At 37.0% G+C, this 142,230-nt stretch overlaps 1 protein-coding gene across 1 annotated transcript; it reads left to right on the forward strand.

Moving 5' to 3' along the window:
• The first annotated feature begins 40,732 nt into the window (after positions 1–40,732).
• On the forward strand, positions 40,733–106,320 carry Hgf (hepatocyte growth factor). The gene is given in 20 exon segments (XM_028861998.2): positions 40,733–41,010; positions 41,244–41,387; positions 47,869–48,034; positions 51,649–51,761; positions 53,417–53,531; positions 58,793–58,935; positions 63,300–63,420; positions 64,777–64,895; positions 77,970–78,144; positions 82,409–82,536; positions 86,546–86,648; positions 88,896–89,029; positions 95,240–95,278; positions 96,378–96,474; positions 98,140–98,214; positions 99,250–99,308; positions 99,311–99,395; positions 99,919–100,025; positions 100,149–100,294; positions 103,083–106,320. Coding segments are annotated over 19 exon segments (2,181 nt in total). The 5' UTR covers positions 40,733–41,010; positions 41,244–41,299; the 3' UTR covers positions 103,251–106,320.
• The last annotated feature ends 35,910 nt before the right edge of the window (positions 106,321–142,230 follow it).

Below are 142,230 nucleotides of genomic sequence, written 5' to 3' on the forward strand. Positions count from 1 at the left end.
GATGAGCAAGCCAGTAAGCAGCTCCCCTCCACGGCCTATGCATCAACTCCTGCCTCCTAGTTCCTGCCCTGTTTGAGTTCCTGTCCTGACTTCCTTTGGTGATGAACAGTGTTTTGGAAGTATAAGCTAAATAAACCTTTTCCTTACTGTACCAGCCTTTTTCTTTTGGGCCACCAATTGGTACCCAAATCACAACACAGAGACTTATTAATAGTTTTGAATATTCTGCCTTAGCTTCTCTCTCCCTCCCTCCCTCCCCACCTCTCTTTTTCTAGCTCTCATAACATAACCTGTTTCTCTTCATCTACATTTTGCCTCAGGGGCTTTTACTTTTACTTTTCTTTCCTTCTGTATATCTTACTTCTACTGCTTCTCACGTCTACTGGCTGGCTTCTGCCTGACTTCTTTCCCTTGCTCTCTTCTCCTTCTCTTTCTTTTCTTCTCTCTTGAGCCTAGATTTCTCCTTCTACTGATTCTCTCTGCCCATCAGCTACACCAATCTTTTCTTCTGCCTAGCCATTGGCTGTTTAGCTCTTTATTAGACCAATCAGGTGCCTTAGGCAGGCAAGGTGAAACAAGTGTAACACATCTCCTCCAACTTGCTTTTGGTCATGCTGTTTCATCATAGCATAGTAACCCTAAAACAATCATTCAAGCCACTCAAATGTTTTCATTTTAACATGATGCTTTTAAATTAATAAAGTTAACTTTAGAAATTTATACTAGGTGATAAAATTAGGAAATATGGCCTGTCTTTTTATGCTATGACATACATAATAGCTCATTATTTTGCTATCATTAAGTATCTCTGTCACAGTGATTGAGGTGTTGCTGTAAGTTTTGAATACTTTTGAGGCAGGTATGCACAAGGAATAATTTAGCAACCCAAGACTCTCCTGGGCTTGGATAATACACATCCTCATTTTCTGGTAATACATCCAGCAATCTGTTGGTAACCTAGAACCCCACTCCAAACAATGGAACAAATTTCTCCCCTCAAAAACTCTCCTTTCATCTGGGTGGCACTTGGGAGGCAGAGGCAGGTGGATCTCTGAGTTTGAGGCCAGTCTGATTTATGGAGTGAGCTCCAGGACAGCCAAAGCTTCCCAGAGAAGCCCTGTTTCCACCTCCCCCACAAAACCCTCCCCTTTCTTCCATAGTTTCTGTCAATGCCTTTTTAAAATTATGTTCAGGCATAAGAATGAGATTACAGAACTGATCTTGCCTAGACTTTTTAATGTGTATTCGATAAGGCAACTATGTCCTCTAAATGAGGTTTTAGGCAAAAACCCTTATTTGCCAAATTATGCCTATTCACAATTGAATATGCATATGATTAAAGTCAGATGCATCATGGGACTAAACAAGTCTATCTATCAAAATTGAGAACCGCCTATGTTATGCCCTTTAGTACCCAAGCCACTCTTGACCTTCCCCAAAGGAAGTCCCAGGCAACAAGTGGAACCCTTGAATAATCATTTACTCATGTGGTCGGCTGCCATTCTTAACAGTGTGCAACTTGTAAGATAACTGTTTTGAAAAATTTTACCTTGGTGCAATTTCAATCTGTGTGTGTTTTTCTTTCTTTCTTTTTTTTTTTGGGGGGGGGGATTGAGACAGGGTTGCTATTGCAGTCCTGGCTGGAACTTGCTTTGAAGAACAGGCTGAGCTCAAACTCAGAGATCCACCAGCCTCTGCCTTCCAAGTACTGGTATTAAAGGCATTTGCCACCACACCCAGCTTTATTTTGTTCTTTTATTTATTTAAAAATTACAACTTGTAATTTTTATTTGTTGTATGTGTGTGACTGTGCATATACCAGAGCACAGGTATGGAGGTCAGAGAGCACTTTTGGAAGTGGTTTTCCTCTTCTACCATGTGGATCTCGGAGATTAAACTCAGGACCTCCTGCCTGCCACTTCGAGTCCTTGCGTGCTGAGTCTTCTCTTCTGCCTTCAGCATTCTTCAGCAAGATACCAGAGCCTGAAGATACCCAGCTCAGACTGACCACTGGTGACCTTTCCAGTTCCCTTTGAGCAAGGAATTGCTGAAAAATAGAATAAGTACATGCATGAAATATCTTTCAATTTAAAAATATTAATACTTTTAACATAATAATTTATAAAAGTAAAAAAATATCAAAATGGAATTTGAATTTTTTGTATTTGATGTTATACTGAGAAGGCCTTAGTAGGCAGGTACTGTATGTACCCTGAGCTCTACCCTCAGCTGTTAATTTTTTATTGTTTTGAGACAAGGCCTTGTTAGTTTTCTCAGATGGGTTTAACTAACTTTTTAGGCCAAGAAGGTTTGGGAATGCACTCTACCTGCCTCTACTTCCTGAAGAACTGGGGTTATAGGCCGGAACCACGAGGACTGACACTAGAACTTGGTTTTAACAATTTTCTTTTGCATCTCCAGTCTTCCTGTACATCTCCAACTCTCCTAAAAACATATACTCTATCCCTGAAAGTATGTAGAAGGATACATCCACATATGTGCTTGGGTACACATGGGAGCCACCATTCCCTCATGTCCATGATAAATTCTAAAGTGTCTTATCTTAGAATTAATAGTAACATCTTAGAATTTGCTTTGTTGAAACAAGTTTTATTATGAAGTAGCTCTCCTTCAGTTTCTTAAATGCATTCTCTCTCTACTTAATCTTAGTGCTCTGCGTTGCTCAATGTCTGCAACAAAGTCTTTGTTCAGGTGTTTGATGATAAAATCATAGTCTTATCACAGAAAATGGATTTTCTGAAAAGCATTATATGGCTACCATCTCCTACATATGGGGAAGGCAGAGAAGGGCTTCTACTTTGGAGTGACCTGAACTTGAAAGGTGAGTTTTCATCATCATGCTAAAGTAGAAATTTGATATAAGAAGAAACTGTCCCAAGAGCAAGCTCAAGACCCCACAGGGATGGGAAGAATTCCTGCCTCAGTATTTTAAGTAAAAAATCCTACCCATATTCACAAATAAGTGTTTTTTATTGCCTGTGTCTAACTAGTTGATTCGGCCATTGAAGATTCCTAGGAACCTGGAGAAAGGAAGCAACTCCAGAATCAGACAATGCTTTAAATGATAATAGGAAAGAAATAATAAAGTTAGGCCCAAAGGGAAGAGTCAACAAGCAGAAATGGCCCCATAGTGTGCACGACCTTGTCAAACATGAGTCTCTTGTTCAGAAATCATTAGAAGTTTAAAAGTTTTAAAAACATTAAAACCCAGAGTCTTATGAACATAGGGCTCCAGGAAGCTGTACAGCCTACATACATAAAGCATGCCTTCCCTTGCTTGAAACATGCAAGTAAATTTGAACAACTCTATTTAAATATCCTCAGAAGTTGTAAAGTAAGTGTATTCTCAAAACAAAGGCAAAATGACTAGAAGAACAAATAGGAAACACGAAGAAACACAGAGATTAAATATGTTTTAGTATTTACAAAAATTTCCCTCTTTAAGTTTGGCTTTTGTTTCAGCCTTGGCCTTTGTAAAGTAAAAATGGTAAATGTGTACTTGGGATATAATTCCCAGTATTTCTAAACATGTGTGTGGACAGTGAAGAATCCCAATGATGTTTCATTGCTACCTTGATGCCAGCAAGGGGAATAAAAATGGAATCAGGTTTATTTTTATATAATATTTAGTTCCCTTCATTGGGAAGAATCCCAGCATATACTAGAATTATATCAGTACAAAAATATGCATGTGTTATTGCAACTACAAACTTCTTCAATATTTAATGATGATTTTCTAAGTTGGTATATTATATCCAATGTAGGTATTTTCAAAAATTAAAATGAGAAGTCAGTAATTAGTTTGAATATTAAACAGAAGTTGAACAAAATTTTCTTAGTCTAGGAAATCAGGTTACAGTACAATGTATGAATGTCATGATGCTTATTGAATCAAACAATCCATTGACATTGGTAGAGATCTTTGTGCTCAAGAGATCTCTGCAGCTAGAGCACTCAAATGATACCTATAGTCAGGGGCATTGCAGAGATAACCAAACCAGAATTTGTTGATGACAACTCCATTATTTACTTCATACCATGTTATCTTTTCACAAAATCTGTCAGTTCCTCACAATATTATTATTCTATAAATTACTTTGGGGGAGTGATTGTATTGTTTTTTAAAAACCCCAAATGATTTTTTTTTTTAAAAACAGATTGGAGCACTTGTATCTGAGCCACTTGAACAGAGTGCAGGATTTTCTTTTTCATAGTAAAATGCAAAGATCATTTCAACCTGAGTTCTACAGCATACCAATGTCAATGGGAAACGAGGGTGAGTCAACTGTGACAGCGGGAAGACTGCCAAGCCCTGTCGGTGCTCCAACCAAAGAAGGTGTGGTTTTGTGGGTCTTAAAGAGCAGGGACGACAGCAAGCCACCTTTGAAACAAGGATTCCAAATCTTAACTAGATAAAGCAAAAATGATGGACAAGGAGACACACTGAGGCACATAACAATAACAGAGGAGTGCCTTGCCTCTTGCCACAGAGAGCAGACGAATGGCTGGAATCCTACGCTGTGGGTCATTACAAACCTTTGCTATCATTGCATACTGCCTGAGTTTCATTTTAAACCTAGTTTTCACTTATGCAATATCTTGAGTATTATTTCCTTACATGTTGTTAATTGCAATTTACTAAATAGTAGCATCAATATTTAAAAAGGAAATTATGATCATGGATTTGGATCTCTCTCTCTTCTCTCTCTCTCTCTCTCTCTCCACACACACATATATATATATAGAGATATATACAGATATATACATACATATAAATTTATATATATTTCAAATTCTTTTAAAATTTTATTTACTGTGTGTGTGTGTATATATACTTGAGAGGTCAGAGAAAAAGCTGCATGAGTCAGTCAGTTTTCTCTTTCACCCATGCTGGGTCCTTGGAGTAAGTGCTTTTACCTGCTGTGCTATCTCATAGGTCCTTGGGCATATTCTTAAACACCGACTTTCAGGGTCTGGGAAGGGGTTCAAATGGCAAATGCCTTACCACACAAATCTGAGAATCTGAGTTCAGATCCGCAGAACTATAACAGTTAGTTAGCTTCATTTGTTAGCTTGGCAAACGTGGCAAAGGATGTAGTGGGTAGCCATTCCAGCTTGGATCAGGAAGTTCCAAACCCCATTGAGACTCTGGCAACTGTCACGCCTACGAGGCAGGGCCAGGGGAGGCGCCTGGAGACCCGAGATCTAAATGGGCGAGCGCTTGCTCTGTGCCGGGACCCTGAACGGTGGAGGTGGACCGAGCAGAGCTCCAGAGAACACTGCTGGATTGAGATACACCTTCCCCAGATCCTGCGACCTACCTTTCCCTTTTTTGTAAGTTGCCCACTAAATAAATCTTCCTTTTAACTAAGTGGAGTGGCCTTAATAATTTTACCAATATCAGGACATCTCAAGTGAGTAATCCTGTCCATCAGAATAGCCTGGGGGCATGTCTTTGGGGGCATTTTCTTGATTACTAATTGACTAGAAGAGCACAGCCCACTACGGACAGTGGCATTTCTAGGAAAGTAGACCTGAACTGTACATGATGGTAATTGGATACATGTTTCCAGGTTATTGCTAGAGCTTTTCCCTGGCTTCCCTCCATGATGGATTATAAATTTTGAGCAGAGACAAACACTCTCCTGACCAAGTTGGTTTTGGTCAGTGTTTTAATACAGCAAAAGCAAAGCAGAACAAGACTCCACATGGAAAACATTGGGTAGAGTCATGTGCATCTGCATTCATATTGCTTTGGGTTGGTGGGGAGCAGGCACATAACCAGGTCACATTGGCAAACTAGTCTAGCCAACCAAAGAACTCTAGGTCCAGTGATAAATGCTGCTTAAAAATAAGGTGGTCTGTGGTTCCTGATGCCAGAGGTTTGGGCCCACACCTGGGGCTATGTTGGTATCTGAGGGCCAGGCTGCCACAATGGCCATGCCCATCTGAGTGGCCTGTGCTGCCACCTGGGGCCATGGTGTTGTCCAGGCCCATGCTGCTGCTGAGGGTTTTGTCTGGGTCTGTGGTCCAACAGCAGCCAGGGTTTGAGTTGATGCCCATTGCTTTAGTAACCACTGAGGGCCATGGGGATGCCTGACTTCTGGACAGCCACCTGAGACCATGTTGATGTCTGAGGGCCATGCAGCAACTGGGGCCATACTCATCTGGGTAACCTGTGTTGGTATCAGGACCATGGTGACATCTGGGCCCAAGCTGCTGCCAAGGGACATGTCTGATTCTGTGGTCCCACTGGAGCTGGGGTATGTGTTTATGTTCATGGTCAGTGTTACCACAGCGGGACCTAGGATCCACACATGTTAAAATCTGAGGGCTGTGTTTAGTCAGCTCCACCCTTCATTGGCCCTGGGATAGGCGCTGCCCCTCATGGGATAGCCGTCCTCCCCTCCTTCTCTCCACATTTGGGAGATATGGCCCCATTCCTCATAATGGGGATGGGAGAGCTGGCCCTGATGGCATGGGCCTAGGAGAGTAGGAGAGCTGGCTCTGCCCCTCGACTGAGGGGAGTGGTCCCAGTGGCCCAGACCCACACCCTGGGCCTTGGGTTGGCCTACCCTGACATCTACCCCATCTATGACCTGCTGGAGTATGTGAAGGGACTGGTCCTGTGGAACAATAGCAATAGGATCTCCATGACTCGGGACAGCAGCAGGGTATCTGAGAGGAGTTTCAGTGAGGGTCCAGTGATGATAGTGTGCCAGAGGCCTTATACTAGACCAATGACTTCTTGCAATGAATATTTGCTAGTAAAGCTAATTGGACACAAGGATATACTGTGTAACACATCACGGCTCCCAATGCCACTAGGACAAATGAAGAGGTGTTGGAGAGATGGGAAAGATTGGGGAGTGAGGTGACTTGTAGCATGAATCTTAAAAGTTCTTATTAATAAAATCAAACCCAAGGCCAGTTATTGGGGTGAATACTGCAAGGTCGGAGAGACAGAACAAGCCACAGCTATCTCACCTCACCAGTTCCTCAGCTGGTCCTGTTTCCTCAGACTAGAAGCCTCTGAGTCCTCATCCAGAATGAATCCCAGCTGAACTGTGCTGCTTCAAAACCTGAAAGCTTAACCAGCCAAATGCTTAACCAGCCAAATTTTCTAGTTTCTGGTCCTCATGCCTTATATACCTTTCTGCTTTCTATCATCACTCCCTAGGATTAAAGGCTTGCTTCCTGGGATTAAAGGCGTGAGTCACCATACCTGGCTGTTTCCAATGTGGCCTTGAACTCACAGAGATCCCAGATGGATTTCAGCCTCTGGAGTGCTAGGATTAAAGGCATGTGCTATCACTGCCTAACTAGTGGCTTTTCTGTTCTCTGACCCCAGATAAGTTTATTGAGGTACACAATATTTTGGGGAACACCATACCACCACAGTGACTTTTTTTAAATTAATTGCACGGGGGTGTGGGGGGGGATGCTGCAAGGGTGAGTGGTGATATGGAGGGACTTGGAAGCAAGTAAGATTGGGATACATGATGTGAAATTCCCAAAGAATTAATAAAGAACTATGTTATACTAATCTGGCTCATAGGAGCTCATAGAGTCTGAACCAACAACCAGGGAGCCTGAAATTAACCAGACTACGACCTCTACATATATGTCACAGCTGTGCAGCTTGGTCTATGTATGGGATTCCTAACAATGGGAGCAGGAGATATCCCTAATGCTTTGGCTGGCTCTTGAGACCCTACTCCTCATACTGGATTGCCTTGCCTAGCCTTAATACAAAGGGAAGAGCATAATTTTACAGTAACTTGATATGTCATGCTTTGTTGATACCCATGGGAGGCCTGCCCATTTCCAAACAGAAACAGAGAGGAGTGGATGCAGAGGGGAGGTAATGGGAGGGAAAAAGGGAGGAGAAAATGCAGTATGTAAAAATAAATAAACAAAAGGAAAAAGTCTCTCTCTCTCTCTCTCTCTCTCTCTCTCTCTCTCTCTCTCTCTCTCTCTCTCACACACACACACACACACACACACACAATAAGGTAGGAAGCAATAGAAGAGACACCTGAAGTTGACCTCTGGCTTTCACACACACATGTCCATCCACCACCACCACCACACACACACACACACACACACACACACACACACACACACACACAATAAGGTAGGGAGCAATAGATGAGACACTTGAAGTTGACCCCTGGCTTTCACAAACACATGTACACATGTCCACCCAGCACACACACACACACACACACACACACACACACACACACACACACACACAAATAATTTTAAAAAATCACTGTTTCCTGACATTTTCATACCTCCTATTCTTATTGGGTCTTAGCAGTTCCACTTTTTTTATGAACATACACATGACCTAAAATCCCCAAAGAGAAAATCCATTTACATAGCCTACCATGTGTAAAGCTAGATTTATTTATAGATATATAAATCATGCATTTGCACCTGCAAGAACAAAATACTGTATTTGGGAAGGATTTCTTCTTGCCAAGTCAGTGTTTAATAGAGGCAAACTGGCAGAATGTGATGTCTTCTACTCTGTCTTCTCTCTGTAAGGAGTTTCTCCCATGCTACATTGAGCCTATGTCCTCCAATCATACTAATAATGTTAGCTATCATTTGTTAAATTCCTTTGGCACAACAGGAATTTTAAAGACATTATTTGTCTTTCAACTCAGCAGTTCTGAGAGATCTTTGTTGTTTCCATGGTTTTGAGATAAGAGTAGTGTGGTTCAGAAAATTGAAACAAATCACGTCAATATTCTCTCTGGTTTCACGGCTGCTGTATCATGTCTTCTAGGAAACTTCTCTTCAGACCTTGAAGAGAAAACTTGATATAGCTTTGCATATTCTTCTTACAGTATGTTCTCAAAACCATAGCTGCCTAGCTCTACTGTGGACTTTAAACTCATTATATACATAAAGGGTGCTGGATACTCTTTTTATTCACTTATTTCCTGACTTCTGGTAGTTCTCAAGATCCACTCTCTTGAAGTGATATTTTCTCAACATTTTGCCAAAATTTATGATTACAAGGTAAAAGTTTTCCAAGTACTTTTTCTTAAAAAAAAAAACCCTATCCTAGAGAATCTCGAGTTTAATACTTCCAGTATTTAACATTTACATGGAAGAAGTGACAAGACAATGCACTCTTCTAAAGATAGATATTTATTTCTTTAAGAACCAAGAAAAAGATAGAATTGAATGGCATTAAGAAAGCCTGGCAATGGGAGAATGAGGATGCTATACCACAGAAGTACAGACATTGAGTGTACTGCCCAGTGTTTCCCTTTTAAGGATTATTGCATGTTAATCTTTATTATGTTATAAATAGATTCTGTCTTGATATACAGATTAATTCTGTAGGTTAGGCTTAATTTTCATTAATTTTTTCATTTCTTAGTCTAGTATGAGGTTCTACAGCATTCTTACAAGTAAGAAGAAAATGAATGTCACACCAATTTCTGAAGATCCTGTCCCATATGAATGGGCAGCACTTTAACTCAGAGGATCTTCCTAACAAGTTGTCCCTTCCTACTCTATCTAGTTTAGGGACCTGGTTCAAGCTGTTACATAGAATCATAAATATTAAATAACAAAACAGCAGGAACTGAATTAGTTTATTTAAATGGCAGAGAATCATTAAATACTACATGTGCTGTTTTTCAGCACGAGCACATTGCTTTCTTAGGCTGGGAATATAGCTAAGTTTAAGAACACTTACTTGCCTAGTGTGTGGGGCCCTAGATTCAGTCCCTAGTACTGCAGCAGAACAGCACCAACATCAAATCAATCAAAACACACAAAAAACCCTTAATAATAAGAACAAAGAAGCCCTACTTTGTTTGGTTAGGACATTTCTTCTCTTTGCCAAAAGTATGTAAAAATGGTTCCTTTTCATATGTGATGAAATGGTCACCACATCTTACATGCTATTGTTTTAGGCTCTAGCTAAGTATGTCCAGTTTTCTTATTACACAGATACATGCAGAATAGTTTATAAGAGACACCATGGTATTGATTTTAAAAAGTGTTTTGGACTTGAGTCACACAAGTAAATTTCTAGTTCACATTGAGCAGTGGCTGGTCCAGCACATACCACAAGTCACAACAGAGCTTTCAAACTTAGTTTCTCACCCATGAAGAGCTCCCTTGGTTAAACTATGATTGATCATCCTTCATCTAGGATTCTAGCTTATCTATGATTTTTTCTTTCTTTTATTAGGAAGTTGCAATAGTGAAGAATGAGAAAGGAAGACTTTAAAATGTAAAGTTTTATTTCTTTTTAATATGGGCCTTCAGAAAAAGAAATCACTTGCTATTTGTGTGTGTGTGTGTGTGTGTGTGTGTGTGTGTGTGTGTGTGTGTGTGTGTTTTAACCATCTATCTATGAAGCTTAAGCATTGGACAAATTCACTGTGTGTTCTTTGGTAGACTGGTAACTATTAACTTAATGTGACATTTCTTTCTTAATTTTCTTCCCAGAGAAAAGGATCAAACTTAAAAGTAAACACCGGAACCCTTATTATTTCATTCTCTATAACTGCATAAAATGACTTACAAATGAGATTAGTTTGAATCTGAGAGAGAAATTTGCAGGTTAACCTTCTTGATATTAGTTAATTGTAACCTTCTGTTAGTCTGTAGTAACCTTATTTCCAGGGTTAGAGCCAGTTTGTTCTTTTTCTTTCTTTCTTTCTTTTTTTTTTTTTTTTTTTTTTTTGTATTAGTTCTTCCAAAGGGACCACATGTCAAAGATCCTTGGAACAGGGTACAATTTAAATTACTGGTGGTCCACTTGTTATTTTCAGTCTAGGAGAACAAATACCAGATGTATTGTGGACAGGCTTTAAAGAGCATACAAAGGGACTGCAGTGGACTGATAGTCCATTTCTCAAGCTGCAAGATACACAAAGCATCACCATGCGTAATAATCTCATTCTACAAGAATTCAATTCATATATCATCATGTTCTTTGAAATAATTCCATGAATAAAGAGTCCATATATAAAGTAATTTTTTATAAAAGCAAGACATGATTCATTCTTGATCTCTAGCAAGCGACCCAATTTGGCATGCCTGAGTCAAAGTGAGGCATGTATGGTTGATGCTTGCTGTAAAATCTTATTTAAGGTTGCATAATAATGTTTTGTTGTTTTTATTTACCAAAAAAATTAAATTATCTATTAACTCAAGATACAGTTTAGAGTCATGATCTGTGGAAGAATTCTGCTTATTAAAAATCAGACAAGTTTTAAAACCATCTTTCTTGCCTATTAGACAAACACATTGCTGCTACGTTTAATTTGTCCCCTTCCCGGCCTGGCTCTTCTCCATTCCTCTTCTCTATTCTGCAGACCTCCACTGCTCTCAGGGTGACATTGACACTCAGCATAGCCACTAAACTTGGGTTTGCTAACTGCTTTGTGAGGCCAGGTGTGAACTGAGCAGCCACTGCGGCCAGCTGTGGGAAGCCTTTGATCTTTTATTTACATGTTGGTTTCATGTTTTTGGTGCTAGATGAGAGTTCTTAACCAGTCTTGGCTAAATGGATTCTGAATTTCCTACAAAGGTTGTATTTAGCCACTAACTGATACAGGGAAACCTATTGTTAATGCTTTCAACATAGGGCTGTAGCACAAGGAAGTAAACATCTTCCATTTATGCTTCCCAGTCTTAAAAAAAATAAACACACTTCTCCTGTGGCAAATGGATTTTCTATTGTGCTATAACTATCTCCTAAGCCACATTTCCACTGAGACTAACTTAAATAAAATTGACTGTTTATACCATTTCATGAACTTAATTGGATGATCTGAATGATATCAGAAAAGAATTCTGTACTTCAATGTAACAGAGGGAAAAATAACCTCATAGTGCTACTTAGGGAGATCAAAATCTGTTGGGGGTCAAACCTGTCACCATGTATACTTTTAAATTCTTTAAAATAAAACCAGTAACATGAAGAGGCATGGCACAGTATGTTAGCATTTAAATATTGAAAGTTAAGGTGTTTTCAAGTATTTTGGTTTTAAAAAAAGTTTTGTTCTTTGTAAGGTTGAAATCACTCTTTATAGGACTAGGGCCTGGTTCAGTAGTATACTGCTGACCTAGTTTGTACAAGGCTTGGGTAAATCCCTAGCACTGCAAAATGTATGGAGCTGTATACTTATCTACAGCTATCATGTGGGTAAAAGAATTGCACAAAACTTAGTGAGAAGCAATAATACTATTCTTTCATTTACAAATGCATTTCAAGGCCTAGCATCTATAATGTTTAATTTACTTTTTAGTGATAAAATATTGTTTAAAAGGAAAAGTGTTAGCCAGATCCAGATTTAATTACACTAAATCTAGAAACAACCAAATCAAGAGTAAGCACTTCATTACCACTGGGCTATAATGACTGACAGGGTCATTAGCCACTAAAGATCCCACTTTCATTCTGGGCAAGGTGACTGTGGCTTCTGCAGTTACCTTGCAAGATAGATGAGGACCGTTAAACCAAATATGGGCTTACAGATTTAAAAAAAAAAAAAAAAAGCAAAAACACAAACAAAGATTGTGTCTCAGTTGCTCGCCCTGGGACTTTTCTTGCAGGGGTCATGGTCTCAAAGGTCCACACTTCTCCTGATGTCTGTTTTTAGTGCCCTAAAGATCTATCTGCAGCCATAAAGGCTGGCTATTTCTTCTGCTTTCACATTTGTTTTTTTGTTTAGTTTCATTTATTTTGGTGGGACCCTGAGATGTTGCTTTCTATTGTTTGCTAGTTTGTTTTGTTGGTTGGTTTTGCTGTTAGCCGCTAGTTTTTGTTTTAAGATATTATCTGGGAAAAACAGACACAAATGCTTCCAATTGTAGAAAGAGATTACTGTCAGAATATTATGTCTGCATAGAGAGTATGTAAACCATATTAGGGGCATTGTTAAAGGGCTTTCTGGAATTGAATTGGAGATTGGGCAAACTTTTGAATTCAAGAAATTAATTTAGAAGATACTCTGAATTTAAGTGTCAGGATTAGCTGAAGAATATTTTTGTCTTGAGAAAAAAGAAACAATGACACAGTGGAGGTGATAGATTGTAAGAATGAGCCAGGACCCAATTTGTTTCTTCAACACAGTGAACAATCCAGAAACACTTAGGTGTGAAGTCCAAGGCACACTCATCAAGTTTTCAGCAGCTCTGATTAGCTTCACCATTGTATTGAGTCAATGAAGACTAGACATTCTGATTGGAACCAGTTTTATTGGGAAGAGGCTTATGTCCCAGACAGTGGAAATCATAAGAATTCATCAGGGTAAAATTATATGGTCATATTTCAAGATCAAAAAATTTTGTCATAATATAACTTCAAGAATAATTAATGGAATCTGGGAAAATGTAGACTATTAATATAGTAGCATAAGAAACAGGTGACAGAATATAAATAATATAGTACAGTGATGAAAATAATGGTAACTATTTGCAAAATAAAATCTATGAAAAGGCATTGGTGACTGATTTAACATGAAAAGGAAAATGTTGTGGTATGGACTTTTTAAGAATTTTCTAGAGGATATAGGGATAGGTCTCAAAGGGTAAGAAGTCTCAAAGGACTCAAGAGTGATTCTCAGTGCCAGTGTGAGTGACTCACAACCACCTGTGACTCTAGGTCCACGGCATCTGAAGCCTCTGGCCTCTGTTAATACTCATACTCATGTGCACCCATGCTCATGTATATGTACCCCCACAAACATACACATAATTAAAAAAATAAATCTTAAATAAAGAAAGGAATCTATCCACCTGTCTGTTTTATGCCAATACCATGTAGTTTTATTACTATTTCTCTGTAGCAGAGCTTAAAATCAGGGATGGTAATACCTCCAGAAGTTCTTCTATTGTATAGAAATGTTTTAGCTATCCTAGGATTTTTGTTTTTCCATATGAAGTTGAGTATTTTTTTTTTTTGAGGTCTATGAAGAATTGTGTTGGAATTTTAAATGGGGATTTCATTGAATCTGTAGATTGTTTTTGGTAAGATTGCCATTTTTACTATGTTAATCCTACTGATCCATGAGCATGGGGGATCTTTCCATCTTCTGATATCTTCTTGAACTTCTGTCTTCAAAGACTTGAAGTTCTTATCATACAGGCCGTTCACTTGCTTGGTTAGAGTTACACCAAGATATTTTATATTATTTGTGGCTATTGTGAAGGGTATTATTTCCCTGATTTCTTTCCCAGCCCATTTATCGTTTGTATATAGGAGGGCTACTGATTTTTTTGAGTTTATCTTGTATCCAGCCACTTGACTAAAGGTTTATCAGCTGTAGGAGTTCCCTGGTAGAGTTTTGGGGGTTGCTTATGTATACTATCATACCATCTGTGAATAATAATACTTTGTCTTTTTCCTTTCCAATTTGTATCCCCTTGATCTCCTTTAGTTGTCTTATTGCTCTAGATAGAATTTCAAGTACTATATTGAATAGTTATAGAGAGAATGGACAACCTTTTCTTGTTCCTGATTTTAGTGAAATCGCTTTGAGTTTCTCTCCATTTAACTTAATTTGATGTTGGCAATTGCCTTGATGTGTATTGTGTTTATTATGTTTAGTTATGTTCTTTGTATCCCTGATCTCTCATAAAATAAATGAATAAATAAATAAATTTATTTTTAATAAAAGGAAGAAATTTCTTCAGAGATCCAGAAAGGCAGGGATTACATTAAAAGGTAAACTAATTCCGAGTCTGGAGAGATGGCTCAGTATTTAGGAGAGAGCATTTTTGGTGAAGAGGACCTGAATTCAGTTCCTATACTATATACCACTTTCAACCATCTGTAACTCCAGCTCCCGAGCATCTGTCACCCTTGTGTGCTCTGCTTGAGACCTGAACTCAGGTACACAAAGTCCCTACATATAATTAAAATGTAATAAATTATTAAAAATAAAATGAATCTCTTATGGAACTGGTAGGGATAGTAAAACTATCCATGTGGGCTGTGTTTAATGATTGCCTATCTAAATGTAGGTACCCGGAGGAGGTAGAGATGTAACACAAAGTTTAAGAGTGTTGGAGTAGTCTTGAGACTGTTGGAAGAGCAAATGTTGGTTATTATAGTAGTACTTGTAATATTAACAACCGGAAAACATTGACTTCAGTTAAGTCCGACAGGTGTAGCCTGTGATGGAGATACAGGTGTGACTTACTGATAAAGACAATGGCGATGGAGGACACAAGACATGGAAAGAGCCAACCCCACAAAGTCTTTATCTCTAGCAGATGTCTGAAAAGGGGAGTTATGCCAGGTGCTCAGTGGAACTCAAGAGTGCAGTTTGTCTTGGGGTTGCCCCACAGCTAAGTAGCTCCCTTCCATATTGCCCAAGGGTCATTGGAGGAGACTTGACAGTGCCAAGCCCTTCCAGCTCACTCTTGGGAACGGATTCCCAGAGTCTGGATTCTACAAGTGAAACTGCCTTGTGGATAGTAAGGGAACTGACCAAAGGGAAGCTCCACACACCTATCATGGCAACCCCAAGGCTGTGTTAGGATTTCCCTCGAATATAAATACTAGTTGTTTAAGATCTGAAGGAAAGAAATTTATTTTAGCAAGCATCAAAGAGGTAAGAGAGTCACAAACACATCTTCAGGGTTCTTTGACTCTCTTGTAAAAAGGGCTGCCAACATCAATCATCTAGACTCACAACCTTTTAGTTACTGTTGCTTTAGAAAACTCATTTCACATTACTGGACCTCTGTGTGCTCATCTGACAATAGGGGATACTGCACATGTAGTTATCGTATTTGTATTATTAAATGTATACAGTGCTTTGCAGGATTTCTGATACATGAAAAAGCACCTTATGGCTGGTGGATAATAGGAATAGTTCTTGCATACCAGAGGATTAAGACTTCAGGGCCATAGAAGGAGTTCGACAAATTTATGATGTAAATCCTGTCCTCTGATTCTTTGACTTCTAAACACAGTAAAAAGTGGAAAACTAAGTTTTCTCTCTCCTGCTACCATTTATGTCCAGTGTACACTGAGAAAAATGTTGTTGCTTTTGGAATCACAAACTTCTTTAGCGCATTATATAACTTATAAGTATTTTTAAATTAAAGGAACCTTCTGTATTTTTGCTTGCATGCTATATGATCACATGTAAGATGGAAGAATTCAAATATCAATTATTGATAAAGTAATTTTTGCATATGAGATGTAAATGGCCAACAATTTTTAATTAACAAGATTGTTGATTCAACCAAATTACAAGTTTATAAAGTTTAAAAGAGCATGGTCAAAACAGGGGAATCATTTTAAGGTGCTTTGTGGTGTATACGTGCTATGAATATGCCGTTTGTTTTTTGTTTGGTAGCAACTTGAAGTTTTGCTCAGTGTTTCACAGTTCATCACTGTGTTACCATGACAACGAACACAGGAAAATTAATAGTCCTGTTTTTATATTGAAAATAGTTAGACATTTATATTCCTAAAAATATCATTTCTGTAGTTGTTTCTCTAATTCTACCATCCATAACTACCTTATATAGTCCATCAGTTTTTGAAAATGATTTGACACAAGTAGAGCTGTGTATCTATAATAAGGCCAAATATTGTTGACACGAGTCCTATTATGAGAATACGCTTAGAAGGAGCAGTATAAGGAAGGCAGCTGGGCTACATCACTTTCTGCTCATCCAACTTGACCATGGGTGACCAAGAATTTGAAAACCATGCTTTTGTATTAATGGTCTATTTGCCTCCACCATCCAGCTCATTGTTTAGTCTAATAGACTTTCTGCTTAGTCAGTTCCATTCAAGATTTTCTAATTCCCTCCCATTTGGCTCTTATAGTGCATTCTTGTGAATGAGTGGGCTTCTGAAGGTTTCCATTTTTCTTATTGGGAAAGAACATGGCACATAGACCTAGTTTAATTTTTATTTAGTAGAATTACATTCTGTAAGACTTCCCTGAGAAAAGAATTATAATACTACTAATAGTAATGTGGCTGAAAGTGTACTCAGTATGCACTAGGCACTGCTATGCCTATCACCAAGTATTTGCCATTTTATCCACCTCTTAAAACAGCCATTCTTGACTCTGTACTGTTACTAGTGTACTAATAGTCTACTGACATTTGATAGAATGATAGAATGTAATATAATGATAGTAAGTGACTTCATTTTATGTCATAGCAATTTAGTGTCAGAGTCAGAGTTCAAGTCTTTATAGATGACTCCAAAGAAGCACTTCTTCTGAGTACTTATTGTTTGAATATCTCAAGACTTAGGAAAAACACACATGGAATGTGTATATATATATATATATATAATATATATATATATATTATATATATCTCATATATATCTCATATATATTGGATATATATTATCTGCATAATACCTATTATGCAGCTAAACAGTATAATGTCAATAGTTGCTATAGTCATTTGAGAGAAGTCCAAAGAATTTTGGAATTTTGCAGGAAATTGGAATGTTCTTACTTCTGTTGGCTTTTCTTTTTTTGGTTTGGAAAAAAAAATGAAAAGCTTATGAAAAGTTCCAGTTAAGAATTTTGGAGAGGAAGAGACAAGTGTTGGAAAAGAAGAAAATGGTCTCCTAGTTCTTAGGTCCCGGACTCTGTCAGCTCCGGGAGGTAAGTCAGACGCCGGCCTCCAGTGCATTAACTAGATAGAGATGAGTGATTGGGGAGAGCAAGGCAGGGACTTTCACACTGAACACTGGATCAACTAAAGCGGTCGAGTGACTCCAAGTCACTTTTGGAGTACTGCTATGAGGTTCGGGTAAATGGAGGACTAGAGGTATGCATAATTAAGCAGTCCTGGTCAAGGTGTGGTCCCACCCATCATTAGTCCTACTTGGTCTATGCTGCAAGGTGGTATATAAGTTACCAGAACTGGGAAAAGAAATCTCTTCCTGGGAGACAAGATCCTCCTTTGCCTCATGCCAGGATTTCTGCCTTTCCCTTCACCCTTGATCCTGTGGGATGTTTTTCTTTGGGATCTATTATTTCAATAGTCTGAAAGCTGAGGAGAAAGGCCCAAGCTTCTCCTTAGAAAATATTTCTCCTGCCAGGATAGTTATAAATACATTTCAGTGACAGCATAAAATTTCCCAACTTCTTCTGAAGAGCCAGGGCACCCATAGCAGACAGGGAGGCAAGAACTCTTGCTCATGGACCATTGCCTGTTTGGAGTTTCCTGGAATGCTTCTGTTCCTTGAGTCAGCAGTGCCATGCCTGCTTCTCCTGAAATTGTTCTGCTCTTTTTGCACTCGTGAGCATAGGTGTGCCCTTCAGCAGACAGTATGCTTGACCTGGAAGCAGAAGTTGACATCTGGCCCCTGTGGTTTTCTTGAAAAATCAGAGACACATTAGCAGAGCACATCTGTTGATAGGTCTAGCAGTTCACACCACTGGTTCTGTAACATTTTATCTTCTGCTCTTTCCCACAGACTGGAATAAAAAGGTGCCCAGTAACAGAGTTAGAAAAAAATTGGAGAAACATTCTTGTGGCTGGTATAACAAGGATGCCTGCTTTTTTTATTCCCCCCAAAGATTTCTAACTAGTCAAAAATTTAATTGCTATTATAATCTTTATTCTCTCAGATTAAATGTGGGGACAGAGAGAGAGAGAGAGAGAGAGAGAGAGAGAGAGAGAGAGAGAGAGAGAGGAGAAAAGAGAGAACTGGGTTTCTTTCTCCTTGCTTATAATTATTCTCTCCAATCAGGAGGTAGTTTCAAGGGTGGCCAACACTGTCAATCACCCTGTACCCTCCTTTGAAACTCACTGATTATGGGAAAGCGCTTTGCATGTAATCACTTCAATTACTCAGTAAAACTTCCTGTGTCCTTTCTGCTGTGGCTTGAATTTAGGATTTTAAAGAAGCTTGCGTGCATTTTCCTTACATTCTTACATATACACAAAAACTTGAAAGAAACAGAATAAAATAACTCTTAAATGTGACCACACATCAAGTTATCCAAATTAACTTACCCTGTGTAGTCTTCTAGGATTAGCATGGACAATGGAGATGGCAACGTCACAGAGTCACAGAAAGGAGCTTTCTGCAGAGGTTTAATCCAAGGCTGCGAATTCCAGGGAGATTGCAAGCTGGGAACTTGGTTAGCAAGCTATTGCATTTGAAACCATTCATTTTGTCAGAAATTCCTTTGGCATGAAGTTCTGGGGTTATTTTATGGGTGATACACTTCTCTGGCCTTGAACTTGGACAAAAACAAAACAAAACAAGCAAGAAATAAATAAATAAAACAGAATCCTGAACCATAAAGTGCCCCCAAACAAAGCATCCAGAGCAAAGCCCTCCTTTGCTGGAACTTACAGCACAGGGAACGGTACTTTAAAAAGAGACCGTCTGCGTTTTTGAGGGCAATGACCTGCTGTACGGTATTATAGTTAGTCTGTTGGCAAAGTTGTCAGGGGAGGTTGCCAGCTTCTGACCATGGGTGGTGTGGGGTTTGCAGGACTAAACTGAGGATTCCTGCCCCAATTGGCTCAGTGATGGCTGTCCTTTCAGAATGGCCAGTCACTCAAGCAACATGGTGCCAGGGGTCATAGACTTCTCCGTGTGAACCTCTGCACCCTTAGAAATCCAGTCATGGGCAGTGTAATGGGATTTTAGTGTTTTCACATTCCATTGATAGCCTTCTTTAATTTGAGCACTCAAGACTATGTCAGCATCTCAGGGAAAATGTGCACACAACTATTAAAGCACCTACTACCTTTCAGAATGTGTGCCAGGCACTAACAACACTGAGGTACATTTGAGGTACTGAGGTCTGAATTTGCCCTCCAGTAGGTCATAGCTTAGGGGAGAAGGATCTTTTCCCAATGTTGATGATTAGAAGCCTTCCTATGCTACAGTGAGCTCAGACATTCATTCTCAGGGTAAGACTAAATAAGGCAACTGGTAAAACTCTATTCTCCATGGCAGTTTCTGAAGCTAAACATTTCTTAAAACATTTATTAATTAATTTATTATTTGTGTGTATATGTGTAGAAATTTATAAGTCACAACTCACACGTGGAGAGCAGAAGACCTTAAAAGAGTCATTTCCAATGTAGACTGAGGATCCAACTCATGTTGTCAGGCATGACAAACACTGATGAGATGTTTTGCTGGCCCAGCTTTCTGAATTTTTGAACCTATTCTTAGCTAGAGTTACTTAAAACTTTTCCACTTAAGAAATTTTTATGTGACCCTATACACATAGTTTTAAGGGAGCTGAGGTCTGAATTGAGCTTGTCAAGCGTTCGTAGCAAGGACTCTACTCACTGAGCCATCTCTCCCCGGAAGTCTTGTCTTCATGGACTCAAGAAGTCAGCCTTCTGCTGGAATGTAGCTCAGTTGGATAGAATGCTTGAATCCTTGGGTTCAGTATGTAGTACTGCATAAAGCAGGAGTGGGGTACAAACCTGTGCTTACAAAACTCAGGAGATGGAGGCAGGGGGATCACAAGTTCAATGTTGTCTCCTGCTAATGCATAGCGAGTCTGAGCTATGTGGGACCTTGGTGGGTACAGACAGGTAAGTTTTCAGGATGTTTTATGAATATGCTTAAAGGGCAAAATAAAATTCATTCATTCATTCACTCAACAACAACAACAAAAAGAAATTTCTATGTGACCCTAATATAGAGGTATATAATACAGGTATACAAATCAACATTTACTAGTACTAAATCATGCAAAAAATTACTTTCAAGCAATTCTTTTGTGTGTGTGTGTGTATGTATATATATAATTTTACCACTTATTAATAGACATGAAAATTTGCATACCAATGAAATTAATATGCTTATTGTTTTATGTAAAGAATTAAATGTTGGCTGAATATTTGATTCTACAGGGCATAGAGCATCTTTAAAGTCTTTTAGAGTTGATTAATATTTTGTTTTTATAATTGTTAATGTTGAAATGCTACTTTATATTTACACACACACACACACACACACACATATATATATATATAACAAAATGGCAGAAGTATATTTAAGGTCATTTCATAAATGACTAGAATATTTTGTCATAATTAAAAATCATTTAACTTTTAAAACTCCAGTTAACAGCTCAACTAGCCATTAAATCAAAACAAAACAAACCGACCAATCTATCAACAAAATGACCTAACCTAATATAATACAAAAATAAATGAATTTGGTGCCAGGGAATGAAGTAGGAAAATATTAAACCATTGATTGTCAAAATTAATCCATTTTGTTTCAATGGGAGCATAAAAGTGTGTACATACAGAAGAACACTGCGATGCCCAGCACACAATCCCCCCATCTGAGCTGAGGTGTATAGGCAGCATTTGTAGGCTTTTTTTGTAATGTGTAAAAACATACACAGAACAGAATACTTATGTGCTGTGGGTGGTCTGTACGTCAAATTACTCAGATTGGTCAATAAATAAAACACTGATTGGCCAGTGGCTAGGCAGGAAGTATAGGCGGGACTAACAGAGAGGAGAAAAGAAAGAACAGGAAGGTAGAAGGAGTCACTGCCAGCTGCCACCACGATAAGCAGCATGTGAAGATGCTGGTAAGCCATGAGCCACGTGGCAAGGTATAGATTTATGGAAATGGATTAATTTAAGCTATAAGAACAGTTAGCAAGAAGCCTGCCATGGCCATACAGTTTGTAAGCAATATAAGTCTCTGTGTTTACTTGGTTGGGTCTGAGTGACTGTGGGACTGGCAGGTTGCAGAGATTTGTCCTGACTGTGGGCAAGGCAGGAAAACTCTAGCTAAACTTCTGTGTTCTGAACCAAGGCTGCGGTGAAGCTGCACAGTGCAACACAGGATAGTGCTTCCGGAAACTGCATGGTTCATTACACATTGGATTTTACATTTCCTTTTGGTCCCATTTCATGTTCAGAAACTTTTTATTGTTAGCAAATATGGCAATATGGTTTTTAATTCTATCGGATTTTGACACACAGGTCAAGATCTTGAGCCCCAGGTTCCACACCCTGATTTTATTTTATTTTTATCCATATGTTTTTCTCTCTCTCTCTCTCTCTCTCTCTCTCTCTCTCTCTCTCTCTGTCTGTCTCTCCCTCTCTTGTGTGTGTGTGTGTGTGTGTGTGTGTGTGTGTGAGAGAGAGAGAGAGAGAGAGAGAGAGAGAGAGAGAGAGAGAGAGAGAGAGGTTTCTGGTTGCTCAAGAGGCCAGAATAGTCCAGATCCCCTGGAGCTAGAGTTACAGGTGGTAGTGGACCAGCTAGCAGAGGTACTGGAAACTGAACTCATGTCCTCTGCAAGAGCAGCCAGTGCTCATAGCATCTGAACCATCTCTCCAGCCTGCATTCATTTTTAGATGTATACTGCATGACTTTTCATTTCATTGTTCTTAATATGACAGAATTCAAGGCAGAAGAACTCTGAACTCTTAATTTAGAATCTGTTCTTTTCTATTTGGTTTGCTATAGAAAAATACCTTAAGTTGGACAACTTATAAACCATAGAAATAGGTTTCTAACAGCTCTGGAGACTAGAGACTCCAAGTGCTGGTGGATTTGGTATCTGCAGAGGGAACTTTCCTAGTGTGAGATCTTCTGATGCCACATGTAGTTATTTCTCTAGGCATTTTTCAAGGGCAGTACACCTAGGCATATGAATGCTCCCCCACCTGTAACCCCACCATGTGATACTTCTAAAGCCTGTCTCAACATAATCACTTAGGTGTTATGGTTTAGACATAAAAAATTTGGGGAACTATTTAAATAGAGACATTTTGAAGGCAGTTTGATAACATGAGCATTTTGGAAACAATAGTTAGTAGGTTATTCCTTATGATCTGTCATAATCCCAGTCATGAGTTAATGATAAAGTTTACCATCACAGGAATGAATTCTGTCCTGTGTATAAGACATCAAATCCAACCAGAAAGCAATTGTTTACCTCCCAGTAGTCATGCCACTGTTGCGTTAGTAGACACAGCTTTCCTGGAAGGTCTCTGTATTGTTATATACAGGGCTCAGTGCTACCTAATGTCTTTTCTCTATCAGTGACCTCCATAGCACTTTTCAGTACTATCAAATAGATCCAGCCATAGAGGAAGCTTCTAGATCAGTTGGAAATTGATTTCTCTATGTCTTCTCATCAATATGTGTGGTGTCATAGCAGTGGGCAATCAAAAGCAAGGACAATAGCTTTTATTGTTTTGGAGGACTCTGAAGCCCACCTCACCAATTGCACATAGGGAGAAATCCCATGCCTGACATGCAGATTTTTTTGTGTAATAGCCCATGTCCCCCGGTACAGCATTTTCCACTATACAGGCTGTTTCTGTTAAAAACCCCTAAAAATGACTAATGTGTTTCTAATAAGGCTTCTTTAAGCATTTGTAGTTTGGTTATCCTACCCACAATTCCCTCCTCTTCCTATGCCTCTGTCATCATCCACCCTCAACATTTCACACCATCTGTTTATTCCTTTTTCTCTCATATTACACATGTTTCACTAGCCCCTCAAATTATACTGTCCAATTGCCCCGAGAAATATTAGGCTTCCATATGGCTTTTCCCCACCTTCCTTTTGCTTACGTCTCTGTCCTCCTCTACTGCAAACCCCTCTGCTTAACCTTCTCCACTCCAAGTATTCTCCCTTTCTACTTTTATAGTCTCCTAACTGCTGTCTCCCATCTCAACTGATCATTTATAGTTTCTTGACTTCTATATGTAGTCCAAGTTAAACTCATCAGTCTAGAACAACAACAAAAACAGCCCCAACAAACCAAAAAACTAGAAATAGAATTCCCATATGACCCAAGTATACTACTTTTGTGTATACACATAAAGGACTTTATATGTACTACGAGGTGCTTGTACAACCATGTCCATTGCTGCCATATTCATAATTGCTAGAAAACAGAATCAACCTAGATGTCCACTAGCTGATGAAGGGATAACGAAAGTGTGATTCATGGTACCTAATGGGATTCTTTTTAATTGAGATGTAAGGAAAAGTAGAATTTTTAGGTAAATAGATAAAACTGGAAAGCATTTACTGAGTGAGGTTATACAGCCCTAGAAATACAAGCACTGCATGTTTTCATATGTGGATAGGTTCTTTTTGTCTGACAATTTCCTGATTCTTTACAAAAGTCATTGAGCAAGTACATCTGTTTGTTAATGAACATTTTGATGAGTTAAGGAAATAGATAAATAAGTAATCAATAGTAAGCTGTTACATTCCAAGGGTAGTAAGTAGTGAGCCAAACTCTAAATTCATTTGCCCCTTTCCAAAACTCATTTGGTTTCACCAGCACTGAGTTTTCTGAAGAAACGCTAGCTCTGTTTTCCAGCTGTTTTGAGGAAGTCCCATCATTGGCCTGGGATGACACATCTAAGGAATTAAGAGGGAAATGGCAAATGAGCAATGTAAAAATATTGACTATTGAAAAACAGTTTTGTGTTTGGAAAAGGGAAGATAAGAGTCTTGGCTAATTCAAGAGTCTGATAATAATGATTCTAAAAAGTGCTCATTACTGTCAATATAACAGTTTGCTAACTCTGGGGAGTTTCTTTTGTGGTCTTAGTCTGACATGGAAATGCTTCTGTTTTCAGCAGGGCTGAAAACAGCTATGAGTACAGCTCAGGTAATAGGTATATACTGGAAATGCGGCTGTCAAACTGCACTTGCTCTACCTGAAATTTTTCCTACCTAGTTTTTCCAAAATAATTTCATTAAACATTCTAGTCTTAAGTAATTATCTCCCCTCCTTAGTCTTTGAGTCTGATCTAATTTTTCTATCCTGCTAGACTCCCAAATCATTGTGCTTTGTATCATTTATAAGACTTACTATCTGAAATCATTTCAGTCATTATTTATTTAAGTGTTTGATGCCCTACCACACTAAAAATCTCATCTCTGGATATTAGATGTCTTGGCTTAACTTTATTATGAAAGGATTGTGAGAGCTTGAAACTATCATTATAAGAAAATAAGCACTAAATATATTCTTAAAAAAAAAAAAAAAAGGAAAAGAAAGAGCACACAAGAGTTGGAATAAGTTCTGACCACACAGTGAGGAGTCAAAATTTGTTGAAGCAAAATTAGTTCTCATGAGCAGCCCTGATGATCGTACAGTGTTTTCAGGGAAAGCATTTGAGCATGAGAGTAAGAGACTGACCTCTAACGAGCAGTCTAAGAGACAGTGCATGGGAATGAAACTGACCCAGAGAACAATAAGGATAACACTACATAAAAAAATCACAGCACTGGGGAGGCAGAGGCAGGCAGATCTCTGAGTTCAAGGCCAGTCTGGTCTACAAAGCGAGTTCCAGGACAGCCAGAGCTACACAGAGAAACCCTGTCTTGAAGCACCCCTACCCACGCCCCCAAAAGGAAGGAAATTTAATAGTATGATATTTGAAAACCAAGTAAAAAATGTATTTCTCAGTTATTATTGGTGTAGGACTTGAAGAATCTAGTTATTTCCTGATTAACTTTAGAGATGATAGAAATGAATACAGACAACATAAATGTTAACACTAAATTTACTTTTTTGTCTTTTATTTTTATTTGAAAATAAGTAATATGCTTAAAACCCCTGCAAAGTAGTCCCATCTTTGCCCTAAAATAGTTCTTGAAAGTTTTCCAGAATGGACAAATTTTGTATCTTTCATACAGAAAATCCATGCCCTCTAGTTTCAAGACTGGATCCTAGAACACACTTCTAACCATGTGACAGAGAGAAACACAGCTTACGAACCACATTAGTAAGATTGGGGGTTGATTTATGATTTAATCAAATGGATTTTTATTGTCTTTCCTCTTATTTCTGGCGTTCCGGACTGGTCTTAGGACCTGTGTGCATGGCTTGCTATTGCTCTTACCACGGATCTTCATCCCTAGCCCAAATATTTCTTATTCTTAAATCAAATGTATTGATTCATGAATTTTATGGAATTTATCTTGGAAAAATATTACCCTGCTAGACATGCTTAATGAGTGTCTGCCAAAAGTTTTGTAAATAAAACACAATTTTGGCAAGAAGATGCTTTAGTACCCAACTATGGGTTATTTGAAATTTTTATTTGAATTTATTATATGTACTTTTTCTAAATACATCTTGAACATGTACAAATATAATTATATGGCACACTCATTTTCATCAATATGTTCTTAAATTATTATACATAAATAAATGCAAATCATAGCATGCAAAACTTGGAAAGCACTTGATTGTTTAAATTATGGAACACTCTGGGTTCAATATTCACATCTAACATTATCTGAGCCAACATACCAAAAGGATGATTTACAAACTACCCTATGAATTCAAGATGCAGGTGAGTGGAGGGAGTGCAGGTCAATAGTATAGCGTTTACCTACTACTAATAATACACTGGTTTTGATGCTTGGAACTGAAAATAGACACAAAGTGACAGAGGTAAAAATTAATACAAAGCATCAGGTAAATGGCAGCTTCATTGTGGAGTGTGGCTTCATCTCTCCTTCACTTGAATGACAAAGGTTTACCTTGGTGAAATTTTGATTGCCACCTCCAGAACAACAGAATGTAGGAGGCAGAAGGCAGCAATGTCTGTGTGTGTGTGTGTGTGTGTGTGTGTGTGTGTGTGCTTGTGTGCAGGTGTGTGTGTGTGCCTGTGTGCTTGTGTGTGTGTGCCTGTGTGTATGTGCCTGTGTGCTTGTGTGCATGTGTGTGTGTGCCTATGTGCTTGTGTGCATGTGTGTGTGTGTGCGTGTGTGTGTGTGTGTGTGTGTGTATGTGGTGCCTGTGTACATGTGTGTATGTGCCTGTGTGTGTGTGCTTGTGTGTGTGTGTGCTTGTGTGCATGTGTGTGTGTGCCTGTGTGCTTGTGTGCATGTGTGTGTGTGCCTGTGTGCTTGTGTGCATGTGTGTGCCTGTGTGCCTGTGTTTAAAGAGGTGGCTATGCACATGACAGATACACACTTAGGAAACTTAGGGTCTCACCAGTCACTGCAACCTGCTCTGGGCCCTGCCAGTTGAATTCAAGTGCTTATTTTTCTTACTCATTTTAGACTTCCTTCTGAAGGAGGGTTTTTTCCTTTTTCTTTTTGCACAGGCAGTCTGCCAAATGTTAATAAATTTAGTGTGCTCTGACAAGCCTGTTTATATTTTTGTGAACTATGAATATCAGGAGGGTCTTGGAGCAGATATGAAAAGAGTGTAAGGTGTCACTTCGTTAATTTAAAACACATTACTGGACAGTTATTCTTGCTCTTAATGCTATTGTAATTGAATTTTATTCCTGTTGAAAACAAGACTTTCTGGTTTTGAATGTGGATAAATATTTCAAAGACTTTTCTTCATGATTCATGTATATGTTTGTAGAGTTTTTTCTTTCCCTCATTTTTGTGTTTCAAGCAACTCCCTTAATGATATGTATCTTTTCTGAATTATTGTAGATTTCATCTTGAGTAAACAGCCAAAATGTATATGATTAAGTATTTACCTCTTAGCACTACATAATTGAATCACATGTAAATCTGTGAGCTGACATAACCTTGTAAGCATGAGCTAAAGAAAAGATTACATGGGAAAATCACACTTTAAAATTATTGCATTTATGAGGATTTATTATGTGGGAATGGTTTTACTACATCATTTTAATACTGCTATAAAATATATTTATGCACATTTATACTTTATTACTCATAAATATCCACCAAGTAGGTAAAGGAAGTGTCACAAAGCTGCTGGGAGAGTGATACTGAGTGGGCACACCAGCCTGAGAGACTGCCATGGCAAAATGTGGAGAAGGGGCATTCGCATCTGGATGGAAATAGCATGGGCTTCACCAACAATGCCTACCTCAGAGGCTTGTTATGGGGATGCAATGATAGAGTATTGTACAACCAATGGTCTTTCCAAGTCCTCACTACACAATAGCTTGCCGACAGATTGCAGGTCAGCACTGAATCTACTTGACACCACTATGGTTTTTAATTTATAAACAGAGACAAAGTAAGCTCTACTCTGCATGTCTGTAGGTATACATGTTTAAACATGAGTGCACATTGTGTGTGTGTGTGTAAGCCAAAGGTCAAAATTGGGATGTTCCTTAATCATTCATCACCTTATATTGTGGAGACAGGGTCTTTCACTGAGCCTGAAGCTAATCAGTTCAGCCAGCCAGAGATCCACCTGTTTTTGCCTCCCAAGCAGGGAGGGAGGTATGCACTATTCCCCACATGACGAACAGGAATCTGAGCTCACGTTCTCATGCACACACAGCTTTGAAGACTGAGCAATCTCCCTAGCCTTCCTTTCCTTCTCCACCTGCTTTTCTTTTCTCCCCTTCCTATCCCTTCTTCCTCTTTCTTCTCTTTTCCTTCTCTCTTCTTCCTTTCTTTCCTCCCTCATTTTTTCTGTCTCCCTTTTCAGCTCCTGTCCTTTCTTCCTTCTCCCTTTTCTCCTTCATACTTTTCCTCCTTCTCTTCCTCTCCTTCCTCATCCTTCTGCTGATACTGAGAACTAAGCCTAGAGGCTCACTCAGTGCTTTACAATTGAACCAAATCCCCAGCCCTTAGATCTCCATTCTTGACAGATGGGACCATATTTATGGGGCTGTATTTTCAGTTGAACCTTGTGGTTGAGAAGCCATTTGAACTAGACAAGTGCTGAGAATGAGCAGTTACAGGACTACTGTGGTGTGCATCCTATGACTTCTGACCACCTTAGATATTGGGAATAGTTTGATTTTTTCCTTTGGCTTTCAAATGTAGAACTATGATGAAATTTATGAGAGTTATAAAATAATAAATTTGAGATCAAAATGAGAGAGATTTTTCTAATGCTACAACAACTCAACAGCAGAAAAAAACTGTACAAATGATAGTGAATTTCTGGTCTGTGAGGAAGAACTAGGAGAGAATGAATGACTATATAGGTTGAAGGTGTTGTCAAAAGCAGTGGGTTAAGTAGGATGCTACAACCAATATTTTATTTCATTATCCAAGATGTGTGTAATCATTTACAGAATTCAAGAGATAACCCCCAAATGACATAGAACTATGTGAGGAATTGGGAAATCCTAGAAACAACTAAGACAAGTAATGCATCTATCTTGCCACCTAAGAGATGGAATATTTCTTGTTATTGGTGGATATATTTCTACCCAATTTCTACTTTCATTCAAGTTCAGAATTAAAGAAAACCCGTACCTTAAACTTGTAGGCTGCTGTGGCTTTTTTTTTAACTCCTTTTCTTTGCAGGTTCATAGCTTGGATATTTGAGTTTTAATCTAACTTTATTTGCACTATAATCACAGATTTACTGTTTGTAAAATCAACACTCATCTGTCAAATGGAGATCGAATAGCACCTATCTCATATGCTTGTTATGGGAATACAAACATATTGGAAAGCCTGAGATACAGAATGTGCTTAGAATAGAAATTTAATTGAAGACTTTTTATTTATGGTCTAGGGTTGATTCAACTAATTATTTACTGAAAAATTAATATGAGAGATAGCCTAAGAACTCCACATATATATTTCTTACATGAGTTAAAATGGTATTTTAGTTATGGAAAATAACATAAATATAAAGAACTGGAAAAGTATGGCTATTTGGCCAAACTGACTGACAGTGACTGCACTTTATGGAAGTCAAGAAGAAAGAAAGAGATATGAAGATAAGAGTTATGTATACTCAGCAGTTAAAGCATTACAGTGTAGTTCAGAAAAGAAAAACACAAAGTTGAAGAAAACTTGAAATAATATTACATACATATACCTATATCTTGTATATAAACTTTAATAACAATACTTAACTTATTGTTGAGTGTCTTAGTGGTAGAACATAGTTCCTTTTTTGAATGGGAACTATGTCTCTTATTTCTTTGAATGACTTTATATCTATTGGTACATTGAATACACAGTGAATATAATTGTCATTTCTTGGCAGGTACAAAAATTGGAGAATGTTTTAAGATTTGATTTATATTTCTAATAAGATACGTAAATACAATAGTCATTGAAGGCATAGTAAATGGGACAATGAGATGAAGAGGGAGAAAAATACTTTTGATTACCCACTTTACACCCACAGGCTCTAAAGGACCAGACCAGGACTTTTTTCTTTTCTCTAGCTGTGCTTGTCAGACTTTGTCCAATTGCTAAAACCAGTTTTTTTGTTTTTTGTTTTTTTTTTTAAAATAAATGTCATGGGCTTTTTTTATTTTTTATTTTTCTCTGCTACATCAACTTTTCTATTACATTTCGCACAAGCACTTTGGATCTACATCCCAGAGGAGACTCTGGGAAGCCTTAGGGTATCAGATAAACTTGTACTGGAGGAGTGCCAGAAGCATAAAAGCATCTCCAGCTAGGATAATAGCGAGTTGTAAATTCCTCCTTCCTAAGGAATCTGAATAGATAAAGGACAAGTTCGTTTTGCAACTTCCCTTTTCAATGATACAGATCTCTGTCTTTCAAAATAGCACTATTGTTTGCTAATCTTCCTGCAAAGTCAAGTGTAATTTTGGGGCTTTCTCCAGATCACTTGAATAAACAGCACATTGCAACACGCTTCTCTCAGAAAGCAGTTAATGCATCATTGCACAGGCCAGGAAGACACTGCTCGCTGCTCGGAGCCTAAGATTGCCATCACAACCTGATGAGGACAGATCATTTCTTTAGAAGAGAAGCTTCACTGTTATACCAATCACTCAATCCAGATTACTCTTAACACTACATACATAGAGCATAGAAATAACTAAAATCTGAAAAGGTACAATGAAACAGACCACGCTGGGCATAGGGCATACACTCATTGTTTCCCTTGTTATGGTAACAGATCACTGTAGTAAATTGGTGCCTGAAAGGAACATAACTATATTCCCTTTGAAAATTTAGGTTTTAAGTCCGACATTGGCTTGACCAAGATAAAGTCAAGGTGACTTCAAGCCAACATTTATTCCTAGAGAGTCCAGGAAACAGCTTCTTATTCATTTCCAACATTTATAAGCCCACATCATTTAGTCTGTGGTTACCTAGTCAGTCGTTAAAGCCAGTGACTTTTATTGATCCTTCAGCCAATGTCCTTAGGTCACTGGGAATGCGCCCTTTGGAGGAGGGGTTGTGGGGCCTGCCCGCTCTTTGCTTTTGCTCTTGACCACTGGGGAGCTGTTTTGCTCTGCCATGCTCTCCTCTTCAATGTACTACATTGCTTCACACAAGCACTGGTGCCAGTCGTGACAATAAAATGGAGAGTTCGACAATGTGTTTTGTTACAAGGTGCAAAGCTGACAGATACATCAGGATCATTTCACAACTGAATCACTCCTTGTCACATGTAAGCAAAGTCATTTTTACTGTGTCAGCTGTCATAATTTGGGAATTAGGGCATGAGTACCTTTGGGAGGCATCATCTAATACAACATTACAACACATAAAAAAAATCTCCGTGTAATTATTAGAAGTTAGAAGGATGCTCCATAAATATTTTGAATCAATGAATGAATATAAAGATGTGTGAAGTAATAAAGATATAAGGAGAGCATATTTAAGTCCATGGATACTGCAAAACGTGTATAAAATTTTAATGACTTGTGTGTGGCTCCAGAAATATCATTAAACTATTTCAAGGCAAAAATGTAATGATTTCAATGTAGAATTTGTACATGTATGCTTATTTATACTATTAAAGTCTTTGGAACTGTAACATTGAATCTAGTGTCCAATGTTAATATCTTGTTAGTTTTGCTGTTATAAACCGCAGGCAAAAGGGAAAACCGGTCTTCTCAATGGAGTCACTGGGTATATCAACCACACTCCAGGGAAGGCCTCATGCCAAGGGGTAATTAGCCAATACAAAATGAACTCCATCATTTTCATCATGGACATGGATCTTGGATTTTGTCCTGATTCTACATATGAAGATGCATATCAGAATTGGAATCTTCTAGAGTTCTAGAAAAAAAATCCTTTCTAGTTTCATTTATTTGTTTTACAAATAAATTGACAGGTCTTAGGTGACTTAAAGATCGAGTAGTTCACTGTGCTATAGTGGCTACCCCTAGAGTCATTTATGATATTTTATAAACAGATTTTACTTAAGCATTCGTGTGTGTGTGTGTGTGTGTGTGTGTGTGTGTGTGTGTGTGTGTGTGTATTTGCCTAAAACTAAATGGTGAATGTAATATCTTGTTTTGTTTAAAGCAGTGGTTCTCACGGTTGTCAACCTTCCTAATGCTGTGACTCTTTTATACAGTTCCTCATGTTGTGGTGACCCCCAGCCATAAAACTATTTTTGTTGTTACTCCATAACTAATTTTGCTACTCTTATAAATTGTAATGGAAATATTTTTGGAGGTAGAGGTTTGCCAAGGGGTTGTGACCCACATGTTGAGAACCACTGATTCAAAGACAAACACAAAATACTAAATATGCTAGATGTGAGTGAATAATACCTACTCAAAGTCTACATAGTTGTTTTTATCAGTGTTCTAGTGCTGTCAAGAGACACCGTGGCCATGGCAACCTTATAAAAGAAATCATTTAACTTTTGAAAACCTCAAAGCCCATTTTACTGGCACACTTCCTCCAACAAGGCTACACCTCCTAATCCTATCAAGTAGTGCCACTGTCCAGTGGCCAGGCATTCAAACCTATGAGCCTATGTGACTATTCTCGTTCAAATCACCACAGTAGCTTTTGGTAGTTGCTAGGATATACTGCCAGACACTGTTACAAGCTCCTGTTTATGAGATAAAATGTACTTGTTCAATCATATACTCTGTAGACAATAGTGAGTGGCTAACTTTGTCTTTTTTGAATTAAAACAATTAGCTAACATTTTAGCATTGAGAAATTTACTCAATAAGTATGTTTTGGACCAAGCATGTTATTGATATGACTGCTTGGATGAAACAAACACAAACATTATTAATATCTAAGACTCTATTTTCCCTAAATAACTGCAAGAAAATTATTTAAGTCCTGGTATAGTGACACACACCTTTAATCCCAGTTCTCATGAGGCAGAGGCAAGTGGTATTCTCTTAGTTCAAGGCCAGCATGGGATACATACAGAGGTCAGGACAGCCAAGACTACATAGTGAGAACCTGTTTCAGAATTTTACAAAAAGAAAAGCAGAAAACTTGATGACATTTGTCCAGGAAAGAGACAAAAGCAAAGTTGGGCATGGTCAAAACTTTTTTACATTGTAAAACTATCTACTTAATAATTTTTTCATTAGGAATATTTTATAAAATGGATTTCTGTATTTTTCTTCTCCTCAATATGAGTTAACATATGGACACATATGGAAAACCTAGTTCATATTTGGTTACACATAAAGTTTATTATAATATTAAGAGACATTTTGGATTAAATAACTGTAAAACACTGAGGGATTTCCTAATACCCCTATGCCAAAATTATGTCTTCACTCTTTATTTTAAATTAGGTGTTTCCATATGAGATATCATAAATGTTTTAGTATCAAAAATAATTCTAATAACTAAAACTGAGTGTATTCTAATATGTGTCCCTTGAGTTTTGTATGCCTTTCTCTGTAACCAAGAATTATAATTGTATATTTCTATTATAACTATGAATATCTGTTGCAATTGCTATTATTGTAACTTTTCAAAGGAGTACAGGAAATTATTTTTTAGGTTTTTCCAATTAATAAATTACATAATAATGATTTGAACCATCGAGTCTGGACTTTACGTTATCTCAGTATGTACATTAACCTGGCAATAAATAAATCCATGACAAGAACCATTAATAGCCAGGTGTTGAAACTATATATCATGGAAAAAATAAACAATTAAGCAAAGTACTTTTTTTTTTATAAGTAACACTCAAGATAATGCCGAGTTGCAAGATGTAATAGCGTTGAAGAATCAAGACACACTACAAGAATGTTAGTGATGTAATAGCGTTGAAGAATCAAGACACACTACAAGAATGTTAGTACAGCTTTCAGTGGAAGAAACACTAGGCAGATGCATGGCTGCAAAGAATACTTTGGTTGACTCCTCAAGGGGAAAGCTGTAAACTTTCATATTTATATCAAAATGATAAATTATTTCATCACCCATGTACAAGACTTTGTTGTACAAATTCAATGAGCACATTTTGTTTATCCAGGCAAGAATTTTTTTTTCTCTTTTTTTAGCCTGCGTGTGTGCTGCGCACGTGTGGGTGCGTGTGCACGTGTGCACGTGTGCGTGTGTGTGTGCGCATGCACGTGTGCGCGTGTGCGTGTGCGTGCATGTGCGTGTGCGTGTGCGTGTGTGTGTGTGTGTGTGCGCGCGCGTGTGTGTATCTCGAGGTAGAAGCCATTTAAAGTAGGCACTCCACCACTGAGCTACATTTCCCACTTCAAGGTTTTATTTTGTATTTTAAGGGAGTTATAATCAGCCAAATAGTAGTGGTGCAAGCCTTTAATCCCAGCACTTGGAAGGCAGAGGCAAGTTGATCTCTGTGAGTTCAAGGCCAGCCGGGTCTACAAAGCGAGTTCCAGGACAGGCTCCAAAGAAACCCTGTCTTAGAAAAAAAGGTAGTTGTAATGTAATGTTCTTCATAGTGGATGTTCTGCTTAATCGCCTATTCAGTATAGGATGCATGATTCTGTTTCAGAGGTATAGGGTGAGAACACTTGGCTCATTTTCATTTTCTCTTTTCTTTCTGGATTAGATTAAAGCTTTGGGAATGGTACTACATCTATCCTTTACACTTTACATTTTCTACAATTTTGATATTTCCCAATAGCTTTGTTGTGACTTGTAAAACCATGTAAATTGTTTAACCATGGAAAAATTAAATAATTAAGAGGCATGGGAGTTTCAGATACCACGGATTTCTTTTTTCACATCCAACATTCTGTATCTAGAAAAAAAAAGCAATGTTTCTGGTGGATTTCATAGCCCCCTCAGCTCTCTACAGTCTCCACAGGTCCTAGGGAAGCCAATATTCCTGAACTCAAGGAAAAAGGAGTCTACCACTAACCAGAAGGATTCTAAGGATTATAGATTATGGACTCCTGTATAACCTTTATACAAATCTAAAGTACTGCCATGAATTACAATCCACATATAAATTCAGTCATTCAAAATATGTTATATAGCACTGCACTGCCATCACATCAAATAGGTAAATGGTTGTAATTGTGAGTACAGCCAATACACTAGATGAATTGTGTGCAACATAGCATATATACATAGTGTGTGTATGTCTATGTATGTATGTATGTGTGTATGTATGTGGAGCCTTTCTTCCCAAGTTTGAAATATAATTCCTGTGCCTAGTGCCATCTGGCAAATGGAGTTGCCCTCAGATATCCCCAAGACCACAATAAACACGCAACATGTACATATAGTGAAAGAGAAACCTCAATTTTATGACATGGCTTTTAAGATGCAAGATGAATGGATTAAACAGTTGCTTTGAAAAATCCCTCACTGTGAAGACTGCATTTTTTTTTTTACACCAAGTTTTTTATCTTCATTGGATTCTAAAGTCAGACAAAAGAAGGCGATTTCCCCCCAATTCCTGTATTTTACTGATATGCCTGGGTTCACATGCCAGGTGTGGAGTGCTTAGGGTTTATAACATTCGGGCACTTCAAATTTAACAAAGCAACCGACACCTGGAAATACATAAAAGCTGGCCTCTAAGCTCAAGGTGATGAGTGTTAGTTAACTAGGCCCCTGGATCCAGAGAACAGTCCCACGTGGCTCAGAATACAAAACCTAAGAGGCAGCATCAGAGTTTAGTTTCAGCTCAGATTTCCTGGGGCTCTCAACGCCTGTCTTCTCTCTACTCCCAAAGGCAAGCATGCCTCAAGCCGTGCTTGTGAGAGAGCAGTCTCCACATGTACTATGGTGTTATTGTTTCATAGATATTAGTGAGATGTATGAAAAATTGTTCCCTTCCTGTCTGTCTCACAAATTTCTAGAGAAACAGTGACCCTTGCCATTTTTATGAACATGATGATTCCTACCCTTGATGACATGCTCCGACTCTTCCTGTCATTTTCCTGGATGCTGTATTGTGGTCTCACCACAAATTCTGCAACAAATTTCCTGAGAGTATGACCAAAGTCATGGGGGAGTGGCTGAGTCTATGAGTTAATTGAATAACCAGTATAGTTCTTCTAGAGATTCATCAATATTGAACTAATTAAGAAAATCAACTTTGCCTAAAGTCTATAATATGTCCTAAAATCCTGTTACTTGTTTCCAATGAAGCCACGTGTTTTTTCTGCAAAGCACAAAGACTTGCCATGTTCTCAGCTTTCAGAGATCTCTTGGATCTATGGATTGCATCACATTCCTTTGTAGACAGGTGTTTTGTGAAAAGTAGCTCTTAAAAAACGTTTCTTTCTCATGCCCATGTTCCCTGAGCTTGTGTCTCACATGGAGAACTTGACATGTCCTCTAAACAATGAGTTCTTTTTTGTCATTGTTTCGTTGTGCTCAGTAAAACAGCTATTTGTTCATAGTGTCTAAAATTCTGACAGTAAGTATAGGATTCACATTACAGTGATTCCAACAAACATTTTTTAGTGTTTCTGGGTTGTTTTTTAATTTTGATTGCTATTGTTATTTTACATTATTAATTGCCATTGATTGGCTCTACCCTTCTGGTTGAGCCCATAATCTCATTTAGATGGCATTTAATGAACCACCTTAGATTAATCAGTATTATATCCAGGGACTCTATGAAATTGTAGGTGTGCTGGTTGGGTTTTGTCCACATAATACAAACCTAAACATATCTGGGAAAAGGAATCTGAATTGAGAAATTGCTTCCATCAGATTGGCTCATAGACAAGTTTGTGGGGCCATTTTCTTATCTAGTGATTGATGTGGGAGGGCCCAGCTCATTGATGGCAGTGACACCCAAGCGCAGGTAGTCCTGGGTGGTATAAAAAAGCAGCTGAGCAAGTTGTGGAGAACAAACCAGTCAGCAGCTTTTCTCCATCACTTCTTCTTGAGGTCCTGCCTTGAGGTCCTGACTTCCCTAGATGACAGAGTATAAGCTACAAGCTGAAATAAACCCTTTCTTCTACAAGTTGTGTTTAGTTATTGTGTTTATCATAGCAATGGAACTTTATGACAGTAGGAATATTCTATATCCTCATTATCTACTCTGGGAATTGCTAACCACACATGTGGCCAACCAACACAGTGGGGAAGCCTCTTCCTTTTCCTCCATTGTAACTATCTAACTTAAATTTCAATCTTCAAAATAGCTTGTGTAAACCGTACAGGACAATCTAGATCTGGAGAGCCACACTGCCATTGTATCTAAACTTCAATAAGTTCGAAATGATGCAGCATTCCACACATCTGCATCTGACGGTTTTCTCCTTCAGTCTCAAAACATTTTGTGATTACAGGAAGTAAGAAATTTTGTAGTATTTCTCACAGTGAGGGGGAAATCAACATAAATTATTCAATAGTGAGGCTTAAGTAGAAAAAAATATATATAAAGATCACAGGTATGATGCACAAGGAAACCCAATTTCAGGACAGATTTAGAATGGTATTTTATGGTAATGGATAGCTGTCAATGTTAAAATAATTACATAAATTATGGTATGTATATATTCTCTTAGAAAATGTCTCATTTTATTAAGATTTTCATAAACATATTTCAAAGGTTTATAAAAAACCAGTTAAAATCTGGTAATTAGCAACAGAAGGGGAAATCATTATGATTTATAAAGAGGATAGACTGGAAGGTAAACAGTGGCACTATTAGTAATTTATTAAATTTAGGTATTCCATTATAGATTTGGAGGCTTTTAAACTAAATTTTGGAGTCTTTTATGTGTTGAAAGTGTTCTTAGAGGTGGGATCTTACTCTGTTCATAGGCTTGTTTTGAACTCATAGCTTCCCATATAGCTGGGATGTTAGGCTTTGTGGCCTAAGAGGGCCTAGAATGGCCTACATAAGCTCAAATATTTGCATGCTAAGTCCTCAGTTGGTGAACTGCTTGGTAAGAATTAGGAGGTGTGTCTTTGTTAGAGTAGATATGTCTTTTCTGGAAGAGATGAGTCACGGGGATTGGCTCTGAGGTTTCAACAGCCCACACTAGGCTCAGACTCTGCCTGTTGCCTACCAATCTCAGATACTGCTCTAGCACCATGCCTGTCTGGTTCCTGCTATGATGATAACGGACTAGCCCTCTGAAGCTGTTAGCAAGTCCTCAATTAAATGCTTTCTTTTATAAGAGTTGTCTTGGTCATGGTGCCTTTTCACAGCAATAGAAGAGTAACTAAGGTCAGCCTGTACCAATATGCATTTCATAAGTACTGTGTATATCTTATACATTCAGTTTTAGACTAACTTTGGTCATTAGAATCTTGAACACACAATTCTAGCTACCCATGCAGCTTAGGTAGATTTACTCCTTCCTACACAGTGTAATTAGTCTATGTGAAACTAACACCTGAGTATTTACTATTTTGTGACGTTGGGCAAATTCATTGAGTCTAAACATAATTTACTTAAATTTCTTTGACTATAATGTGGCAAGTATAATTGTCCTCTCTTATGTTTATTCCAAGGTTTAAATCAAATAATATGAAGACTTAAAATGCTTTGCATGTACTAAAAGACCAGTGAATATTAGCTAAGTTTTCAATGGACCTAATAACTTGTCAGAATAAAATATAAAGAATATATAATTTAAAATAGGCATAGGGTGTTTAATGTACCTACTGACAGCTAAAATTTATGAAAATATCCCTGTGTTTCTCTGTTTTATCACATATTTATTTGGCCCCAATCTTTTAAAAATGATTGTATTAGCAGATATTAATTACACATGATAATAAGTTTCATTATAACATTTTCACATGGGTATATTTTGATCAAATTTACCCCAAATTATCCTCTTCTTGTCACTTTCCTGCTCTGCTGTCCTCTTTCCAGTGAGCCCCTTTTTTCCTTTTCAAGTGTTCTTTTTTTTGAAGGCTGGGGTGATTCAGTAAGCTTCATTAGGATTGTTCACAAGAGCATGGGCAACCACTGAAGAAAACGTCATTTCTCCAGGAACTGTAACTGCCTATAGATCGACTTGAGCCCTTCCCTAGTCTGTAAACCCTGAAGACTTCCTTCCCTCTGAGAGAGGAGAAGCACACAAACAGAAAACCTGATTGCTTCACTCCATTCATTTCACCGACAAAATTTACAGGGAAAACTGTTTTCTACAAGTCCCCTTTACTTTCCAACATAGCATTAGAGATGCTTTGGAGCTGCTCAGAGTCATAGTCAGCAATGTACTGAAACTGAAATGTTTTTAGAAAGTTCAGTGAACTCTTAAAAGAGTAAAATAGACAATTGGAGAGACATTGGAGAGGAACTGAAAAAAGCATGTTTGAATTAGTTTTTATACGGAAAAGTGATGAAAGAAAAGAGCAATTTGAAACAAGCAATATGAAGTAGATCTTCCAATGGGGCTGGAGAAATGACCCAGCTTGTTTGTTCAGGGTTCAATTGAGAACCATCTCAATTTTGGTTCCAGGGGATCAGACGCCCTCTTTTGGCTTCTGAAGGGAATAGGCATGCAAGTGGTACACAGACATACATGCAAACAAAACACTCATACATGGAAAATCCTTCCTTCCTTCCTTCCTTCCTTCCTTCCTTCCTTCCTTCCTTCCTTCCTTCCTTCCTTCCTTCCTTCCCTCCCTCTCTCCCTCCCTACTCCCTTCCTCCTTCCTTCCTTCTTTCCTCCTTCCTTCCGTCTTTCCTTCCTCCTCTCTCGTCTCACCTCCTCCTCTCTCCTTTCTCCCTTTCTCCAATCTTTCTCTCTTTCTTGTCTCTGCAGGTGGTTGTAGCTGTTCTGGAAGAGGGTAAAGAGAACTGCCTTTGCTGGGCATGGTAGAGTAAGGCCATCCTGCTACTGACTTTAATTTTGCCCTTGATTACTCTGTAGGGCGTCAGGCTACTTTAGAGAGAGTCTCACATTCTGTTGATATTCCCTTTCTCTGAAGAGGTACTAGTTCTTATAGGTATCCATCTCAGAAATACATAGAGGCAACTATTCCTCAAAACTCATGAGAAAGAAAGTGTTCTGTCCTCTGACATATCAGAGCACCCTCCTGGTGTTGTAATAAAAGGAGAAGTCTGGCCAATGATCTCACCAAAACGTGATACTCAGGGATCAGGGCCCTTCCACCCCCTGCAAGTGCTTCCTCCCTCCTCCTCAGATTGTGTGATGCTGTGGGGGTGTGCAGGAGAAAAGAGGTACAGACATTATTTAGGAATTAAAATAGCTCAAGGGATCTCGTGACAGTCTTAGTGAGTACATACTGGCATGCATACATATGTGACTGTGTATAAGCTCAGAAAGACAAGCATCTATTTGCTTGTCAGGGACAAGCAATGGGACATGTCTACCCTTTGGATGATCTAAGAGAAAGCATCACTGGATACATCAGAAGAGAGACATTTGAACAATGTATTGGGGGTCCATTTGTGGTAGTTTGGGATAGCATGTCTCCTGGGGAGACCGTTGGATAGGGCAATTTTCTGGCCTGAAAACCTGGGTATTTTGTTTCTGCTGTTATTTATTCTCATCCCTCAAGGCCACACCCGTTTTTACCTGCCCACTCTCTACCTGGGCCGTCCTAAGCTCTGAGCCCTGGCTCCCTGCCTCTGCTTGCACTGTCTTTAAAACCCAGGGAACTGGGTCGGTGTTCCATCCATGGCTCTCTCCAGCACTGCAAGCTCGCAGCCTTGGGCGCCGGGGCTCATTTGGCAGACAGGCTGCTCCGCGTTCTTCTTAGGCTGCTTCCCCTTCCTCTTTTCCCAGATAGATATGTAAACACACGCATTTCGTGTTCAAACGGGGGCGAGTTGGTGTTGTGCCTGTGCCTTGACTTCGCGATTGGGCTGAGCCTTGCTCCTCCCTTCCCTACTCGGATAGGAGCCACAAGGATCTGGAGCTCGAGCTTCCAAATTGCAGCTGGCCTCGGGCCAGGTGACCTTTGCTTTGTAAGTTTCTTTCTTGGGGGGAGCGGTGCGTGGAAGGGGGAGCTGGGATCTGTTGGGTGTTTGGGGGGGGGGGAGAGTTGAGGAAAGGCAGGGGCTGGAAGAGAGTAAAGGGCTGTTGTTAAACAGTTTCTTACCGTAAGAGGGAGTTCAGACCTAGATCTTTCCAGTTAATCACACAACAAACTTAGCTCATCGCAATAAAAGCAGCTCAGAACCCGACCGCCTCGCAACAGGATTCTCTCAGCCCGGCATCCTGCAGAGGGATCAGCCTGCTGGAACTGCAAGCGTGATGTGGGGGACCAAACTTCTGCCGGTCCTGTTGTTGCAGCATGTGCTCCTGCACCTCCTCCTGCTTCCTGTCACCATCCCCTATGCAGGTAAGTTTACTTCTGCTTCGGAGACTGGGATTGCTTCAACTCTCGGCTGACCTTGTCTTTCCTTCCAAGAAGCTCTCTACCCTACTTCCAGCATCCTTTCCTAACTCCATGTGTGGTGTGCGGCTTCCTAACCTCTCATTACGCTTTCTTTTGACATTCCTTTTCTGTTTGAAAAACATTTAAAATGATAATTAACATCCCTCAGTGATACCCCCACCCCCATCAGGCCCCACCTCATTTAGCTGAGCAGTTCGGAATTATGGGATAGGAATGAAGTGCTAACACTGGCTGGAACTTTGCTGGTTTGGCCAAGTTTAAAAACAAGACAGACTTTGGCTTGAAGAGGAGAGAGTGATGGTCAGTCTAACCAGGGACTCATGATTTCCCCAAAGGAGAATTTCCTATAAGTGTCCATCCAGTCAACCTTCAGCTCCAAATTATGACATTATGCAGGTCTTCATTTGGAGGAGGCAGATTAAGCTCTGAGTATATGCATGTTATAAAAATGAAACAGAAAGCTTTTCCTTCCAAGCGCCTCTTCTCTCGGGGTATGGATGATTGCCCTTGATGCTGCAGTGCAGGGAGGAACACATCTGTGACTGGTATGGATGCAGCCGAACTGTCCCTCTGTCTCCCCTGATTTGTAGGTTGGGGAGGAGACTCTTGGACTAGCTCCGACTGCCTGGGGGTTTAGGAAGCTCATCTACTGGTATAGAAGGTTTCCTCTTATTAGGGTAGAGGAAACCTCTGTGGCTATTGTGGAGTTGCTGCAGTGGCTGGACTGGGGTGCCGGCAGGAGGAGGCAGGGAACTTTAGGGTCAGTACAGGTAAAGAAAGACTGTAACAAGTGCCCAGTTAGCAGACAGGTGACCTTTTAAAAACAAGAAAACAAGGAAAAAACCTCATAATTTAAGATAACTATGGCATTTATCACACCTCTGATCTAGTATCTGATGTAATACAAGAAGTAGCTAGTGTTGATAAAAAATATTGAACCCGTCTGTTTTTTTTTCTGCATTGGGAAGTAACTCCTTTTGAAAAAAAAGACTCTCTGGAAAGGGTCCTTTCAAAGGGTAAAGATTCCTGAAGAAGTGGAAAAGAACTTAAAATGTGTCATTTTAAGGTGGATCTTTAAGACATTGCTAAATTAGAGGTATTAGCATAAGTTGGTCCAGTTTGCTGGTTTTACTTTTCAAAGATTGAAATGTTGTTGTCTTGAAGTATGGTTACCTGAACTCAGCTGAGCTAATGCAAGATCTCAGTTTGGAAAACTCAAACGGTAGATCGACCAAAGACAATGTCTATTTGTCTTTTGGCGTGCGTTACATGCTTTTGGCAGGAGATATACATTTGTAATTATATTTCACTTTGGCTAATGTTGAAATGACTGTGTTTCCTGAGTATACAGAGAGCAGCCTGAGAGTGTGCTGGCAGACCAGGAGAGGGCCGTTGGGAATCACAGATATATGTTATGAATAATTCCTGAAGCAGATAATACTAAAATTGTTATCAAAAGAGGGCCCATCTTTGTTGTGTTTGCAACTTTGTTTTAACAGTTTCCTTGTTTTAAATAACTTCCAAAATGGAAATAGGTAGTTTTTTTTTAGAATATGTCATGAGAGTTTGTTCTTTGACTTTTCATCTTACACTGAACATTTACTTTGTTGTTGTTACTTGCATGACTACCCATCAGAAAGAAAGTGGGTGCTCTGATATGCTGTCAGGCAGTCATTTACAGAAGACATTGTGGAGATAATTTTTAAAGAAGTTTCTTGAGAAATATTTGATGTGGATGAGCCAAGCAGTTTTGATAGGATATCTACTATATAGAATTATCATCTACTCCCTCACACTAAATACTCCAAACAAATATAGAATACTCTGTTTAAGAAATTAAACATCAAATGAATACCTGATATACAAGGGCCCTGGGGAGTACAGGATGAGCAATTGGGAGAAGAACCTGCATTTGTTGAGCTATACTGAAAAGAGATAAATTATAAAGTAAGCCTCACCTACGACTGCTACCTGCATTCTTCAGTTTATCTGACATATGAAAATCAAGGTTTGGCCATCTTAAAATTTATCTTTATTAACTAAGGGGTTGAACTGAAATTTCTGAATTCTAAGTGATGGAAAATGTGATTTTTCTTATGCTAAACCCCAACATTGCAATCAGCTCAAACATACTTTAGAAAAATCATTTGACTAAGTAATCAAAAGTAACCAACATTAGCAAAAAGCAAAATAAAACAAAATTTCTGTATCAGAAAATGCCATTATAGTATAGCTGAGAGTTTATTAGTTTAGTCTTCAAGCTTGCTTTAGGAGGTAGGTCATACCCAAGTGAAGTATGAGAAGATGAGTTATAACATGATTGGTACCCTAGTCAGGAGAATCCAAGTTTCCTGAAATGCAGAGGTAAGAAAGTGTAAGAGATGCTCCACAAAATCTATAGACAGTAAGTCAAGGTCACCTCTCAGGACTGGTATACTGGGTTCCTAGTGGGAGTATAGCCTGTGGTTGGGAAGTAAGATGGGATAGAATGGCAACCTTGTAGGCAATGCTAAACCAAGTGGTCTCTGTAGTGAATATTGGAGTCTGCAAGTGAATATTTTGCACGGACAGGACACAGATAGTTGAATTTCTATGTGGTTGCCTTCCTTGCTGTGTGGAAGAAGGTTGCAGGCAGATAGGACAGAGGAGACAGAGATGAGGATGGGGCATCTACAGTGAGGAACTCCAGAAAACAGAGTAGAAAGGAGGGGGAGACTCCTAACCTCACCTTGAGCACTTTCTCCTGCAAATCTTCAGGAGAGGAATTACTGTTTCTTCTCAGCCACCAGTATCTGGTCTAACCCTGCCAAAGCTCTCCCTTCTCATTTACCCTGAGATTAGCTTCTCCAAAAGGTTGGAGTGCATTACTGTCAGAGTGAAGTCTGAGTCCTAGACAGTAGCAGTGGAAACGGAGACTTCTTTTTGTGATCCTTGTCTTTAGGAGTGAGAATTCTCCACTCACCACTGTCGCCTTCAATCAATTATGTGTACACTTTCATCTTAAATCTTGCCAGTTCAAACTGTTAATCACTAATCATGGGGTAGTTTTTTTCAGTTATGGGGAACCAGACTCCTGCTCTTTCCACACCCTGCAAATCCTTCCTTTGCCCGGCTTTCCTTTGAAGTCCATGGTTCTTCCACACAGAAGAAAATATATGAGGTAGTGAGAGAAACGAGTGTGAGGCCCGGGGGCCAGTGAGAGAAACATGTCTTTCTGCAGCCACCTTGATGTGCTTGGCCCTGCTTTCTGTTTGTAGGTTTCCACGAGGATCCTGAGGAGCTCAGTTCCGACAGGGACTTCAGGCCCTTCAGGAAATGTACCTTCCAGAACATTTTCCTAAGCTGGGAAAAGAGAAAGGAGCTAGAATACAGGAAGGCCTGACAGATCTGCACTGCTCTCTTAACCTTTGATTTCATTTCAGTATTTTGTTTATAAACTTTAGCTAACAGATTCAAAAATAGTAGAAAAAAATCTGATACAAACATATTTTTGAATTTTTTTCCAAGTTAAGCTTGGCTTCTTAATTGTTTTCAGTAAAACAAGCATCAGTTGATACATGTGGAAGAGACAGTGAAATCTATTTTCAGCAAAGGAATTTCATTTTCAGATGCTGATTTTGAATGATTCTGTTCTGCTTTTTTCTCTATTGAAGAAGTAATTAATTTTGTAGATGCATAAATTAAATGATGTATAAGTACTTTGAACTTCATATTTTGGAATAATTAGTCCCTGATCTAGTATACGGACTGAGTTATGAGGGAAAGTTCGCATGTCACGAGGGATCCTGGTATCTGGTGCTGATTGGTTCTGATTAGCACTGAAGCTCCGAGGCTTCTATTTATTACACAATAAAGGGAGATTACGGATTTACTTATTTCTCAGGATGCTTTTTGATCTCTAGTCATGGAACTCTTACCAGCAAGTGAGAGTACCTTGTTTTATGAGGCAAAACCATACATTAACACATTTCAATAGGACAACTGAGGATCTGTAAAATTAATCAGAGCCAGTAACTGCAGAGACCTCCTTTCTACAGAACAGTCTTCACTGTTTTATAGCATTGGCCTGGGTCTCTGTTTTGATTGATAATTACTAAAATAAATGCCTTAGGAACTCAATGCTTATCATAGCTATTTTGAAAGTACTTTTGTGTTCTTATTTTACTCTTAGACACATAGAAAAGCACATTGTACATAAGACCAATGCTATGTTCTTAGTTGGCAGAATTCACATATATTCATATATACATAACATATATATATATATAGTTAATTTTGGCAAAAGTTATTTTTAAAAATAAACATTTCTCAATGTAAGCTCCTATCACTTACAGGAAATATTCAAATTTATAAGGAATTAAATTATTATCATGTCATGAAATATTTAGGAGCACCAAAGAAGTAGTGAAATAAGGCCACAGAAAGAGAAACTAATGACAGAAACAATTATCTCTCAATAACAAGATTCTGTGACAGAAATGTCAATCTGCAAGTAGCAGGACTTCCTTCTCATGAGAATAATAGTTATGTCAGAAATTAAGGGATGAAATTTCAAAAACAATACCAAAACTCTAAAAAAAACTATTTTATTGCAATTCTTAATTGTATTCCCAATATATACTTAACGAATATAGCTCAAATAACTCCATTCATTAATTTAACCTTTCTTTTCTAGAATGAACAATTGGTATCTTAAAATTTCATGCAATTAAACAAAGTCATTTGGCAAGTCAGTAGACATGGCAGCTTCAGCAGCCTGTCAATGTTGTGCAAGGAATTCTGACCCCAAATTCATTACATAACATACTGATAGATTATCTGATTGAGTTTATGTATCAAGGTCTTGTTTAAATAAAATCTCTTACATCACAGTAATTTATCTTATAGCCCAAGGAAAAGCATTGCTATAGGGATTAGTATCAGTCTGTTAGAAACTGTGTTCTGGAGTTTGGTAAAGAACTCGGAACTAAGAGAAGTGCATGTTTTCCCTTATTAATTGTTGACTTCAGATCAGGATAGATATTAATGAGTAGCATCTGCATACTTAGCAAACCAACCGGAGCCGGTGGTTTCTGGCAAACAGGGTATGATGCCATTCTTGGCCCTTCACTCTGGTAGCCATTTTCCCAACTTTTCTGCACAGAAAGCATCACCCTTTTCTTGACACACTTCACCACATTTAAAGACCAGGAATGCATTTCCTGCTGTAACATCCAAGCTTCTCTTCAACTGATAGCTCTGAACCAAATCTTCAGGAAATGTTTACAAGTCACATTTCCACATGCATTCTTAGCAAGTCTTAGATAAAAGATGGCAGTGTGCGTGGTTCTGAGTGCCAGCTCTGAAGCCGGGTCTCTGCGTTTCCAGTCTGAAGTCTTCCACGTGGTCAATTTTCTCCCTCTGTCTTTACTTACCTCCAGTTAAAAATGAATGTATTGAACTGCCATTGTCATAAGGGACATTAAACAAATTGACATGCAGATGTGCATAGTTCCATACTTGTTTTGCAATAGTTGTGCTCTAATAGATGATTAATGCTGAATAATTTGATCAGTATTAGATTGGGGTACTTTTAGGAAATTAAGAATGAAAGAACAAGTTCTTGTTACTTTCAAATTATGCATAAATATAAGATCTTTAGGATGTGTGGGTTCTGTTTTCAGGTTTATAGTAAGTTTCATGCTATCTAGAGGTCTTGTCCCTTCATGAAGAAAAATGATATTGCTACATTAAAGGATAAAACTTTACATACACTTAACTTACAGTATTTGGCCTGATCTCAATGCAAATAGTTTTATGAAATTGAGAAATATTGTACCAAACACTGAATACATTTTTTTTTTTTTTACAAAAATAAGAAGAGAGGGGCTAAAATATGAATAGTATGAGGCACTTAAAGAACAAGTGGAAGCATTGGTCTACCGCAGAGTTTTTAGTGAGAAGTTTCTCACTTGCCTTTGGGTAGACTTACCTAGTTAGCGCTGTAACTTATATGAGGAACCACTGAGAGGAGAATGAACAGTTTAATTACAAAGTGTGCATATGCCTCTGGCATTGATGCTTGATTCTGTGTTGTCTGGAGAACTTCATCTCTTTAGGGTGAGCTTTGTCCTATTTTTAAAATAATTCTTCTTTAGGGTTGTTTATTCTTTGGGGTGAACTTTGTCCTAATTTTTCAACGCATCCTTCATTTGAAAGGATGTAGATTAGTGAATTTACATAGCAACTATCTGTTTTTGCATAATTATAATGTTCCTCTCTCTTGCTCTTCCACATCCTTATCCCACTCTATCCCACCCCCTAGAGGTATACTATGCTGTCCTATAAAGTCATTATCTTGAAGATGTCCCTTAAGGAATTTCCCCCTCTATAATTATTAAAAGCCTTTCTTTCATGTTGAACTATTTATTTTTTGTGTTAATAGAAGGACAGAAGAAAAGAAGAAATACACTCCATGAATTCAAAAAGTCAGCAAAGACGACTCTCACCAAGGAAGACCCATTACTGAAGATTAAAACCAAAAAAATGAACTCTGCAGATGAGTGTGCCAACAGATGTATTAGGAATAAGGGCCTTCCATTCACTTGCAAGTAAGTCTCTTGATTTTCTTAAGAATAATTTTCGAATAAAGTAAGTATATAATGATCATATTTTCTCTTCCCTTTTGCTAGTCGATGCAATTGGTCCTTTAGAGAAACTTTGAGTCTAGCTTGAACTCATCACAAGAGCAGACAGAGCTCTGAGCTGATGGAAACTCGGAATGAGCACGGAGGCTCTGAAAACTGCCTTCTGAAGTACACAGCTGTTTTGTTACGGATTTTGAACAATGAACATTGAGCTAAAATCAAATTGGATTGAATTTTATCTCTTTTTTATTCTAAAATATTGTGTCTCTTGTTTTATTCTGCAGAAGAGCAGTGCAAGGGTTTTCTGGGTAGAAACTGGGCAATAGCCAAAATTTGCTGCAACTTATATCATCTCTGTAGGGATTTAAATAAAAGGTGTTGAGAGAATTATATAAAAGCCTAGAGCAACTGGTGTCAGCAGCAGAGACTGTTTCAAAGAAGTCAGGGAGAGTGATGATAAAGGTGTGGTGGAAAGAGGTGGAGCCATCTGAGGCTTGAGTGGTCCAAGCAGAGAGGGCCTTATCTTCTGATAGTCCCCTTATTACTTTTCCAGTGATCTCACAGGAGAAGGCTTACAATTTTGAAATAGCAAGGTGAAAATTTCATCCGAAATGGCAGTAATAATATACATTTCCTGAGCAAGGTGTGTGGTGCATTCATATAACCTTAAACCATAGGAAGCTGATCATTATGATTTCAAGACTAGCCTGGGTTACAAAGCTACACACACACACACACACACACACACACTGTTCTTCAAAAATGTGTTTTCTTGGTTTATTTTCTATTCTCTTTTGTCCCTTAAAAAATAACATTGGATGCTAGAGAGATGGTTTAGTGGTTAAGAGCACTTGATGCTTTTGGAGAGGATTTGGGTTTGGTTCCCAGAACCCATATCAGGGACTTCATCACCACGGGTACCAGTTTAAGGGTATCTGATGTCCTCTACTGGCTTTCAAAGGCATCTGCACACATGTGGTACACATTAATTCACTCAGACACACACACACACACACACACACACACACTAATAATAAATAAATCATTAACAAGAGATTATGCGGCTGGGATGTAGCTCAGTGTTGGCATGCCTGCTTAGAATGCACAAGGCCCTCGATTTTATTCATGGTATTAAGAAATGATATTTTTGAAGAAATTCTATCAATGTTCAATTCTTGCATATTATATTTTCACAGTGGCCTTTTATGGAATACAGAACTCAGTGATTTCTTGTGAAAAGTTACCATTTAGTGTTCCCTATCTCAGAGAAATAAGGATTATGGGCCTGTAGGGAAGGACACGGTCACAAAAGGTCTTCAGCAGACTTAGGCAGAGGAAAGACTATCTCTTTTCTATTTTTAAAGCCAAACTGCCACTCTCAGGAAGACATTTCCTGGCAACCACAGTGGGAATTGGATTTGTAAGCTTATCCCTAGGATAATGGTGTTTCATTTCGACTTTTGCGAAAAAGCCTTGAGATTGGGGAAAATAAAGCAAGAAAGATTACTCTCAATCAGTGTCTGAGCTGCAAAAATTTATGGAGATGTTCTGTTGGCCACTGGGTTGAAGTTGAGTCTTCCCGCCTCAGAGTTGACAGGTAGCAGAAGGACAACAGGAGGAACACATTTCTTTGTGGATTTTTAATGCAGAGTTTGAAAATAAGGCCAAAGTAAATTTAGAGAAAAATTCAACCCAGGGAATGTGATAGTCCCATACACTTCACATGGAAGTGTGAAATAATACAAAGAAGTACTTTTTGGAGAGCCTTTGCTGTTATAATGGAATGAAAGAAATGGTCTATAGACTGGAAATCATACCTACTTTTCTGGCTGAAATTACTTTTAAAAACTGAAGTATTTGGGGGATATTTATCAGTTTGTTTTAGTGAATACTTTCAGTAAGCAATGGCAAGAGCAGTATACTATTAGCCGCAGAAATAGTGGGGGCACATTAACATCCTCCATAAGCACATGAATTGAAAACATATTGTCTAACGTTAATAGTTTTGAAATAAAATGTATATGCCGATAAACTTATTTAGGAAACATTCACTTAGGAACATAGCATTCTTACAGTCAGATCTCATTCTCTTTAGTAAATTTCACATTTTATGACTCACAAAAAAGAATATGATATATAACAGTTTCCAAACATTTCATTTAGATTCTTCTTTCTTAAAGCACTACTTAAGGGTGGTAATTTGCCTACTACATTTTTTTCTTCAAAAATTTCTTGTATGTTTACAATGTGTCACAGTCCTATCCAGCCCCCAGTGCTTCCAACTATTCTCAGGTCCTCCAATACATCTTCCTCCAAAATTCATATCCTTAAAAAAATACCCACTGAGTTTAATTAGTATAATTTATCTGTGCATGGCTTTGGGCCATCCATTGAAGCATGGGTGATCTACCAGTAGCCACACCCCTGAAAGCAAAATGACCCTTTCTCCCCTAGCAGCCATCAATTGGCCATAGCTCTTCAGCTGGGGGCATGTCATCAGGAGTCTGTCTTCAACCATGCTGGAATTTTCAACTGGCTTGGTCTTGTGTAGGCAGCAAGAGGTGCTGTGAAATCCTGTGTAGAGCAGCCAGGTTGTGTCCAGGGGACAGCATTTCAGAGTTCCTCCCCATCTCCCAGCTTCTACATCCCTTCTTCCCCCTTCTCTATGAAGTTCTTGGAGCTGTGAGGGGGCCAGGTTCCTATGGTCGCTATTCTCAGGACTTTGACAGTTCTGAGTCTGTGCATCAAGCACTGCCCACTTCAGTAAGAAGCTTCCCTCATAGAGAGTAAGAGCAGCACAAAGCTGTCTGTGCTAGGAGCCTGGGTACTCAGCCTAGCACAGCTTAAAAAATCATTTTAGCTATTTTATTTACAGGACGGAAGGTGAAATCTAAGTCCTTATCCATGCTAGGAAATTATTTCCACTCACCTATATTTCTAGCCATTTCATATTTTGTTTTGTTTTGAGGCAGAGTCTTGCAAAAACTGTTAATTTCTGCCTTGAGCTTATTCTGTAGTCTATACAGGACTTGGATATATTTCTCCAGTCTCAGCATTCCCACAGCTGGACACAGGGCTACATCCCCAGGCCCAGGGGATATGTCATTTTGGAATATATTTGTATACTTATAAACTTTACATGCTAATTATGATATTGCAAATGTAATCACTTGCACATAGCTACAAATAAAAGCTACAACTAACTGGGCATTTACAAAACTATTAAAAGCCTTCAGAAATAATCTAGGTAGTTGTATGCAATGATTTACTTGTTGACACCTTCATTTTTTCTACAAGTCATTAAGATTAATGTCAAAACTTTCCATAGAGTTTCTGATTTTCTAATCTATACCTACAAAATCTTTGTTTTGTCTTTCTTGTTTGTTCCATCAAAACAGGAAATACACACACACACACACACACACACACACACACACACACACACACACACACCACTGTATTTTAATATGTAATAATGCCCCATTCTATATATCCTCCTTGGTAAATCGTGTGCCCATTAAAAATCAAAAACTGTTAAATTGTGGTGTTCTTTCTTTTCATTCAGCTATCTTTTTCAGGGCCTTTGTTTTTGATAAGACAAGAAAACGATGCCACTGGTTCCCTTTCAATAGTATGTCAAGTGGAGTGAAAAAGGCGTTTGGCCATGAATTTGACCTCTATGAAAACAAAGGTAACTGCCTTCTTTCTAAGCCTTACATAATAAAATGAAGGATAAAATATACACTTGCATTTTCTTGCCACTTAGGTCTTACGTGCTGATGTCCTGGTCGGGTTCTGACCTGTGCCACACACAGTCAGTCACTGATTGCAGTGGAAGAACGCGGTACCCTGACTCTGATGACTGTCAGGACACAACGCTAGATGAGAGGCTGTGATTCCCAGACTTGCCTTAATTTAGATCCCTCTCCCTCCTCAGCTAGCATTTTATGCATTCATTGTCTAATGTGCCATTTAGGTTATGAGATCAGTGTACCTTATCTTGTGGCAAATTTGAAGAGTAAGGTAGTATTTTAAATTATAACAACTTCATAATTTGTGTGGCTCATGTCATAATGGTGGCTGGTGATGATAACAAAGCAAGGAGATTTCAGGCAAATAAGTTGAATTCATGTATACATGCTTTAAAATTACTTAAATGAGAAATTGAAATTGTCAATTTGTCTATTATGTGATTTTATATTATGTATGATATGGTATATAAAGTATTTACACTGTTTAAAAGCCAAAATATAGCAATGAGATGAGTATAGAATATTAAATATACACTTTACAGGTTAAATATTTCATCACATGAACTAACAATTATGGATTGAATTTATAAAAATAATCCTTATTTTATTAACTTTTTTGTAACAACATATTGTGTCCTATTGAATTAGAATATGGATGCCAAATACAGATACCTTTATGTCAATTACTGGATCTTTAAGTAAAAGCTAAGAGTAGAAAATAGGACAGTTTTACATATCCTAATAATTTCACTTATAGTAAGTATAATTTGTGATCAAACATGAGTTCAGTCTTCCTCCACTTGGCTAGCTGCCCATCCAAGAGTCTGATAACTAATATGTTAGAAGCTGAAATGTTGTAAAAAAAAAAAAAACATGTAGAATGATAATTAACCCAATGTGTTTATTTCCTGGAAACCTACACACACCAACAGGGAGAGGTAACAAGAAGAAAAAAATAAAACAAACATACACTTCTCACTGAGCTGGAGAAGACAATCAGTTTTGTTTTCTTACATTTGGTTTCAGAATTTAAAATAGATTCTGGAAGTTACCTATGTTTTGTTTTTAATATTTTTTTTAGGTATATTTATTCAATCAAGTCACATAGTATTCTACATAGTTGAGTATGTAAACTAATCCAAGTTAAGGATGAAGAATACTCTCTATAGTTAGTTTCCATTGTATACTCAAAATTAAAATGTAAGATTACTTGACTTGTTTGTTTTATATTATTCTGAAATGTGTTGCTTTAAAAATACTAGTACAAGCTTTAGGCAAGAACTTTTAGTATTTTTGGAAACAGTTTGCATCAGCTAATGACTCACGTGCTTAAGTGGATTCTTATTTTTCCTCTCTAGTAAGTACAGCATGCCGGGCGTTGGTGGCGCATGCCTTTAATCCCAGCACTCGGGAGGCAGAGCCAGGCGGATCTCTATGAGTTCGAGGCCAGCCTGGGCTACCAAGTGAGCTCCAGGAAAGGCACAAAGCTACATAGAGAAACCCTGTCTCGAAAAACCAAAAAAAAAAAAAAAAAAAAAAAGTACAGCATGTGTTTCACCTAGTTCTAACATCTTTTCTCTGTGTTATTCCATAGACTATATTAGAAACTGTATCATTGGTAAAGGAGGCAGCTACAAGGGGACTGTATCGATCACCAAGAGTGGCATCAAGTGTCAACCTTGGAATTCCATGATCCCCCATGAGCACAGGTAAGAACAGCATGAAGAAAAGAGGAAGCAACCTCCCCTGTGTGCATGTGAACAGTTGCTCGTTAGTCCTCTGGATAGTACTACCTCATCTTCACTTAGTCAATGTGGCTGGATCCGACAAGGCCAGAACCCACAAAGCCAGAACCCACATGGTTCATGATTAATGAGTACCGAAAGATTAACAAACTTAGTATTTAAATGTGGCCTAACATTTTTTTCACCCCAGTGTCTCAATTTGTACCTGTTATTGAAAACAGTTAGAGAAAACTGCTTTTTACCTTTGAGAGGGTACTTCAAAATCATGGGGAACTCATGATTTAGACCTCACAAAAGGTATGGAACCTCAGTCTCTCAGCTTTGGCTGTGTGTTAAAATGACTCACTGCAAACCTTACAAAGTCCCACTACCAAACCAATTAAATTAGATCCTCCAGAGTAGGGCTGGGGACAAGGCTCCTGGACTGGTTCTGAAATGCCCATAAAGCTGGGAGCCACTAGTCCAAGCTCTTTTACCCCAGATTAACAGGCTTACTCATCCTTATGTCACCTGTGGCCTACAGTCTCGAGAAAGATTTCTTATGTCTACATTGAAAAGAACTTTATTCATTAGAGCAGAAGAATAGTATTTGAAGATCAATAAAGATAATACTCATAGGCATGTGGGATTTTAATCATCAAGGAGGAAAAGCATAAATATTTTTATGCACTAGAGAACTAAATGTGTCCATGATCTCCAAACCTTTTTCACAAACAATCTCAATAAGAACACAAATAGTTTAAAACATCTCTACCTGGTTAGGAACTTCAGTGGAAAGTTTAGTTAACCATGCTTAAGTATCTGGTAGACAGTTAACTGGACTATTTCACACATTCCTTATACAAATAACATAGTGGACAGGTTGATGTTCTTAGTTATGGAGTATAAATGTAGCCCAAACAATCTTAGGGTTCTCACAAACAACCTTAGTGTTTTCAGGGTCATACATAGATGGTAAGTGGCCTTACCAGTTTCGTAGTGCATCCAGTATGTGAAGCAACCCTCCAGCATAAGATTGTGAGTCTATCTGTGGTACATGTGCTCTGACTTGTCTGTAATAGCAAAATGTGATGGCTTTCCCTTGATGAACACACTTTCATTCCTCTCTACTTTTTAAAAGCATGTGTGTGAAAGATGATTGATTTTGTTTTAGCAAAATGATATGAGTTAACCAACTGTCGTATAATATAAAAGTTAAGGTGTTCAATGCTGTAATGAAACCTTTGGACTTTGTCCTATGAACACTAGCTAGTGACTGTCCAAGTTAATCAGCTTTGTAGTAGTATTCCAATAATAGGAAACAACTTTCCAAAATTATTACAGTAGTAATAAAGGAATGCCTCTAAAACATGGTTTTTATTTCTAGATTAGAAGGCAAATAATACAATTAGTTTTGTCTTCCCTTAGGGGTACGCAGACTGAAGAAAACCCATTGGTTGAGTAGTTAGACCTAACTTTTCATGAACAAAGGAATACCATCAAAATCAGTCTACCTTAGATCAGGAGAGCATGCTGGACTCCCCAGTACAGGTTGTGTTTCAACCCAAACGCTCTATGATTGCCATTCTCTGTTAGAGGAGTAAATGTGAAATGGATCCCCCTGGGAACTGGCTTTCCTATCCAATCAGATAGCCTGCCAAGGAACATGGATATCTTGTGTATCATTCAAATCCTTTTTTATTTAATGAAAGCAATACTTAATTTTCATCAATTAGCAGTTTTATTGGAATAGCTTCATGATAGCTTAACACTTTAAACTTAGGTGTTAACTAAAGATTAATTTTATGAGAAATGGAAAAAGAAACACGTTTTTGTCTAGTAGAGTGATTTATGGTTGACTTTCTAAACTGAAATATTTTACAAATGGTTTAATGGAAAGATGATGATAGATGTTGAAATTAGTACAAAAGCTTAACAGAAAATCAGGTGACCTGATATCTACATCTCTATCCTTCACTGGCCGCCTAGCATTCATTAATGAAGCAGATGATGGAACAGATCAAGTTTCCTATGAACATAGTCTATATTAAAAGAACAAAAAGGGAGGCTAGCACCCAGAAGACCTAGTTTATGGTTTAGAATATATTTGGACATAACCCAGTTTTAAATATTCCTTCACTTATCTCTCTTAAACTTTGCTAACAGCAAGGACAGAGATAAAAATAGTATCTGTGTGGATAACAGCTCAGTACAGACCCCACAGGCTGGCACGGGTGTCTTTTGTGTAACACATTCTCATGAACATTTGTCTAATGAACACCTATAAGTGAAAGAGTGGGTGAGGCGTCGTACCCTGGCCAAGTATGGGATGTTGAAGATAATCAGACTGAACACCTTGTGATACACAAGAAAGCCAGCTGGTTTGGGGGAAAGGTCAAAACCAACAAATAAAGAAATGAGAAGCTCTTTAACCTCTGTGACCTAAAGAGGAATTTGATGTGAATTGACTCATAATTATAAAAACAAGAACGTCTTTTCTCTTCATTTTCTGATTTAACTATAGTAAGAATTTTTTTCTTCTTTTGGCGATCTTTAGTTTAAATTTTTGCTTTTCTCTGATTCTTCCTACTTATATTTTTCTTACAAAACAAAACAAGCAAATAACTCACAAACACAACACTGCTTCTTCACAACTTCTTAATTTTTTGGGGGGGCTTTACAAATCATCTGGAAGCCCCATCTCCTCCTCTCAATTTTAATTGGAAGAGTAGTCCTCTGAAACTGTTGATATTCAATCAATAGTTTCTTACTTTTTTTGTTATACTGGGCAACTTTATTTTATGATTTGAATTTTTTCCCTTTTATTGAAATTAGATTTGATTATGGATCACCTTCCTCTCAGTTCCTCCCCACCTCCCCTTGCAAACAGTTCCATTCTCTGTCTCTGTTTGAAAAACAAGCAGGCTTCTAAGAGATAACAATAAATATAACAAAATAAAATATAATAAGCTAAAACAAAAACTATTACATCAGAGTTGTACAGGAAAAACAAAGAGAGGGAAAAGAGCCCAACAGAAGCACAAGAATCAGAAACCCACTTGTTTACACACTCGGAAGTCTCATAAAAGCACTAAACCAGAAGCCATAATGTATGGATGCAGAGGACCTGGTGCCGATGTGTGCAGGCCCAGGGCATGCTGCTTCATTTCTGAAATCACTAGTGGCTTCAGTACAATATTATTCCTTCGACGAACTTGCAACAAAATAAATATTTGTCTGGGGAACTTCATTCCTACACCAGCCAGGTGATATGTACATACCATGCGATGACTACTAGTAACTAATATTACTACTGCTTTTTCCCCAGTATAAAGTTACAATAGACTTTTCTTAAGTAAATGTAGTTGATGAGTTACTTCATCAAATATATAAAACAAAAGTCAGTTTTATTTCTGATAGAGAAGTATTTTGTTATAAATTTACTATGAACATTAGGAGAGAAGTGCCAAAAAATGAAAGAAAAATGTATTTCAGGCAATATTACAAACCCAGGATACAGACAGAATTCTAGAATGATTGAAGTACAGCTAAGAAAAGACAAACAGCTTATTTTTTGAAAATCAATTCTTGTTAAGGCTTTAAAAATTATAATTATCTTTAATTACATTATAACTTCCATCACTCACATGACCTAGTGTCTTATTTCTATTTCCTGTACTTGAAAGGCTGGTGAAGTAGAATGGAAACGCTTTGTTGGTGTGCACCTTGCAATTGCTCAACTCTTACATGTTAGTAATATCTTCAAATAGACTCTTTCATTTTTGGTCACTGACTTACTTCTTATAAAGGCCTGTTCCTTCATGCTCAGAGAAAAGACTTCTATTGTAAAATGTTGCTTGGAACATGACGCATGCCAGTCTTCATTCTGTGGTATAACATCTTTTTTATTTTTAAAAAGATTTTTTTTCATTTTTCTTTTTGATTAGTGCATAATACTTTAAATGTACCGTGTGATATTTTGGTTCATGTATGTGAACAGCTCTGGATAATTAGCATATCCATTTTTCAATTATATCACTGGATAGAAAACACATTTAAATAATGTTTACTAAGAGACTTAGATCTTTAAAGTTTGTATTCACGCAGAACAATGAGGACAATAAAAGTAGAAACAACTTTGAACAAAAGTGCAGTTAACTACTAAACATGTGATTGGGTTGAACATTTTTTCACTGGTATTGCCCGTAGAGAAATGTTCTTCTCTTACGATGTTTTGTAGCAGACAAATGTAGGAACCATTACTGTAAGCCCTACAAAAGTAAAAGGCTTTCACCTTTTCTCTTGCTGGAGGATACTTCTGGGTCACAGACAACCATTAGATCTTTAGCTATTTTAAGTGAAGCTATTAAATTGATTCAATACACCCAATGACACACACTTATGGACTAAAACCGAGAACACCAAACCTCAATCTCAGTCATCATTATCCAAACGTTTAAAGAGAATAAGCCATTTGATTCCTTGTTATGACACTGGCAATGAGTAGGGTGTGTTTAATTACAGGTGCCATTTGTCAAGTGTCTTATTAACTCCTTGAACTGCTCAGAATAGCCAGATGAAGTCTAAGTTGTTACAAGCTCTGGGTTTCCTTAGTGAATTAGTGGGCTAACGGTTTGGAGGGGTCGAATTATCTGCTGGGATGGATCTCAAAGTTGGTGTCAGAAAGAGTTGAAAGCAGTATCCAGGCTTTTTTGGTCCTGGATTCTTGGCTCATGCTATGTTATCAATCTTTTTCTCAATTGTGAAGAAACAAGTATGTGTGTGCATGCGTGCGTCTGATAGTTCTCACGAGAAAGCAGTGTCTAAGCAGAGAATGACCCTGGGTCAGCAGTGTACGGGTGAGATCGTGAGATCTGGAAGCCACATGCAGAGACGATGGCTCGGGTTTTCCTAAGTCTGAGAGTTCATTACCTGTGATTTGGAGTGTGGAAATTGTATTTTATAAAATACAATTGTATTTCAGAACATTTGGACTTGAGGAAATTCAGAAACTAGTAATTACTAATTTGATACGGGATACAGAAGTTCAGTTAGGTAAATTTAATAAAATTCAAAAAGTTAACAATATTGGCAATGGCAAAATTGAAGTACAAGTACACTAAGTTACATGAGATAGACACGTTTCTCTACTTTTGGGGAAAGTATACCCAGTAACTCGTATGATTAATAGGCCAACACTAAGGTTGCATGCTCTTATACTGTGATGATTATCATTTTAAAACTAGCTTTTTGCCTTCGAGCTATCGCGGTAAAGACCTACAGGAAAACTACTGTCGAAATCCTCGAGGGGAAGAAGGGGGACCCTGGTGTTTCACAAGCAATCCAGAGGTACGCTACGAAGTCTGTGACATTCCTCAGTGTTCAGAAGGTAAATGAACCTGAATGCTACATGGGGCACTACCCGCCCCCCATGTATAGAACTGTAACTCATGATAAAGGTTAACAACAATGAATCATTTACAAAGAGTATGTTGTTCATTCAAGTGCAAGCATAGATAGTTACGGGAGCGTTCTCAAACAATGCATCACAAACTTGTGGTCAGCAGATTCATGTAAGGTAACAGAGCCAGTTACCAACATGAATTTCAACATCAGCCTGGAATAGCCTTCTGGGGAAAGGAACAGTGAGCATTTACTTGTTCATTTAAGCTTACCTACCTCTAATTCTGCTCCCATAGACCACCTGAGAGGACCTAGAGTCTAGGTCAACCTTTAGGGGTCACATATCAGATATCCTGCATATCATATATTTACATTATGATTTGTAACAGTGACAAAATCACAGTTATGAAGTAGCAACAAAACACTGTTATGGTTGGTGGTCACCACAATATGAGGAACTGTATTACAGGGTTGCAGCATTAGGAAGGTTGAGAACTACTGACCTAGATAAAATTAGTCTTTTATTTGTAGTTCTGGTGCTGTTCATCGAGCACCTGCTTCTGAAGAGATGTGGTTTAAACTGCTCTGAAGCAGTACAGTCCAGGTTGATTAGATTCAAGAGAAGATATGCCAGGGTTTCCCTAAACTGAACATTTCAATAGGATTTTGGTGTTATGTGACTACAACCAAGTGTGAGGCATGACTGTAGCTCAGTGCTGTTCAAAATAGTATCTGAAAAGATCAAAGCTTTGATCCCAGGCTGCCTTGAAGGTGAGCACCTAAGCCATGTTCTTGGCCTGTGTTCTTGGTGTGAAAGAGCTCTACATTCTCTTTTGCATTGGAAAGCTAAATGACCAGCAAGGTGATGGAGTGACTTTTTCAGCATTGTATGTAGTTTCATTTTTCTCAGTTATTTGGCTACAGAATAAATTGGGTTTTTCAGTTTTGTCAAAGCTCCTATGATTTCACAAATCCAGATGAAACACAGATTAAATCATTTTCAGATTTATTAGAATTTTGAAGTACTTGGGGAAGGGAAGATACTTCTGGAATGCTGTCCATTTTTATAGTAGGATATCGTACCTGTTTATTAACCCAGTATTTTTCTATATCCTCCATTTTATATTATGTTGCTATTTATTACCGAACAAGTAAAGGCATTGTTAGCTAATTGTCATGGAGAAGGTTAATGTGTTTGTCATTAATTAAGTTGCACCCCTTGACTTCATGTGCTAGACAGTTTGTCTCTGTAAATTCCTACTTTTCAGTCCATGTCATATTCTGTTCCCTCCAACATCTTCATTGTTTTCTTTTCTTTTAAAAATAATAAACTTATCTGTGATAACATTATGAATAAGTCTGTTTTGTATGAATAAGTCTGTAATTCATATTTGTCTCTAAATTACACATGGAAGAAAATAAACGTCCACTTTTAGAGGAATCTCCACAATCATAATTTTCTGAGATTGAGAATCATTGGCAAATATGTTTATTGTTTTTGTTGGGTGTGAGAAAGTCTTTTTGAGGGCAGGTGATTTGTTCAAACTTTACACAACCTGCATTACCTTCCTAGTTCTTATTGGGGTGTGGTTTTCAACCCCTATTTGTAAAATACTTTGACATTCATTCTCAGAGGTGACATAAAATAAAAGTGCTAGAAAAGAAGTACTGTAAAACACTCTTGTTTTTAGCTATCCTTTGGAGAATGTAATTCATTAATACTCTTTAATAGTGTGAGGTCACGAAGCATCTATTAGAAGAGACCATCGTTCACTAGTGTGAAGACATGTGGTGCTGTTGGTCACCGTATCACTAAAGGCTGCAGATAGGCTCTTTCTGGAGGTCTGACATTAGAGTCTTTAGAAGTGAATGGACACCTGCTCTATAGGCTAAACATGTTCCAGGCCACATGAGTTGAACAGTGAGATTTTAAATTCAAGCTAAAATGAGCCAAGTTTTATATGTATTTTAATGAAGAGAATTCAAAATAAGCAACACTGTCAATACACCCATGAGCAATAGAACTACTACTAAGGATATTACAAAACATAAAAAAAACCTAACATACAGATGATGTGAATAGAAATGTGAAGAATTCTCAATTCCACTGAGTTTAAACCATTTCATTGAGTTGGCTCTCTTTGTCTTAGGCTTAATTTATTGAGTGGTAAGTTGCAAAGATTACCTCATTATAAACGAATTAGTAATTATCAACTAGCTTCTATATTTAAAATTAATAAAATATTATGATCAAATTTTGTTTTGTAGTTTTTAAAAGGGAGACTGTTTGGGTCTCTCAGAGGCCTGTTCATTTTTTACACCAACAATGGCTTTGCCTCCTAAAACTTAACAATTTTTTTTCAAACTTATACCTAATTTATTTTTTGTCATGTATTACCACCATTTATTGCATATTTGTTCCTGTATATTTTATTTATTTTACCTAGACTTTGAAGTCTAGGAAAATCTCATCTCCTAAAAACGACTCCCCCAAACACGTGAAGTTTAGACTATATCACACAGTGAGGCCCTGTTGCCAGCAGCACCAGGGTCTTCTGAGACCGCATTACTGGATACCCAATCCAAACCTGCTCAACAAGGATTGGACAGTTAAGGAGAGCTGAAGGTGATCTTTATGCTCATTAAATGTGGAGGCATGCCAATCTGCCACAGTTGTTCTGGAAAGTAGTCATGTTATGCAGTCATTAATTTCATCTTTGTAGCAACTTTTTCCTAATGCTGTTAAAATCTAAATCTGAAAATATTTTATAACAATTCTCAAGGTAATGCTTCCCCCAAAATAATTACATTCAATTTTATTGGCAGATATATTACAAACTGCAAAAACAGTTATGAGTAGTACATTACAATGGAAATAGGTAATCTACTTTTCACTGGATACAAAGGAGCCAGAAATAATAACAAATGTAGCACCATTTTCATTGAAAATCTCAAAGCTTAACATCCTTCACAAAATGGGGAGAACTAAATGAATTTGTTCCATTCAAATGGAAAGTTGTACTGTGATGAGGCATAACCCATGCGGGGCATTTCAGTGTGGAAACAGCAATGATCAAACTGAACAACCTTAGTCATGAGTTATCACCACCCTCATGTACAGCCTCTTGACTGTATCGTGGGCAATATCCATATCTGATGAAAGGAACTGAACTGGTCTTTTGTCTTAATTCATGATTATCCTATATGAAAAGAAAGTAGGTGGGCCACTCAAATACATGGATCCTATATTCCAGACAGCTAACAGTTAATGTCCTGTTATGTTATTAAAGTAAGCATTTCAAAAGAAGAGACCACTCTGATGCCACATACCAAAACACTCCCAATATTTATTAGGCAAGAGTCCAGCAGATAAATTAATTTTAACATTAATGTCTTTCCTCACTTCAGCTAAAGTTAGATGATCAGTGCTCAGCAGATACAAATGATGTGTTTGGGGAAGTTGGCCGGATTCGTAGGAGAGCCAAGCAGTGATTTATTCCACAGGATGCTTGCTATGCTACAAATCAACCTTCTGTTGGAGAGATCTCATTTGCAGCTAGTTGATGTGACTCAGTTTTCTGTGTGACTTGAGACCAGCCAGAGGTGAACAATTAATTAACCCACAGAATCATCAGTATGATCCTGCATAATTAGATCAGCTTAACATTTTTTAAAGAGTGGGTGCACGGAGTTCAGTAGCAGGTCATCTTCTGTCCTAAGGTAGGTAAGAATGGTAGCTTGCCCACCTACTCAGCATGAACAGTTACTAACAGAATGGACTTGTAACTATGTGTATATATATATATATATATAAATAATATATATATATATATATATATATATATATATGTAAAAGCTTGTTTTTTAAGTGGTATCAGACAAAATGTTCCATTGGTCTCTTAAGTATGTCAGTTCATAATGGACTGTATGAATATAATATATACTCAGTGGAAGTCACAAGATCATAATGTGTGTGTTTAGATGGCAAGTGTAAAGAGAATTGCTAGTGTGTCAGTGATAAAAGTAAGATCCTGCACAATAGTTCATTGGGGAACAGTCTGCAAGGGCCCATCTTATATTTCCAATTTTGATGTATTTTTGAATAATTATTGAAAACTAGGCAATATTCTGTCCTTATGCTAAATCTGAATGGCATTAACTTAAAATTACATGATATATTCCATAGGTATCATTTTATAATGCTATTTATGTGTTTAAGATCCCAATTTAAAATTAGGATGGTGTGTATGGCTGTTTAATAATAACTGATTATTTTGCTGTTCTAAACATTACAATGGTATCGGTTTTACTGCCAGAAACAATTAACATAGCATACTTTAATTTTATTAGTTGAATGCATGACCTGCAATGGTGAGAGCTACCGGGGTCCCATGGATCACACCGAGTCAGGCAAGACCTGTCAGCGCTGGGATCGTCAGACACCACACCGGCACAAATTCTTGCCTGAAAGGTAAAATCTCACCGGATCTCGCTCCCATGGAGTTCTCTTTACAAGCTTTTGTTCATTCCGCAACAAACCACCATGGGAAATCTCCCTCTGTGCCTTCCTTACAGCACACAGGCAGATAATGTGGAATTAGCCTTAATATTCTGGCTTCTGCCACAGCTGTTTAGGTTTGCAGATCATAATCTTGAGGTGATAGGATTTATGATAAGACATTTGAGACCAGTAGCTACACTTTCAATTGAGCTGCTAAAGTAAGGAAGATTGTTGAGCAAAACTGCCAGCGAGGTCAGAATGGAACCTTCTCTTGTTTCCCATAGCAATAAACAAACAGACCAAAACAAAACAAAACAAACAGTACAATGTGGCTAATAAGGTAATGGCTACTTTGATAGACCCAGCCTTTTGGCAGATAGTGTAATGCTAAGTACAAGCAAATTCCTTACAGTATCTTCAGATGCTTAGGCCACATGTCTCACACCTTAATATAGTTCCTGTCTATAGTGAAAAGAAAGACAGCATAAAACAATTCTCTGGCTGTTTTATCCTCATGTATTTTAAAATTGCCAAAATTTCATGTGAAAAATTTGAGTTGAGAAAAAGAACAAAATGGAATTAATTTTATAATAAAGAATTAAAATTCAAATAATTAGACTATTCTATTTCCACCTTCCTTTAGAAATTGGTGTAAATTGCTTTTTTTAAAAAAATTTCTTTGTTTTTGTTTATTTCTTCTTTTTGTTCTTGTAAATAAAATGAAAACTCTGTTTTGTAAATGCTTGTCATTTCTTTTAAGTAAGACCAGAAAGGATATGGTAGCAATTAAATTCAAATCACCAGTTCAGGGTGCTGCTAATTTAAAGGGAGGTGGGATGTGGGAAAGTGGTGTGATGGAGTTTGTCTCTTGCGCTGGTGGAGGTGAGGGCATGACCTAGCAAGGCTCCATTTCCAAAATTGAGCTGTCATTAGTAGCAGAGCTCTTGAAACCGGACTTCAGTTTGAAGTTTAAGCCTGCCCTAGAAAAGAACCTGCTCCCTTAATGAGCATTCTACACAAGGTCATGTTGGTGGAATTTGTCTTTAATTGGACTCTGTGAAAAAGCGATGTAGTTGGAGATCCTAACTGGTAGACAGGTCCAAAAATGGACCTACCTTAGTAACAAAGAGGGAGATACTGCATCCCTAATGAAATGTAAGTGGAATTGGGATTGGTGACTGGCAGGCCCTATAAAGGAAAAGGTGGGAACCCCATTCTTTTCCACGTTCTAGCATCCAAGCTGAGTGGAAAGCTATTCTGGGAACTGAGGGCTGTGTGGTGTTTCCAGGCAGATTTACGTGACACTTTCCTTGGTGTGGTTTGCAGATATCCCGACAAGGGCTTTGATGATAATTATTGCCGCAATCCTGATGGCAAGCCGAGGCCATGGTGCTATACTCTTGACCCTGACACCCCTTGGGAGTATTGTGCAATTAAAATGTGCGGTAAGTTAGGATCAAATTTATTGCTTCCTTTCCTTCTAACAGACTGAATCTAAGCAACAATTATTAGGAAGATAGGTTAACAACTATAATACTTGATATCTTGGTATGCATGAGTTTTAGTATTTTAAGGCTGTGTTGTATCATATCACACAATCTTTTCAATTTCCATATAATAATTGTTTTGAATGTGATTCATCCATAAATGTATACATATAAACACGTTGATTCATATGATAGTAAATACTTGCAGTTTAATGCTGCCAAGACTTTTTTTTTAAGTTCAAAGAGTAAGAAAACTAACAGGGAATATGTACATCATTACAAAGTTTTTATGTCAGTAACCACTTTGGAGTTTAGTACCTTCTGGATCCTTTCACTGCCTTTTCTCTCTGAATTGTAGCTTGAGCATCATCTGATAGCAAATCTCTTTTAGATAAAGGTAGACCCTCAATTGGGAAGACTATGCCTCATTGAAGCTTCTCACGGGGGCGTGGGGGTGGGGTTGCAATCTCTAGAGAGTGATGTCTTCCCTCTGGCTACCCAAGAACATGGCCTACATTTTGTTTCAATTTACTTTGTTCCTAAGTTCTGTTTCTAGATGCTGGCCCTTAGCTAAATGCTCAGGAGAGAAGTTAAATCTTGTATCCTCTTACTTGTGATATCCCTTTAAATTTATGCACATGGCCCTCTCTTTTATACCTAATCCAGGTTTTTTCCTCCTCTTTGAAGTTATACTATGTAATAATAATTAGATAGAGACATGTTTTTACATGATTAAAGTTCTTATTTTTGCAGCTAGAATATAAAATGCTTTACAATCAATAGAATTGCATGTATTTATGAAGATATACTAATGTTGTAAATTGCTTGATAGTTTAAAATTATGTATTGGTACGGAGATATATAAGGAAATGATCAAATAGTGTGATATGTCCACACCCAGCATTACATGAAATTATGAGACCACGGTAGATATTTGGTGTTTCCCTGAAGCAGGCTGATGAGGAATGTCTTCTGAATACTCTCTACAACATTATTCAGGGTGTTGAACTGTCAGTCTATTTTGTAGACACACTAATAAGAGAAAGCATTTAGGCAAGACCTAGAGATGGGACACAGCATATGTGAAGTGATCACAGACTCAGGAAGCATGTCCGCTGAGACACAGTGTTCCAGGGACATTGAATCATTTGTTTTGTCCTTTAAAATCTCAGATGCCTCCTGTGACAGTGTTGCTCTGTTGAGACTGGATTAGTTCCACCCACTGACTTATTTAATCATACTCATCTTCCCATCTTTTTAGATCTTTAGTTAGATACAATACTCCAATTGTTTCTCTCTTATTGTCTGTGTTCTAGGCATTATTAAAACCCCCTCCTAGAATAAGGGCTAATAGACACACACATTGAATGAACTGCAAAGCAATCCGTGAATGCACACTCACACCACATGAACACACATTCATATGTACACTCACATACACAGTCACCTTTTGATTGGCACATGTATACTGGGAAACCTAAATGCTATTCTTGTCTGGTTCTAAACCAAATCATGAGGATGTTTTAAAAAGAGATTGGGAAAAGAAATAATGATACTTTCAATATTATTCTTTCCTGCTTTTTGGAACTAAGGCACATATCTAGTACAACCCTAATTTGACTTTAATACATTGCCTTGAGTTTTAAAAACACTACAAACACTGAAAAAGAGATATTTGAAAATGCATTAAACACTTTTATGACATTTGTTAACATAGATTATTAATAATTGTTTATCTCTAACTGTCATATAGACATATATATGTACACATATGTGCTTATGCTTGTGTGTATGTCCTACAATCATAGAAATTTAATAACTCACTTCAATATATGAACTTATTTCAGAGCAGTATGATGAAATGAAAAATAAAAGACACTCTCACAAAAGTACATGAAATACAGGCTATAAAGAAGTCGAGTATAAATCAGAGGGGCAGGCAGTGAGAAGGCAAGGTGGGGAAGTATGTGAACAGCGTTCAAGAGGGTGAGTGTAAACTCTGTGTGTCACATTGGGAAGAGTTGAAGTGGGGTGAAGAAAGAGCGAGTTTCCCAGGGTGTTGTATACGTGATTATGTGAGAGGTATTAATCCAACGATGGGAAGTGCCTGTGTCAGATGCGGTCCTTGTAAATCCACTCTTCTGTATGGTGTTGGGGAGTGTCACTAGTGAGTGGTGACAGAAAAGCCTTGGCTCTGAGGCAGTGTCAACCAGCAGACAGGGACATGAACAAGGCTCTTTGCCACCTTCTGTGGGGCATGGATTTGCTGAGCAACTGCTATGTGTCACACACTTCACTAGTTGCAAAGGATAAATGTGACTGAGCTGGACGAAGTGATTACATTGCTATTTCAGAGCTTTAGCATGAACTGCCAAAGTATAGCTTGGTAACACTGTCTTGATAGCGAAATTCATGAGTTTCAGAGCCACAATTTGAATGCTATTATTTATTTTTCTGATGAATGAGCACCAAGTTTGTGCCTGTCACTCTTTCTAAGCTTTAGTCCTATGGTTGGCGTGTCCCTGGAAGTGGAGGGTGGATGTTGCTCACTGTCTGCAAATGTGTGCCGGAGTGCTCTGCAGAAAGCCTCTTGTCCTTCCCCACAAAGGGATAGCTCCACAAATATCAGAAACCCACAAACATTTCAGCTGTATAACATTTGACAGTCCAAAGCATATGACAATTTAAGGTGCTACAAACAAATAACAACATTGTAAATCCTGTGTGGTGCCTGAATGGAATACTGGCTTTCTTATTTAAGCTTTTCTCTGGGACAAGTTCATATTTTGCATGTTTGTTTTGCATATTAGTCAGACATAATGTTGGTCGAGATTAATTGTATCAGCTACATTAGTCTTCTGGTGCTCATGAACCTCCCTTGTGACTAATGTCCCTTAGAAAGCTTCACTGATGTTTAAGTCAATTTACAAACTTCTTGGACTCAAAGTGCTTTCTGCCCTACCATTGGGATCCTCAACATATCTCTGTGGGTTATGTGAGCCAATGCTTGCTATATTATAAATTAAAAGCATGTCAATTCATTAGTAATGGTGAAAGCATTGGCTAGTAATACATGTAGTTTTAATAAGAAAATCTTTAATTTTCAGAAATAAAAAAATAAATTTGTGACATTTTAGTCTTTTCTTTCTTTCTTCCTTTCTTTCCTTCCCTCCCCTCTCTCCCTCCCTTCTTCCTTCCCTTCCTTCTTCCTTCCTTCCTTCCTTCCTTCCTTCTTCCTTCTTTCTTTCTTTCTCAAATTTCTTAGTATCATCTAAATAGAAGGCAGCCAGGCATGCTTCAGTGTTTTGGTCACAAATGACCTTATAGCACTATTGTGAAGATAGTCTTGATTCTGCAGGCACCTGGGGTTCTCAGGAATGTCAAGTACCCTGAAGGCACATTTCTGTTGAGTTAGATCACTGCCCATTGCTTTGGTCCCTTAGAGTGCCGTGGATTAGAATACACCTGTTGCCTGCTCCAACTCATCTCAATTTCTTATCACCAGTAACTTATCTACCTGGTGACTTTTGTCTGATCTTTCCGAATTTCTTCATTAATCTTGCAGAAGGGTCTGTTCTGTGATTGAAGTTCTCATTTGCAACAATCTTTTATCTAGTGCAGAATCTAAAATCCTACAATAATCCCAGTACTGTAACTCTCACCTGTAGTTCCTGTTTGCTACTCCACCTAGAACTGTTTGGATAGTGTTCTGTGAATTGCTTAATTGGCCACTTTGTTTCATTACTGTTCCCTTTATCCCAAAACTATTATTTCTCACCGTCAGTACTTGGATGAACGATTTTCTGAGTGGACTTATTCTCTAATTACTGTTTCCCTTTCCATTTTCTTTTTCACTCTACAAAACCAATGACTTGTTTATGATCATGGTTTTACTATGTGACCCTGGTTGGCTTGATCATCTCTGTGTAGACCCAACCGGCCAATTCACTGAGATCTGCCTGCCTCTACCTCCTGAGTACTAGGATTAAACGTATGCGCCACCATGCCCAGTTAAAGACCTTCTCCTATCCTTTGTTATATTCACAAAATATAAACATCTCCTTTCATATCTTAATTAGTCTGAATCTTAAGGTATCTTTTTAATTTTTATTTTTAGTCTCTCTACCCAAATCTGTAGACTCCAATTAAGCAGAGTATTTGGCTATTGCAGGAGTTTATTAGAGAGTTGCTGATGAACGAAGAGACGGGATTTTTCATTGTCTTTTATGTTTCTTGGTATTTTTTTTCTCTGAATCTTGTTTCCACATAAACAAGGCCTAATGTGTTGTTCCACAGTTCTCTCCTAATGCCTCAGCTCACACACAGCTTTTCTTTTGTTCTTGTCTTATCTCACTTCTGTTATCCTCTTTTTTCTTTTCCTTTTAATTTTTTTTCTAATTTGTAGATGATTTGTATTTGACCAGAGACAATTCAGAAGTATGTGCTGCCCAGATCTTACATAGCTCGAGCATCTGTTTGTGGCATGAAAATGGATTGAATTGTACATTCCCTAAATTTAAATACTGTAGCCTTAAATCCCCACAGGATTATATTTTGGCATAAGTATTTTAGAAGGGATTTAACATTAAGTAGAATTCTAAGAAAGGGCCAAAAGCTAGTAGCAATGGTGGTCTTATAACAAAAGGAAGAGAGTTCTCTCCCTCTGTTCCTCCATCATTCGAGGACAAGGCAAGAAGCCAGCCATCTACCAGCCAAACAAGCCCTCATTAGGGGCCTGTGGGCCAGAACCTTGTTCTTAGACTTCCCAGTCTCTCGAACTATGAAAATAAGTTACCATCGCTTAAACTCCCATGTCCTCTGCATTTTGTTATTACAAAATAGCCGTTAGTAACAACTACAAAAAGTCTTCCTTGTAGTAAAACTCAATATTAGCCTCTTTAAAAGGTGGTATCATTATCTTTAAAACTTCAGTGCACTCAGATGTTGGGAAAATGTTTATGACAAATTGTCTCCCTTCTTTAAAAAAATCTGACTGTTTCACTGAGTTTTATTGGGAAGTCCAAGGCCAGAGTAGAGACTCAGAGAAATAAAATTGTATTATATATATTCTCAGTCAGGAAAAAAATCATGCTATCAATACCCTTCTCAAGGGAAAAGTCTTTCACTTGGATGGCTTTTCCAAGTCATCTTCTAAGAAATAATGCTGTAGACTTGAAGACCTTTCACGAATGCTTTGTCTCCTGTGTATTTTGTACCAGAAAAGTCTTGGAGAAAGTCCAGAGAAATGTTTCAGTATGAATACTGACTTCACTTGGAGAGCAAACGTGCAAGCAATTTGAGGTTTGTGCTTTGGAGGTCTTTACTACTTTCCCATGTCAACTTTAAAGCAAGAAGCTCTTTACATTTACAGTGGGCCTGATCCTGCCCTCTGTGTTCCAAGGAGCACAAGTCCCATTGACAGGAGAGTGGCTTTGTATACTGTACTCAAGTCTTTGGGGACCAGCATGAGGTGAAGTCTGTGTTTCATTGCCCCTCAGTAGCTATGTTTATGAAGCTTTGAGGGGGAATGAACTCCAGGGGAAAATTAGGTGTCTGTTCACTGGTGTGCTAAGCAATTTTTTATTAACCATTGAAAAAAAAATAGGACTATGGGCCTAGGGAGGTGCATCAGGTTCAGTGGGTAAGGGTGATTACAAGCATGAGAACCTGAGTCTGTATCCCTAGCATTCATGTGAGAGTAGGGAACCTCTTCTGGTTTCTGCATATGCACACACACACACACACACACACACACACACACACACACACACACACACGGGAGAGCAGAGGCTCCTTACCTTTCTTGGGAAATCTGAATTATTTTTGGCAAGGATTATAACTTGGTGAAAGATTGTGAAGGTAAGGGTTTACCTGTCTGTACAAAGCTTAGAAAGCCCTGAGTGGGGCTCATTGAGACTCTTACACTCTAGCTCCCATTCATAGACATCCATTTAAAACATGCAGTTTCTCTGCAAAGAACTGACAAGATCTTCATAGAGAACATTAATTAAATTTATTTGCTTACTTACTTATTTATCGAAGATAGGGTGTTTTTATATAGTCCAAACTGGTCTTGATCTCATGAACCACCCTCTTTAGCCCACCAAATGCTGGATTACAGGTGTATGCCACCATGCCTGGATTAATTTGTTATTAGTAATATGTTTCTACTTATGCCTGTCTGGGAAAAGATGTTTACCCTAAGAATTAGATAAATCAATCCCCTTTATCTAAAAATATCTATTTAAACTTGCAAACTGCCTTCAAATGTTCTGGCAACCAGATCACACTGAATTCAAACCAGCAAAGTGAAACAAATGTTCCAAGAAGCTTCTACTATATTTGATGGTTTTGTAAGACAGTGGAAATTTCAATAGTGAATATTGTGTTCCTTAAAGTATTTCCAAACAGAAAACTTGGTGTCAGTCATCAAGGACAAGCATTCCTCCACTGCCAGGCCACGGAGGAGCACTTAAATATCTTCGAATCTGTGTCCAAAGCCTGGCCACCACTGACACTCCTGGCAAAATATTTTAATTTGAGGAATTCTCAAAAGAGTTCCTGGTATGTTCAGCATGAACTTGCAAAAATATTTGTGTGTGTGGTGATGATGTATTTTAAAAGTATGTTCTTTTATCTCAAGTTGATCAGCTCCAGCAGATATTTGACTGTGATGCTGTTCTTTTACTCTTAGTGTGGCCACTAGAGATGCCTCAGACCTTCCTCAATCCAAGTCCCATGTTGAAGGATTAAGTACAGAGGAATGCCTTCCCCAGTATTTGACAGTCCTTTCCAAATCAATTATCATGAAGTATTTGTTTCTCTCTTGCTGCAGGCTTTGGTGTTTATACAGTAGGGCAGCAGAGGAGCCTAGTTTACTGTAGTTCAGAAATAAGTTATTTCATTTATATCACAGTCAAGTGGTCTGTGGACAAATCATTTATCATGGATAATATCACTCATCAGATAATATTTATTGCACAGCTTCAAATAGTCTCATAATAAGTCTTATTGATGAAAATTACTTAGTTACTCTAAATAGTTGTACTAATATATCTTCATTCATCCAAAGCATTTATTGTATGTACTGTAGAACTGTGTAGTTCTTGATAAGGTCACTTCTAGCAGCTGAATGTGAAGTGAAATAAATGCAGAAGTACTAACCCTGAATTTGTATTATAATTTGTAATTAAGATTAAGATACATTTCTAATAAATTAAAACAAGGAAAAATAAAAACTAAGATATTTCAGATTCTATACAGTTATAGATGCTCATTAATAGGTAAAATTATGATCATTACTTACATATTTTCATCTTTATGAAGCTTAATGAAACATAACATTTATTTGACATATTAATTTTTCATATAGTTTCTGAGCATTTTATAATTTTGGTTATTAAAAAGATTTTGTTTTCTACTTCTAAATTAGAATATTTTTGTGCAATCCCAACCCCCTATTTTGTGTGTTTGTGGCATATGTATGTGTGAGTGTGTGCATATATGTATGTGTGTGTACAAATACATTTGTATCTGTGCATGTGTTGTGGAGACCAGAGTCTGACATCATGGTTCTTTCTCAATTATTCTCCACTTTCAGTTTTTGGGACAGGGTCTCTAAACTTGCAACTCATTGACTTGGCTGGGCTATCAAACCAGTCATCTCCAGGGATCTGCCTATCCCACTGATCCAACAAACTGTGCTGGGTTACAGTACCTGCTGGCAGACCCATCTTTGTGTGGCTGCTGCAGATCTGAGTTCAAGTGCTCCAGTTTGAGAGAAGGTGTTTTAGTGACTGAACCCTCATAACTTTGGTTTTATGTTACTGTACTAGTGTGTGTGTGTGTGTGTGTGTGTGTGTGTGTGTGTGTGTGTTGTTTTCTTTTAGTGAATATTGACTTTTTTCTAATTTAATTTTATAATTGAATTTAATTTTACATATCAGCCACGTATTCCCTTGTTCTCCCCGCTCCCGCTCCCCCTACCTTCCCCCAAGCCCACCCCCCATTCCCATCTCCTCCAGGGCAAAGACTCCCCTGAGGATTAAGTTCAACTTGGTAGATTCAGTTCAGGAAGGTTCAGTCCCCGCCTCCCAAGCTGAGCAAAGTGTCCCTGTATAAGTCCCAGGTTCCAAAGAGCCAGTTCATGCACTGAGGACAGGACCCGGTCCCACTGTCTGGATGCCTCCCAAACAGATCAAGTTAATCAACTGTCTCACTTATCCAGAGGGCCTGATCCAGTTGGGGGCTCCTCAGCCATTGGTTCATAGTTCATGTGTTTCCATTTGTTTGGCTATTTGTCGCTGTGCTTTTTTCTAACCTTGGTCTTGACAATTCTCGCTCATACAAACCCTCCTCTTTCTTGCCAATTGGACTCCTGGAGCTCCACCGGGGTCCTGGCCGTGGATCTCTGTATCTGGTTCCCTCAGTCATTGGATGAGGTTTCTAGCATGACAATTAGGGTGTTTGGTCATCCTATCACCAGAGTAGGTCAGTTTGGGCTTTCTCTCGACCATTGCCAGTAGTCTATTGTGGAGATATCTTTGTGGATTTCTGTGGACCTCTCTAGCACTTTGCTTCTTCTTATTCTCATGTGGACTTCATTTATCATGGTCTCTTATTCCTTGTTCTCCCTCTTTGTTCTTGATCCAGCTGGGATCTCCCGCTCTCCTAAGCTCTCTTTCCCTCGACCCTTGGCCTTCATTACCCCCACTCACATTCAGGTTGTTCATGTAGAATAGAAAAAACAATGCCAGAGGGATATCTGGAAAGCAGGGCATTCTGCCTCAACTCAACTCAGTATGACCTTAAATATTGAATGAAACCTATGAGAGTTAATATCTGAAAGGCTATACAGAGTATTCAATTCAAAGACAAGTTGATGTGTGTTTAGTGAGAAGAAGATTACTAAGATAAGTAAAGATGACTGTAACTTATTAGGAAATCAATATCTGACAGAAACAATGGGTGGTTTTCATCCATTTCTCTGTCATTGGGTGATCCCTGTGTCTTTCTTGGGGTCCTGTTTTCTAGGTAGTCTCCCTGGAGTTGTGAGTTACTTTCCATCAAAATCTGTAAAATATCCCCCTGAAGTGATAAGCATGGTGTTTAATGTCTGTAATACCATTTGGGAGGCTGAAAAGGAAGCCATCTCTGTGTTAAAAAACCAAAAACCTCAAATAATAATTATGACAATAATAATGATGATAACAATATATAAAATGATGTAGTATTTAGAAATGTGAATGAAAGTTAAGATGAATAGTCAATTTAATGGTTTAAATGATAAGTATCTTATAATTACATTTAAAAGTGGAATGTTATTTAATTAACTCAGGTTGGAAACTTCTTCAGCTTCTCAGTTTGACCCTGACATTACAGTGGGTTAAACAGTGAGGTATTTTCCTAATGTCATACAATTGATTTTCTTTGTTTTAAAATTTTTTCTTGCAATACATTTTTAACATATTCTTCCCCTCTCCAAACTCCTCCCTGATCTTCTCACTTTCTTACCCATCCAACTTCAGGTTATTTTTCTCTTTGATTTTATTAGAGTTAGAATTTATACTTTTAAGGTTTTCCAAAATTAAAAATTGGGCCCACTCATTGAAATTATTTATCTTCTATTGGTATTTTAAGTTTATTTACTCCTCGAGTTTTTCTGATAATTCTGTTACTGCTCACAACCACTCATTGTTTCTGTCAGATATTGATTTCCTAATAAGTTACAGTCATCTTTACTTATCTTAGTAATCTTCTCACTAAACGCATGTCAACTTGTCTTTGAATTGAATACTCTGTATAGCCTTTCAGATATTAACTCTCATAGGTTTCATTCAATATTTAAGGTCATACTGAGTTGAGTTGAGGCAGAATGCCCTGCTTTCCAGATATCCCTCTGGCATTGTTTTTTCTATTTAAAAGAAGCTTCACACAGTAGACAGGGAAATCTTCAGAACCTGTTTATATATAAAAACATTCCATCAGGGAATGACCAAATTCCCAGTATGTCTGACTATTTTATCTTTTCATTTCTCCATCCTTGGTTAGTGTCTGTCAGGTCAGAGCATGTTCATTTCTTTGGAATGAAATCTGAACCAATTTCTCAGGGAAATTATTGCCCATATCTATTCTATGTGGCTCTGCCTGAGGTCCAGGGAGACCAAGCTGTGGTTCCCAGGAGCACAGGAGCAGTATACCAGGGACAGTGCTGGGGAAGAACAGGTCACCAGTAAACACAAAAGAAAATACAAGTAAGGAGACCAGTAAAGAAATAGAGTGATCAAGACAGGTGATACAATTCCGAAAAGACTAAAGAAGGATGCTTTTTTTTTTTTTAAACTGGCACCTCCAACTGTGAACTCCATTCTATTTTCAGGATTCAAGTGCTTATTGTTTTCAACAGTTTGGTGTGTAAGAATTTGTGCTTAAAGAGCCAAGCATCTTAGTCTCTCTTATGTTTCTATAACAGAGAGGATCACTCAGCTTAGGATTCTGGTGGCTGCAAGTTCAAGGATAAATCACAGCATGTGGTGAGGCATTGATGTTGCATTGCACATCTTGGAAGGCATAAAAGCAAGTAGATATATGAGAAGAACAAATGCAAAGAGGCAAAGGTTGTCCACCTTCAGTAGAATGAACCCAGTCTTTTAAGGAAGTGTGAATGTCTCTTAAGTACTTGATCATTTGTGATCATCATCATCTGTTTTGTTTTTTCCCTGAGACAGAGTTTCTCTGTGTAGCCTTGCCTGTTCTGGAACTCCTTCTGTAGACTAGGTTGGCCTCAAACTCACAAAGATCTGCCTGCCTCTGCCTCCCGAGTGCTGGGATTAAAGGTGTGCACCACCACTGCCTGGCTTGACTTGATCACTCTTAAAGTCCCCAGCTCCTAGCACCAATACAATCAATGGCCACCAGATTTTATCAACAATCCAGAGGAAGTGGCCATAATCAAACCATAGCAATGGAGGAACACATCTACTCTTCAAGACATGTTTTTGTCCTTTGTCATATCATAGTATTATAGTGAGGTGTACAATGTATTAGTACAGGGCTGCTTATCTTAGATTTATTATCATTCAAAAACACCCCATATAAATATATTCTCCTCCAATCACTTGGTCCTAAACTATCTGACTTAAACGTATTAACTTTGATAAAATATAGTTATCAAGGACTATGAAATCCATCTTATTTCAAATAATATTAAAAGACTTAATTTTAAAATAAGTCTTTGGTCTTCAGTACAAACTTCTATCTAAGTCATTTAATAGAACAATAATTTTTATTACTTATGAAACTATTATCTATCAATCTATATATCATCTACCTACATATCTATTATTAATATCACTGCTATTTTATATATTGCTCTCAATATATAATAGCAATATAGAGTTCAACCTCCAAACATTTTAATCTTCATTTCAATTTCTTTGTAAATTAAAACATTTCCAAGCTACAGTTTTGTTTTCTAAAGAAGATTCATGAAATATTAAGTATTTTAAATGAATTAGAGCAAAGTTATTATTTTAGTAAGTTTTCAGGGAAATTGGAGAAAAGCTGTTGTTTCAGTTTCTTTTCCTGTTACTGTGAGAGAATACCCTGACAAAGCAACATAATGGAGAAAGGGATTATTCTGGCTCCCAGATTACAGTACCCTCCACATGGTGGGAATGTTAAGGTGGCAAAGCCTGAGGGCTGGTCCATGTCCTATCTGCAGTTGGAAATCAGGAAGCATCCGTGAGCGCTGCTCTACTCCCTTCTCTGCCATCCAGGATCCCAGCCATGGAACTGGGGTACTCATACAGTGTGGGCCTTCCCACCTCGATTAAAGTAATCAAGGTCACAGGCACACTCTGAAGCCCACTTCCACAAATCTACATTTGGTTAAGTAGAAGTGGTCTTTTGTGTAACTTCATTTTCATTGTTTTGCTTGTATTTACAAAGCTTTGTAGAACAGCACGAAACTTACGTAAACATAGCTCAAGGAACTTAATGAAACATCAATCTACATACAAAAGTTAGAAAAAATAAACTTAGAAGAAAACTGTTTTAAATAATCTTATAATGCTTCTTATAGAAAGCATGTATGGATCATTCTGTATTTGTAAAGCAGACCCATCTAGTTCTAGAATGTAATGCCATGGAGAAATTTACTTAAGTCTGAAACAATCTGAGGTTGTTCAAAACTTGGCTTTTATCCAGAGATTGTTGCATGATAATTTGTCATAATGATAGCTGGGGAGTTTGTTTCTGACTTAATAAAACCAAGTGAAGCTTTATGCATTTTACTTTGGAGTTTGTTCTGAGGAAGGCTGCTAGCATGGTCCAGGCTGGTGTCAAATCTCAGTCTTCCCCCTCAGCCATCTGAGTACCCAGATCCTTGTGTCCATCCTCACACTCATCTCCTAAAATGTCTTCAGTTATACTTGGTTGAGAGTACATTCAACATGAAAAGACTGACTCTTGTTTATGACAAAATTAATTTAATGATTCTTTTTACATATTAAAGGAACAGTATGTATATTTGATGATGTGTGATAGTTGGAAAAGGAAATAGGAACAACCATATTTTTAAATCCCCAAAATTCAGTTGAAAAGACAATAATGTATTAATCTACAAAACATTTACCATATAAAAGAAATTTGGTGATGATGAAATTGTTGAATTTGTATTTTTGTATGTATGAGTTTGAAGATCTTGACTTTAGGAATGACTCTGCAGTCATTTCAGAAAGAACTGATTTCAGCATGTACATTATAGGGATATATGGAAGTAAATATCTTTACAAAACTCTTCATGAAAAATTTAATTTAGGGTTGAAATGAAAGAAAAATTGGAATGGAGATAGTGATATGCCAAGTTGAATTTCTGACTCTTTTTAATTTTCACTTAAGCTTTAGAAATGATAAGAAAAAATCCCTGGTACCACAAGTGCAATGGGCATTGAATGGGTGCTGGTGAAAGATGATGATGATGATGATGAAAGAAAGGTTTCCTTTAAGCTCCTCTTTTTTGTCCACCAATAGCTCCCAGTGCTGTGAATGACACTGATTTCCCTGTGGAAACAACTGAATGCATTCAAGGCCAAGGAGAAGGTTACAGGGGAACCAGCAGCACCATTTGGAATGGAATTCCCTGCCAGCGCTGGGATTCTCAGTACCCTCACCAGCATGATGTAACCCCTGAGAACTTCAAGTGCAAGTGAGTCCATTTTGGAAATGTTGGAAACTTCAGTGGATCCAAGGGAAATGGGGCAGACTGGTCTTTGCTCACTTCTGTATTAGTAACCCTCAAATTTTAGTGACCTAGGTATACTTAAGAGAAAAATGGGGATACTCTTCTTTTCAGGCCTCATATAAGCAATTGTAAAAAGCATTCTAGGCAATACTGATCTAGAGGACCAACAAACTGTGTTTTATAAAACACATCTCTAGTTTTTTCCTCATTGCAATTTTGCTTGTAAATATTTCTTTAAGAAATCTCTTTAATAAATTAACTTTTCATGATGACTGTCTTGCTTTAGACTAGACCCTTTTCAAATAAATTTTCTTATTTGTCCAAAGGCAAGGAGTACATTTTCTTTCTTTTACAGAAAGAAAGTGAGGCACACTTTGATTTCCATCAATGCTTCAAAGTGCTATGTTTTCAGCCTTAAAAGTCTGAGATCAAAATTATTTTCAGTAGTGTAAACATTTTCAATTATTTCTGGATCTGTGAAAATAGTGGGAATCAAAAATATGTAAATCAGCCCAAAGAAACTGGCCTCCAGTATTAATTGCATCATGGATATGAATGCACACACATGGATATGAATCCATAGCTCCGTGTCCATCATTTGTCTTGTTGGATAGCTGCAGCCACACTGCTTTGTATTTTTAAATTCTCCACCTTGTTAGAAGGAACATGAAATAGTTGCCTTTGAAATTTATAATACACAAGCAATGCATGGTGGCTTTGCTAGAATAGCACCTATAAATAACGTATAATGGCTTTATGTAATTGGCTTTTAATAAGACAACCTGACAGAGCAGGGTAGAAAACTCCACATTCTAATGGCCCAACTGGAAAGGAAGTTTGTGTCTGTGTGTGTGCACATGCATGTGCGTGGTAGTTAACACACTAGTCTGTGTTCTGATTTTGTCTTTATTATTTTATAAGGACATAATTTATGCTTGTCATTCTGGTTTACATTCTCATATCCTTCCTAGAACTCCATCCTCTGTTCCTCAACCAGTATCTCACACCTCAGTGAGAAACACCAAACAACAACAAGAAAGATTAGTGAAGGGAACAAAGGAGACCATTGTAGCTAGAGTTTTCCTGGCTTGCCCACAGTCAGGACAAATCTTTGTCACCTGCCGGTCCCACAGTCGCTCAGACCCAACCAAGTAAACACAGAGACTTATATTGCTTGCAAACTATATGGCCATGGCAGGCTTCTTGCTAACTGTTCTTATAGCTTAAATTAATCCATTTCCACAAATCTATACCTTGCCATGTGGCTCATGGCTTACCGGCATCTTCACATGTTGCTTGTCATGGCAACGGCTGACAGTGACGCCTTCCACCTTCCTGTTCTTTCTTTTCTCCTTTCTGTTAGTCCCGCCTATACTTCCTGCCTAGCCACTGACCAATCAGTGTTTTATTTATTGACCAATCAGAGCAATTTGACATACAGACCATCCCACAGCAGATCATGCTGGTGTCAGTCCCACTGTGCTACCTCTTAGTTATTGCCAACATTCAAATAAGAAATTGTGTTAATCAACAGACATGCTAACACAGGAGGGGGAAAGTCCCATGTGGCCCCTTCATAGACAGAAAAACTATAGTCAATGACCACTGAGAGGGATATTAGCCTTACTCATGGATGGGTCCCCAACCCCTGACTGCTTACCCAGTACAGAATGGTCAGCTTGGAAACCATGTGCACACAAACAACAGAAATGGGCCAAGCAGCTTACATTTATCTTTACCTCTATATAAAACAGTAATAATCAAAGAGAGGATGCAAGAGTGGATGGAGGGAGGAAAGGGAAGAAAAGAAGTGATATAATTATATTTTAATTTAAAATGTCAGAATAAGTACACACATAGTATAAATTGAAAATAATGCTAGCTATGAAGCACATAAAAATACCAGGGTAACATTTAACTTAGAAGAGGATTGTTATAGAAATTTGGTTTATAAACTGCTTACTTGAAACTGAATCATCAGGAGTTAAATTCTGTATCTTATTGAAATTGAAATTTTCCTTTCTTAGTTAACTTATTTGACTAAAGTAACTTGGCATAAATTCCTCTCCAAAGTCTGGGATGTTATAATGCTACTAGAATGTGACACAATATTTTGCTCATGATAATAGTTTTCTGTTTCCCTTTTCAAACTATCAGAAATGGGAATATTGGTTTCGTCACTGCTTCTATTAAACAGAGTTTGTCCCATACATACAATACTGTAACTGAGCGATGCTGTTTATGATGAATATACATGAATTATCTAGTAACTAATTCACTTCAGGAATTATAAATAACTCTTTGACTAAATATATCAAAACATAGAGACAATTTGGGAAAATCTCCACATTTGTTTGGGTCTATTCCAGGCTAAGCTGGCAATTTTATGGGTTGATTCTAAAACTAGGCTCATGAAGATCTTTGCAGTTTTAGATTCACTGAAATATCTTGCTTTGAATTGAAAGTTCATAATAATATAACTGAGCAGTTATGTATTTAGTATTGTAAGTTTATGTGAATTCAATGCAAAATATTATATATATATATATATACACATATATATATATACTTTATATAGACAGAAAGTTTAAAATGTAATTTTATAATATTGTAAAGGAAATAAAAATTTTATTCATGTTTTCCAGTGACAAATTTGATCATTGTAGGGGGTCGGATATTGGCTGAACCCTTCCCATGTTATGACTATCCATTGGTCATGTTGTCTCTGACAGTTTATTGGGTTTGTGTCAACAAGGAAACAGCCCACAGAATCAACTAACCAGGGCTCACAGGGGCTCACAGAGACTGAACCAACAATCAGCGAACCTATATGGGTCTGACTTAGGACCTCTGCATATGTGTTATGGCTGTGTAGCTAACAGTGGGAGTAGGGGCTGTCTCTGACTCTTTTGCCTGCTTTTGAGACCTCTTTTCCAACCTACTGGGTTGCCTCATCCATCCCTAAAATGAGGGGATGTGCCTACTCTTATTGCAACTTGCTATATTGTGTAAGGTTGATATTCCAGGGAGGGCTGCCCTTTTCCGAAGGGAAAGGAGGAGGAATGATTTTGGGGGAGAGGGGAGGTAGGAGGAGAGGAGTGGGGGTAAACTGTGGTCTGCTAATATATGAGAGAAAAATAAATAAAACAAAAAATAGGGTGGGGGAAGGGAGAAATGGTGTAATTATATTTTTATTAAATTTAAAATATTTAATAAGAAAGGAGTTTCTGTCAAGATCTAGTTTGACAAGCTAGATATACTTGTTAATTTTCTGGCTAAGTGCAAGCTTATGCCTCACAACTTTGTTTCTTTTGTTCCATTTGGATATTAATGAAATTGGAAAGCTCTTAATTATGCTGATATAATCACTATTCTTTTCAGAAGATTGTGCACACATTTTTTCACGTTTTATTTAATATAAACCTTATCGTAAGAAATAAAGACAGGGATGATGACAGAGCTTAGTGGTAGAATGTAGAGTAACTGCAAAGCGCCTCCACCACCACAGTCAACAGATAAATACAGATAAAAACAGTAAAATAGTTTTAAATATAAAGAACTTTAATAGACACCTTAGACTAGGGAACTCTACATTTCTAATTAAAACACTGATGAATGATATACATGACATTGACAACTTTCTCCACTCTTAGGCATGTGTATTGTACTTGAGTCTTAATTGTTTAGCAACATTTATAAATTACTTCTCTAAACTGAGAAAAACTTTTTGATTAGAGGAAATCTGTGCACCAAACACATATATCAAATAAATATATAAATCAAGGAAGAAAGAGACCTTTTGTTTCTATTGCATCTTTGGACTGTTTCAAATTCCATTTTAAATAAAAGAAGTAGCTATTAGTAAGTTTTCTTCTACAAAGAGAATTATGAGTTTCCCCATTGTTTATATATATATGTTTATAATAATATGTTTATATTATATGTTTAATATATAATTTATATAGAATCTATATAGTGGGAGTCAAACGCTGCTACTCAGTGGGGAGAACTGAGGGCTGCTGCCTCCCCAGTCCCTCAGGCAGCAACATGCCTGGAGAACTCTGAAGACAGTGTTTATTTTACAACCCTGGTGAGTGTGTGTGCTGTGTACAGAGTTCCCAGTTATTATCACTGCTCTAATCCAAACCATGCAGACATCTGGGACACTAAGAATGCAGTGGTGATAACTTCGCTAGGCGGTTTACCTTAACATGCTTCCTCTCAATAGGGACCTTAGAGAAAATTATTGCCGCAATCCAGATGGGGCTGAATCACCATGGTGTTTTACCACTGATCCAAACATCCGAGTTGGCTACTGCTCGCAAATTCCCAAGTGTGACGTGTCAAGTGGACAAGGTAATAGCTGACATTTTGTAGCAGGGGTGTGATTAAATCCAGGGGAAATGCCTAGAATGGGGACACATTCTGTTTCTTGTTGAACTGTTCTTGAGGCTCACAAGGAAGATCACTGAGCAAGAATGGTATATTTTATATATTCATTTCCTTATTAATTCCTTCAATATTGTTTACTCGTTTATTTAGTTAGCCATTATTTAAGGGAGGGTGTGGTTCTAGTTACTGGCTATATAAAACCAGTACCAGTACATAAAACAAAATATCTGGCTCCAGAGAACTATTCTCTAGTAGGTAGGAAACATGTAAAGTGAAAGTACTAGTGGGTTATTATGTAAATGAGGCTAGACACCAGAGAGAAAAGAGCTGCAAGTGAGAAGTGAGACCTTTTGATCTTTTATGTTTCCAAGGTTAGGGTGTATCTTCTGTGTTAAGCATAGGGGGGTTAAAGGAGAGTCTGGAGGACAGCGAGCTACACCCTCCACTCACACATGAAAAGAACATCCTAGGAAACTGGAAATGCAAGTAGTTCAAGAGGAGAGGAAAGAGTACTTTAAAAGTTTAATAGGAAATTAATCCTGTCACTCCGGCTGTCGCCAATGAGCAAGATGGACCAGTCAATGAAGTTACAAGGACACTGGAGTTAGAGTGCAATGGCCTTGCAGGAGCTCTCAGCACTGAGAAAGGAGCTGAGAAGTTTGTGATTTGATTGGAGCCTCAGCTGAACCACACTGGATGGCTTATGGAAATAGAATTCCCTGGGCAGATTCCAGATAGGATGGCCAATGTAGCGGTGCCTCAGCAAGTCCTACAAAGGAAAGTGCATGGGACCTGGGTCTTAGTGAAGATGACTTTTACTGCAGGGGCTAAGGAAGACATCATTGACTTGGAAATGTAGGTACCTTAAGAGAGCTGATTCAGGAAGTAGTTAGACTGAAGTTCATTCTGTGAAATAGTTGGTCAGTGGTGAACAATGATGTTGTACTCTAGACATGGGTTGGTGTACAATAAATTGAGAATCATCCTCTTAATGATTATGTTCCAGTTCACATAAACTTAAAACTCATGGCCATTGTGATGAAAGGTACAAGCCCACCTGAAACTCCATTTCTCAGGCTCATTGCCCCTGTATATTTCTGTTCTTTAACATTTAATCCTGTGTCACTGTTCAGCAGCAGCTCTGAAAACAGAGTTGGTAGGCAGAGGGACAGAAGGGCTCCTTTCAGTCCATTTCACTATTTGCCGGACTTAAAGGTCAACTGGAAATAAAGTCAAAACTAATAATTAAGGACCATTTGTTAGCAGCTGAGTCTTCTGCATCCCTGTCTCCTTCATTAAGACAGTTGCTGAAATTGTGGTAGGAGAAGATGGACACAGCTCAGTTGAGGGCTTCTGGCATGCATTGAAATGTTTTCACACACACAGGACCACCTACAATAAAATCAGGGAAGAGAATATGGGAATACTTTATTTGGTGATTAAATAGATAATACCACTTATCTAATGAATATATTTAATCAAAGACCAAAAGTTTGCTTTAATGAGTAAAGTAATTTGCTCAAATAATCCAGCTAGTACAAGTGAGATTGAATTAGACTCTCCTAACAACCTTTACATTTCCCATCTTTTCTCTCTTTAATTCTTAAAAAACATATTATTTAACAATATAGTCTACCTGATACATGTAAGAGTCTGCTAGAAAGTCAGAAATATGCTATGAAGAAAGCACAGAGTACTACTCAGGAAATGCTGCCAGCCAATTCAGCATTCAGCTGTGATGTTTAGTGATCATTATACGATTATATGCTACTGCCCATCTGAGGCTATGCCTATCATCTATCTATCTATCTATCTATCTATCTATCTATCTATCTATCTATCATCTATCTATCACCTGGATAATTATCTGTCTCTATCATCTATCTATCTTTTATAACTACCTATTATCTATCATCTATCATCTATTACAAGTCTAAATACTATAAACTTAACATAAATCTATATTATTTACCAATTATATATTATAAATTCCTTTCTCTTTCTCTACATACACACATATGCACACACATGTAAAGCAACCTATATATACATATGCTCATATAGACTGATGTTACTCCTGTTTTTCTGGGTAATAATAAGTACAAATTTTATCTGTAGATTAGTAAATTGGAAAAATTTTCCAATTTAATTATAGTGAAAGTGAAAAATAAAATTATATAATTTCTTTAAAATCTTGTTACAACAGTATTTGCTAGATTATGAAGATACACATTTTATATATTTATTCAACATAAGAAAATATGATATTCTATACTAAAAGTTGAGATGAGAGAAATCAAAAGAAAGAAAATTATCATAGAAAGAGCATGCAAAACTACATCTCAGAAAATATAGAGTAAATGAATAAATTGAAAGGTTTAAAAATGAACAAAATAGACAACAATCAGCTATCCCACTTAGAAAGGAGAAAAAAATGATAATAAAATAACATTTGCCCAAGGAGAGAAGTGGCTACCAGAGCAGGTGATTATGAAGCACATTTTACCTATCTTATTTTATGAACATTCTCTTCCATCATTCCAATGGAGAAAGAAATGTTTTTTCGAGGATTTCTCATCTGAGACAGTTTCACACAATCCTGGGTATATAGAAATATAGAATTGGTATAGAAACCATGCATTTATAGTCAATAAATAATAAAGAAATTCATTTAAATATATTTCTTTGATATATATGTGTTTTGCTACTAACTAAAGATTATATGAAATTTACATACTAATGAGATATGATTGTTTTACAAAAATCCAATCTTAACTAAATATTTGAGACTGCAAAACACAGAATAATGTCAGAGTTTCTTAGAGTTGGTGGATATTTTTATTGTATAATTTCCAATGTTGAGAATACCTTCACATAAATAATTAGCACAAAAAGGCAGAAGTATGTTTAAGACTGTTTCAGAAAATTTTACTAATGCTATCCTAATATTAAGACAAAATTTATTTAACTACTTTATGAATTCAAGTTAGTAACTCAAAGCCCAATTAAAAAAAATATTGTCAAAAACAATGGTGCATTGAAATGTTAAACAGCAGAGGTGAGCCCTGATGAAAATTGATACAGAGGTCATTTACAAGTAGCTATAGGATCATCAAAAGTAATTCTATAAATAATACCTAAGTGGAAGAGGCAGATGGAAAGAAAAATTACTAGAAATAGAAAAATAACCATTCTACTTGCAACACTAACTGACTCACGAAAAACCATCAATGTATGCCTCAGCATTTTGTGAAAATTTGTTGGGAAATAGGATGGTTACTCAGTTTCAGAGTCCGAAAGATTTAGGATCTGCTGTTATTGTTACATGCTAAGATGATGTTGATGCATGTGGTCACTTGGTTAAGTGACCAGATGTATCAACAGTGATGCACCAAATTGATGTCATGTGCCCAGGTTGTCACACTCCGAAGAGGACAAACTATGTCCTATGCAGTAGTCCTGTCAAGCATCTTTAACTTGATCTCATAGATGAGAAAATAATCAGACTGACTGAAACTGAAGAACATTTGTAAAACAAGCTGTCTTGGGTGACTCAGGATGTCAACATCATGAGAAACCCAAATCTAAACACAAGCAACTGACTAGAATAGAATTTTATTACGTTATTTTTGTACATTTTCTGTGCAGTGAAACATTTCAAAAGAAAATTCTGGGAACTACACAGATTACTTTAAAATATTTCATTTCCTTGGTGTTCTAAGGAGCCTCCCCTCTGATTTTTTTTATGTGAGAGGTGTTAATATTTGGGGTGTTCAAAATAATGTAAGCATTTACAATTGGAATAAAAACTGGGCTGAGAATAGAGATATTTTAATCTAATATATACCTCATTAATTTACACAGATGTTAGCTTGTGTTTTCATTATGTTGATTTTGATGGCTTAACATATTTGCAAAGTGTTTATGCTTTACCCTTTACAATAGTGCTGAGTCCTTTGTGTTTTATGCCTAGATTGTTATCGTGGCAATGGGAAAAATTACATGGGCAACTTATCCAAAACAAGGTCTGGACTTACATGCTCAATGTGGGACAAGAATATGGAGGATTTACACCGGTATATAGACTTCTTTCTTCCTACTTATAAAATGTGATGATAGTAGTAATTATGTATATTCAAATAAACACACAGTTATTTCCTTCTATTCTTTAAAAGAGGGAGCCAATAGAAACAATAGATTGATTCTGTCTTTATAACTCATACCATTGTTCCCTGTCTATAGGAAACTTTTAGATATGTAATTTAATTATTACTTATTTGTTGAACACCTAATATTGGATTTGAAATGTAATAGGTACCATAGGGAAGAAGAAAATGTAAATACGTAGTTAAATCCCAAATTTCATGGAGGATCTAGTCACATTGACTAAAGAATTACATAATTCAACAAGAGATTATAGTAGTCAAGTCAAGGGTAATAGTGTTAGTAAAATTAAGATTAATAGTGGTTTGTGAAATAAATAAATGATCTTTTATATGCATATTTATATTAAATATCCACTTGACTACTTAAATTTATGGCAACAGATTTTCTCTAGTAGCAGTAATGTATAAACTTTGAAATCATTACAGAAATACCCTTGTAAATTAAGAAAATATTTATATTTTAAATAATTATGTATATTTATGTTGAATATTTTATTAAAGAAGGTAGCATCCACATGGCACTAGAAATAGTATTAACATTTGTAGAACCATAAATGAAAACTGACACATAGTTGTTGCTTAAAACAGATTGCTAGAAAATGCCCCAGAATATATACAAATTATAAAAGGAAAAGTTAGGTTCTTTAATTAAATGCCTAGGACACAGCTTCTTACATCATTTTTGTGGTATTCTATCATCATACTATTATATGGAAGCTATTTCTATGTGTGTGTCAGAAATCAAGGACTTAGAGAAGTTGAATCACTTTATTCGGGTTGTATTTTAAATGTAAAGCTCTTCTCTTCTAAGTTGGGTGCAACCATGGTTGATATTTTTTAAATGAATTGACTTCACAAGTAAATAGGAATAGGGTATGTAATCGTAGACAGGGTACCATTATGTAATTCAAGTTGCCATTGAACTCATGATCATTTATGACTCAATTTTGAAACTTCTGAGAGTACAGGTGTGCAACAGTATATCTCTTGCTAGCCATTCTTAATTCACTGACATTAGCTTTGTTTTTTGGGGACCAATTACAATTCACTTCAAGACTTTTTTGGAGGAAATTGGTGAATTATTGAGTTGCATAGTAGCATTTTGGCTTAAGAATGAACTACTCAAGGATGAGGTAGACAGCGGTGATAGACTTTGAAAACGGCCTTTGGTTCCAACACAGCTTCTGCTATTCACAAGTCACATGACTTACAATAATCAATTTTCTTTTGATTCTTGGTGTCTCCAAGCATAATAAGTACAGCATTGTCATCAAGACTCCTTTGTACAGTTCACTGAAGAGTGTATAATAACAGCAAAATCAAGTGTATAGGAAGTACATTGTTTTCTGTCTTGATTAGTTTAGAAAGTGAATCTGCATTTGGAAAGATGGTCCAAGTTTCCATGTGCAAGCTCTTTCCAGTTTTATTTTAAGTCATGTTTAATTATATTCATAAATAGTAGCAAATAATAACACAAAACATTTATTTATAGTTTTTAATGACTTGATCAGAAGTCACTGTGTAGAACTTAATTAAATTTCTGAGGCAAATGCAAAGACAGATGTTACAAAAATTGGCATTATCTTACAGAATAACAATTTTTTTTTAAAATTTTGAAGTAAAAGTTCATGCATAAGTTGGGAAAATTTTTACTTAGTTCTCGGCCAGAAAACTCTAATTTACTAGTATTAAACCATGGAAAATTTAGAATAGAATTGACAATTATTAATAAATTTCTCATTTATTGAGACAGTATGTTCCTAGTGATGATTCTTATGCATGTGAAAGATGAAAAAGTATTTTACAGTAGTTGTATTTTCTATATATTTTATAATTTAATCTTCAGTATCTAACTGCTTTGCTTTTAGAGAGTGCTACTCTATTTTTATGCATAAAATTGTTACTTCACATTATAAACATTAAGTATCACGATCATAATCAAGGTCACAAAATGTCTCATAATTTTATATATACTAATTATGGAGTCTTATTCCCTAACCCTTTAAATTGAAAGTGTGCTTCCAAGCTGTGAGAGCAGCAGCCAAAGCTTGTGTTGAATATGTAATGAAAGAGGTGTGTTAAGGTCATATCTTCTTGTAACATTTTGCTTCTCTAGGCTGGAAGAGGCACTTCCTAATATCTAGCTTGTTTTTATAGTCATATTTTCTGGGAGCCAGATGCGAGCAAGTTGAATAAGAATTATTGCCGGAATCCTGATGATGATGCCCATGGACCTTGGTGCTACACGGGGAATCCTCTTATTCCTTGGGATTATTGCCCTATTTCCCGTTGTAAGTACATGTCATGTTCCTTTTCACTTGGAATATTTCAAATGTACTGCATCTCCACTAGAACAACTTCTTAATCAGAGGTTACAATGATGTAGGACTCCGTAATTGATTCCAAAAATGAAGTTCTCCAGAGAGCAATGCACACAGTTCATAGTCTGTCTCTGTCTAGTCTCTTCCCCTCCCCTCCCCTTGCCCTCCCCTTTCCTAATTACCCCTTCTCTTCCCTGACCCCTCTTCTAGAATAGAAGTGATTGTGCTTATTTTACAGTGTTCCCTACCCTGAGAAATTTTCTACTTGGAAGAAAAAAGCAGTAAATTGTCATGGTGTTAGTATGTTTGGGCTTAAAGATTCATCCCAGCACTGACATTACCTAGTCATCCTCTCGCTGCAGCAGAGCTCTTAGTGAACTTTCTAATTCTGCAAAGTCTAGGAGAATACCTGAAATCTTTAGCAAAATGCTACAACGCACAGAGATTCAACTTTACATCTGTAAGTGGAAGATAATATTTAAAAAACTATTAATGTGTGTAGCAGAAATCTTAACAGGTCTTATTAATAAAATCAAACCTGAGGCCAGTTATTGGGGTAAATTCTGGAAGATCAGAGAAGCAGAACAAGCCACAGCCACCTCACCTCGACAATTCCTCAGCTGATCCTGTTTCCTCAGACTGGAAGCCTATGAGTCCTTATCCAAGTGAATCTCAGCTGAACTGCTTCTCGCAAGCCTGAAAGCTTAACCAACTAAAAGCTTCTAGTTTCTGGTCTTCGTGCCTTATATACCTTTCTGCTTTCTGCCCTCACTTCCTGGGATTAAAGGCTCACTTTCTGGGATTAAAGGTGTGTGTCACCATGCCTGGTTGTTTCCCATGTGGCCTTGAACTCACAGAGATCCAGACGGATTTCTGCCTCTGGAATGCTAGGATTAAAGGTGTGAGTGCCACCAATTTCTAGCCTCTGTATCTAGTGGCTGTTCTGTTCTCTGAACCCATATAAATTTATTAGGGTGCACAATATTTTGGGGAGCACAATATGACCACAGATGTCTAATGATAGGTGTAGAGTATCATTTGATATACTTCATAAAATTGTGCCATATATTTCATATTTAATGACATATACCAATAAATAAAAATGCCAGAATTCAGAATAAAATGACAAAATCAGCCTTTTAGAATAAATATAATTAATAAACAAATGAAAGGAATTAAAACCATCGAGACAAAAGGCTGAAATTTCATGAGACACCATCTCTAAATATCAGATGGCACATGATGAAAATGATTGCTGATCCTCAATGTCAGCGAGCATGTGGACGACACCATCGTCCCTGTGCTGCGCTGCCTCGTGTGTGGGAAATGCTGGCGGCAGTCAATTTAGACAAACATAGCAAAGGCAATAATAGTACACATGTGACTGCAGCACCAACACTTCCAGGGAGGCCGTTTTCTACAGTTGTGGGACACTTAGTCCCCTCGCTGCTGTTTACTAGGTGGCCAGAAACAACATCTTCCCCACCAGTCCTGAAAATCAGAAACACTTTCAGACATGTACAGTGTCTCACAACCAAGAAGGAGATCCTCACAAACGAAATACATACATACATACATACATACATACATACGTACATATTCATTGAAACAGAAATATGTTGTACATATTTTATTGAGTGAAAACCTGAGTCAGAAAACAGGAAGTAAGAGAGTATTTTCCTAATCTTTCAACAGCACTGTGTTTATAGCAAGCAGGTCTGCTCAATCACCTTAAAACGTTGCACTTTGAGGGCTGGGGAGGTGGGTTTGTGGTTACAAGCATATACTGCTCTTGGATAGGACCAGCATCACACTGATGGTTCAATACTACCTATAACTCCAACTCCAAGGAGATCTGCCACCTCTCACAGGCACCAGCACGACCTCCCACCCCCAAACATATTCTAAATTAAAAAATAATGAAAAAATCCTTTGTCAAGGTTGTAGTTTTGTAATTTCAGTAAGAACTTTATTTTAAAAATACTTTTCTTGTTAGACAAATCAGAAGTAAGTATTTTAAAAATAGCTGCAAAAATATTCACTTTAAGAATATTCTAACTGGGCGGTGGTGGCACACGCCTTTAATCCCAGCACTTGGGAGACAGAGGCAGGCAGATCTCTGTGAGTTTGAGGCCAGCCTGGAAAGGCACAAAGCTACACAGAGAAACCCTGTCTCTAAAAACAAGACAAAACAAAACAAAACAAAACAAAACAAAACAAAACAAAACAAAACAAAACAAAACAAAACAAAACAAAAGAATATTCCAGGGCAATGGTATGGATAAGCAGATGCTCTTTTTGAGCAAGCTTGTTGACCTGAGTTCAATCCCCAGATCCCCTGGTGAAGGGAGAGAGCTAACCCCTGTGCACTGTCCTCGGTTCCCCTGTGTGCCCACACTCACACACACACGTAACTATGTATACACACATGCACACAAATAACAAAATTAAAAAATCAAACCATTGCATTGAAGAAATAATGTCATTCTGAAAAATGTGAAGCAAATGCATCTATAATTTTTGCAAAAATTAATGTTGAGTTAAAGAAAATTTTTCATCAGCTACCTGGAAATGCAATCTTGTTTCATAAAACAGGGAAATTAGTTATAATAATAAGTTGATTTCTCAGATATTTGTGAAGAAGTTACATTTTTATTTCCTCTGATTATAGTCTTTCAAGTTAATTGATCTTTTAAAAGTATCTTAATTTTTCCTGATTATTGATTTCATATATCCTAAAAAGTTCTTCCGGATAAAATGACGTCCATGTTTCAACACTAAAATAAACGAATCTACTTGACCAGAGACTAGAATACAGAAAAAAGTATTTTTAAATCAACAGAATTGAAAGTGTTAAGTAGTTTGTAGTTCTGGGGGTCAAACCCCAGGCTTACATGCTCCACTACCACATTTCTGCCTCATCCACCCCATCTCTCCTTTTCCTGAGCATTTGTCTTATTTCACTGTATCTTTATGTGACATTCCATGATTAAGAATAATGAGGAATCACATAGTATACAGTCATGGAAGGATAAAGAAAAATTACCTGGTTTTCAAACTAGATCATAGAGATTTCCCTCTAAGTCCAGCTCAACCTTGAACAAATGTATGGATCAGAGGAACTGAGAGTTTGTGGATTGATTTATAAGCTTAAGGTACAGAGCAGGCATGACTTTCAAGTTTTCAAAAACAGGTATTTAACTGACTTCTGCAAACCAAAAACCAGCAAGATGCTGTTGAAAGATGTCAGTGTGTTGCTGGTGTTGTTTTAAATACTCATGCCAATAACTCACTTTTATTTCAGTGTATACTGAACATTAATTTCAATAAATATTTTTACACTGTCATTTTTCCAACTTATATTTATAGCCAGGATTTATTTACATTTTCTCCCTGTTGAAAGGCTAATACAATTTATCTTTAGAAGATTTCAGTTCTTATTATTTATTTAACCTCAGAGACAAATATTCATCATTTTTGCACTCTCACAAAACATGTAAAGATTTGTGTTCTTTAAAATTACTGAATATTATCTACCATGTAGTGTGGTGTGGAGTTTATCAAATGGGCCATGATAAAGAAATGGCTATATGTTTTGTGTATACATATGCACACACACACACACACACACACACACTTAATGCTGCTTAAGTAAATTTTAAGTATTGAGAGTGTAGTAGTTGATTTCAATTCAGATTTTGTAAGTAGAAAAACCAGTTCCATGGCTCTACAATTGTCTAAGTCAAGCTACTTATCCCACTTACAATACACATTCTGTATTTGCCAACATTCTATTATGAAAGTAATACTTTTACTGGGCTGTTGTGAATAGAACCTGTAAGTACAAAAACTGTTTTTATTTATTCATTCTTTTGTAATGTTTATTGAGCTACTATTATATATAAATGCTTATACAACAAGAAGTTATATAAAATTATCAATACATTATTTCTTTTTTTATTAAGAAATTTTCTATTCACTTTACATACCAACCACAGATCCCCCTCTTCTCTCTTCCCACCACCCCAGGCTCCCCCAAAACCCACTCCCCATCCCCACATTTTCCAAATCAAGGTCTCCCATGGGAAGTCAAACCTCACGTACTTTATAGTATGGAGAAAACAAAAATTAAGAAACAGTATAATCATGTTATAAATATATATTCACGTTTATTGTTTGGATGGAGACACAAGATATATTCATACTATTTTGAATTTTAGCTGCAAAATTTAAATATAGGAAATGAGGTTTCTTCGTGTTTTCAGTTAGAGCCCATACACTATAGTTCTGAGGCTGCTGAGAGGTATACATGCACACACACACACACACACACACACACACACACACACACACGCAGACACACTGCGCACATACACACACACACACACACACACACACACACACACACACACACACTTCCAAACCTTTATACTTGATAAAATTGTAAAATGCTTCCCTTCGTATTTAAGTTAAATGTGGAAACAAATTTACACTTCCCATTGGACAGATCTGAGTTGGGGGCAGGTAGAGAAAGGAGAACAAAGGAAGAGATGAGCAGCTAGTGTTCGAGAGTGAGCCAAAAAACCTAGAGGACAGTTTCTCAGTGTCTCCCTTACAGGATGCACCAAAAGAACTGTGTTCAAATAAACCCAGAAATCTACAGTCCCCAGAATCTGGTTGTACAATGGCATTTCTACCTATTTTTAAGTTTGAGACTACTGAAGTAGAGGAATCAGAATAAGTCTTAATTGTTGTTAAGCCATTAATTACTAAAACTTTTGATATAAGATTCCTTTTGATGTTTCAAACTAAATAAAGACACAACCATGAAGTAACCACTTGTGGAACTAATCATATTTAATGTGGAATTTACTATAGAATGCATATCTTAATCTTTGTTGTGACAATATAAAGGATGAATATCAAATTACTCAAACATTTCAAGTAATTAACCTGAATAGAACAGCCAATATCTTTTCTGTGTTAGCGGCTGTTTTAATGCTTGCTTTTATTATGAACTGAAAACCCAGGCCTCAGTGGACTCTGAGGGAACACCCTCCACATACAGTAATAACGAAATTTATGTTTGCATGTATCTTTATCTACCTATAATACCTTGACCTGGAAAGTGAACATAAATAAAAACCCTTTAGCGTGCATTAATTCTCTCAAGTACTCTCATAAATAACAATCACATTTGCATTCCAAAGGTGTCTATGTGTCATTATTGTTTTGTTGCTGGATTATCTGAGCTCAGGGCATTTCCAGGGATTAACGGCCAGCTGGGTCTAAACCTTGCCTGGCTGAACTCTACGCCATCAATTCTGAAGAGTTAAGACATTAAGCCTCAGGAAATGTCTCATGTCTCATTCATTACTGTTCAAGTGCTTCCAAAATCCCAGCATCCTCTAAGCTCTCTTTATGCAGCAATTAAACCCCAGTAGAGAGTTCATGGAAGGAGTAAGCCATGAGGGTTCAGGTAGAGTTATGTGTAGTATCCAGTGTTTTCTTTTTACCATACTTTTTTTTTTTTTTTTTTTTGCAAACATCTGGAAAAGCTAACTTTTGGCATATTCTATCAACAAAAATAATTATTTACCCTGTTTCTGCAGAGATGACATTAATTTCTATTTTCTAAACTCTTGCATAGATTTTAGAAAGCATGTGCATTTTCAATTAACCTCAATCAAGTATGAATAAGAGGAGCTTTTAGAAAAAAGTAAATAGTTGGAATTGCAGTGAAAATAAGACAGTCAGTCTGTATGAAGTCCCTCTCAAACAATAATGAACATGAATACTGGTATATGGAGTAGCCTTGGTGTATGGTGCTGAATATCTTGCAGAATGAGGTAATCTCCAGCTACTGTTTGGAATCCAGTCTGTCAAAGACCACAAAGCCACACACAACTGCTGCCTTCAGAGTCACAAACGAGACCTTCCCACATTATGTAACACCTAGAGGAAGAAACAATGTTAATTAGGGAAAGGGACAAAATTATTCAAAAAATTCACATTACATTTATAATTTATTTTGATGTCAATAGTGTTAGCAAATTATTCATTTTTAAGTGAATTGAATGTCAATAGTTTTAGTAAATTATCACAAATAGATTTCAATGCCTTGGTTTGATTTTATATAGATGAATATGTATACATGAATTATGATATGTATTTCTACAGGTGAAGGCGATACCACACCTACTATTGTTAATTTGGACCGTAAGTAGTATTCAAAATATAATTGCATCTCCATATGTCCCAAATGATTTCATTATTATCTTCATATAATAAAGATAGAAAAAGTTACAAATAAAATTTTGGTTTATATGAGAAGTATTTGGCACTATAATAACAATTCTTCTAAAGTCATTGTATTTTTTTCTATTTTATTTTTAAATTATGTATATGTATGTGTGTGTGTGTGTGAGGGGGTGATTGCACATTGGTGCAGTAGCCCGAGGAGATCAGAGGATGGTGTCAGATGCCCTGAAGCTGGGAGTATGCCTCATGGTGTAGGTGTTGGGAACTGAATTCCTCTGTAAGAGCAGTACTTGCTGAAACGTTTCTCCAGCCTTTATTTTAAAATTTATATTTCCCTAATTATAGATGTAAAATAGTCAAAAAAAACTGCATATAACTTTTAAAAGTGTCTTTACACACCTTTAATTTGGGGAAGACTGTATGCAATGGATCACATTTATATGATCACCCTCCAAGAGACATGAGACTAATACAGGTAGAAACAAGGGGCCATGCTTTTGGATAGTTCCACAGCTTCTATGTTCTGTTCTGCCTTAAAGCCCTTTACTAGCCTTGTGGTCTGCTAGGTTGATGATAGCTTCTGAGATATTCACTTAATCCTGAGAATAAGAAGCTGGTGGAGGCACTTTTTTTTCTTCTTTGAGACAGGGTTTCTCTGTGTAGTTTTGGTGCCTGTCCCAGATCTCACTCTGTAGATCATCCTGGCCTCGAACTCACAGAGATCAGCCTGGCTTTGCCTCCTGAGTGCTGGGATTAAAGGCGTGCACCACCATTGCCCAGTGAGACACTAGGTTTTTTTTTTTGTTTGTTTGTTTTTGTTTTTGTTTTTTCACATCCTTCTTAGGCTGAAAGAAGTTATTCAAGCATTTTGTTGTTGTTTATGAAAACTGGGGATGACAAGCACCATGGGCTTGACAAACAACTATGGCCTTTCTCCAAAATGTTGTTTTAATCCCGTCACACTAGTTACACCTGTCTAGCGATCACAAAACTTAATAAAAGTAAAAGGCACTGAGTAATGTCTTGAAAAATGTTTTCTGTGGTCTTGTTTTTTTAGATCCTGTAATATCCTGTGCCAAAACAAAACAACTGCGAGTTGTAAATGGCATCCCAACACGAACAAATGTAGGGTGGATGGTTAGTTTGAAATACAGGTAATTAATTATTCACGACTGCAAATCACAATGTTCTGAATATTTGCAAAAGCATATTTTCAACTTAAGATTGCAAGAAAACTGTGCCCTTTACAAGACACTACTCTGGGGATCAAGGACTGATTTGTGTCCTTACTAAACTGTGTACTGGATTATGTAATATAAACACATGATTATCTTTATAAGTTTTAACAAAGTTTCCACTAATACTGATTCTAAATGTGACACTGATTCTGATGAGCTAAAAGAAAATGACAGGAAAGACCTATTTGTACCTTAATGTCACCATGATAGCTATAGTACATATATTAATTTTCAAATCTAAGATATTTTAAATTTATATTCTAAGATGCTTATACACAATCACAGAAATGATGTTTTTAGTTTCCAACATCACTGAAAGGGAAAACAGCAATTTTAAAGTGTTTTATTATGGAAGTCAATAACCTATTATAACAATTGGGTAGTTTTGATTTTTGTAATCAGTTTGGATACAGAACTTTTAATATGTCTATTTCTTAAAGGTCTTAACAATTGCTAATATGATCTATGTAAAAATCAGTATGCAAGTTATATAGTAGAAAACTTTAGATCTGTGTCATAAAATTAAAAACCTGACTTACATTGTTCGTGTCCTGCGTGTATTAGTCCACAGAGCCTTTTCAACCCAAGTTCTTAGTAACCACAGCTGTTTGGTTATTTTTCCAAAACACACATTGAAGAGAATAGGAGTTAAGGCTCAATATACACTGTCGTCCTCCTGTGTGGTAAGCTGTAAATAACTGTCCCTTCAGCTGAGACTTTCCAGTGCTGCCCTATGAAGCCCTGAGCAGCTGTTCTCCTTGGAAATGTGACATGTGGAAAGCTGTAGTCTTTTCATAGTTCTGCCAAAAAGAAATGGATTTATAGATTTTGTACTAGTTCTTATTCTTCTGTACAAAATTTTAAAAATTCTTAGATGATTTATCTTGAAAAATTATTTTGCTTTCATAAGTGAAATACTATAGTAGTGATCTTACATTTGGTAAATTTATCCAAACCCAGCTACTTTTTATCACATCAAAACTAAACAGTGAGGCTGGAGGTGTAGTTCAGTGTAGAAAACTTCCTTAGTGTATGCAAGGCATTTAGTATATCCAGGGCCACAAAAGCAAAATTCCAAACTACTAAATAGTGGTAGAGGAAAAGGAGAATGGAGTAACAGTAAAAAAGTAAAATAAAACATTGCTACCGTTGGATGGTTTTTCAGAGTTGTTTAATGAAATCTCAAATTATCATTTTCATAATCAAATGCTGAATTTTAAACACTTCTACAATTTTATTCACTTAAATTATCTTATATTTGCAGCATATATTGTAGGTGGTCATAAACATAAATGCTTGCATTGGGAATATATACTTGTGTATAGTGACTATATTTTCTGTTGTAAACTTATGCCCTAAAATTTGCTCACATTTGTGAAAACACTCATGGATGCCATACTCACCAAACACCAGCCTCAGACAAAGGCACTGCTGTGTGTTGTTCCAAGTAGATTGTTTTCATTCTTCTTGACAGTTCATTTAGTTTTGAGAAATGAAGCCATAGGTTTTCACTAATTGGCAGTCAAGTTTTGTTTTTTGTTTTTCTGCAAAGATGTTACTTGTTCATTTCTCTTTTCATAGAAATAAACATATCTGTGGAGGATCCTTGATAAAGGAAAGTTGGGTTCTTACTGCAAGGCAATGTTTTCCAGCAAGGTAAGATGGTTTTTAAATCAACATTTATTTGGGGCATTTAAATCTACCTTCTATTTGATTTTAATATCGAACATTTATTTTACAGGAATTTATCAGAACAAGTTAACCATTTAGTTTACTTTAAATTAAAAATGAAGTGTGTGTGTGTGTGTGTGTGTGTGTACTTGACATGGTTTGCATGTTGAGGTCAGAAGACAACTTGTGGGAATCAGTTCTGTGCTTCCACCATGGGGTCTCAGCAATCAAATTCAGGTCATCAGGCTTGGTCACAAGCATGTTTATCTACTGAGTCATCTTGTCTGCCCTTCCTTTTCAAATTTAATTATAAAAGTTTGGCTTCACTGATATTTTCATATTTAGTGCTCATCAGTGTTTAGTGTTCATTCAGCTAACTTTTTTTCATGATTGACCTTAGTCTTGCTTGAGAAAAAAATTTCTTTGTATTATGTAAATAAAGCCATGTCCCAACTTCCCATTTGCACATAGTATTTCAAAAGAGAAATGCTTCTTCTGATAATCAGCAGGCATCCTTGAATCTTTGTATCTTTTTGTATGTAGAGACAGCTTTAGGACCAATTTGGGAAGAGTTTCAAAGACAATGATGTCAGCAAAGAGAAGGAGGCCTTCCTAGAGCTTACTTCTTAATTCTCTTCATACCAATGGTTTTTGTGAAAATCTTAAACCTTAGTGATAAACCAAATATATACACAACTGAAAGTAATCAAAATTTATATGCAAATTATAATGTAAATTCATGTAAAGAACATGAGGATTTTTTAGCAGGTGACTTTCTTTATAGCAAGTGTAATAAAACATTTTATAAACTCAATAGCCTCTGAATTTCTGCAACTTCGTTTTCTCTGCTTCAATACATTTGTGGTATTCAGAATCTCCCTTAACAAATGTGTTATTATATATTATACTTCGGATCAAAATTGAAATGTTGCTCTTTATCCTTATAAGTTAAAATGACAGTGGAAATTAGTAATAATTTACACTTAGACACTATAATTTGCCTTTTTATTTTCTGCTTAGAAACAAAGACTTGAAAGATTATGAAGCTTGGCTTGGAGTTCATGATGTCCATGGGAGGGGCGAGAGAAACGTAAACAGGTCCTCAACGTTTCCCAGCTGGTCTATGGACCCGAGGGCTCAGATCTGGTGTTGCTGAAGCTTGCTCAGTGAGTTTCTAGAGATTTTCTGTTTTAATGGGAACTCAATTTACAAAACAATGTTTTTCAGCTTAGTTTCTTTTTTCTAGCATCTAGTTTTATTATTATCTCATATATCAAGGGTAATATTTATATGTGCATGTTTATTATGTGCATGTATATATATACATATATATGAGGACATGTATTATAAAAAGGTGTGATATGATTTTCAAAAGCAATAAGTGAATTTGGTACAATATTCTTACCATCTTAAAATTCAAGCTTAATAACAATTATTTGACTCTTTAGAAAAAAATCAAGGTAATTTTTTGCACAGCTAACATTTATTTGAGACTATTACTAGTAAATGTCTCCTTCCTCTATAATTTATCCCAAGCTTTGTCCTATTAATTAAATAGGTACTCCTTCTTTGCTTTTGTTTTAGTAGCCAAGGTTCCCTTGTGTCTTAATATTGCACAAGGCACTTCCTGTACAAGTTTCTGTAGAGTTGTATCCCACAGACTACTCACACTGTATTTTGTCTTTTAAGGCCTGCGGTCCTGGATGACTTTGTTAGTACAATTGATTTACCCAATTATGGCTGCACAATCCCTGAAAAGACCACTTGCAGTGTTTACGGCTGGGGCTACACAGGATGTAAGCTAATTTTTAAGATCCAACAGAATACAATAGTTATTTAAAGTATAGATGCTTTTTATTTCTTGCCTTCCTTGCCTTTACTCATTTCTTATTAACTTTATATTTTTTATACCATTCTAGTGATCAACTCGGATGGTTTATTACGAGTAGCACATCTGTATATTATGGGGAATGAGAAATGCCGACAGCATCATCAAGGGAAAGTGACTCTGAATGAGTCTGAACTGTGCGCTGGGGCTGAAAAGATTGGATCAGGACCATGTGAGGTAAAAATTGGTTGTTCAAAAAGGAGTTTATCATTGGAAGCAGACAGGTGGAGCATTCCTGTAATCCAAGAACTCAGGAAGCTGAAGCAGGAAGATTTCAAGTTCTTGACAAAAGCTTGTCTTAAAAACCAAACTAAAACAAAAATGTCTTAACAGCCAATGCCATAATTTCTTGTGTGTTTTCTGTTTATTTTTGTCAAATCATAATATTTGTAGACCAACCCATTCCTAGAGAAGGAAGCATAGAAAAAGCCTTCTGTAATTTTTGTTCAATTCTTTTAATTGACTAATGAGCCAGCCCATGTTTCATTCACAAAACACAGTCAAGGTCTTTGTCTCTAAAAAGAATACTATACAAACTGCAGACTCTCAGAGGAGGCTGTGCTGGTAAGAAGTATGCAAATCAGTCTACTAGTGCTCTTCTAAATTTGTTCATTTTTGTGAATCTCCCCGTATGAACCGATTATTAATATTGGGAGATACATGCCAGATTTGAGATCTCAAGGGTGCTATGGATAGATATTCATCTTTCTAAAGAAATTCTTTTTTTTTTTTTTTTTTTAAATCAAAGGTTAATGTTAGTGACTTTAAGCTTGGTTATTTTCATGTCTTAAGGCAACTTCTTACAGCTTAGCATGGTTCCCATCCTTGTTTTACACAGACAAGCTGCTAAGCTATCATTTTAGATAGATTTTGAATATGAGAAGCATATTCTTCAAGTCTCATAGCTGTGGGATGCTGGAACACTCTGTGTGGTGATTTCAACAATAGTGTGATAGCTTTTGATATGTAAAAGGATGTATGTCCTAAGTGTAGAATATAAGGACACTAAAATATTTGCATGGCATATACAACTTTCTTTGGAATTTTCTTCAAGTGTGTGTTGATTTAGTTACAGAGTTTTTAGATAAAGTCTGACTGGATTTGTTTCTTTCAGGACAGTGGGCATTATTCTGGCAGAGTGAGAGGAACGTTTAATAAGGAGAAAAGATACTTTTTAAAGCAATGAGTTCTGTGAGCTCAGGAGTTTGGAATCAGACAGGGTTGTGGGATCCTCTAGAGGGAAGTGTAGGTATCCTGTGCCACGTCACCTATCACGTGGTAACTTGCAGAGTTGACTTCTCCATCGTTATCCATCTGCGCTGTCTTAGTTTCCTTACTTTGGAATGGTTTGTCCTTTTAACCATGTTCACAATTTCTGAACTGGCAGAGAAGAGTTAGCCTTACATCACTTTTATATCTTCCAGAAGACAATTGTCACCCCAAGACTCATGTGTTCACGTGTGACCATTCCCTCCTCCCGAACCCTCACTTCTTTCATTCCTTTCTTCCCAGCCTCTTTGCATCTGTTGTTTACTCCATCAGTCAAGCATATTTAAAGACAATGACCCTGAATTTCTCTATGGTGGACGTGACAGAACACCTATAGAAAATCTCCAAAGAAAGTCATTGGAAAAGTGCCTGGTGTATTATTTAAACCTCAATTTTATTACCTTATGACGTTTGGAATATAGAAGGTGTCAAAAAAAAAAAAAACAAAAACAAAACAAAACAAAAAAACCAACCCCAATTTCTGTACTGTTTGACATTTGATTTCAGGTCTATCTTAATTTCCCTCTCAAAAAATATATGAATGCCCACAATACAGAAATAACTTTTGCAGCATTTGTTTATTTTTTTTAAATTTCATTGCTTTGAGAGGAAAATGAAGACAATCTCAAACATTCTTTTTTATATAAGGATGTCCAAATCTAGTCACTGTGTTTCTTTTTTTTTAAATGTGTGTGTATGAGTGCTTGAATGCTTATATGTATATCATATGTATGCTTGGTGCTCATGGAAACCAGAATAGGGTGTCAGGTTCCCAGTAGCTAGAGTTACAGGCAATTTTAAGTCACCTTCTATGGGTGGTAAGAACCAAATATGGGTCCTCTGAAAGAGTCATCTGAAGTACTGAGTAATCTTTCCAGCTCTGTAACTATGTTCCTAAGAGGCTGCAAGGTACATAAAAGTGATACAGTACAGACGTAACAGTTATCTATACAAAGGTGTGTAGTATGAATACATGCATAGTCATATAGTTAACATTTGTATATTAATATGTATATGTGTATATGCACATGTTAATCTCTATCCATTTATCATATTTCTTTACCTGATGATATTATAAAATATTTAAATTATAACTATATTAACTACTAGTATCAACTGGGACTAGAGGAATATTTCATGCTTGGAAAAATAATTTCCAAATTATATAGAATTATTGTTTTAATTATAAGGATTTTCTATTTATACTGTTAAAATAAACTTTTGGAGAAAGGCAAAGTGTTTTAGAAAGAAGAGAAAGTTTAATGAAGTTTAATGATTAAATCATGTGATTACAAGTGCATTTTCTCTGTATTTTACAAATCTATACATTTTCCAAATATTGGACACATGGTAAATATCAACAACAAAATAAATATAAAATTGAAAATAACTGGGGGGGGAGGGTGGAGAATGCTGAGAGATAGCTCAGTGGGGTACGGCACCTGCGGCCAAGCCAAAGGACCTGAATTCAAATCCCAGCTGGAAGGAGAGAACCAACTCCCATAAGTTGACTTCTGACCTCCACAAGCATGGATGTACACACAATAATTAAAATGTAAAAAAAAAAAAAAAAAGACATTATTGAATGACTAGACCATTTAGCTGCAAGTTCGCAGTGGATGCTGCTGCTGAAGAATTCTTGCTTTTTTACCTCCCAAATAATGTATTCTGTTGTTGTTCTGTCTTTTCTTCTTAGGGAGATTATGGTGGCCCACTCATTTGTGAGCAACACAAAATGAGAATGGTTCTTGGTGTCATTGTTCCTGGCCGTGGGTGTGCCATCCCAAACCGCCCTGGTATTTTTGTCCGAGTAGCATATTACGCAAAGTGGATACACAAAGTAATTTTGACGTACAAGTTGTAATATCCATAGAAGAAGCCAGTGTGTTTGAAGAGTCCATCAATACATAAGGATTTCAGAGACTTCAAGATTAAAATGTCATCTAAACCAATCCTAAAATAACTACTTGAGTGTTGTGAATGTTCAGGAACTCATTAATATATGGGTGTGTTCTGTTTTGTTTGTCAGTGTTATTTTGTAAATGTTGAAGTGAATTAAGGTACCTGTAAGTGCAGTAACACATCTCCTGAAGATACTTGAACGGATTAAAAACATGCAGAAGTGTAGTTGCTAGATGATAAAAGATTTAAAGGTAAAGGTTAATTAATCATTCTATGCTGCTTGTCAGGGTTGATATCTTAATGATGAATTAATCATAAGTTAAACATTATTTTAACCCCACCAAAACAATCTGTACCTTGTGTTTTTAACTTGTAACTCTGTATTAAATTATATTACACTTCATATGGCACATGCTATACTCCATTTTTTTGCAACATATATCCTGCAATACCAGTACACAAACATCCTTTTACAAAAACACATGACCATAACACATGGCTGAGTACTCATGCAGCACATATCACAGTTTAAACCATGAAGTATCTAGTGTAATCTATAAATACTTGGATGTATGTATCTATATTTATTCTAAAATTTAAGATTTTTGAAAGATCAGTGGGAATATTCAGGAAAGGTACAGGTATAAGTGTTGACCCTCTGTACATATAGCATATGACCTCCACTGGAAAGTGTTCAGAGTCAGGATAGGACCCATAGGATAAAATAATGACTAGCTTTGATGTTTATTTATATTTATTATCCTAGTTATTTTGTGTGCTTTCTAATTCCTAAAAAGCAGAAAGTACTAAGTGTATTTGTATTATTTCTTTCCTCCAAATTTGGTCTACTTATTTATGCAGGATATTGGTTGATCTATTTTCTTAAAACATTTATTCAGTTTTCAAATGTGTCTTAATGAAAAAATTTAAGTGTCTCTGTCTTCAAATATATATTTATATGGGTTAATATTAAACTTGCTGCTGTGATTGGCTTCTAGCTCACTTTCCTTAAATTTCAAAAATGATTTAGCATAAAATATCCATGTCTGAAAAGCTTTGTGAATATCCCTTCATTAAATTTTGCTTTGAAATATTTTGGAGAAAAAAAGGAAAATAATTTCCTCAACCTAAAAATTATTAGCCTTTGAGTAATATGAAAAAAAATATGAAGTGAAAGAAAAAGTATTTTTTCTAAATTATTTAATTAAATTACTTTAAAATGTATAATTAAAAATCCAAAAATCAGATATGCTATAAAGATATTATCATATTTTCTCATTTCTTTTGACAAAGCTCTTTCCTAATGACATGGAATATTCATTTAAATTTTATAATCTATATTATAATATTCAAATTATATTTATTATTCTACTTGCCATGACTAGCTTTGTGTTGTATATCCAGAGGTAGGATATTAAAAAAATAATAAGACAGCTTCTAAGTTCTCAGTCTTCATGTGTAAATCAAGAATATTAAAAGTTATAATTTCAGTGGTTGAATCCATTGTTCCCATTTTTGAGGTCGAATTCTTTTAAATTATTCACAGGCCAAAGATTCAATCAATGCCCTAATGCATCCTCACAACTTCTGGAAGTAAATCCGGAAGTTCTTGCACAAGCTTTGACATAGGGGTGTGTGTGTGTGTGTGTGTGTGTGTGTGTGTGTGTGTGTGTGATATACACACACATACACATGCATATATATTTGTGATAACATAGGTACTGTTGATAAACAGTGGATGCAGAGAAATCCAATGAATTGCCAGACCATATCATTTTATATTCATTCACATTTTCTTTCCCTTTTATAACACGTTCTTTTAACAAAACAGAAATTTCAAAGATATATTATTAAAATATTAAAGTCCTTTTCATAGCTTCTTTTTGGATTGTCTAAATTTCAGTGCTATATTTAATAATATTGGTAAAGCTGTTGTGATAATTGCAATACTTTAACATACTGACATTTTACAATACTTCTTGCAGAGTATTTTTTTAATTATCCATGAAAAGAGAAACAGAAATTACCTAGAAACAATCTGAAATCAAGTTTTCAGATACTTTGTAATCAGTGTTTCTAATTTTATAAAAAGTAAACAAATGCCAGTCCGTCACCAAACATGGTTTGTTAAGCAGCTCTCTCCATGAGGTTTTCTTTGCAATGGGCGAAGTGGATGGCGTGGATAGTGGACAAGATCTATGGTGTCTTACTTGGTAGGAAAGGGCACAGTTATTGTGAAAACAATACTATGTATGAGATGGTTTTCTGTGAATAAATTTCAAAGGAAGAAGAGAAAAAAATTCAACTTATCTAGAAATCTCTATTATTTTTGTCTCATGGACAAGAGGGCCTTTTGAATTATGAGCTTTCAAGTGGTTTTGTTTTGGCTGAGTAACAGTTATACACTGTTATAATTGTAGATATTTTTCTTATGTCTGCAGGAATAGAAGTGTAAAACTAAAATCTTAGTGATGTGCCTCTGCTGTGCAGAGGGGTGATAATTCTTTTGTATATTTCTTTAATGTTATTGTGAAATGTAAAGTAGCTTTTACCAATATGCTGTGGGCAGGTCCTCGGTATACTGGTTTCTAGTGAGCTGGTCTTTGTAACAGGTTCTGGCTTGCTATCTAAGTGTTTCAAGCTATAGCAATGGGAAACACTGGTCAGCAAGAAAAATCACAATAATGGCATGTGTTGGCAAAGCTGTATTTCACTTATTCCTGTGGATATTTCTTGCTGGTATCAAGGGTACTGTGCAGAGTGGATGTTCCAGCTACAACATCCCTGAAAAAGAGCACTGTCAAGAACTGGGAGTTGCTGTTGGGTATTTTCTTTCCTTTACAAAACAAATACTGTCTGTAACATACAGGGCATGAAATAGAAAATGTCAATACTATCTCATGATAAGCATAAGCAAACCTTAAATTGATTTAATGAAGTTCAAAAATAACTACTTCCATTCACTCTATGCAACAACCACACACTTACATTTATCGAAAACTCAAAAAATAAAAGGACTTGAGCAAAGACAACATATTTGCCTTTTTATAATGAGTGATTTGCAATGAATAGCTCTCATAATTAAGTCCCAGAAAGAATGTATTTTTCAAAATTCATTGGAAGTTTGTACCAAAAATTTATTAATAAGAACAAACCAACCAACCAAACAAACAAAAATATTGTCCTATCCCAGATCCTTACCTCTTGACAGTGCCACTTTCATACAGGTTCATTTCTGTTTGCACAGAAGGCTTCTGTCTTTAGGCAGCTGAAAACCGAGTCCTGTGGATATCGCAGCTTTTCTGTCTATGTAAATAGGACAATGATAAGCTGCCGACTAAGTGGGATAGCTGGATGCTTTCCCCAAAAATGGAACACTGTGGTGGTGGCTTGTATTATAAACTCTCTGTAGTTAATAAAGTTATTTTTATAACCATAATTATATTATTATTCTTAATAATAATAAAATATTTTACCAAATGTCTCCTTTCTCTTTTATAATTGTATGTATAGACAAATATGTAACTGTCCTAGGACCTTAAAGAGGTAAGCAGCAACAAGATGGATTTAATTGACAGGAATAACATATATTTTGTTACAAAAAATATAGAATTTCTTTATAAACCAAGTAAAAATTGTATTTTCTCCTAACTTCTTTCCATAGGATTGACAGGGGTCTCCAAAAAATCATTAATATCTATGAACTTGAATATCTCCAAGCGTAAAATAGGATTATTTGGTCATTGTTTAGATTTGCTAGGAACCTACTATGCTGTTTTTGTTGTTGTTGTTGTTTGTGTGTTTTTTTTTGTTTTTTTGAGACAGGGCTTCTCTGTGTAGCGATGTGCCTGTCCTGGATCTCTGTAGACCAGGCTGGCCTTGAACTCACAAAGATTCACCACCTCTGCCTCCCGAGTGCTGGGATTGAAGGCGTGCACCACCACTACACGGTAAAGCTACTATGCTGTATTTTGCAACTTTGTATAAAAGATTTTAAATGTTCCTTACTTTTTTATACAACTATATGTTATAAAATTGTTCATAAGTTTTAATTAATTTATGGAATCTTTACAGGGAGCTCAATAATTTCACAATACATATGACTCCAAAGAATTTATTTACTTCAAAATAGAAAAACTAATTATTAACTCTCTAACCAAGAGCTCTGTAATTATTATTTCTAACTTTACCATACTGTCTCTCCCCCCACCCAGTGATTGTTAAAGTAACCAATCTTATATAGATTTTGATTTCAGATGATTCTTATATATAACTTGATAGGAATAGTAAGACAGCTGATCATTTTAATGATTATGCTTAAAGTAGAATATGCACACTTACGTCAGTATAATGTTTAAGATTGTGTACAATCTTAAGGAATTTTTAAAAATTCACTTCATTCTCTATAATCTATCTCATGTTTCTTTCAAGTAAAGAATCAAGAAATCTTTTAGAAATGGCATTTTGCAAAGTTTCTCAATAAGACAGAAAACTTCAGCAGTAAACTCAGAAAGTCTGGGCTCCTAAATACAGCGTTGCTCATTTTTCTGTATTGTGCTGCTCTAATTAAACACTAGTTAATAATTAAGTCTTAAACTTTTACAATAATTATTTATTTACATGCTTAAAAATGATAAATCATTCATGCTTTCTTGCAGAGTTCCTAGAGCTGTTCTTATTGAGTGGTTAGTATTGAAGTTAATTTTTAGTTGCTGAATTAAACTAATATTTTAATATGTGCTTTAAAATCCTTTATTTAGTGTTTAAGAATTTCATACATGTATATAATATATTTTGATCATATTCACCCATCCTCTCAACTTCTCCTGAATCCTTTCATATCCTCCTCCTAACATCATGTCATTTATTATCACGACCCACTGAGGCCAATTACTGCTGTCTGTATACGCATGCATGTGGGGCAGTCCACTAGGGCACTATAATTGACTCCTATTTGTCCAAGGCCCACAAGAATCATTTCAATCTGTATTTCCTCTGTGCTTAGGTCTAGGAGTCCTATCAAGGTTCTCTGACATTAATCTAACAATATCATCCTCACCTAAGCAATTCTAAATTAGCTCTCTGCGCCCTTATAATCAATGACAAGCTTGTCATGTACAAGTAACAGCAAAAGTTTTACTGTACAGAGCTCAGCAGATAAAACTCACTTTTACTTCATAGAACTCAAAGAATATAGAATAGATTATAAATTAGTTGTGTGCTCATTTGTGGTTTAAACATATAAAACATTAAAAAGACATAAATACTATAACAACACATGAAACTCCAGTCGAGCACTGAATCTTTATCTTTATAATCTTGAATAATTGGACTTTACGTTCACTATCTTTAGACATTTTCCAATGTAATCCTCATGCCCGTGTTCAGCAGCTATTCTCTACCATCACTAAACTTTCACATTTCATGCAGTTGCCTCTGTGTCTGCATCCTCACCCCAGTCTAGAAGTCCCCATCACCTCCGTGTCTGCATGCTCACCCCAGTCTAGAAGTCCCCATCACCACTGTGTCTGCATCCTCACCCCAGTCTAGAAGTCCCCATCACCTCCGTGTCTGCATCCTCACCCCAGTCTAGAAGTCCCCATCACCTCCGTGTCTGCATCCTCACCCCAGTCTAGAAGTCCCCATCAACCCATGCAGTGCTTGCCTCTTTTCACCTGTACTTGGTTGGAGTTGGCCTATGACTGTACCTGGCCTGACTTGCTTTGTTGGCCATTATTTTTAATGTGCATTATGTTACACTCAGTATGTACTTTATAAACACCAACAATGTCCTGTTATTAACATTTCCACAGTCTTTATTTTTCACAGTGCTTCAAATATAATGGTGGTAAAATATTTTATAATGAGTAATATAAAATGAAGTCTCTTTTTGGAGGATTAATATTGTTTCCAAGAGAATTTAATTTTTTTAAATTATTTTTTTACATACCAACCACAGTTTCCCCTTCTCCTCTCATCCTGTTCTCTCCCCTCCACTTCTCAGAATAGGTAAGACCTCCCATGGGTGTCAACAAATCATGGACATACCAAGTTGAGGCAGGACCAAGCTTCTCCCCGCCTGCATCAAGGCAGAATGAGGCATCCCACCATAGGGAATAGCTTTTGAAAAGCCAGCCCATGCTTCAGAGACAGATCTTGGTCCCACTGCTAAGTTCCACAAACAGATCAAGCTACACAACTATCACCCACATGCTTAGGTCAATCCCATGCATGCTGCCTAGCTGTTGGTCTAGAGTCTTTGAGCTCCCATAACCCAGTCAGCTGTCTCTGTGAGTTTCCCCAATCATAGTCTTTGACCCATGCCTTGCTCATATAATCCCTCCTCCCTCTCTTCAACTTGACTACTAGAGCTTGGCCCAGTGCTTGGCTGTGGATCTCTGTATCTGCTTCCATACAGTTACTGGATTAAGGTTCTATGATGACAATTAGGGTACAGGAGAAGGCCAGTTCAAGTATCCTCTTCACTATTGCTAGTAGTCTTAGCTGGGGTCATCCTTGTAGATTCCCTTGGAGTTTTCCTGGCACCAGGTTTGGCTAAGATAAAAAGCACTGATGATAGCTTATGTTAGAGAGGATGTGGAGTAAGGGGAACACTCCTCCACTCCTGGTGGGAGTGCAAACTTATAAAGCCACTTTGGAAATCAGTATGGTGGTTTCTCAGAAAATTGGGAATCCATCTACCTGAAGACCCAGTGATACCACTCGGGTATATACCCAAAGGATGCTCAGTCAGACTACAAGCACACTTGCTCAACTGTGTTCATAGCAGCATTATTCATAATAGCCAGAACCTGGGAACAACCTAGATGTCCTTCAACCCAAGAATGGATAAAGAAAATTTGGTACACTTACACAATGGAGTACTATTCGGTGGTTTAAAACAAAACAAAACATTAACATCATGAAATTTGCAGCCAAATGAATGGAAATAGAAAAAAAAAAATCATTCTGAGTGAGTTAACCCAGACCCAGAAAGATAAACATGGTATGTACTCACTTTTAAGTGGATATTAGATGTAAAGCAAATGATAACCAGGCTACAATACACAATGCTAGATAACAAGAAAGACTCTCAGAGGGAAGCATGGATTGCCCTGGGTGGGGAAAAATAGATGAGATTTCCTGGGTAAACTGGGGATGGGGGGAGAGAAGAGTGGGTGGAGAAAGGGAACATGAGGGATGGGGTTGGCTGAGTAGGAGGAGGGAGGGAGAAGGAGAGCAATGAAAAAGATATCTTGATAGAGGGGATCATTATAGGGTTAGGGAGAATTTAATTTGTATACCAATTGTTCAATTACCACTAAGAGTAATACATTTTAGGGCTTATTATTTAGATTTGAATTAGCAAATGGGGCTCATTTAACATGGCCTATTAATTTTATACACTAGATAACACTTGGAAAATATTTTTCGTTTATTAACTGATACACAAAAATTATGCACAGTATTTGCGAGGCAACTTGTAATATTTTGACAGTGTGCATAGTGTACTATGTGCAAATCAGAATAAATATATTCCTTGTGCACTCCTAATTTCTTTATGATAAATCATTCTAATGGTTTTTAAATATGTAGGACATATTATCTAGAGTCACCTCATTGCTCAATTGCACACCAGAATGCCTTGCTTTGGACTAAATGTAATTTAGTACCTATTAGTTAACCTATCTCCATTCTCCAACTTTTCCCAGATTCTGATACCCACCATTCTATTCTCAGTGCCTATGAGAGTGTATTTAAAAACTGAATGTATGAGAAAGATTGTGGTATTTGCCTTCTTGTTTTTTGCTTATTTCAGGAAATGTGGTGATCTCCAGTTCTACCCATGGTGTTGCAATTAGCACGATTTAATTCATTTTTATGTTTTAATAACATTCCACTGTACCTATCTGCCACACTTTCATTATCAGTTGATAGATAACTAGGTTTCTTTCACACCCTGTCTTGAATGAAAAGTGCTGAAATGAATTGAGGAGTGAGGATGCCGCACTAGCAGACAGATTTAATAAATAGTGATAGGATTGGTGGATTGTGTAGTAGTGCTATTTTAAATTTCTTGTCCTTCTTGTTTTCCCACAATGGCTAAGTTAATGTGAACCAGCATTACCCTTCTCATACCCTTGACAGTTCTTGTTTTGCTTTGTGGGTTTTTAAAATAGTCATTATTATGGTGAAATGATGGCTCATTGTGGTTGAATTTATGTTTCCATGATGATGTTGAGTCTTTTTTCATATGTGTGTTGTCCACTTCCATCTTCTTTTTAGAGTGTCTGTTGACACCTGCTTTCTGTCTTTTAAAGATTGGGCTGTTTTTCCAGGCTTTTTATTTTGCTGTGGGCAGCTGAATTTTGTACAGATTGTTAGTTTTATTCTCAGGTCGGTTGTGCAGTTTGTACTTATTTTCCCTGGTACTGTGAGCTGTCTTTTCCATTTTGATGGTTTTCTTAGTTGTGCAGATGCTTTCTCGTTTGTTATCCATCTTTTATAATTTTGTTTTTCTTTCTTATCCTCTTTATTCTTAGTTAACAAAAATAAACATTTCCAATTGTAATGTGTTGAAGTATTTCCCTTACATTTTATTTTAGTAGTTTCATAGTTTTGCTTGTTTCACATAAGTCTTTAATGCATCTAAGTTGAATTTAATATAATAACCATCTAAAGCCTGCTTGAATTTGATTTGATGAGTCATTAGGGTATAGTTTTATTCTTCATATAAATATAGTTGTTCCACATCTAGTTATCTAAGAGATTGTTCCCCATTGCCTTTTCTCAGTACCTGTTAAAAATCAAATCAGTGTAGACTTGTGAGAGTCCTTCCAGGATCTCTATTCTGTTTCATTACTCAGTTGTCATTGTATGTCAGTATTAGGATGTGGTAATTTGTGGGAGCCCGTTCTGGGGTTCCTCATGGCTTTACCCAGCAGGTCTGAATAGAGGATGATCAGGACCACGGGCCTGAGTGCAGGTGTCTGAGATGGCCTGCACTTGGCTGTGCTGGGGGAGGAGGTCTTTTGCTCCACCCCCTTGGCGTCTCTATAAAAACCCTGGACCAGAGACAGTCGGGGCCCGTTGGAATAGGTTCCAGGCCCTCTCGAGGCTATCCTTTATTTTCTATCTGTTTATCTCCGCAAGATTCTCTGCTATAAATCCTTCTATCTAATATTTCCTGCTGATCGCACTCAAGAAAACTCTGGGAAGCTGTGGGGGTGGTGGGTAAATGCCCCACAGTAATTGCTGTATCTTTGTGTTGTATTTTGAAGTCAGATAGTGTAATATGTTCAGCTTTGTTTCATCCAAGATGAGTTTGGCTACTTAGTTTTGTTTGTAATTCAATATAAATTTTAAGATTTTTTTCCCTAGATATGTGAAGAGTGTCATTAGTATATTTCAAAATCAAATTAAAATGTTATTTATGTGTATGAATGTGTTTCTATGTTAGTGAGCCATATGTGTGGGAGTACCCATAGAGTCCAGAAGAGGACATCACATTTCCTGGAGCTAGAGTTACAGAGTTCCTCTGTGATGCCGGTGCTGAGGGCTGAACTCTGGTTCTATAGAAGAAAGCTCTCTCAATCAGCAGGCCACCTGTCCAGACACAGGTCACTGATATTTAAATAATTAATAATACAAATTCTTTCAATTTTTTCAGGGTTTACATTGTTGAATACTTTTATTTTTGGTTAAATTTTTCTCTTTTTTATTTTTGTTAGTAATGTAAGTAGGGTTTTCTTTTAATTTCTTTCTTTAATAATTTGCTGTTAGTATGTAGAAACTTTTTAAATGTCAGTTTTGCATCTTGAAACTTGGCTGACGTTTTCATTGGTTCTAAGATTGTTTTGGTGAAGTCATTTAGGTTTTCCTTATAGAAGTCCATGACATCTGCAAAGAGTGAAAATTTAACCTCCCTCTTGGCATTCAGATGCCCTTCACTTCTTGCTCTTGCCTGGTAGGTCTGGTGGGATTTTCACCACTGTGGTGGTGATGGTCGTTATAAAAAGGGGGCTTCCGGCTATTGTTCCAGATCCTAGAGAGAAAGCTTTCATGTTTGCTGAATTCAGTATGACGTTAGCTGTGGGTTTGTTAGATATGACCTTTATTAAGATGGGATACATTACTCTCATAACTAATTAAAAACATTACCATGAAGAAATGTTAAATTATATCAAATATTTTCTGCCTCTGATAGCGATAATATTGATTTTACCTTTCATTTTGTAGACATGGTGTATCATGTACATTATTTTGCATATGTTGAACCATCCTTGAATTCCTGGAACAAAGTATTGATCATGGTCAATAATTTGTAGGATTTGGTTTTAATATTTTAGGATTTTTGCATCTATGTTAATCAAGAATATTTTTGGGTATTTTTGTATTTTTGTGTGTACTTGTCTAGTTTTAACATTATAGCATAATCCTGCACTGAGATAACAGTTTGAAAGAATTTTTTTCTAAATGTGAAGAATTATTGACTTTAAAAAGTTTATAGTTTCCTATTTGTAGGTTTATTTAAAAATTAAAATGGGAAATTCAATTTTTTACTTTTTAAAATTATGATAATTACATACTTTTCTTTTCGTAGTTTTCCCTCCAACCCTTTCCATGGATCCTCTTGCTCTCTTTCAAATTCCTGGCCTCTTTTTCTTTAGTTGTTACATATTATATACATAATTATTCTATATAAATTCCTAATACAGAGCCGGGCGTGGTGGCGCACGCCTTTAATCCCAGCACTTGGGAGGCAGAGGCAGGCGGATCTCTGTGAGTTCGAGGCCAGCCTGGACTACCAAGTGAGCTCCAGGAAAGGCGCAAAGCTACACAGAGAAACCCTGTCTCGAAAAAACCAAAAAAAAAAAAAAAATAAAAATAAAAAAATAAAATAAATAAATAAATTCCTAATACAATCTTCTCAGTCTATGTGTTACTAGTGTGTATATGATTTCAGGGCTGATCATTTGGTCTTTCTCAGTCAATGGTCTTTAGTATACACACATACATACACACACACGGAGAGAGAGACAGAGAGAGAGAAATATTTTTCTAGAGAAACCATTCTGGGTATTGTAACACTAGCCACATATACAGGCCTAGGGAAATTAGGGAATTAGATTTTTGTTTGCTTTATTAGTAAAAGTGTTTTCTTGATAAAACAAATACAATTTAATTTATGTAAGGGTGTGTTTTCGAATCTGGCATTTCACAGGAACAGCTGATGTCATAAACTTGAAGGGGAAAAGCACAGTAATTACTGCAAATACTCTTCATCAGCAATCAAGATAGTCTACTCATTGCTTGTGTATGGTGATATTTTATTTGTACTAAAATGTGATTTGTATATTAATAAAGTTCCCCAGGGGTCAGAGCTATTAGAGCCATAGCAAAAGCTGGGCAGTGGTGGTGCACGCCTTTAATCCCAGCACTTGGTAGGCAGAGCTAGGTAGATCTCTGTGTGTTCAAGGATACAGCCAGCATTGGAGACACACGCCTTTAATCTCAATACCAACCATAGAAGACCTGGAGGTCTGTACAGACAGGCAGTGACAAGGCAGTCATGTGGTTGGGTTTACACCCAATGAGAAGGCAGAACAGAAAGTCTATATAAAGACAAAAACACAGGAAGTAGGTCTCTTGGCTGCAGAGGCTAGCTGCAACAGACAGGGAAGGCTCTTAGCTCTGATCTCTTGGCTTTCTTCTTTGCATTGGTTCTGTGTTTCTTATTTAACAAGACTGTTGGCTACATCTACACTTGTGTGTAAATTTGTCATCTGAGAAGCATTATAAAGTTCCATCATACTAAGACTGTTACTTCATTAACAAAAGGTTTCCATTTGATGATTTCTTTTTACCCGAGAGAAACCAGCATAGGTAGCATGTTGCAATGAAGTAAAATGAAGGATTTTTGTATTGTTCTTTCCATATAGTTTATACTTTTAAAATATATTCTAAAGTTTTCAGATCTGAGTTTTTTTTTTTATATTTATTTATTTATTTATTTATTTTGGTTTTTCGAGACAGGGTTTCTCTGTGTAGCTTTGAAACCTTTCCTGGAACTCACTTTGTAGCACAGGCTGGACTTGAATTCATAGAGATCCACCTGCCTCTGCCTCCCGAGTGCTGGGATTAAAGGCATGCACCACCACTGCTTGGTCAGATCTCTGAATTTTTATATGACATAAAATCTAAATATAATGGCCGGGCGGTGGTGGCACACATCTTTAATCCCAGGACTCGGGAGGCAGAGCCAGGAGGATCTTTGTGAGTTCGAGGCCAGCCTGGGCTACCAAGTGAGTTCCAGGAAAGGCACAAAGCTACACAGAGAAACCCTGTCTCGAAAAACCAAAAAAAAAAAAAAAAAAAAAAATCTAAATATAATCATAACTTAGAATATATAAGGCACATCCTGTATTTTCATGATGTATACATCTGCCATAATATTTTGCTCTCTAAATATGTACACTTATGTCAATCATATCTCAATGGAATTGAAAAAATATATCACTGAGAAAATCAACCATTAAAAGAAATCACAAAATAAAAATAGTAATTTTATGAAAAAAGACTCCAAGAAATGATAAAAAGTAATTAATTGTCTCTGGACTATAGAGGAAAATGTTTAAGAACATGATTTAATATTTTTCTTTGGTCTTTCAAAGAGTTATTCTAATAGGAAATGTTCAAATTCTGTTGGTTGGTAAAGTGTGAAACTAGAAAACAATGATGGCGGCACCCTAATCCCAGGTAATAATTCTCAATTGGAAGGGTGAACTTACATAAAAGAACATGAAAAATCATAGCACCTCTAATCCTGGGCATTCCCTAGGAATACTTGCTCAATTACAGTTGCATTTTACTCAAACTGGCTTTTTGTGTAACACTTAAAAACTGTGTGGAGCACACCATGTGTTCATGGCTTGAAAAAATGTGGAGCTTCACAGAGGTCTCATATTCCACTGCACACTCTAGTCATTAAGACACTTTGAATATTGATGTATATTTTAAAGCATGTGAGAATGACTATAGAGGATTTATTGCAGTGAAAAAAATCTCTCACATATTTGAGACAATATTTCCTATCAGTTTTAAGTACTGAAGAAATGCAGTCTTGGAAAATTCATGTATTAACTCCCTGGTTTGAGATTTCAGCTCTTTTCCTAAACAGTAATAATTTTTTAACAAAAATGACTTTTAGAAAATCTATTCATTTGACACAATCTCCCATATCAATCTTTTTGCTCAATTTTTCTCTTTTCTAAACAATTTGAAAATGTTCATACACCTAGGAATATTTGAGTTGCCTTTTTTGACATTTGTAATGTCATTTGATACTCTCCTGTCATTCATATTATTGCGAAATTAATTACTCCAACAATCTGAAAGTTTTCTTATTTTGTTACCACTAAAGCTTTGAAAAAATAGTGTAGTTTGTTTTCATCTCACTAGATTTACAGTGTCCTTCTATCTGTTAATTTTCCATTTTTGGAAGTAGACATCTAAGAGAAAGAAAGTAAAAGTTAATTTACAAGAAATGGGAAAAAAATTTGAAAAACTAGAAGCGCCTTGAGAGAGATTTATGAAGATTTCTATATATGCTCTGAAGCAGAGTTAACAAAAGATCTAGAAGGCATTGTTCTCTTTTGCCAGTCTTTCTTTTTCCTAATTCATCATCACTTGTATTTTTGTCTGCTTATAAAAGTTAGTGTGAGGAGTCGCTCGAAAGCTAAGTATATAAGAAGAATAGCATGTGAGTGTAGTAATCTAGTCACAATGTTTTATTTTTCTTCTTTCCTTTCCTTTTTTATGTTTTTTTAAAACCTGTTAACTTTGTCAATAATATTTTCCAACTTTATTGAAGTTTTATTGACAAAATACATAAAGCATAAAAATGATGGCTGACATACGTATACACCATGAAATGATTATAATAAACTATTAACACAGTTATCACCTTACACAGTTAACACTTGGGAGGGTGTGGGAGATAGTCATGAGCACACTTATCTTCTGTGCTCAATGATAGAGTCTTGAAACTACAGTTTCTACACTTCAATCAAGTCTCCAGTTTTTATTCATTTCATGACCATAAGTTTGTATGGTTTGAGAAAAATAGAGCAGAACATAACTTTTCCTTTAAAGACTTTCTTACTTTTAAAGAATTCAGCATCTTCCCAATGCTGCATCATAGAGGCAAAGGCAGCCTGGAACTTCATCAAGGCAGCCTAACTGTCTACAGGATCTCCTTGCTGGGATGCTCTCTTAGTTTGTGAACTGAGTATATCCAAAACAGAACCTCATTTCCTACTTGTTCTTAAACTTCCCAATCAAAATTTTATCCTTATAGTACTCGAAGCAGACTCTAGAAAAGCACTTTTCCCCTACACCTCTTCCCTTTTCACATTCAAGTGATTACCTAGAAGTCAATTATATCTCCTGCCTATGTCTTAAATCACCCACGTCTTTATCTCTAATTGATTCATCTTTTTCAAGCCATGATTTTCTTTTAATTTCATTAGAACAATAATTCTGAGACTTGTTTCTGCACCCAAATTCCATTTCTTATTCAAATTAAGTATAAATTAAACAATTAAAAATACAACTGTAATTCTCCAACTAAAAATCTTTTAGCAGTTCCTCATTGGTAGATCAATGGTTAAATCAATTTTCTCCAATTCATCAGTTACATCCTCTTTTTTGCCCACTATGTTACAATTTCTATAGGCACTTTCAGTTCTGGAAAATGACTGCACTCCTTTCCTTAAAACCCTCACATCTGCTGCTCTTTCTGTCGGGACTCATCTCTCCACCCACAGTTTCTGCCTAACTAATATTGAGTTCACTCAGCTTAAAAAAAATCACCAAATATCCTCCCACTCACCTTGCTCACTCAATTACACATTCCAGTATGGTGCATTTCTAGTTCAGAACATATACCTCAGTCAGCTTATATATTATTTACACATATACATCTTGTTATTTGCATGTACTCACACACATACACACACACAGCACACACTAATAATGTTTCTTCTACTAGACTATAAGTTCCCCAGGAACAGGAGCTAAGCCTGTGTTTGCCTACATTTATTTTTCATTACTGTCTCAGAACTACAACACACATAAATATTTGCAGTGATATTTCATTTATTTCTTAAATACAATCATATTAATGTGTCTTAATAATATTTACTGTTTTTTTTAAAAAAAAACAGTTGTTTAATATTTACTGTTTAAAACATGACATCTACAAGTTCTTTTGATGTTTCCTGGAGGGGTGGTTCTCACTGGCTTCTGTCATATACTTCTGTTTTAAATCAACACACAAGCATTGATCTACTACTGTGATAGTGTAAGGCACTGAGACACAGCTGTAAGTAAACACGTCTCAGCTTTTAGGCTTATAAAATGTATAAGTCAGGGAGACAGAGATAGAGCAGGAATGTGGACACTTTAACAGACAACTGCAAATAGCAGATGGAGCATGTTGGAAGATTTTAAAGACTTAAAAATATTTTTACTGATTTTTTGAACTTGTTCTTCTTTAAATTTTGAAGATTGTCATTGTAGTTGGACTTTCCTTTGGGCCACCAGCTCGCTCCCAAATAATGACAAAGAGACTTATTATTTATGAAAGCTCTGCCTACAGTTTAAACTTGTTCCTAACTAGTTCTTGCTACTTAAATTAACCCATTTTTATTAGTCTATGTTTTACCATGTGGCTTTTTACCCTTCTTTCATTCTGTATCCCTCCATGTCTCATTGGCTTCTCCTCTATGCCTTGATTGTCTCCACCTACTTCTTCTCTCTGTCTGAAGTCCTGTCTATAACCTGCCTAGCTATAGGCCATTCAGCTCTTTATTTATTGAATCAGTCATAGCAATATATTTTCACACACTGTACAAATATCCCACAACATTTCTCACTTTTTGTCTAAATAAAAAGGAAAGGTTTTAACTCTAACATAGTAGAACTATATACAATAAGAATAATTATCAGGAAAGAATTACATTCAGAATGCCCAATCCATTTGTATTTGGCATATCCAGAGAAAATACGCTATTATCTATCTCACCTTAATGAATTTAAAGTTTTATACCTAAACCATTTCCTATCATAACTTGTATTATCATCCTAAAACTATCTTTTTATACCTTAAAACATCTTCTTATATAAACAACTTAAGCTTTTTTGTTTCTCAACCTTATAAACTTTTTTATCTCTTATCTAAGTTTTTTTTCTCTGAATTTGGTAACAAGAAAAACTGTATACTATCTAGTCTTTAATCCTTATTAGAGACCCAAGAAGGATAAAATAATTACCTGAGTAAAACAGGAAGTATAGAGCAAGCAACTTCCAAAACTAAGAAACGACACAGACATCTGGCTGCTTGGACAGTCACCCAAGGTTCCACTACAACATTGGGGCATCCATCTTTGTCCTATAGACCTAGAATATGTGACAAACTTTTCTGTGAAGCAAGAATTTTGAAGAACTGTCCTACCTTGTCTTGAAAAAGCTCAGTAATTGCTTTCTTTTGTGTCCTGCTTGTCCAGTTTAGATAGAATACTGTCAGCAGTTGAAGCAAAGATAGTTTCTTACCCAAATGGCTAGCTTTGACACATTGAAAGCAAACTCCATATGGAGGCACTTTGATGCCCATCATGCTTTTTTGAAGTAAATTGGTGCTGCCAGAAGCAGACATTTCTCACTGTCATGAAAAGTCTTATGTTGTTAAAACATTTTAAATGCCATAATCTGTAAGTCTTTGAAGTGTTTGAAGACCATGTATATATTTAACATATATCTGTTTGACCTTGAAAACATAATGAACATGACTATAAGTTTGATTGTTATAGATGACTAACTACTAACCTGTCTTTCTTTATTACCCTAAATAGCTTTCAAGGACTAAATCTTTATATTACATTTCTAAATGAGTTGTATAGGTACAATACCTTAAACAAGGGCAGAAACACACACACACACACACACACACACACACACACACACTCACACACTTTTTCTATATATAGAATGTTGTAACAAAATAACCTTAAATTTGTATCAATATACAAAAAATCCATACCAATAGAAAATATGAGACTAGTAGTTGCTTTTTAGTAGATTCAATCAATAGCTACCCTTTTATCCTATCATTTCTATACTATATCCCCCCATTTTTCCCTTCAGAAAGAGATACTTGAATCTAATCTCACTGGTTCTGCTTTTTTTTCTGACCATTCCCAATAACAACTGGTAATCAACTGCCCTAAACAAAGACAAATATCTATATCCACTGAATGACCAAAAACTGCCCATTCACTTCTTAGGAATGTGGGCATAGGCATAGTAATTTTCTAGACTGCTGTGTCTAGGGGTGATGGCATCTTTATGGGACCCTGAGAAAAATGGGATAATGTTAAAGTCCTGGGAAAGCTAGCTGTATTATTTTTTTGTTTAGTTTCTGTGTGATGGGAAAGTGTGGAGCTTATCTTGCTGGATAGCCTGAGAGGCTGATCTATCTCAGCTAGCAGCTCTGAAATTGTTTGGATTCAGAATTTTGAGGAAACTTCAGCAGGAATTCTGAGAGGCTGGATCACTTGTGCTGCTTGTCTTAATTGGTGTTTGGTTCTTTTTTCTGAAAACACAAATTTTTAAAGATAATATGTGTGTGTGTGTGTGTGTGTGTGTGTGTGTGTGTGTGTATTAACACAAGTATGTAATGTTCAATGTGTATAAGCCAGTTAGAGACATTTTTTTTCTGTTTTCTGTTTTAGCAATTAAAAGGCATCTATTAACTCTATATAAGTTTGTTTGGACTGTATAAGCAAAGCTCTATGCCATATGAAAGACTGGCATGTAATAATTAGTCATGAGGACTCTGTAGCCAACAAGATTTATTATTTATCATCCTTCCTGAAATAGTCTGCCTACCATCTCCTCCACTTACTGCTAAATCTAACTTGGGTTTTCAGGCTGATCCTTAGTGTAGCTTTCTCTTTTCAATTTTAACCCAAGCAGCTGTCTGGCTGGGTCTGAACTTTCATGTACAGTTTTAAAAGCCCCCTGAAAGCAAAACATTGCTTAGAGATGAAGTCTTATTTCTTTGGAAGTAAGTTCTTTAAAGATATCTATATAAAAACAGATGAATGAACTTAATCCACTCTACAGTTGATAACTAGGCTCACTCTGTGCTGGAACACTATTTCTATAAGACTCTTTGGGCAAGTTTCTCACCAGCTTGGAGCCTCAGCTTTTGCCTCAAAGTTTCCTGAAAATTCTCACTAACAGCAAGGAAAGTAAATATTACCTGTAAACAACAGATTCTGATACCTTAGCCTTCCCTTCCATAATGGAAAATTGAGGACAATGGACAGATAAATGCCTTTAAAAATAGTTAATTTATGAATAATCAGCAGTAGTTGGGATTGACATCACTTATGTGTTAACAGAATCCACACATACTTGTTAGTTTTTACTGTTTGCAAAGTCAAGTGTTTGAAAATTAATCATTTTGCTTAATGATAGAAAAGAAAACCTTATGTTGGATTTATCCATTATGATGGATTTATCCATCTCAAGTAGATTTAGGTACAAGTGACAAAAAAATTTGGAACAATAATTTCACTGCATTTGTATTAAATAGCAATTTGGAGGAGGTAGTCCAGAGTTTTATACACACACACACACACACACACACACACACACACACACACACGTGTGTATGTATGTGTGTGTGTATTCGAGACAGGGTTTCTCCACAGCTTTGGAGCCTGTCCTGGAACTCACTCTGTAGACCAGGCTGGCCTCAAACTCACAGAGATCCACCTGTCTCTGTCTCCCCAGTACTAGATTAAAGGCTTGTGCAACCACCGTCCAGCCAGAGTTTGCATATATTAATTTTAGGAACCATGGGGGAGTCTGATCCTACTTTGTCATGAGTCTATTGTAATCACTCTACTACTCTATTACATGCTCAAAATGACTTCTCGGGTTCCCTTTATATAAGCCCGTGTTCCAGACAGCCACTAAGTCATATTGTCTTGATTTATAAGAATTAGAGGAATTTTCTATATAGATTTCATATATTCATGAAAAGTTTAATTTACAGTGGCCAGATTCTTTTTTAAAAAATATAATTTCTTTATTGATTCTTTGGGAATTTCACATCATGCACCCCAATTCCGCTCATTTCCCAGTCCCTCATATCTCCCCTCACCCTTCCAGTGTCCCCCCCCCAATAAAATCCAATCAAACCTTCTTTCCTGTCAGAGTCGCGGTGCTTCACAAGGCAAAGTTGTGGTTTAGCTTCGAAATGCCGCGGTGTTATCGCGATGCCCGGTCTCTCGAACTGCGATGTCTCTGGGAATAATTTTGGGCAATCAGCTTTACTTGCAAATGTTCATTGCAATGAGTCATTGATCTGGTTCAAAACCTGTGTTTTCTGGCACACCATTACCGCCAGCCATCACCAAAATTCCTCTAGGACATCCCGCAGGTATGCTGAGTCGGGAATTCTGTGGGTATCATTGTTCCATGCTCTAGTAGGACATAGATGGGTAGATACAGGTACAACCCAAAGCCCTAGAATGTGGACCTGGGTGGTAGCTGAGATGATCAGTCTGGGCCTCTTGGGCTGAGCCCCTCAGCTCTTCTCCCATCCAATCAGGGCCAGTGGGAGGGACAGTGTCATCTTTCTGGATGGCTTGGTTCATTTGTTTCATCTCCCTGAGCCCAGGGGACACAGGCAGCTACAGGCTGCAACTACAAGCTGCGGTGACTTTTTCCTCACCTCTCTCATCCATGGGTGTGGGAGCCTGTTCTCGGGTTCCTGGTGGCTTTACCCAGCAGGTCCACATAGAGGATGATCAGGACCACAGGCCTGAGTGCAGGTGTCAGAGATGGACTGCACTTGGCTGTGCTGGGGGAGGAGGTCTTTTGCTCCACCTCTTGGCGTCTCTATAAAAACCTTGGGGCAGAGGCAGTCGGGGTATTTTCTATCTGTTTATCTTCACAAGATTCTCCACAATAAATCCTTCTATCTAATATTTCCTGCTGCTCACACTCAAGAAAACTCTGGGGAGCTGTGGGGTTGGTGGGTAAACGCCCCACAGAATGGCACCATGAACAGGGACTAAAGAAAAAAGAAAAAAAAAGGGACTAAAGAAAAAAGGGGGGACTATAAAAGGGGGGACTGAGACAAATGAACAGGGTACAGGACCCAGGGGAAGATTGCTAACGAACAAACAAATCTAAAGCTGGTGGGAACAGCACAGTTGTCTGCTTTCCTACAAGTCCCAGGTTGATAGGTCCACAGCTGCAAAAAGAAATCTGAGAAAAGCTTTCCTATCAGAAAGAACCTTTCTGGGAAAACAGTAAAGCTGAACTGTGTCTGAAGCAGTCGTGCTGCTGAGTCAGAACACTGTCTGGGGAAAGAACCCAGCCAGGGCAGAACAGAACTATCCAGGAGAAAAGCTTTCTTTTCTGTCAGAGAAAGCACCTCTTTGAGAAAAGCTTTGTTTCAGCTGACTCCCTGAGATGAGGGAGTGTAGCCCTGAGGGGTGATTGCCTCTGGCATAAGCTCTGTCCTTGAGCACCCAGACAAGCAAATGCAACCCACTGTGGGACTGGGCCAGGTGAAGGCCTGATGAGACAAAACACCTGTCCTAATGGGAGTTTAGAGATGGCATAAACCTCCCTTGTTAGATTTTCAGTCTGTACACAAACCACATAGACCCCGAAAACAGAAACGGACTAAAGCCCTTACCTTGAGGAGCAGGGAAAGCCGCCACTGTAGTGTCGGAAACTGTTTCTGGGGTAGGGGGATAAATTGAGACCAAACTGGGAACTGTCAGGGAGAAAGACTCTGAAGATACAGAGAAGGGACATAATCCTCCACAGAAAATGCATGATCTGAAAAAGCTGCTAGAATTTGAGGCTGATTGGGGGGAGAAGAAAAAGCCCCTATCTCCAAAGGCAGCTAGCAGAGGTACAGAGCCGCAGACAGATAGCTGAAGTTCTGCATCTGGGGGGAAAGGAACAAGCAAAATGAGAATAAGATTATTGGGAGAAAATCTCTCTGAAAGAGCTATGGGAAAGCTGTAGTACATGATCTTGTTTTTCACTGACTGGCTAAAACAAACACAAGCCCCGAGGAAAGTTGCTATCAGAAATGCCAGCCTCAATGCCTGCTAACGAGGCAGGTGCGGTTCTGATCCTGGACCAGTGTCAAATGAAGGAGAGACACCTGTTGAAGCCAGTTGAGAGAATAGGAATCTCCCAATGTGCCATAGCTGAAAATGTAAAATGCTTGTTCAAATCTCCCTTTGCAAAAGCCAAAAAACTTTGTTCAAACCTCCCAGGCAAGAATCTGTAAGCAAGTCTGGTAAAAGAGAACCAGTTGACTCTCAGACCCAAAAAGAACTATGGGAAATGACTGATATAAGGGACTGATATTATTATGGACTGATATAAGGGAAATTCATTCTGGGAAAGGTAGTTTTTTTCCGCTAAAGATGGCAACATTGCCCTGAAACACTTCTGTCAGCTTGAAAATGTAGCTTTGCGCCTTTCCTGGAACTCGCTTTGTAGACCAGGCTGGCCTCGAACTCACAGAGATCCGCCTGCTCTGACTCCCGAGTGCTAGGACTAAAGGCGTGGGCCACTACCGCCCAGCTTAAAATACAGCTTTAAAAGAATGAGGAAAGTCATCTAAGAGTTTAAGTGTCAGTTCCAATGAAAAATTGAAAGGATACAGAACTAGGTGCTTCGCGGTTTGGGGCTGCTTTGGTAAAATGCCTTATTTACCCTAATAGCTGTGCAAAGTTTTTACAGTAGTTGGATGACAAAAAGCTACCTATAAGCAAACAAGCCACTTTAAAATCCTTAAAACAAGGGAAAGCAGTTTATACACTAAATGTTGTCTTAAACTTATGTTGAAATTAAAAAAGTTCTTTGCCTTTTGAACAAACTGCCTGCAATGAGTAATTCCTTTGCAAATCTAATAAGGAGACAAGGAAACAGGCATTCAAAAAGAAATGACTGCTTTATATATGGAAAACAAACTTCAGAAAATCTAGCTGTCTTACAAAAGAGTTGCTTTACCTGAAAGTTCCTTATAAGAAATCAATGCTAAATAACACAGCTGCTAATAACATCAGGAGTTTAAGCTAATAAAATGAAAATACTAAATCCTGAAAATGCTTTTTCTCAGAATAAGCTAATGAAGGATACGTTTCATGAAAGAACATCTATTTTCTTGACTCCTTTGAATAGTAACAGTTTTGGTGAAAATATTGGAACTAACAACAATCAAATCAAAATGTTTCAACAAATTCAAGACGCTATTCACAAAAGAAAGCTGCCATGCTTTGTGGGCCACATTAGAGCTCACTCCAATCTTCCTGGTCCTTTAGCTGAGGGTAATGCAATGGCTGATAAGTTAACAAAGATAGTAGCATTATCCCAAGTGGAAATGGCTCAACAGTCACATGCTCTTAATCAAAATTGCAAAAGCTTAAGAAAGCAATTCAATCTTACCAAAGAAGCAGCTTGTCAAATAGTTAAATGATGTGGGGTATGTCCAAAATATTTTCCGATCCCTCACTTAGGGGTAAATCTTTGAAGTCTTCTTCCCAATCATCTATGGCAAATGGATGTTACGCATATTGCAGAATATGGCAAATTAAGATATGTACATGTGACCATTGACACTTATTCAGGATTTTTAAAGGCTAGTGCACAACTTGGGGAAGCTACAAAACATGTAATTATGCACTGCTTGAAGTGTTTTTCATATATGGGTATACAAAAATTATTAAAACTGATAATGGTTCTGGATATAGTAGTAAGGTATTTCAACAATTTTGTACTCATTGGGAAATCTTACATAAAACAGGTATTCCTTATAATCCTCAGGGACAAGGTATTGTAGAAAGAGCTCATAGCATTCTTAAAATATAACTTCAAAAAATAAAAGGAAGAAATTTACCCTCAATCTCCACATAATTCATTAAATCATGCTCTTTTTGTTCTGAACTTTTTGAATACGGATGTCTATGAACAGTCTGCCGCAGATAGATTTTGGCACAGTGGCACCCAAGCGACTTTTGCTCAAGTGAAATGGAAAGATTCCCTGCTCGGGATTATTGAAGCGTCCCAATCCTGTTTTAATATGGGGTCGAGGACATGTTTGTGTTTTTTCACAAGAGGAGAATGAAGCTCGGTGGTTATCAGAGTGCCTGGTAAGGAGCGTGGAACTAAGGAAGGTCAGCTCCAATTACGTTCCTATAAAGGAACCAGAATGAAAGTGGCTCGATTAGTGTTTCTGAAGTTTTGTCACTGGTTAATGCAAACTGAGGAAATAGAGTTTGGAGCTGTGCTGCTTTTGGCTTTACTAGCTCCTTTAGAAAAATACTTTATATCACCTAATAGCTGTGCAGTATTTGCGAAGAGCTTTACAGAAGCTAAATAAGGTAATTTCACACTCAGCATGAAGTGAAGTTTTTTGGTAGAACAAACCAAAAGTACTGCTGTAATAGAAACATTTGTCTGAATTGAAGCACTTAGGGGAGCTATTATGAATTTGGGAGAAAGAACAGCCTCTAGTTAAAAACCGTTTACCGCTGACAGTGCATCTTTGCCGGTCCGGAATGGCTGAGAGAACTCGGCAACTTTGGGTTGTGGCTTCGTCCTGAGAATGTTACAGTCCCCTAGCAACAAGTATCAAAATTCTATAACAACACTCACTAAATCCCAGTGTTATAGCAAAGCTGACTATAAACTCTAAACTTTAGAAATGATGCGCATACTTCCTATCTAGTTAAGAGAATCTTTCTAATAGAGATAGTGATAATAATTAAGAGTAAGAAGTAGGCCGGGCGATGGTGGTGCACGCCTTTAATCCCAGCACTCGGAAGGCAGAGCAAGGCGGATCTCTGTGAGTTCGAGGCCAGCCTGGCTACAAGTGAGCTCAGAAAGCGCAAAGCTACACAGAGAAACCCTGTCTCGAAAAAAAAAAAAAAAAAAAAAAAAAAAAGCAAAACAAAACAAAAAAAAAGAGTAAGAAGTAGAAAAAGATGAAAATAAGATATGTGAGTTTGTAGAAATTATTCTCTTGTTAGATCTGTTAAGAAATCTTTGGGTGTTTGCTAAATTTAATATATGCTAATGGTAGCCCTATATAAGTTTGTAAAATAGATCTATAGAGTTCCTTCAAGAATATAAGCTTGCAAGAAGAATCAAAGGTAGTCCTAAGACATGTAGTAATAGCTTGTAAGATGCTAGTTGTAAATGTAAGTTTAAAAAAGAAATAAGAAGATGGAATGAATATAAGAAATATATCAGAAGTAATAAGAAATATATTTGCTAAAGTAGTTCTATAGTTCCCTTAAAGAGTATAAATAAGTAGATGTTAATGTTATAAGTGAATTTGTAAAAAAAAAAAAAAGTGTAAATGTTAAGTGTGAATCTATTCTTAATGTATATGGTGAAAGAACCCAAGACACAGAAGGTAGTGTCTAGTAGACTGCAAAGCAGGCAGTCTGAATGGTTTCAAAAGCTCCAGAAGCCACTAAGAAGCTAAGAATGGCGGACGCCAGAACCAGCACAATGAGGCATCCGCAGCTGAGATCCATGAAAAATCAATGCAACACAGAAAAATCTGAGCTAACATAAAAAACAGTGTGGTTTAGAATACTACTGTACCTAAAAAGGTCTCTGGCTTGAGAATAAAAGTTGCAGAGATGCTTGTTTGAACTAAAATTGTTAACTGCAAAAAGTTTTGGTTGTGAAATGTTTCTTCATATTTGGAAGTGAAAGTCTGATACCAGAATTTACTTTTTTGAACTTTTTGAACTTAAAATGAGATAAAACTACAGAAAGATTTTGGTTATGGATTTCTTCATATTTGGAAGGCTACTACCAGAATTTATTATTTGAATTTTGGGACTTAAGAAATGAACAATAGAGATTTCATTGCTATGGGACAATTTTGAGTTACTTATAGTAATGACCAAGGAACTATTTTCTGGAATTGGGTTAAAAATGGAAGTGTTTAAATGAAGAAATTTATTGTTTCTAGACTAAAAATGCAATTTTGTGTATGCATATATGCTTTATTAACTGGTGATTCATGAATTGTTTTATGGAACTGTTTATGTAAAAATGGAATTACTTATGGAACTGGTTTTGTGTTACAAATGGAACTGTTTAAACAGAAAAGTTTGGGTTTTCTAACTCGGCTTGAGATTTTGCTTAAAATTATAAAGAAAACGGAGAGTTAATATTTCTTAATCTATTTAATTTAAATTGTTGTTTGAATTAATGCCATGTTTTGCTAGTAAGAAATGCAAATGGGGTATACTAAGAGACTACTATTAAAGTGTAAAGAGTTTTATTATGAAACTGCTTTTGGACGTTTTGCTAAAAGTTTTCAAAGTGTTAATCGTTAGATTGAGAATACTGCATTTCAATATGTGTTTATAGGAATTGTATAAGTTTGGGTTTTTTCTAACTAGTTTTGAGATTTTGTTTAAAAAATTGAAAAGGAGGAGTTATGAGGTTGAATTATGTTTGCAGAAATTATGTTTAACCTATTGATATTAATGCACCCTGGTTTTGTGGAGTTAAGGAAATATTTAAGTTTGATGTGAATACATCGAAGTTTTTCCTATGTTCTGTTAGCAAGAAAATTCAAATGATTAAGACAAAGTTGTAAGACAGAGAAAATTGTTGACTATATATAGCACCATATATGCTAATTCAAATGGTTCTGTTAAGAGTTTGCTTTGTGTTGTAAGATTGGGAGAATTGTGACTATGTATAGTGATATTTATGTTAACTTGTTAATGGTAATGATGAAGCTAAGGGATTCTTTAAGTTTGTAGTTGCCTTAAGAGATTTTGGTTTAGAAAGGGCTTGAGGCAGCTAAGACTGCTGTAGTCACCTTCGACCTAATTCAAAAGAGAAATGCCATCTATATCACTCTCTACTCCCATACTGGGAGGTGTAACAGCTATAGAGATTGCTGTAAGCCATTAATAATTAGTTATTTTTTTATATAATAAGAAAGGGGGACCTGTGGGAGCCCGTTTTTTGGTTCCTCATGGCTTTACCCAGCAGGTCTGTATAGAGGATGATTAGGACCACGGGCCTGAGTGCAGGTGTCTGAAATGGTCTGCACTTGGCTGTGCTGGGTCATTTGCTCCACCCCTTGGCATCTCTGTAAAAACCCTGGGGCAGAGACGGTGGGGCCATTGGAAAAGGTTCCAGGCCCTCTCGAGGCTATCCTTTATTTTCTGTTTATCTCCGCAAGATTCCCACAATAAATCCTTCTATCTAATATTTCCTGCTGCTCACACTCAAGAAAACTCTGGGGATCTGTGGGGTTGGTGGGTAAATGCACTCCACACATGGGAACTCAGGACTCCATACCCTCCCACTCCTCTTGGCTTGCCTCCTAGAAAACATCTAGCCTCTCCACCTGATACCGACCTGAAGGGCACTAAATTCACTGACTTTTACAATCAAATTTGGCTTCAATACCCCTTAGATAACCAATCCAAAGAGCCACCTAATGGCACCTTAGATTCTATTATTATTTGGAACCTTTACAAATACTGCGGGCGATTGGGGAAATGGAAAGAGTTTTCCCCATTCCCTATTTCTCTGCTCCAAGCCCTGTTTGCCTTCTTCTCCATTTCTTCTTAGCTACACCTATCTAGAGTAGCTCTCACATATGGATGTTTATTGTCCAAGAGACCCTCTCCTCTAACCAACAGCCTGTCCTCATAGGGTCAGGAAATTACTCTATATCAGGTTGTCAACGTCTGATTCAGTCCCCCAATCCATCTCTCCTTCACTGGGGCTTATTACCTATGCACGTTTTCTCTATTCTTGCATGATGATTTCCTTCCTGAAAACAAAAATCATAAAAACAGGGTTTATGATAGAATTTAAAATCAATGCTTGTTTAATAAGGTATTAAAGCTATGCCTTCATGTACTCATACTGGGACATACAAGTGTTGTAAAGGTCTGAGCATGTGAAAGCTTAAGTAAGCACTGAGGATAACTTACTGGAGCAGAGGCCGATACCCTTTTGGTGAAGTTTGTGTGCTATGTGTGACTCTGTGGTATTCCTTGACTTCCAGATGCCAGTATTAAAAATACAAGCCTTTGTATTAAAAAATAAACATAAACACTGTGATATTCATGCTATGTATCACCATGACAGCCTATTTCGATTTTTCTATTTCCAAGGCACACAACTCTTACATACCTTTTGACCAGTGACAAACACAATAAGCATTAAGGTTCTATGGACTGAAAAATAAAATATCTTTTGTATGAGACTAAAATTAAAATTCAAGAAGGTGAAAACTCTAAAGGAAAAAATGCTAAAATTTGAATTGCCCTGCCACTTACCAGCAACTCTGAATTAGGCCAGAATGTGTCAGGAGGGGATTTATTTAAAGTGTTACTATTTTGGAGAGGAAAACCAAACACACTAACTTCTGTAGACTAAGGAAACAAGTCCAGAATGAAGAAGGTATTCAAGTATATTTATCATAACACATTTATAAAGCACAAACGTAGAAAAGTAGCTTAAGTATCCAACTTCAGAGTGGTTTAATAAATGGTAAATCCAATGGATAAATTTTGTGCTATAAAAATATTTTATATTGCAGAGGTTACATGTGGAACTGCTTGGGATTATATATTGGGTATATTGTATGTAAATGTATAAATACATAACATATGTATAAAAGAGTACAATAAAAATGAACAAGAAAACTGCTAGGTGGCAAGCAGCCAACACAGCATCTATAGCCACAGGGTGATGGGAAAAGAATGGATTTGAAATCATTCTTGCTGTACAGCATAAACATCACCCTATGATGTAGTCACATGCACATGTAAGTGCAGAAACACATAGGATCTCTAAACTTTGTTAGAAGAGATTTTATGGTCTCTTTTAGAAAAATAAGATTTAATTGAGAGAGAATAGAAATCAAACAAGATGTATTGGACTAGCAGACTATTTGAATTTTTATTTTTCCAATTTTTTCCTCTCAGCTGTGGGATTATCTAAGCAGAAAATATAATGTGGACAAATACAGCTTTCATGACTTTTTTAAAAACGAAAATGTGAAATCTCACATACAGAAGGAATGTGTTTCGCTCTTAATACTGCCAATGGTTCTTCCCACAATCCAGACTAAGACACTTTATAACTCTATGTTAATCCATTTCATAATCATGAACTTTCAATTTATCATTTAAACAAGGCACAGCATTTCTCTCCTATTTTTGAGTCTTAAAAATAAATCCTGTGGAGCTGTAGATGCCATAGACTGGGCTTTATTTGATGCCATTTATCACCACAGCTCCAGAACCCCTTTGCCTCTAATTCTGCGTGGAATAAAGGGAGACATTTGTCTTCATTTACTTGAAGTCCTACAGATTGCCTGTGCTGTTCATGGACAGCAGCAGAGATGGAGTCAGAAGCTTAGTGAGTAGAGGCACAGTTCCACCTGACTCTTCAGTTACCCTCTTGGACCTTCTCACTGTCAACTTTGTCTTCATTAAGATGAAGCCACCACTTCTGCCTTGCATTTTTGTATGCTAATTTCGTGTGTATAAGGATTTTTACTGTTATCCAGAGCTGTCTTTTGTGTTATATCAGTGTAAGATAAACGCATATCTTGGTAAGAGATGTGCATGTATGTATTAGCATTTTGTACTTAAAATAAAAATGTGATACATGCTCATGACCATGAAAAATGCAAAGAACACAGAACAATTGAATGTATCGTGTCACCACAGAGATAGTCTAACAGTTTGTGTCCAACTTTTTACATAGTGTTCTATTGATATAATAACTTATATTTTCTTTTCTGAATGTGATCAGTCTACACATACAATGCTGTAAAATTTTCAGACTCCTAACACTAGGTCAAGACCAAGATCATACCATTTCATTCCTTATATCTGAAATAGTTGTAAAGAATCATTGTATATAGAGAGATGACATCACCTTCAATGCTATTATTTTGTGCAGATTGGTATAGCATACCTTATTATCATTCCTGAAAAAAATCAATCATTACTTAATTCCGAAGACTTCCTTGTGGCACTTTCAAAATGAGTATTCTTTTGGTCTTTTCTTATATAAAAATATCCACTCCTTCACTTATTTGCAGTTAAACATCAAAAGAAATAGGAACTATTGTTCTTATTGTGTATTAAATGTTATATAGGAATTTTTAAAGTATAAATTATTTTTCTTCTTGATAATTCACCAGTAATAAAGTATTTATGTGCTCCAACTATGTTAACATCATCCAGCTGTCATGAAAGCTTATATATTATGAAAATTTTATAAAAAAAGGAAAAACATATTTCCAAGGATTGAAATTTAAAGGCAATAATAAATCATGAAGAATTTGAATATGCTTGTGTATATATAGCTTTAATTTTTTTATACTATGCTGTTTATTAGGAATAACACTTGGTTCTTATTGGTAAACACTTGTTCTTTCTGAATATAAAATTTAATCATACTACATCTAAGCATGTAACAGTAGTTAAGTCTTAAATCTCCAACAGTGTTGATAAACTCTGCAAGTCATTTGCCTGCTAGACTCCAATGTCATCATGCAGAAGTCATTTTCATTCTTCAAACATGACAGACTTTCACAACTCTGCATATGCTTTCTCAAATGCCACTCTGCCTCCCTTTTCACATGAGCTTGTATTAATATGTTACATCAAGTTAAATTGTCATCACCTTTGGGGATCTCTTCTAGATCTCTTCAAAGGGAATAACCATTTTCTTCTATGATCCATGATAGCTGTTTAAACATTCCCTTATCATGTTACATATCATCATGTGCTGTAATTATACCTGTTCCCACTAGGATCCAAAAGTCTGGGAAGTAAGATTCTTAGTTGAGGTTTCTGCTTGTCTTTGCCAATCATTTCGTTTGTTCTGCAAATAAAGATCAAAATATGAGAGCTGAATTGATACAGTGGAATAACTGCCTTGAGGCTAGTTTCTGACTCAGATTGCAGAGTAAGAAGTCACTGCATCTAGAAATAGAATAGTGATTGGCTTTGATCTAAATGCGTCTGCATCTTTACGGAAGAGGATTTTGCATGGATAATACCAACTACTAAGCTTTATCTGCTAACTGCCTACTTTGAATTTCAGGGTTATTTTGGGAAAGTGGCATTGAGGGATACTGTCTCTTTCCACCAGAGAACAGTATAGAGAACTCAATACGTATGGACAGAGTTTATTATGAACTTAGCTTTAAATCAAATATGGTGCTTTGTTGGGTTCAAATAGACCTAGGCAAAAGTTGCCTGGTTTTTAAAGGACCAAGTTCCTGGTAGTACTTCATGCATCTATGCTGTTTCTATTCGCCTTCCAGTAATGATAACTCTGACATTGGAAGCTTTCTAGTGTCTCTCTTACTGGATTTTTCTGTTGTTTAAACTGTTTTTGGTTCAAACTAATTTCCTTTATGATTTTTGTAACAGAATATTTCCAACGGGAGAAATCAGAAATCCATTTCAGAAACAGCACAGATTTGTAAGTTGCTTTCCTTTTACAAGTATCTATATTGGTGTGCACATAATTACACTGGAATGAAATTCCTTCCAAATGAGACATTGATTCCTAAACACTGAAAATTAATACTTGATTGAAAATAAGATTATGTTTAAGTGAGAGAATTTTAACTTCATTATTAAGATTACTATGGTGTCTAAACTTCATATGATGTTACTCCATAATGTAATAGAAAATTAGTGCTGCATGTAAGCACAGTACGGGCTTTCTTTCAACTGTAAATAGACCAATATGAAAGAATAAACTATATTAACAAGTAGAGCCCGTTTGGAAATGTAATCCTTTGAGCATAACCTGGCTTGGACTAGAGTTCCCTGAAGAAAGATCATCCATTCACTGATCTGTAAATTTGGACTGTAAGTTGGGCAGAATCATTTTTTTTCCTTTTCATAGGTTCATATCTGATTGTGCTAAACCCACTCTTAGCTTTTCTTCAGGCTTGATCTAGTTTGTAATCTGCCTGATAACTAAAATGTCTTACAAACTAAAATTGCCAGCCAATGGAGTTACCATGGTTTAAAGGGAGACTGCCTTGGCTAGTTCTTCTGTTTCTTCTTTGTAGATTCTAACAGAGATTCTCTCTCTCTCTCTCTCTCTCTCTCTCTCTCTCTCTCTCTCTCATTCACCTTTTCCACTTTATCCAGTAGAATCTGTTTCTCCCATGTCTGTGTAAACTGGAGCTAAACTGATGCTATTTCCTCATAGTGACTTAATTCAGATGACTGTTATGGTGGTATTTTATTTGTACTGAAATGTGATTTTAATTGTATGTTAATAAATAAAGTTGCCCGGGGGTCAGAGCTATTAGAGCCATAGCAAGAGTGTGGCGGTTGTGGTACAAGCCTTTAATCCCAGCACTTGGTAGACAGAGCTAGGTAGATCTCTGTGTGTTCAGGGATACAGCCAGCATTGGAGACATATGCCTTTAAGACCTGGAGAGCTGTACTTACAGGCAGTGATGAGGCAGTCATGTGTTTGGGTTTACAACCAATGAGAAGGCAGAGCAGAAAGACTATATTAAAGACAAACACACAGGAATTAGGTCTCTTTTTTGGAGAGGTAGGACCACAACAGGAGGAAGGGTAAGGTTTTAGCTCTGAGCTCTGACCTCTTGGCTTTCTTCTTTACATTGGTTCTGTGTTTCTTATTTAATAAGACAGTTGGTTACATCTACATTTGGCACCCGACGTGACAAGAATCCATTAAAAACCACTTGGCTTGGCGGCAGGTCCGGTTTCCTGCAAGGGCGGTCAGCTCCCTAGCCCGGCCCAGGTCTGCTTGGGCTCAGGCCGGACTAACCATGAGCTACTTGCTTAAAGCCGGTGCTACAGACAACTCAGGCTTGCCCTGCCGAACAGGGCCCCTGCCTATAAAGACAACACATGTGGTTGGAGCTTAAGGAAGCCAGAGCCAAGCCTTGACTCGGCTCAAGAGGGAACACTTGGCTGGATTTAAGCTTTAGCCAGCTACGCTTTCTTGTTCTCTCTCTCTCTCTCTCTCTCTGTCTCTCTCTCTCTCTCTCTCTCTCTCTCTCTCTCTCTCTCTCTCTCTCTGGATTCACACCTCGGACACTAGGTGGCTATTTTGAAATTCCCTTGGATTTCTACTGTTCTATGCAGATTTGGTAACTCACAATATATCAGATATTTTAAAGGAAACTATTTAAAAGAGAAATTGTTTCCACATTAAAAAAAATGCGTTTTATGTGTACATTGGAAGAAAATTGGGTTTTGTTTGAAATTTTAGGCAGTCTGACAATGGAACAACTATATGAGAAGACTAATATTGATCGAATTATGCAGTTTATTACTATGCTTATCCTCATTTTACTATCTAAAAAGATAGTCAATTTAAGTGCCAGGATGACAGCTTTAGAAAAACTTGTTAAACCTGTAAAAATTCAGACAGAAGAAATTAACAGTGAAGTTGTTTCAGGATTGGATCATAAGGTTACAGAAAGAAAGCCTGTTTTCACACAGTCACCCTTAATTTATCCTGTAACTGTACAGCAGTTGCCTGATCAAATGACTACACAAAATATTTGGGCTCCAATTGAAATGTTGGATTTACAAAGGTTTAAGGAGGCAATAGTATCTTATGGCATGCATTCCCCATATGTAAAGCAAATGTTAAACTCTTGGTCAACATATAATAGGACTGTACCACAGGACTGGCAGGAGCTGGCACAAGCAGTTCTGGAACCCAGTCAAAGGTCACAGTGGTTAACTTGGTTCAAGGATGAGGCTAAAAACATAGAAAAATAATGGAGGAATAAAGGAATACAAGTTTTCTAGGATCAGCTTATTGGAGAAGGCCAATATGCTTCAGTACAAACATAATGTTTATATGATGTCCAAAACCTAATTTTATGTTGAACGGCAGCCTTGAATGCATGGGACAGAGTTGAGAAACCAGGAAAAAAAACTGAGTCATTTACAAAGGTTATGCAAGACCCAAAAGAATCTTTCACAGATTTTTTACAAAGACTGGCTTCAGCAGTAAAGAGAATGGTCCCGGATTCAGAAACTAGTAAGATAATAATTGAATCTTTGGCATTTGAGAATGTGAATGCAGCATGCAAAAGAATAATCAGGCTGTTAAAGGCAAGATCTGCACCTTTGGAAGATTGGATTAGAGACATGGTTAATGTCGAGGCTCATGAGCATGATGATATGAGGGTAGGAGAAGCAATTTCAAAAGGTTTGAGGAACGTTAGATGTTTTGGATGTGTAAAGCAAGGACATTTGAAAAGGGACTGTAAACAGGTCATTCCTAGAAACAATGTTTCTTCAAGGAACAATGGCAACAGAATGCCCCTTCCTTCTGGAGTATGCAGAAGGTGTGGTAAGGGAAAACACTGAAACAACCAATGTAGATCAACAAAGGACAGACAGGGTAATCCTCTGCCTCAGTCTTCAGGAAACTCCCAGAGGGGCCTCATGCAGGCCCCCATAGCAAATCCAGTTCAAACCTTTCCTGCAGCCGTAGAGGAAACCCCTGCTCAGAGCAATTAAATAATCAAGTACCTATTGGAATAAATCATGCTGGTCAGGATGATGAAACAGAGAGAATAGAAAATTCAGGAGAAAACATAAAGAAAAATTTTTGGCAAACTTCTATTAATGAACAAAGACCAAAATTAACGATAAAAATAAATGGTGTTTTGTTGTCTGGTCTGGTAGACACAGGTGCGGACGTTACCATAATTGCACCAGAATTTTGGCATCCAACTTGGCCTCTTCAGGAGGTAAACGTTCAACTGTTAGGAATTGGGACATTATCTCGGGTGAAACAGAGTGCAAGATGGCTCGAATGTATAGTTCCAGAAGGACAGAGAGGAAAATTAAAACCATATGTGGCTAACATAACTATGAACCTGTGGGGTCGAGACTTGTTGCAACAATGGAATACTCAGATAAGCATCCCTCCAATCTCAGAAACAAATCATAAACTAGCACATGTTTCTGAGAGAAATATTAGAAGATATTATTCTAATGAGTGGTCACCAGCCATTCATATTATACAAGAACATGGCACAACAACTGATGATCTTCCAAAGAACCAACAGCTCTACCTTTAAAAAGGTTAACAGACAAGCGTGTATGGGTCCAGCAAAGGATTTAACAACAGAGAAACTCCAGGCTTTAGAAGAGCTGGTAGAAGATCAGTTAAATGCTCAGCATATTGAAGAATCAACCAGCCCTTGGAATTCTCCTGTATTTGTTATTAAAAAGAAATCTGGTAAATGGAGAATGATAACAGACCTTAGAGCAATTAACAAAGTAATTCAGCCAATGGGCTCTCTACAATTTGGGATGCCTTTGCCTACTCTGTTACGAAAAGGATGGCCTTTCATAGTTACTGATTTAAAAGACTGTTTCTTTTCAATACCCTTACAAGAAAAAGACAGAGAAAGATTTGCTTTCACAGTGCCTACTTATAGTAATTCTCAACTGGTTAAAAGATTTTGCCAGGCAGTGGTGGCGCACGCCTTTAATCCCAGCACTCGGGAGGGTGGAGAGGCAGAAGTCCAGGTGGATCTCTGTTGAGCTTTGCAGGCCAGCCTGGGCTACCAAGTGAGTCCCAGGAAAGGCGCAAAGCTACACAGAGAAACCCTGTCTCATAAAACCAAAAAAAAAAAAAAAAAAAAAAAAAAAGATTTCAATGGAGGGTCCTCCCTCAGGGAATGTTGAATAGCTCAACTCTGTGCCAATATTTTGTACAACAGCCATTGGAAGTGATACGTAAAAAATTTCCTAAATCTATAATTTATCATTATATGGATGATATTTTACTAGCTGACTCAAATGCAGATACTTTAGAAAGAATGTTTAAAGAAGTAAAGAAAATTTTGCCTTGCTGGGGATTACAAATTGCTCCTGAAAAGATACAAAGAGGAGAGTCTATTAATTATTTAGGATATAAAATAGAGCTACAAAAAATTAGACCCCAAAAGGTGCAAATTAGGAGAGATAGACTACAGACTCTCAATGACTTTCAAGGATTATTTGGAGATATTTCTCATCTACGAACTATTGTTGGGCTAAAAAATGATGAGCTGAATAATTTGTTCAAAACCTTAGAAGGTGACAAGGACTTAAATAGTCCAAGAGAATTATCACCTGAAGCTGAGAAAGAATTGGCCTTGGTAGAACAGAAAGTACATGAAAAGCAAGTGGATCATATTGATCCAAAGCTGGATTGCATTTTGGTTATTTTACCTTCTAGGCGTTCTCCTACTGGAATATAAATGCAGAGGGAAAATATTATATTGGAATGGATATTTTTACCAAATAAACCAAATAAAAAATTAAAAACTTATGTGGAAAAAATCTCTGACTTGATTTGCAAAGGAAAATTGAGACTTCGTCAATTAGCAGGAATAGACCCAGCAGAAATTGTCGTACCATTAACTAAGGAGGATATTGAAAAATTATGGACAGAAAGTGAACCTTGGCAAAGAGCTTGCAGTAATTTTTTTGGGAGAAATTAACAGCAAATATCCCAAAAGCGATAGAATTGATCTTATAAAGAGAGCTGATTGGATCTTGCCTCGAATTGTACGGCAAAAACCCATATCTGGAGTTTGTACACTTTATACACATGCCAACAAAGAAGGAAAGGCAGGTTATAAATCAGAAAATTTAAGTAAAGTGGTTCAAAGTCCTTATAATTCAGTTCAAAAATCAGAATTGTATGCTATTCTGTTGGTATTAATGGATTTTTCAGAACCTCTCAACATAGTTACTGACTCTCAGTATGCTGAAAAAGTAGTATTTCATATTGAGACTGCAGAATTTATCCCTGATGCTTCAGAATTAACTTCACTATTTATTCAATTACAAGATATAATCAGGAAAAGGAATCATCCTTTATATATAACTCACATTGGATCCCATACTGGTCTGCCAGGCCCTCTAGCACAAGGCAATGATGAGATTGATAAATTATTGATAGGAAATGTGCTGGAGGCCTCAGAATTTCATAAAAAACATCGTGTCAATAGTAAAGGCTTAAAAAATGATTTTTCCATAACCTGGCAACAAGCCAAAGGAGTAGTAAAGAAATGTCCTACTTGTTCCTACTACAACAAACGCCATTACCAGCAGGATGTAACCCAAAGGGTACTCAGAGGAATGAAATCTGGCAGATGGACGTGTTTCACTTTGCAGAATTTGGAAAATTAAAATATGTACACCACACCATCGATACTTATTCAGGATTTCAATGGGCAACTGAAAGAAAGAAAAGAAAGACAATTACTAGTTTTAAATACTTTACATTGGATTGGATTGTTTTATATTGTATACAAATTTGAAACTGATATTGTTAGAAAATGCTATATGTATATTTCTATTTGTATTTATACCATTCATTTAACAATGTAATGCAATTTTCTGATCCTTGAATGTTATTATTACCAACTATTAGGATATAAAGAAATGAAAGTTAGTAGTTAGACATTACAATAGAACTTGTAGTCATATTAGATATGTTTTAAAATTTGAGCAGAGATGTTTTAGACAGGTCATCTTCAAACCCTTCAGAGATCTACAGAATATGGCATTTAAAATGTTTTAATAACTTAGAAAATTTTTCTTTTTTGAGACATGTCAGCTCCTGGCAGTACCAATCTACTTCAGAGAAAATACCCGCATTGAAGAAACTGCATATGGAGTCAACTTTCATTGTGGCAAAAGTTAGCCACTGGACAACAAAGTATCCTCGAATCAACAGGACAAAATGGACAGATAGAACACGAAACAAAGGACTACTGATTCTTGCCAAAACAAGTGTGGTTATGGCTTTATCAAAGGGCATCTTCTGAGGCCAGGACAATATGGTACCATCCCTGAAGTGGCCTTCACAATCCAGAAAAGGTACAGTGCCCTTTTCTTCGAAGGCAGCTTAACAGTCAGAGGGCCAATGGCTTCTGTTGTGCAATGGAACAGCAGCTGAAACCTCACGCCTTTCGATAGTAGACTGGCATTTAATAGAGGGATGTGGAGAAGAAGGGGATGCTGAGATGAAGCCATATATACACAGCCAAGAAGAATGGACAGCTGAATTAAAAAACCATCAACAATTTCCAGAATTTAAATCCTGAATCATGACATGACACTAGTGGAATTCAGGTGTTTCTGGTACATGGACTGCTCTCACCCAATGTGAGGTTGAACTGTTGACCTTGTGTACATCCTACTTCACAAATGAGTCTGAAGATGATGTTCCAACACTGTGGAGAAACCTCAGGTGACTGTCCAGGAAGCTGGCTGCTTCTGTCAACTCACAAATTTTTTGGAAGTTGCTTGCATGTACTTCCTGTTTTTATTTTTGTTAACTAATATTATTTCCTTCTTGGGTCTCTGAGGGAGTTGAAGATTAGTTAGTTATAGTTGAAGATTAGTTAGTTATAGTTGAAGATTAATTAGGATAGAAAGTGAATTAGATACATTTTGAACTTACCAAATAGGATAGATAATGGAATTTATTTTCTCTGATTTGTCAAATACAAATAGACTAGACATTTTTTAGGTATTTATTACTTGTATATATTGTATATAGTTATTGTACTTTTGTATATAGTTTTTCTTTTGTTAGTTATAACCTTGTGCTTTTTTCTTTTTATTAAAATAGAAAAGGGGAGCCGGGCGGTGGTGGCGCACGCCTTTAATCCAGCACTCGGAGGCAGAGCCAGGCGGATCTCTGTGAGTTCGAGGCCAGCCTGGGCTACCAAGTGAGTCCCAGGAAAGGCGCAAAGCTACACAGAGAAACCCTGTCTCGAAAAACAAAAAAAAAAAAAAAAAAAAAAAAAAAAAAAAAAAAAAAAATAGAAAAGGGGAAATATTGTGGTATTTTATTTGTATTGAAATGTGATTTTAATTGTATGTTAATAAATAAAGTTGCCCGGGGGTCAGAGCTATTAGAGCCATAGCAAGAGCGTGGCGGTGGTGGTGCAAGCCTTTAATCCCAGCACTTGGTAGACAGAGCTAGGTAGATCTCTGTGTGTTCAGGGATACAGCCAGCATTGGAGACATATGCCTTTAAGACCTGGAGAGCTGTACTTACAGGCAGTGATGAGGCAGTCATGTGTTTGGGTTTACAACCAATGAGAAGGCAGAGCAGAAAAACTATATTAAAGACAAAACACACAGGAAGTAGGTCTCTTTTTCGGAGAGGTGGGACCACCGCAGGAGGAAGGGTAAGGTTTTAGCTCTGAGCTCTGACCTCTTGGCTTTCTTTTTTACATTAGTTCTGTGTTTCTTATTTAATAAGACAGTTGGTTACATCCACAGACTGTCACATTGCAAAGGCCTCAATGAAACCTTATCTGGTCCACAATGTTGCAAATTACATTCCCAAATTTCTGGTTACTCCTATCAGTTTTTGATTGTCATTCATTTCTCCATGCCAGTTTGACCTTCCAATACATTAAAATACAGTTCATTTGGGGACCATGTCTCTTTATTCAATACAACATAAGCCTCATGAAGGGAGAGAAGGGTGTGTACAATTCTATAACTAGTACTTGAAATAGAGTCAACACAGCATGAATTTACCAAATCACTGAGAAAAGTAGACAGACAAAGTATGATGTCCACACTATACATTAAAAATCACTTTGGACAGAGTTCTCCCTTCAGAATCTGTACTAGCACCTCAGCTTTTAATTCTTAAGTTGCTTCTGTTTTGTAAAGAAAAATGCTAGCAAGGAAATTCATGTGCTATCTGGAGAAAGAAGTTAGTTTTTATTTATAGCTAACTGAAAAAAAAGAATGTGGTTAATTTTC

This window comes from Peromyscus leucopus, chromosome 3 (genome assembly GCF_004664715.2).
Source record: "Peromyscus leucopus breed LL Stock chromosome 3, UCI_PerLeu_2.1, whole genome shotgun sequence".
Taxonomy (NCBI): Eukaryota; Metazoa; Chordata; class Mammalia; order Rodentia; family Cricetidae; genus Peromyscus; species Peromyscus leucopus.